Source organism: Heterocephalus glaber, unplaced genomic scaffold (genome assembly GCF_053883595.1).
Source record: "Heterocephalus glaber isolate CG9 unplaced genomic scaffold, H.glaber_assembly_v1.0 deba00000818, whole genome shotgun sequence".
Lineage (NCBI taxonomy): Eukaryota > Metazoa > Chordata > Mammalia > Rodentia > Bathyergidae > Heterocephalus > Heterocephalus glaber.
This window is the reverse complement of record NW_028258164.1, coordinates 8,809,644-8,953,822: the sequence shown is the minus strand read 5'-3', so window position 1 is coordinate 8,953,822 and position 144,179 is coordinate 8,809,644. Positions and strand designations below refer to the sequence as shown.

Sequence of the window (144,179 nt, the reverse complement as noted above, 5' to 3'; positions counted from 1 at the left end):
ACTGGCATTGATGCTTGACCTTCCTAGATGCATAGAACCAACCACAACCCTGGGGAAGACAAGTAGACAGTAGGGTTGGGTGAGGGGACAGAGGTAGTGGGAATCTCCATGGAGCAAACCTCCCATGGAGTCTAGGAAAGGGAGCTAAGTAAACCAGGTAGGGGTATAAATTTTACTCAACATGCTATTTATTAGTCATTCTACCATATCAAGATACCTTTCTTATACCCTTCATGGTCCCAAGCCCAAAGCAAACAGATTATCTTCATGAGTTTCTTTTAGATTTTGGTAAGAAAGAAGACAACTCCAGGAAAATGTTAGAAACTTACCATGGTTAAAATTCACATTGCCTTATTTTCCATTCTACTTTTTCCATGCTCCTCACTAACAGGGCTGTCACTGATAATGGGAGACAAGGAATCTTTCTCATTCAAATATGTCCCAGAGGCTCTGTCTGGAGAGTGAATGTTTTCTAGGGATCTCACACCTGGACTAGAATTGGTAGGATTCAATTCTCAAGCTGGAAGAAAGGATGCTAATAACTCTGGCCTTGAAATTGTTTTCAAGAGCTAGAGATGGACTTACATACTCAGAGCTGGAAACAACTCCAGAAGACATCGAATCTAGTGCTTGAGTCTTCTTTCATTTATGAACAGCCCTATTTGAAGATTGTAGGATCTACACACCTGCTCTACCACAGGCACAACTATAAGTCTATAAATCCCCCAAGGCAACTGAACCATCTCAGAGTATTTTCAGGCATCCAAATACACAGTTGACTAAGGACAGGAATCTTAATTTCTTTGTTAAACTAGAAATACACCTATTACAGAATCTTCTCCACCAGGTGGCAACCAAACTTTAGTAAAATGCAGTGTATCTAACCCTCTTTTACTTTTAGTAGGTAAAAAGATGGGACGTCCATATTTTCAGCTTAGTTCAGGAGGCTGAACATCTTCAAACACAGTGAACAGTATCCTAATGATGAAATACTGAGAAAATTGAAATTAGTACAAATGACATTATCAATGTGCCAGGGTTAAACAGCTACTCTGAGGTAGCTACTGGGAGTCTGGATGGAATTGTGTTCACATTCCTGATAAGCTTCATTTAGCCAATGAAGCTGGGAAAATCAGACAGTGGAACACAAGGGTAGTCACAAATACAAGGTTTCTGGTTAAATCCCAGGCACCGCAGTTCAATAAATCATACAATGTACATCATCTTGTGTAAACAAGAATGCTAGACACCACCACAAAAACACATGGTCCTTGACTGTAAAAAGTTCTCCTCTCTCCTTCCCCACATGAAGCCCATGAGTAAACTACAGAAATACTAACAACAAGAGGTCAAGGATTTAATCTTCTAAGAAATATTGAAAATTTAAGGTTAAGAAAAAAACCACATCCCATTGGTTTAATACACACAAAGAAGCAAGACAACAGTCTGCAGTACATAATATTTGAGGTGTGATTATTCTCATTTGGGGAAAAAATATCAATCTGATAGGGGACCAAGAAAGAAAAAGTGGTTTTATCCTTTTCCATTTACTATTTTTCCTCTTAACCAAAGCTTGCCTGCCCATCTCCTGGCCCCCAAGTCATCTTCAAAGATGACACATGTGAATCTACAAGAGAGGGCAGCCAGGCAAGTTCGCCATCAGTGACAGCTGACAGCGCAGTCTGGGCAGGACTGGTGTAATTTGGCAGCATTGGGCAACAGGCTGTACTCACCACGCCCACTCTACTGCAGAGTGGAAAAAATGTTTCCCTGAGACAGCTGATCTAAACAGAAGGGGATTACACGGGAACTGAGCGGTCTAAACGGTTGTGTAACACACACAGTTTCTCTAATGTGTGAAAAGTTTAGAGTGTGACATGGCCAGTCCATCACAAACACACCACTTGGCCTCATTCCTACACTCACATCGGCATCTATCACAGTATCATTTCTCAGTGCATCTAAACATCTAAGACCTTCCCAATGTAGTGCTTCAAGCAGCCGTTTCTAGTCAATCACCCTGAAGTTTGAAACTATTTCCCAAATCACAACTAGGGAGATCATCTACATACAGATTCTGGATTCTAAAAGTTTCCAGTATGGTAGCCATTAGCCACATGTGTCTATCAAGTATTTGAAATGTGGCTAATGTGACTGGGCAACTAAAACATTATTTTACTAAAATGTAGGTACATGTGTGTAGTGGCTACTGCACTGGACAGGGCACCTCTAGAGCATGTCTATCATCCCAAGAAATTCCCTCCAGAAAGTGTCAGTCTCTCCCACAGCTAAATCACAAAGCTAGGAGTATCCACAGAACTCACAACTGGCACTTTTTTTTCCATCTTCATATGCTCTTGCAGGAAACTTGCAATTTCCTTATATATTAAACCCTTTATTTGTAAAATAAAACTTGAATCAAGTTAAATGTTGTTCTAAGCACTTATGAGCCAACATCTTGAGCAAGTCAAACTCAATAATGTTTAGGGCGTGAGAATCTTTAGCACAGTTGTCTGATGAGATATTTGTCATTCATTCAAAGATAAGTGCTACCACTGCATTCTGCTAAGCCTACATCTAGAGACCCTTCATGGTGAGTCTCAAAGGCATGGATCCTGACTTCTTCACCCAGCTCCACCCACAGTGTCTGCCTGGCATCAGAAGAGTCTTCCTAACCTCCTGGAAGTGATGTGTCAATAGGTCGTGGCTCTTTGCCATTCACAGATCACAAGCACACATTCATCCAGAGAGGTGGGGAGAATCACTCCTCTCCGTTTTGCAGGCTCACTGCCCTAGTCCTCTCCAGAGACCTTGCCTTTCTCTTACTGCTGCCATGATTCAGAAACATGAGAGCACAAATTCCTCTTGACTCAGTTCTAACAGAAAGACAGGCGTCTCTAGCACTACCTTTGGTCTTGAATTCAAATTTCTGCCTGGTGGGTAGAGGCCATGTGGAGTTGTCCACAAACCAACAATAGTTTCCATTCTTTCACATTTGTTTACAGCAGTTATGCTAAAATCTAGATTAACACCTTAGTTACTCTTTCAGATTGGCCAAATGTTTCTATCTTGCAATACAGAATAGTGATGATACCTACTAATACATCTGTCCAATATGGAGTAGTACACTGTCACTATTAACTGCACTGATTAATGAGAATGATGCAAATCCATACAGATGATCTGTTTTCTTCCATACTAAGGGAGGGCCTTTCACCCTCTCAACAAGTGTGTAAGAAAGAGACCGTAAAGTGGCTGCTCCATTCAGGATATTCCACTTTCACATACAGTGCTCAAAACCAACTTTTCTTCTAGGTACACTGAGCCCGCCACTTCCAAGCTGAAATATGACCAAGCTCTACCTCATTTCCTTAATTTCCATATATTTCGTATAGAGGACAACTTCCTCACCCAACAAAAGTCCTTCAAGATCAGAGACTACATTATTCATCTTTGCCTTTCTCCATCTCTAATGGCTGCCCTGACTTATGCCTAAAGTTTTTTTTCCCTTCTTTTCTTTTGTCTTGGGCTGGGGGCTACACCCAGACTTTGTTGCTTAAAGTCACAAGAATATTTTTCTGTGCCTCCGCATCTCCCTCAGGTAGGCAAGGACTACAGTATACCCTCAGTGATTTCAATGCTTAATAGTAGTGTCCCTAAGATAGAGTCAGCACCAATCCATGAGATGAGGGCATGAGAGCTGAATGTTGTATGTAGCCAGAGCTTACCAAATGGCTAGGTGTTCAGAGACTTTTAGCACCAGCCTGACAAGCTATCACTACACTAAAAGCAAAGGATACAAATATTGGCCCTCACTTGCAGGGCCTTTGTCCTCTGTCTTTTCAAGGAAAGGGAAGCTCATCCTCTGATTGTTAGCTGCACAGTCTAACAAGGTTTGAAGGAGAAAGAGTGGACTGGAGGACCAGAGAGCAGGGTGCAGCTTTATCTGAGACAGAAAGAGCTGTCCCTGGGCTGAGGGGCTAAGTAGCATCTGTCAGTGGGTGGAAGGAACAGGAAGGAGACCCTACAGAGGAGAACTGTGTGCTAATTCTACAGAGATATAAAGGGAAGTGGAGACAAGAACAGTGGATGTCTCAGTGATGAGCCAAGGAAAGATGGCAGAAAAGCAGACGATTTTTTCTACATAAGAGCCAGATTCTCAGAGAAGCCCTTAGAATGACATGTTTAGTTTATTGCCAGTCTAGAGAGATTCAGCCTAGAGAGTCAAAGTTATCTTGACTTACAGCACATGAAGAAAAGTGGCATCTCTCACATTATCTGAGTGTGTGCACCTAGATTCATATGTACCATAGCTATTATATAAACAGGGAGCACTCAGGACAAGTTCCCATATTTAGTCAGCTTTTCCGCTGAGCTGTTCTTGGTTGCACACATAGTCTCTTGATCTGATGAGGAAGAGAAGAGAGTTAGTGCCCAGAGAGAGGGGACCAGGGACACTACATGTATTGCAGGCCACAGGGGACAATGCTATTCCTTGCTCAAGGTCAGAAATGGAGATCACGTATGCTCCTTTCTTGGTGTTTAACACTCTTGGAAGTCTCGGGACAAATATATGATGTAGAATCCTCCCAGAACAAGTAGTGCTTTCTCACCTCTGAGACTCGGATGATTTACTTACAACCATCTTCTAACTCAGAGGTCAAAGAATTAAGGAAATAGAGGCCTCCCTCTTCACCTTTCTAAATTAAAATTTACAGAGAAAATTTCAAGGTGAGAAAAGACATAAACCCGTATCAAGATATAAAATACAAGACAAAGAAAATGTTATAATACTCTTAATAAAAAAGCTGTCAGTGTGAAGAAAAGTGGCTTCCTTAATTTCTACCCTCCTAACGCTTTGCTTGCTGGAAAGAAAGTAAAGCTATATTATTTTAGCCAGGGAACAGAGCAATATAAAAGCCCACAGAATAATTTTGTATGGATAGACCCATGGTACAAAGCAACTTTGAGCCATCAAGTTTGAAAAGAAAAATGCCTAGAGGCTATCAGAAAGGCTTGTGCCAGCACAAGGGTCATGCTGAACCTGCAGTCTACAGAACATCTCCCAAGTAGGGCCAGAAAGTCATGCTGACTTGTGACCTGACCTGAGCAGAGATATCTTGTGGAAACGTATTGTGTTCCAGAAACAGAAGCCAAGAACATTACATTGGTTGTGATCAGGATTCAGGCCAGTTTTGCATCAGGCACTTGCTGTTCATAGTCAACCCATTCTGACCAGGCAGTACCTGTGCTTTCCAGTTATCTCACATTCCACCCCCATTCTGAGCAGGCACTCAGAACCTAATACCTGAAAGTGGAGCCAGAACACAATTTCCCTTATCTCCCTGATGTTATTGTCACAGAATAAGTAGAGATGTCAATGAGAAGTTCCATCCTACTGATGGTGGAACGGACAAAGAAGCAAACAGGAGGTGGTAAGAAATGGATTGAAAACAGTCCTTGTGATAGAAGCATGTTCTTTTAGGAAAAAGAAAGTGAAGACTTGAAGATATGGCAGAGAAGAGTTTGGCAGGCATTAGTAATAGAGGAAAACCTTGTTTCTCACATAGAACAGTCATTATTTGTCCAGAAAGCTCCTGAGCCACCTATTAAAGCTAAGGATTCCTGGAACCTACTCTGCAAGTTCAATAATCAGAACTGTGAGGAAAGGAAGAGAATCTGCATTGTTTTACTTTCTTGAGCGATTATTGAAGAAGTAGTTTGAGAACGAGAAGAAGGAAGATATGCCCAGTCTTCATCATGATGTAAACATAGAGTACTAGGTAGTGTCAAAGAAGAAGGTCTCAATGCAATTTGAATGACAGATACAGAAAGACAAAATTTAGAATTATAATTCTGGTCTAAGGTATGTCTACAGATTAGATCTGTATGTAGATAGAGCTACACGTAGTCTGATAGAAAATTATAATAGATTTGGGAGGAAATTCAGTGTCTTGGTAAAATGGAGGCAGTGATAACAATTGAAGGGAGGAGTTGTTTCTATATTAAGCATCCAAGTATCTTCCTATTCTGGAAGAACCCTTACTGTGTGGATTCTGGATGAAGCAAAGCCTCACTCCTTACTTTGAGAACCAAGAAGCCAGTTATTTCCTGCTCCTACTTCTAGCGAGGAGGGTGTGAGCACATATCAAAGCTGGATCCACTTGATGCTTCAACTCAGGATTTGAGTGTTGACAGAGAGATTCCCCAAAGAGTCGAGAGATAATTTCTAGCAATGGCCATGCTGAGCTAAAGGGGCCAGGGTGATGTCCTACCAAGACTTTGGTTATAGGAAGGCTTTTTCCAAGCCAAGTGCCACATCTGGTTTTTCATTCCTGTCTGAATCTATGAGCTACTCATATATTTTTCAATGAATTTATTTTCTTCCCAAGTGTATAAGATTTAGAGAACACCAGAAGACAAAACAGACCCATGGTAAATTCCTCCAGATGCTAAAGAGAAATAAATACAAAGATTTGAGGAGACAGAAATAAAAACCACATTTTAAGAGCAAAGGGCCAAAGGATGGCTTGAGATAAGGATTCAGGAGAGCACAGCACCACAGAAACTAAAAGAAAGATGACCTCAGTGAAGAGAAAGAAGCAGCTAACGTTCTAGGCTTGGCCATCTTCTTTTTTGTCTTTTCCAATTAGATTAACTGTGTTTATATTTTAGAATTTTTCACATTATCTTATAGTTATTCCACCAGTGAGACCATTGGCACTGCCAGGGTAAAAGCCATCCGTTATTCCCACTGCGTACAAATCTCAAAGCGCTGCTCATGGCAAGTATCCCAGCAAATGCACAGCAGGCAGAGAAGAAGAAAGCAATGACTGACACTTGCAAAAGGAAAAACACGTGGTGTGATTGTTCCCTGGGCCTCTGGACATCCTTGTGCAGATCTGCCCCTCCCTGGTACCCTCCCATCACAGCCCCCTTCCCCACTGGGGAATGCATCTTCTCGCTCCACTCAAAGACACTCACCTCCTGTCACCAAACCCTTTAATTCTCTTTACACTCTGAAGAGAGACAATAAGAGCCTTTGACTTTGAGCAGTCTTCTGTTCTACAAATTATCCTGAGCCTAAGGAATGCTAGGGCTTGGTCATATGCCTCAACTAAAAAAAAGGAAAACAATAAATACAACTTAAAATTTCCAAAAGTTACCTTGGAATAACTCTTTTCCATGAGGCATGAGTGCCAACAAGGGTCAAGGATCTTCAACAGCGTTTCTCCGCAGCCTCCACATCTAGCCTCATTCTCTGCATAAACACGCAACACATGCGTGATACAACACAACACATGCAAGTAGAAGGAAAGAAAATAAGTGGAGAAAAGGGTTAATGATGTAAACAGATGGGTGGAAGCTCCTAGAAGAGATAGAAAGATGAATGTTCAGAATTTCCACTGGTGGCCTTATAGAATGGGGATGTTTGTTGCAATTGACCTGTTCTTGATCTACGAAAGTGTACTTATTAGTGGCCAACAGAAAACTTGTCTTTTTTACTCAGATCTCCAGACCAAGAAGAGCCTATTGTGCAGCACTTGGTGATCCTGGGATTGGTGCCAGATGCATTAACCATAGAACTTTGAGTTTGGATATTAAGAAGAGGGAAGCAAATATCTATTTGGTGATCACAAAAGCAGACTGAGGCATGGAAAATAATGTTCCTCCAAATACTCTACAGTCTCACACATTTCCCAATGTACTGCAATTCATCAAGGCCAAAAGACTAGTTTATGTTACCAAAATACGAGCAAAGTATAGGGTGGGAACAAGGGCTTAACTTCAGACTGAAGCAACTGCAAGGCACTCCTTCCTCCTGGTGGCTGCTGGTCAGAGGATGTGATTTCCAGATGATGGGGCAGGAAAATGATGAGCCTGGTCTCTGTGACAATATAGCAGAATGGCCCCCTCCCCTGGCCAGTAGTGGACACTTACTCTGAGTGAAAAATAAGCCTTACAATGTCTCGAGCCAGTGGGGTTTGGTAGTCATTTTTAATTATTATTACAGTGTAACTTATCCTAACCTGTTCTGTTTACATTGCAAGCTTCCTTTGCCCCCTTATGGAAGTCCACACTGCATATGCCTGGCCTTTTCATGCCTGGCCTCTTTGAACAAACAGTAACCGCTACTGCAATCTCAAACCTGCCAAGAGAAGTTGCAAGACAATGCTGCACCCACTCTGAGTCACCTCATACAGTGCACTTTCATCACATTTCTAGAAAAATTCTCCCAACTGCATCAGAGAAAGCTTTGGACTAGATTAGGTAAGAGAACAGTGGAGAAAGTCAACAGAGCCATTAGGTTTCAGGGCAGAAATTCAGGAGACTCCTATATCCTCAAAGATGTGTTTCTTTTGATATAATTGGGCACCCAATTTTCTGCTGTGTTCTATAGGATCTTGGGCACTTGTTAGCTTATAATATCACAATATCCTCTGTCTCCTGTTGTCCCCACACATTGTCTGTTTAATCTTGTGACAAGAGACAATGAGAGGACATCCAGGCTTGGTCAACAAGCTGCAAACTGCTATTTGAGTAAAATAGGATTACACTATAGGCCAGGCCTGTCCAACCTGCACCCTTTAGGCTGCTTGACTTCTTTGTTTTTAATAACAACAAATATGAAAAATAATGGAAGGTTTGCTAATTATATACAATAACTATAATAGATATTTTATAAATGGCCTAAGAAAACTCCACTTCATAGCCAGGGCAGCCAGGAGCCACAGGATGGACATGCTCATGAGTGGTCCGTATTGAGGATGGGGTTGAAGAGAAGCATACTTACTAGCAACCAGGTAAGGGGCCAAGGGCTTTGTCCACTAGAAAGGGGGATCCAAAGTGGTTACAGTAAGTAGTACTATTAGGACTAGTCTGGTCTAGATTTTAATCTACAATCCTTGTTCTCTGATGTTTTCAAATCTAAACTCTTCTGAAGTTGCATTATCTATTTTCTCCAGCAGCCAAATTTCATCACTAAGCACTCAGAAACTTACAAGGGAGAGGAACAAAGTAGTGCAGTTAGAGTCTCTGATTTATTAATGAACAATATAAATAAGGGTCATCTTTTACATCTGCAAATGGTATTTTAAGTATTGAGGGTAAAATGGGAGAAATAAAAGAGGATGCATAGAAAGGGGTCAAGCATGGAAGGGGCATGGTTGGAAGGAGATGAATAGAAGGGTAGGGCTGGGGATTTAGCTCAGTGGTTTCGCTGCCTGGTGCACAAGCACAAGGACCCAAGTTCAATCCCTGGTACCAAAAATAAAAAAGGAGGGTAGAAAGGGACAGCCAGGGTGTTGCAGGATGAGGGTGTATGTGGGTGGTGTTGGTAGAGAAAAAGCATCAGCTCCTCACTTCTCACCACATAAGGAGCAGGCAGATGACCTTACATTTGTAATGCCATTCATCTCTCTCCACTACCAATATATGGCCCATGTTGTACCCTTCTCCAGGCTAAATAAGGTAGGTCTGCCCCCAAAAATTCTACATGGGGTAAATTCCACTTATAAAAGGAAAACATTTTACTTTCATCCAAGGTGAGGTTAAAACTGAGTTCTAGGTTTTACCAACTCTGTTTCCAACCAGGTGAAGTTGTCCAACTACTTTACAAATATTCAGCAAACCAACATCCCATGCTGATTAATAATAGAGAAGTCTGAGTCAGCGGGGATGTCTGAATCCTACTGGGCCAAACTACAGACTACTTTCTATCAATGCACATGATTTGCCCAACCATATATAGACTTAGAGATTCATTGCGTTCCCTTCAGAAAGAGAGTTTTTTGCACTACTTATTGAAACCACTTTGAATCCCCCTTAAAGATCTTGGTCAGGTGTAGAAATCAAAGTAAAATTGTCCATACTGAAGGCAAATCCTGTAGCAACTAACTCTGATATGTGGACACATTTAGCAGAACAGAAAGTAGAGTTGGAACTTGAGGAACAAGTGAAATTTGGGCAGATGGGGGATGCACAGAAACATAGTCATCCCATAGAGACATAAGCACGTGCACAGCAAAAAATATGAGGAAGGTCGAGATTTGGCAAGCTGTTACGTTTTACTAAAAGAAGGTGATGGGGAAACAAAGATTAAGGGTTGCCATGAAGTCAGGAATTTGAACTTTACTCTCTAGGGAGTGGAAAGGTAACCAGAACTTATAAAATAGTCTGTGGGAGCATCTACTTCCCATCAATATCAGGAAACAGACACCAGATCTGGCCTAGCATCATGAACAACTAAAAAACTGTACAAAATATGTCAAACAATGATTTTTAGCCATTGAACAACAGCCAGTATAGAACAGTTATTCCTGAAAAAATGGGATATAATTTTTTATATCCAGCTTATCAATTTCCAGCTTATTGTCTTGAGGAAATTTCTAGGCTTTAGGTCAAAGGATGGGCATGCTGAGTTGAGCACACAGAATTGAAGATTCCAGGAGAGTAAAGTGGCTGAAATTCAGAGGCCAGAAACCAGGGAGAGGGGGAGAGGGGAGAGGGGAGGGGGGAGAGGGGGAGAGGGGGAGAGGGGGAGGGAGAGAGGGAGAGGGGGAGGGGAGGAGGGAGGGAGGGGAGAGGGGGAGAGGGGGAGAGGGGGAGAGGGGGAGAGGGGGAGAGGGGGAGAGGGGGAGAGGGGGAGAGGGGGAGAGGGGGAGAGGGGGAGAGGGGGAGAGGGAGGGAGGGAGGGAAGGAGGGAAATAGAGATCTGGGATTTTTTGTGCTTGGGAGGCAGATCGCTGAAACACTGAGCTAAATCCCTGGCCCTAGAGAATAGAGATCTGTACCAGAGTCTTCAAGGAGGTCTTCTCAAGTCTCCAGGTAATGATCAATCAGTGCAAGCACATGTGTGGAGCCTACCCTAACCATGAAAAAGATCAATGGGAAAGGAAAGGTAAAGACAATGAGTGAAGTTCACACGGGGCTAGGAGTAGTTTGGATTTCCAGCCAGAGATCATGGACATTAAAATTCATGAGCACTGGGTAGAGTGTTCAGAAGGATATTTTATCAGCAGTAGGGGAAAGAAGCCTTAGACTCAAGCCTGTGTGGTTCTATTAAAAAAAAAAACCTTAAAAGTCACAAAAGGATGAAAATGTTTCCAAGTAAAAGAATACAGAACAAAACTCAAGAGTACACACACACACACACACAAACACAAAGAAGTGTTGTCCCTATCAGTGGAAATGTGGTCCTAGGACCTCCATGTGTACCAAAATTTGCGGATGTTTAAGTCCCTTCTATAAAATGGTAATTTCCATGTAACCTATGCACATCCTTCTGGATACTTTAAATCATTCCTAAATGAGTTTTACTAACACATTATAATACTAATGTAAAGAATGTAGAAATAATTGTTGAACTATATGTTTAGGGAATAATAACAGGAAAAAACTGTGCATATACAGTACAGATAATTAAAAAAATAGTTTTGATCTTAAGTTGGTTAAATCTGTGGATGTGGAACCCATGGATCCAGAGTGCTGTGTAAACACACACATGCACACACACACACACACAGGAGGTTACATTCTAGCCATCATAAATTAAAAATAATGTAATTCAACAATGCATTTAATACACTTAACCAACCAAACAGCTTAACACAGTATAGTACATTACAAAACACCAGAGGTTTACCCTGGTAATCACATTTCTGGGAGCTGTGGCTCACTATGGCTGCAAAGGATCACATCTCATATCACACATCGTTAACCAGAGGAAAGATCTAAGTTCAAATTGGAAAGAATGGTTTCCACTGAATATATATTGCTCTCACACCTCATAAAGTTGAAAAATCTTCAACCATTGTAAGTCTGAGACATGAGCGCGCGCGCACACACACACACACACACACACACACACACACATTCAACAAGGTAAAATTCACAATACCTGGCATCTAATAAAACATTTACAAGCTCAGCGGCACTGCACCTGCCTGGCAAGTGCAAGTCCTGAGTTCAATCCCTAGTACAAAAAAAAAATTTCCAGACATGCAAAGAAGCAGAAAAATATGACCATAACCCACAATCATGATGAATGTATATTAAAAGAAATAGATCGAAAAATAGTATACAACGACATTAGAGTCATAATAGAATTTTATTCCATTTATTCAGGAAGGCACAGGAAAAATACATGCATGATAAAACACAGAATATATGAGACCTACCAGGCATGGTGGTGCATGCCTGTAATCCCAGCACTCAGGAGGCTGAGGGAGGCTGTGAATTCAAGGCCAGCCTGAACTACACAGCGAGACCCTGTCTCAAAAATAAATAAATAAATAAATAAATAAATAAATAACCCAAATCAAAATTCTAGGTATAAAATAATCAATATCTGAGATTACAAACTTGAAGGAATTAATTACAGACACCGAACCAAAAAAAGGTTAGAAAATTGGGCAATAGCATAATATGAACTCTCAGAAATGAAGCACAAAGATAAAAAGTCTGAAAAAAAAGAGTACATGATGCATCTTTGAACTGTGAAAAATAATATAGTATCAGATCAATAAAACTAGAGTCCCTGAAGAAGAAAAAAAGAATGAAGAAAAGACAGAAAATATATTTGAAGAAATAATGGAAGAAAACCTCCCAACTTAATGGGAACTAAATATACTAAATAAACCTCAAGCACAAGATGCATAAAGAAATCTGCAGGAAGGTGCATCATAATCAAAATGGTTAAAACCAATGGTAAAGAAAATCTTAAAATTAACTGGACACAAAATAATCATATGTAAAGTGGAAACAGGTAAGAATGATAGCAGATTTTTCCCTAGGTACAACAGTAAACAAACACCTTTAAAGTACTCAGGGAAAAAAACTATTGGCTTCACAAATGAAAGCAAAGTAAAGATTATTCATATATATATAAAAGCTGAAAAAACTCATCACCAGGGTTTTGTTACCAAAAATGTTGAAGCATTTCTTATAATATGGAAAACTATATTATATGGAATCTCGATCCTCTTGAAGGAATGATGAGCATTGGATTGGATACGGTAAATATAACAACAACAATCTATAGTTACTTCACAAATATTTTTATAAGATTATTGACTACTGAAAGCCAAAATAATGCGTTATAGAGTTTACAAGATATGTAGAAGAGAAATGTCTGACAACAGCTGCACAAAGGCCAAGTAGGGAAACACAGAAGTGCATGTTGTTTCTCCTGTTTAATGACATGGAATAAGGTCACTTGAAGGTCCTCAAGTCATCATTAGTTTTAAAAAATTAATGAATGCTCTTAAAATGATGGTATAGTTAAGCCAGCAGATGAGATTAAAATTGAATAAAACATACACAGTTACTCAAAAATGAGGCAAAAATAAAATAAGGCTACATCCGTAAGTGCACTATAGGTAAACGTCCTAAACATCCTAATAGAAAGGCAGAGGTTGCCAGCCTGGATACACCTTTAGATCTACTGCCTAGAAGAAAGCCACTTGAGGTACAAAGTTGCCTGTGCTTGTCCCTAAAGACCGTGCCAGCCATCACGGGCCGGGGTCCTCACTCCTGCATCTCTTCTCAGCCCACAAGGAGGAATGACCGCCAGTGAGATGGACTTTACCAATGCCAAGTCTCAGGATGTTCTCTACAACAGACACTGAAATGTCACACTTTATCCCTAATTCACTTCTCAAAATGCCCCAAAAATATTTCCAGGAAACATTCCAACTTAATAGCCTTATCAGCTCTCTGTTATGAATCACATTACAAATCACTACCAACTGCAATTTGTAACATGAATCTGATAATGCTTTCCTCTAACTAAAAGGCCCTTATGCTCAGTTCATTTGTGAATTTGTTCATCAGAGGGATAACATTTGTAACCCAGCCACTATGCCCGATACATGCTATACACAAGTGAGTTTTTGTATCCATGAAACATCAATATAGGACAGGAGACAGACTGTAAACAAAAAATATACAAGAGTCTGCCAAAAAATGTATACACACTTCAGGAAAAGAAAAACTGGCATAAATGTATTAATACTAAATTTATTAAGACATCATGAGATTAATACCAGTTACCTTTGGCCTCTACAATTATAAGAGGTGCTCAAAGTAGTGGCCGTGAGCTTCCATTACACATTAGTACAGTGAACGGCTGCTTGGGTAATGTTGGTCACTGGGACTGCTACACATGCATTTTCAATTTCTTCTCTAAGGGCCAATAGTTTGTTGATTTTTCTGCAATATACAACATCCTTTAGGCTCTCCCATAGGAGGGTAACACCACCCGTTAAAAAATACCGTTTTTCTTTTCCTGAAGTGTGTATACATTTTTGGCAGACTCTGATATATAAATATGTGTTGTGGGGGCCTGGGATTTAGCTCAGTGGTTTCCTCGCCTGCTGTGCAAGCGCAAGGACCCGAATTCAATCCCCACTACCAAAAAACAAAACAAAAAACAATAAATATGTGTTGTGTGAAGTTCTGTAATGGTAACAAAGATGAAGGATCAGAGGGCAGGTGTTCAGCAGATAATGTAGCCAAGAGTCCACTGAAGGCTAACATTTGAACTGAGACCTGAGTATGATGAACCGGCCACCCTGGCAGGACAAAGAGAAATTTCTGAGCATGGAGAGAACACACGTGAAGACTCTGATACAGAAAACAACTTGACCTTTTTCAGGAACTTGAGGAACAAGGTGAGTCCCTCGAGATGATGGTGTCAGAGAGGTAGAATGGAAGTACGCTGTGCAGGATCATGGGAAGGAGTTTTAACTTTCCTTAAGTGCACGGGAAGCTCAGGACAGCATACAAGTAGAAAAGTGATGTGTGTGACTTAATTTAAGGCTATTTCTTGCAAGCCTGTGCAGAATGTATTATGGTGGGACTGGAACAGGAATATTCTGACAGTTTAGACACAGGTGTGAGGGATGGAGGAATCGGTGATTTCAGCTAGACGAGTGACACGGAGACTGGGAAAGCGAGAGGAATTGCAAATTTGGGGTTGTGAACCAGGAGTTCAGTCTGAGAATCAGGTTAAGTTTGAAAAGTGTGAGAGACATCAATGCTTGTCCTTGCTCAGGTGCTCAAACCAACAGAGAAGCCAAAGAACTGGAGCAGTAGTTCTCAGAGTTCAAATCTGAAATCAGATCCTCTTTTAAAAATAAAGAAAAAAATGGACATAGAGCTTTGCAAATGGGAAGGGGACCAAGCAAAGGGAGCAGCAGGGACAAAGGAGAGGAGTAGGGGATGAAAAAGAATTACGATGTGTTGTGCCATGCACCAACTTCCCATGATGAATGTAATTATTATGTGCTGCAACATGTACTAATAAAAATAACAATTAAAAAGAAAAAATAAAAGGAACAGAAAAATTAGATCTCCTAACCAAAAATGTGTATTTAACAATATCAAGTACATCTAATTCCAAATATGCCTTTCTTCTCTCTCAGTTGCTCTCTTTCCTCCACTTAGGACTGTTCCGAATGACCACCTGCCTAAAATCCAGGGTGCCCAGGTAAAACCCCACATTCCCATGCACCAAGTTAACAACACATCCATCAACCAGCTTGAAAGATAGACAATCAGAGGCTTTTCCAAAAGAAAGACCGGTCTAGTAGCCTATCCAGTTGTATTGCTTCTTCCAAGGAACTGAATGACAGGTTTGGCAGGGAAAAGTATTTCCTAAGTAATCAGTCCAGGCTGCTGTTGTTTAATTTCTCTGTCTCACTAAATGAGGGCCTCATAGTTCACCATCCTCTCCTCCACAGAAAGGAAGTTGCTCCCAGCTTCTAATCTACCTTGCCATTGATTGACATCAAGCATAGGAAAAATTTTAAGACAAGGCCAAGTCATCTTCAATTGGAAAGATCTAGAATAGATACCATTATACTAATGGACCTAAAAGGTTGTTGCTTCTAAAGGGCACAGGACTGAGCATGATGTGATCCTGCCTTTTACACTATAGTCTCCAGACCTGGGGGGCATCTGAGTCACAGGGGACAAAGGTTTCAAAGCTTAGCAGGATGAGCCTGTTCTGGGTGCACCAGCAGAACAGTGGGGACCATGGCTTGGGGAGAAGACAGAGCTCTCTTCCTGCACCCTGAGGTCCTGGCAAAGCTGAATCATGCCCGGCATCACTGAGCCTGGCCCCAAACACCAGAAAGACTCTTGAGCCACCAGAGAGAAGGCACAAGCCCAGAACATCAAAGAAAAAATAGAACATCTTTGAGGTCACTTCTTGCCTCTCCTCTTGCTGATGCTGCCCTGATGGGCTGTCGAGTCCGTGCCCTCAGCTTCCAAGCCCCTCCTTGGTGACACACTTGAATGGGGCACTTGCCACCCTGGCAGAACAGGCACTTCTGTGAAATGAACAACTTCTTGGTTCCCTGTGCTTTGAGACTGAAAAATAAATAAATAATAAAATAAATCCAAATATGGGCATCTGAAATGAATAGACACTTCTCAGATGAAGAAGTACAAATAGCAAATAAATGTATGAAAAAATGTTCAGCATCACTGGTCATTCAAGAAGTACAGATTAAAACAATGATGAGATTCCATCTCATTCAAGAAATAATGGCTGTTATCAAGAAATCAACCAATAACAAATGCTGGTGAGTTGTGAGGAGAAAAGAACCCTTTTCCATTGATGGTGAGAATGTATATTGGTACAACCACTAAAGAAATCAGTATGGAGATTCTTCAGAAAACTGGAATTACAGGTTCCATTTGATCCAGCTAATGCCTTACTAGGTATCTTCCTGAAAGAGTTCAAAACATCATACCACAGTGATACATGCATACTCATGTTTATAGCAGCACAATTTATCATAGCAAAATTTTGGAAACAGGCCATATGTCCATCAACAGATGAATGGATAAGAAAATGTGGTACTTATATACAATGGAGTACTACTCTGCTATAAAGGATAAATGAGATATTTTTAGGTAAATGGATATACCTCGAGATCATAATTTTAAATGAAATAAATCAGATTATGTTAAACACATATGTTTAAATATAGCATTGTTTCTCTTATGTGAGAAACCCAAAGTGTAAATGAGGAGCAAAATGGAGGGTAGATACTGGGAAGTAGGAAGAACATGTTTAAATGGGAAAGGGAGCAAGGGAGGGGAGGGGAAGGGAAGGAAGGGAAAAGGGATTTTTTAAAAAAAGAATGGAAAGAAAAAATGGAAACAAAGCTTTTATAGATGGAGAGGGGATGAAAGGTTGAAGGGAAGGGAGGGAAATGGGAAAAAATAAGTAACATATATTATATACAGACACAAATTCTCTACGATGAGTTTGATCATTATGTATGGCAAGTATGTACTAATAAAAAATTATTGAAAATAAAAATTTAAACATAAAAAACCCAAAAAACCCCAAACAAAGAAAAGGCAACAACAGTAGCAAAAACTACACATCGACCACCAAATAAAGGAGGAGGGCAGGCTTATGAGAAAAGAATTTAAAGATTCATTTCAAATTTGCCTTTGTAATTTTAAAAAATGTAGATATTGTGAAGTACTTTTCTTCTCTTATTACTTGGAAAATGTCCCGGCCCGCGGGTAAGTCAACGGAGACCCTAGAGGGGGAGCGAGGATGAGAGGGGACAGGGGACACGAGAGATGGAGACAAGACAGGTTTCTGATCAAGTCTCGTTTATTGCAGGAGCTGCTACAACATATATACCGTAGAGCGAGAGGGGAGGAGCAAGGGGAGGGCACTGGGGCTACTTCCTTGTTGCCGGGTAGATCTGCAACAAGCCCGGGCATGTCCGTAATAGGCACTCAAGAATTCCAGCGGGGGGGGGGCCAAGGCCCCCCACAGGTCCTCCCTTTAAAATTATAATTAGAAGAAAGGCGTCAGGAGAGCCAAGCCTGCGGGGGCTGAGCCTGTCTTGGGTCAGAGCAACAAACGTGTCTGCACCGTGCACCTTACCCGTCCTCGGTTAACCAGAGAATTAAAGCTCTGGCACCTGTCTTAGGCGGCGCACGAGGGCTCTCATTGCATGGCACGCTTGCTCAGTTGCCCGTCATTGGCTTGCCAGCCCTCTCACCAGGTACTCATCCTGATCAGCCATGGCTAACCGATTACAATGGACCTGTATGGGCGCTGTTTTTTATTGCCTCGATTTGGGCTTTTAGGAAGGCCACGATTTTGTTATAAAGTATGGGCCCTAAAGAAATGAGCAAGAGTAGACCCAATAGAGGCCCCAACAAAGGGAGGAGATAGGGGAGAAAACCATTGAGGCCAGTCCAAAGGGGATTTTGTATGAGTTCTTGTCGTCTTCTGTTCAAATCTTCTTGAAGTTCGCGAATTTTTCCCCTGACGATCCCAGATTTGTTGGCATAAAAACAGCAATGTTCATTTAAGGCTAGACTGTGAATAAGAGAGTTAAGCTACCCTGATTAAGCTTTTGAAGATAACCAATGTGGACATGCTACAATAACATATTCAGAACTTAACCAATATGAACGTTTTGTAACAACATATTCAGTGCTTAAATATCAAGGACAACCAATACAATCAATTTATAACATATTTAGATAATATTCATTGTGATATGTCTCCCATAAGATTATATAATATAAAATTTACTAGGGGGTCCCTTTAATGAATTAAGACCAGAATAATCATTTTCTGGGTGGCCACTTCTATATTCATCAAAGGGAGTTCCCATCTATAATCGTTTTGACAAACAATTAAGAATATATATCTTTTTATTTTATAACTGTTAATTGCAATTTGATTGTTGCGTGTGGGTGACAATGCACGTCACTTTCATAAAATAAATTTCAGTGGTACTTTGATCAATTAACAACCTGGGAAGAAAAGCATGTCTTTAGTTTAATAATATTATCTATAAGTCAACTTAACAATAGGCGAATATCCTTTGAAGAGGAAGGAACATATTGAGCTCAACTGTACGAACACAAACAACAGACAATAGACAAACATATAAGACAGCGTACAAAACTAGGGTGCACCCAAACACAACTAGCCAAATTGAATTATACTATACTCTTGATGATTATTAGATTGTAATTGTAGGCGCCATTGTTAACTGGTTAAGATTGGACAACGTCAAGTCATCGGCATCATCAGCACGCCTATCAACTTGTTTTACTAGGCGTTCTGGGAGCCACCTGGCTGACTTCATTTCCTTGGAGTAAATACACACCGATCCTCGGCCCCAGATAAGTACAGGATCGGGCCCGTGCCATGAGTGGTCCAGGGGGTCTTTCCACATCACCGAGGCAAATTGTCGTTGCGTCTCTGGTTGCCAGAAACGATTAGCTGCAGATAAACCTTTGGCATCCAAATTTAAGAAGTTAAGAATAAATAGTGCATGTGATATCAGGTTTCTAGGAGACCCCTTGGTAGGGTACCATTCCCCCTTTTTTATTTTGTCTAAAGTAATTTTGAGTGTGAGATTAGCCCTTTCTATAATGCCTTGTCCCTGAGGATTATATGGGATTCCCGTTATGTGTGTTATTTCAAATTGTTTGCAAAACTTTGAGAAGCCAGAGCTGGTATAGCCTGGACCATTGTCTGTTTTAATTTGTTGTGGACATCCGAGTACTGAGAAGGCAATGAGGAGATGAGCGATGACATGTTTAGTAGCTTCCCCAGACTGCAGGGTGGCAAATATGAATCCACTACAGGTATCAATGTTGACATGTATATACTTAAGAATGCCAAATTCAGGGTAGTGTGTGACGTCCATTTGCCATAGGGCATTTGGAATTAAGCCACGAGGATTAACTCCCAGATGAGGTGTACGAAGATGAAGAGTGCACGTAGGGCAGGCCTTAACAATTTGTCTAGCTTGTTCTCTAGTAAGCTTATACATAAGGCGAAGCGTGTGAGCATTAAGATGATGTAATTGGTGTGCCTTTCGTGCCTGGTCAATCGGAATGGGGGCATCAGCATTTATTGAACAGGCAAAAGCCTGCAGTCTTGTGGCTAGGTCTGCTAAGCGGTTGCCCTCTGCGAGTGGGCCAGGTAAGTTAGAGTGGGCACGAAGGTGCCCAATGAAAAAGGATTTGGATCTTTTTCTGATTAGATCTTGTAATTGGAGGAAAAGACCACCAGTCTGAGAAGCAAGTTTGATCAATCCGCATGTCTCTAATAAGGGGACAGATTGAGCAATGTAAGCACTGTCAATAAAGAGATTAAAAGCTCGGGCAGGGAATGCAGAAAAGACCGCTATGACTGCCTGTAGCTCAGTTAATTGGGCCGAAGAGTGGGCGGTTTGGAACTGGACAATGTTATCATCCCACACATAGGCAGCCATCCCGGTGGAAGAACCATCTGTAAAAACGGATAGGGCTTCTGGCAAAGGAGAACAAGAAGTGACTTTTGGGAAAATGAAGTCATGTCTGTTGGCAAAGTCAATGAGTTTGTTGGGAGGATAGTGATTGTCCAGTAACCCTGAATAAGAAGCGAGAGCAATTGGCCAGGAATCGGTAGTCTGCATAAGCCAATCGATCTGATCTTTAGGGTAGGGATGGATAATGACATCAGGTTCTTTTCCAAAGTACATCTTTCCATGGTCTCTGCCTAAAATAACCAGGTCTGCAACTGCAACATAATAGGGATAAAAGACCCGCTTAGGGGAAACTGGGAGATGAACCCACAAAAGGGGAGCGGTTTGCCAAAAGACAGCAGTGGGAGAAAGAGAGGTTTTGCAGATGATATACTGTAAAGGAGAGTTATAATCTATAAAGGTAATTGTTTGATTTTGGATGGCTTGTTCTACCGTGCTAATGGCTTTGCGCCCCTCGGCAGTGAGCTCCCGAGGTGAAGTGGGGTGGCTATCACCTTGTAGGGTATCATAGAGAGGCTTCAGGTCATGTTTGGTGAGTTTTAAATAGGGCATAAGCCAATTAATGTCTCCGAGCAATTTTTGGAAGTCATTCAGAGTTTTAAGACTGTCCAGTCGTAAGGTAAGCTTTTGGGAGGAAATATGACGTCCCTTCATCTGAAATCCAAGGTAACTGTAAGGGTCTTTTAGTTGAACCTTATCAGGGGCAATCTGGAGGCCACGAGATTCAAGGGCCTGCCGAAGGTCAGCATAACAAGCTAAAACCTCACTTCCTAATTGTCCCGCCACGAGGATATCATCCATGTAATGGATAATATACATTTGAGGCCAATTGTCTCGGGTGGATTGGAGAGCTGCGGCTACAAATGACTGACACAGGGTGGGACTATTGGCCATGCCTTGGGGCAGCACTAGCCATTGAAAGCGCTGCATTGGGGCACAGAAATTGGTCGCCGGAAGGCTAAATGCGAAGCGTTTTTGATCAGCGGGATGTAAGGGAATGGTGAAAAAACAGTCTTTTAGATCAATGACAACCTTATAGTATTCAAGGGGGATGGCTACCGGTGAGGGAAGACCGGGTTGTAAGGCTCCCATAAGTACCATGGTTTTGTTGACTGCTCTGAGATCTTGCAAGAGCCTCCATTTTCCCGACCGTTTTTTAATGACAAAAATGGGAGTATTCCAAGGGGAATGGCTAGGAATGATATGGCCAGCATGAAGCTGTTCCTGCACCAGCTGTTGAGCTGCTAGCAACTTCTCCTTGGAGAGGGGCCACTGATCGACCCATACTGGATCATCTGAGAGCCAGGTGATCTTTTCAGCATGGACCGCAGGAGTGTCAATGACCCCTATGGAAAATGGCCTAACGCTGCTCGAGGGGGCCGTGGGACAGGCTCAATGGGGCGAGTAAGGCTTGTAGGGTGTTTTCCTAACCCTGTTCCTGGAATGTACCCATTTTTAAACATCTGCATAGTGACAATTTCATTGGGGCTGGAAATAATTATCCCCATTTGTGATAATAGGTCTCTCCCCCATAAATTAATGGGTAACCCTGAGATGATATAAGGTTGAATGGTGCCCTGATTACCATCTTGGTCCCTCCAGGTCAGATCTTTGGCACTTTGTTTAGGATTTTGACTCTGCCCTATACCCTTGAGATGGGTGAGGGTGTCCTTCAATGGCCACGCCTGAGGCCAATCCTCTCCCTTTATGATAGTTACGTCAGCCCCAGTGTCTACCAATCCAGAAAACTGTCTCCCATCTAACCACAAGGTCATGAGAGGCTTTTGTGCTGAAAGTATCTCTGACCAGTAGACATCGGATGAGCTGAATCCCTGGCTGCCTAGGTCGTTGTTAAGAGCCTTATTAAAGGTAGAGAGAAGGGGAAGGAGTAACAATTGAGCAAATCTTTGGCCTGATTGAATGGTGTTAATAACTTTGGGGGAAGAAACCATAACTTTAATTTCCCCAGAGTAATCACTATCAATCACTCCTGGGTAAACCAGCAGCCCATTCATGGTACTGCTGCTTCGGCCTATTACAAGGCCAAAGGTCTCCTTAGGTAAGGGTCCAAAGACTCCCGTAGCAAGGGCCTGAACTCCCATTTCTGGGGTCAATACTGTGTGGGCGGTGGCACTGAGGTCCAATCCGGCACTTCCTTTTGTGGCTCTGACAAGGTCTGAAATGGATTGCTGTTTATTGGAGCAAAATTGAGCACCCCGTAAATTTGCTTGGAATTGGGGGCCCGGGGCTGGCCCCCCTTCCCGTTTCCCGAATTTGAACCCTGGGGAGGGGGGAGGGGTCGGCCCTGGGCATCAGTTTTGGATCGGCACTCACTCGCCCAATGCCTTCCCCGATTGCATCGGGGACAGGGCCCTGGGGGCGGAGCGTTGGGGCCCTGCATTTTAGCGGTCAGGCATTCTCTAGCAAAATGGCCGGTGGCCCCACACCGGAAGCACTTATTGCCGACGTGGCGCTGCAGGAATTGTTTGACTGTGAAGCCTTGCGTGGCAGCTGCCATGGCAAGGCCCTGTTGGTAGGCGGCCCCAATCTCAGAGCAAAGGCGAATGTAGCCGGAAAGGTCAGTTTTCTTTTTATAGGGGCGGATAGCGGCCTGACAAGCGGCGTTGGCGTTCTCAAAAGCAAGCTGTTTAACGAAATCCGTCCCTGTCTCCGCGCTCCCAAAAATCCGGCCTGCCGCCGTGAGAAGGCGGTGGACAAAGTCCGCAAACGGCTCGTCCGGGCCCTGCCGGATATTAGTGAGGGAGGCACTCACGTCTCCTTTGGAAGGGAGTTTTCTCCAGGCCCTAGTGGCTGCGGTCTGAATCTGGGCATACAACCCCGCGTCAAGTTGCATTTGCTGGTCGTTAGCGGCGTAGGCCCCCTCCCCAAGAAGCATGTCAAGCACCCAACCATTCCCCGCCTGAGCATTGCGTCTAGCGGTCTCTCGACAATTCTCAACATACTCAGATTTCCATAATAAGTAGTCACCTCCTGTAAGGGTGGCACGGGCCAGAGTCTGCCAATCAATTGGGGTGAGCCAATTTTCTGCCACCGATTCTAGAATAGCCATGGTGTAAGGTGCAGTGGCCCCGTACTGAGCCGCAGCCGTTTTAAGCTCTTTAATAACCTTAAAATCAAAGCCGCTATGGTGTCTCCATGCCTGACCCTGTGCGTCAACAGTCTCAGTGACAGGGAAGGCTTCCACGGGCTCAAGTTCTAGGGGTACCCTTGACCCGGACGGCACCCTGGGGGTCGCCCCTCTAATGGGGGGTCGTGGCTTATGGGTGTCCTCTCTAGGGACATTTTCATGAGCCTTGCCTGTTCTTAAGCCCTCAAGCTGGGTAATAAGTTCTTGATGTTCCTTTTCTAACCTTATCTGTTCTTTTAGAAAGTCTATTTTGTCCCGGAGTTCCTTTTGGGGATCAACAACAGGATAAGCCAAAGCGGGAGTGCTGGGGCCTGGATGGATATAAGGAGGGGGGCACCCAGAGCCGCCCCGCAATGCTTCCCCCGCAGACTCGTCAGTTCCGGAGTCCTTTTGGGGTGGATCTGGGGGCGGAGGCAAGCAGCGATAGGCTTGAAGGGAGGGATATAGGGGCGGAACCTCCCGCGAGGGTGGGGCTGCCTTAGAGGCAGTAACGGGGGAAGAGGAAGCGGGGGTCCGGCGAGGCTTTGCCTTATAGGGCTTGGCAGGGATCGCGGCCGTTTGGGATTGGTCCGAGGGAACGTTATGTCCGTCGGGGGCGGGATCATCATCACTGTCAAAGGACATCAAGTCCTCTTCCTCGTCTGGCGAGGAAGGCGTGGCCTTAACTGGCCTGGGTCCCGGCGCCATATTGGCGTCCCGGGGAACTGCGTCAGAGTCACCAGCGGGTGTCAGCTCCTCACCACTACGGAGGGCTACCTCCCCAGCCTGTATAGCCTGCGCCACCAGTGGATCCCTCGCTTTATGAGAAATAATATCATTAATCAAATTCCAATATGAGAACGCCGCAATAGGGACCTTCCCGGGTCCGCAAGTGGCATAATAATCCTGGAGAGCCTCCCCCACCTTTTTCCATCTCTCTTCGTCAATGGTTCCCTCAGCAGGGAACCAGGGACAGAGATGTTTAATAAAATCAAAAAATTTCAGCAATTGTTTGACTGTAACCTTTACCCCTCGTGCCTGTAATGTCTTCTTGAGACCTTGCACAAACAGTTCGTGCTGACTAATGCCCTGTCCCATAATCGCTGCTCAACTTACCGAGGTGCGAAAAAGACGGCAGGTTTACGTCAATTGCAAGCCTCTCCTGTGTCGAGTGTGCTCTTTGTTCCTCAATCTTAATCTTAGGGCCCCTGAGCAGCGTCCTTCACTGGATCCCCCGTTCTCTGGCCCCACGTTGGGCGCCACTTGTCCCGGCCCGCGGGTAAGTCAACGGAGACCCTAGAGGGGGAGCGAGGATGAGAGGGGACAGGGGACACGAGAGATGGAGACAAGACAGGTTTCTGATCAAGTCTCGTTTATTGCAGGAGCTGCTACAACATATATACCGTAGAGCGAGAGGGGAGGAGCAAGGGGAGGGCACTGGGGCTACTTCCTTGTTGCCGGGTAGATCTGCAACAAGCCCGGGCATGTCCGTAATAGGCACTCAAGAATTCCAGCGGGGGGGGGGCCAAGGCCCCCCACAGGAAAATAGTTAAATTATAGTGCTATCACTCTGTAAATTCTTAAGACAAACAATTTAGGACTGCGCTTTGCATAGGAACTTTTAGAGGAGAAATGCTCAAAATTACACATGGAGTATAATTACAGTCATGAGAAACATATGGAAAACAATAAAAATGCTATGAAGAAATGCTCCAAATCATTAATAGCAAAACTGTCGTGGGGGGATAGCAATTTTCCCTTTCTCTTTATACTACATTTACCATCGTTTTCCTAACTTGCATTCATATAAGACACATATATTTACTTTTAAAGCAGATTAGCTGTCAATTCTTCTGCTTGCCTACCTGCACTCTACTTACAAAATAGAGATGATTACAATCTATATCTAAAAACTACTGTCAATGATAGATTACAATTGCTACTATATACAAAACAGAGCATCTAATTAAATTTAACTGTGTGAACTAAATTAACCAAGTGTAAAAGAACTGAACTTAGGGTCAGAACATAGAGATTAACATTTTTTTCCTACCTTTTTATTATGAGAAAATTCTCCATTCACGTACTGTTATAAGAAATAACACAGAGATCCCCTATACTGCCTTCCCTGGTTCGCCTTATGGTCACACCCACCTTGCACAACTTCAATGTACTATCACAACAGGAAATTGACTTGGATAAATTCACAGACCTTACTTAGATTTCACCAGCCTTGTGTGTGTGTCTGTGTGTACATCTGTGTGTGTGTGCGCACATGTTTAGCCCTAAACAACTCCATCTTCTGTGTAGATGTGTGGAACCTCTAGTCGAGATGCAGGACCAGTTCTATACTCTTGCTCCTCTTTTACAGCCATAGCTATCTCCCCACCCTGTTCCCTGACTGCTGGTGATGATGGTCAGCTTTGATCAATGTGCATCTTTTTTTTTTTGAGACAAGTTCTTGTTATGCAGTTCAGGCTGGCCTTGAACTCACTGGGATCCTCCTGCCTCTGCCTCCAGAGTGCTAGGATTACAGTATGTGGCAGCACATCTGGCTGGTCAATGAGCAAGTATTAATCCTTCTGTGTAAACCCCTATGCCAAGCATTGTGATTGATACAATCAAATAAACTATAGCCTAATGTGTAGGGGTTCAGGCAGGAACCAGATAAGATAACTGGATTCAAATCATGGATGGCCGCTTTGTATTTTGGGTCTCTCTGCCAGTTTCTTCTTCAATAAAATGAGGTTAGTAATGGAACTTCACAGAGTTGTTATAAGAATAAGATGATATTTCTAAAGCAAGTGGAAAGTGCTTGTCACGCATAGATAGATGCTTCTACCCAAGAACTCACAATGCTGTGGAGTGCGTGCAAAACTCTAACCAGGTCAGCCTGTGTTAAGTGGTGTAATATAAATGCAAACGCAGTACAATAAAGGACTGGGAGGGAGCAATTCATTCCGGTTGAGGAAGGCTGGGATAGGCTTTACAGGAAAGGAACATTTGGGCTGGGCTTTGAAGTGTGAGTAAGACTGACAGAAATAGAAGGGAAGGAAATATGTTTCAGACTGACAAAACAGTTTAGTCTGTGGTCCTGAAGCCTGAGAAGGCAGAGGCTGTTCCCAGAGAGGACTGGAGAGCTAGAACAAAAGGCTGGGAGGAGCTGGAAGGACCAAGAGGGGCAACAGCCAATGGGAGTGGCTGAGGGTTGGGGCAAGTTTGGAGGGGAAACTTAAAGGTCACGTTGTACAAAGCACTGCAGCCTTGCAGTTCTGGAGAAGACCAGCAGAGAGAAGAACTAAAGAAGAAAAGAGAGGAAAAGTACTTTCTAAATTACAAATGCACACAACCCTGATTCATTATCAACAGTAGCAGCAGTGGCAACATGTTCAACACAGTGACAGTTTGGGGCAAGGGTATTAGAAGTTACTACACCAATTCATGCCAGGACCTGTCTATGCCCCACCAGGGCAGTTTCGCTTCAGCCAGGTGTTTGCAATTCCCTTACCAGCAACCTCAAACCATCCTCTCCCCCAAGGTTTCCAAACAAGCCCCTGGACAGGGACTTCGGGGGCTCCTGCTGTCTCTCCCAGTCACTGGCCACACCAGCTCTGCCACCCAGGGCTCCACAGTACTTAGCTCATCGTTGGCCATCGCCTTCCACCAGCTCAGGAAGGCTTGGTCTCTGAATGCCTGCTTGGTCCCAGCTTCCCCGTTCCCTGCCTTCCTCTTTTCTTCCTCCATCCTGGGGTAAGTTCTCTTCCCGTTATTTGCTGGGGCCCTTGCCTGTGACTGATCTGAGCAGATTCCTGCCGGCCTTTCACAACATAGTTTTGCCTCTCCAGTCCCAGGTCTTAAAATGCCCTGTTGCCACCTACACTCGGCAGTGGTACACAGAGCAAGAGCAAATTACCTTGTGCTTCTGCTTTGAAAAGTGTTCTCAATCAGTCACTTTCTTCAGGCTAATGTTTAGAAAAAGAGGAAGGCCAAAGTGCTCATTTCATTTGCTTAACCAAATTATATGGTTAACTCTACATAGACTGAAAAAAATGACTATTTCATGGTCACATCAGACACCTTTCAATCTGCTGTCATTCTCACATCCATGAAAAAAAGATGATGGAGAAATGGCTCTTACTAAGTGGGTGATGAATGATTGATTTACGGTTTGGCTCTGAAAACTAACAAATAATAATAATGAAAAACACTTGCTTTCCCTCTACACAAAGTTGAGTACAGCAACTAGTCAGAAGATCGTGGAAATGAAATGTAGCCAAACAAGACCTAGAAATAAGTACCCCCACGTACCCTTAAGACAATCACCTCTTGGGCTGGGGATTTAGCTCAGTGCCTGCTGCGCAAGTGCAAGGACCCGAGTTTGATCCCCAGTACCAAAAAGAAAAAAAGACAATTACCTCTTATCGTACACATAAAAGGGCATTCTTTCCTCTGCTCAGTGTTTTAATTTCCAAGACAAGCCTCTGTCACTTAACTTGCCTGTGAAAGGTGACCCAGTGGCACATGTCATGGACACAGTGCCCTCCTAGCCAAGCACATCAAAGGCATTCTCCTGTGCTCCTGTACATTTTAGAGAAAAAAATTCACTTGTAGCCATTAACTCAAATTCATGTCAATAAATCAAATACCTGACTACAGGACATCACTTGAAACAAATTCACACAATAAGCCAGGAAAATCAAGACTGAAAAAGAAAGAAGAGAAACAAAGCAAGGAAGCTTGAATTTTCCTAATTTCATAGCCTCACCCACCAAATATGTTTGGAAAAATGCCAATATCTCCAAATCCCTCAACAAAGCCTTTTACACAAGGAGACCCTGTATCTTTCTGGGTTTTGTAGAAAGTGTCATCAAGTCTACGGATGGTAGGAGGCTTTGCTCTTCCAGCTTCCACCCTAGCAGAGGACAGCCAGCCTGTGAGAGGGACGGCCACGCAAAAGATGGCTGAGAAGGATGCTCTATTTTTAATTTAATGTGACAGAATAATCTACTAAGAAATTAGCTGGAATGGTGGCACACACCTGTAGTCCCAGCACTCAGGTGGCTGAGGCAGGAGGATTGCTGTGAGTTCAATTTCAGCCCGGGTTACATAGTGAGAACTTGTCTCAAAAAAAAAAAAAAAAAACAGACAAGAAAGAAAGACAGAAAGAAAGAAGGAAAATTAACTGTGCCATGGGTCTCACAGAAGCAGACATAAAATCATTTCCTTTCCCCATACAGATCTCTGTCACCCACTGCCTCCATTTCCACCCCAAGAATGGTTTAGTTGGCTTTGTTTTAGAAAAGTCTAGAAGTGTGAAAAACTGACACCTATATGAATCACCTGAGGACCTTGTTAATAATTTATATTTAGGGTTCCTCCGTGGGTCTACCAATTAAGAATTCTGAGGATCGGGCTGGGGATTTAGCTCAGTGGTTTTGCCACCTGCTGTGCAAGCACAAGGACCCAAGTTCGATCCCCCGTACCAAAAAAAAAAGAATTCTGAGGATAGGGTGGGAGTTACCTTTTAAAGTCCTGATTCAGCAGGTATTCAAGAATACTCTGAGAAGTATTACATCAACAGAGACAAAAACCCCTGAGAGAGATGATATGATGACACACTGGGGAGCAGAGGCTTCAGAGGAAAGGACCAGCCTTAGAACCAGGGCTCACTCCAAGGTAAGGAACTTCGTCCTCATCAGGTAGCAAGGCCCACTGGAAGATTTTAAGCAGGTGGCACACTGAGTTTCACAGCTCATAGCTCAGGCAATGACCCTCCCCAGGAAGCCGGCATCCACATCCAGGAGACATTCCTGACCTCCAGGCCCCAGGTAGACCACACATACAGCTCTGTGACTCCATGCTGACCCCACGGTACGGTACTGTGTTACTGTCCTGCTCTCTTCTCCACCAGTAAGCTGCAGTGGCCAAACAAGGAACTTGCTCAGGGTGCCTGGACTACAGTCACTGTCCAATAAATGTGTAATCAAGTGGACTGTTGCTTTATAGGTACAAACACAGCACTACCAAATGGTCCTGATTGTCTACACAAAAAGCAACTCCACTGCCTCCTTGCCATTGCTTGTTTACATGGCTTAGAAGGCTTCAAGTACAGAAACTGGCCCCTGTATGTAAGCCTCCTTAACTTGTTTTAAGCATATTGCAATACAGTGTGATCAAAATATATGTGAATATTTCACATTTATTTTAAAAAAATTATTACAGCAAAAGGCATTGCCATTAATCCCTCTCAAAATACTCCCCATCACTCAGCACACTTATTAATCATTTTTGCCACTTTCTGAAGCAGTTCTGGAAGTCCTCTCTCCTGAGTGTCTTTAGTTGTTCTAGCCTGGCTGCCTCAATGTTCTCAATCAAAATTCAAATCATTTACCTATCATTTTGACTTTAGGGAAGAGCCAGAAATTGCATGGTGCTAGATCAGGTAACTAAGGTGGATGAGAATGTATCCTTTTATTGTACAGAAATTGTTGTAAATGTTTCAATTGATTTAGAACACCACGGCAGCCACAGAAAGACATTCACAAAAGAGGACTTTGAGAACTGCTTTAGAAAGTGGCAAGAAAGATGGAGTACCTGTGTTCAAAGCAAAGAGATTTTTGAGAGGGGAATAAAGGCAGTGTGTCTTTTACTGTAATCATTTCTTTAACCACACACTGTATTTTTTGCTCTCTTTCTGAGAAGTTATTTTTCATTTTGATGTTTCAAAAAGAACTAAAATTCTCACAATCCTCCACACGCCCCTCAGAGAGGAAAATGTACCAAGAGCAGATTATAGAACATCAAAGCACCTGGTGTCCAGAATCTTTCAAACCCTAAACGCAAAACACCTGCCTTCTGGTCAGGACCACGCTTCCCTGCTCCCAGCCCCAAGCACCTGTTCCAGTCGGGCCTGCTTGGCAGGAGGAAGCGGCAATCAGAATTTTCCAATTCTAACTGTTTTTCTTTTTTAAAAAGTGGGAGAGAAACCCTGTGCGAACTAGGAGTCATAACGACTCACCCCTGTGAGATCCCCAAGAGAGTCCTTGCCCTTCCCAGGGAAGACAGACACCAAAGGGTGGGAGAGTAGCAGCTTGTTTACCTGCGAGCCTCCTGAGGACCCCACACATGTGCGCACCCTGACGTCGGCGCCTCATCCAGGGCTCCTTGGGACGGGGTTCTGTGCACCGAAGACCTTCACATCAGTGCTGCGACTTGGCTTGGGGCCTCCTTAATCCCGAGCCTTGGGGAGGTCTCGGTGAGCATAGGCCACAGTGAGCTTAGGGGATACCTAAGCACTTGGGGCACCCTGGATAAGTGGCTCCAGAGTCACCTCCTCAGGTCACATGGAAGGGCTGAGGTCCAAGTCCCTGGCCAAGCACTAGGGGATAGGCCAGCCCAGGATGGTACCTGGCCCCCCAGAGACCCCTGCACCTCACACTCTTGCCCTCCCCTCCAGCACAACTGCAGGTTCCAGCCCCGCGCGGGGGACCCGCACCTGCAGCCTCGGGCGGGCGGGGTTGGGAGCTGTCTGGCCCGGGCCCCCACCCCCTGCCCGCAGCTGCAGCGCGCGGCGTCCCCGGTGGGCCTCGCCCCAGGGGTGGGGAGAGGGGCGCGGGCTGGCTCGGCTCCCCGCCCGTGCGGCCTTGCACCTGCCCGCCAGCCCGCGAGGCTTCATTAGGCCGCGCCTGTGCGCTGGCCGGAGGCGTGGAGTCCGGGCATGGAGGCCACGCCGGGTCCCTGCGCTGAACCGCGGGGTGAGCGCGAAAGGGGTCGGGTTGGGTAGGCCTCAGGTCACTGCTCCAGGCTTAGGACCTAGGAGCCTGGGGAGGCCTGTGGGCTGGGTGGCCTCTCCTTTTTGGGGTTTTGATCCCCTAATGCGCCACACTGGGGGAGGGGCGTGTTAAATGCCTGGAGCCCCAGGCCTCTTCTAGTCTAAGTTCTGACGCCTGCCACCTTTGTTCATTAGGACAGATCGTTTCCACAAAGCGTGTGTTTTCTGAGCACCTACTTTACTGTACCAGGTTACTGGTACCCTGGAGGCCCTCCGAGAGGGCTGCATAGCAAATTTGTCCCTCACCCACTGTCCGTCTTCACCCCTTCCTGCCCGGTGGAGGCCATCTACTTCCTCCACCAGCCCCAGCCTGGCTCCTGCAAATCTGCACCTGAGCCTGGACCGGCTGCCCTGCTTATGCCTGGTTAGAAAGTCATTTCTTTAAGACGTGGTGTGACCTAAGGCTTCCCTTCACAGCACGAGGCCTCTTTGTCTCTAGTTGGCATTGATTTATAAATTCCCCATTTTCGTTGGAAATGATGCCTGGGCCGAGGGTCCTTTGGTTCTGAGTAAACCTGGAGGTAGGGGCCGTGCAGTGGCTGAGAGCACAGAGCGTGTGTCCCTGGGCAAGTGAGCCTGAGCGATTACTCAGCTTGCTAATCTTCCTCTTCCTCTGGGAGAAGTGCTTCCTGGCTGGGATTAAGTTCGTGCATCCTGCACTGAAGGTGCTAATGCAGCCCTGAGCCTGGAACAAGGGGAGCTCTTGATGAATCAGTCGGCTCAAAGAAAGGGCCATGGCTTTAAGGATGAGTGATAGGGGGTGTGGAGCCAGACAGGCCCCTCTTTCCTGCTAGGGGAGGAAACAAGGGGGGTGTGCAGAGCAGCTGTGGGGTGCAGGAGGGGTGGCAGGGACAGCACAAGGGCTGGGAGAGGGAGGGTGGTTTTCTTGTCACCTTCCTTTCCCCTCTTCTGCCTTCTCCAGGGGCCAGGCTGAAGGGAAGCAGCATCCCGGCCAACCTGTTTCTCTCTTCCCTGTCCACCCCATCCCAGCTGTTGTCCCTTAGAAACATCCATGTGTTCATCTCGCATCCCTGGCATCTGGGAAAACACAGGGAAGGTGTACCTGAAATTCAGACTGCTCTCCTGCCTAGGGCTAAGTACACCTCTGAATTGAGTGTATTTGTCACCTTTCGCAAAGCAGCTGGGTTATCTAGGATTTGATCAACTGAGTTGGGATTTGATCTCCCACTGTAGGAGCTGGGAAGGGAAGTCTGGAATTATGAGCCCATTTGATAGGTGGGCAAAGGAAAGCTCAGAACCCAATGCCAGAGGCCCTGCAAGGCAAGAAGCAGTGCTTCCTTCCAGCCAGCCTCTTTCCCCTGACACTAAGGCCTTGTGCTGCTCCCCGCAGGCCAGGAAGGTAGAGGCAGGACCCTGGCTGCCGAGCTGGAGGAGGAGGAACAGCATCGGCGCTCAACCACTCACAATCAGGATGCCCAGAGAGAGGAGCCTCCTCTGCCCTGCACCCTCTCTGGAGAGAAGCCACAGCCAGAGGTGTTGGGACAGGTAGCCGAGGCTCATGCCTGTAGAGGGCGCCAGCCCCCCAGTTCCAGGCCTCTCCCCAAAGACCAAGCACCAGCCCCATCCAAACCCCACCCTCAGGGGGAGGCCAAGCCAGGGAAGAGGCCCAGCTCTCCAGTCCCTGGCAAGCAGAAGAGGCCCAGCGCCCTGGGTCTGGTGTCTGCATCATCTCCCAGTATGGGCCACTCACCCAGAGCCAAGCATAACCCAGTGCCTTGTGGGTCAGGCCGGGGCCCCTGCCACCTGGCCAACCTGCTCAGCACACTGGCCCAGAACAGCCAAAGCACAGAACAGAAGAAAGGGCCCCCAGAGGTGACCTGCCAAGTCCGGAAAAAGACTCGAACCCTGTACCGCTCAGGTGAGTCCCTACAGATGAGAGACTGGGTGTCCACCCAGAAAGGGCTTGGTGCTGTAAAGAGAATATAGCCCCAGGAGACCAGAGGGGTGTGGCTAGTTTGTTACTTTGTTCTGCATCCCTCTCTTGGCCCCAAGGCCAAGGCTGGGTTGTCACATCAGAAAGTGAGGTTGGAGCCAGGGTTGGTGGTGCATGTCTATAATCCCAGTGCTCTGCAGGAGAAGGCAGGAAGATCACAAATTCAAGCCCATCCTGGGTATTCAGTGACTTAGCAAGACCTTGTTTCAAAATGAAAAGGGCTAGGAGTGGAGCTCTTTGTGAAGGGCCTGGGTTCAATCCCCAGTACCACAGAAAAAAAAAAAAGAAATGAAAGGTTGGAACCAGGATGGAAGTCTGGAAAGTAAACCCACACAAGTCTCTGGACAGTGCCCAAGAGCCAAAGAAGGCCTGGCCCACTGGGGAGCTTAGGTGCAAGGCTTTTGGGCTGAGGTCAGTGATCTCATCTGCTGGAGATACCTGGCCTTTGGTGGGCATCTCATTTTCTTCTCTTGCCATGAAACTGGTCTGTAACCTTCTGCAAGTCTCTTCTTCTAGATCAGCTGGAGGAGCTAGAACGGGTTTTTCAAGAAGACCACTATCCCGACAGTGACAAGCGCCGGGAGATTGCCCAGATGGTGGGGGTCACGCCCCAGCGCATCATGGTAAGGGGGTGGCTAAGCAGTCAGCAGGGGTGGTCGGGAACCTTCCCATTGGCACTCTCGAGGGGCAGGAGCATGCTGCATTGCCAACCACCTGAGGGCAGAGGCCAGGTCCTGGATGTGGCTGTGTTCTGCCTGCTTTCCCAGGGTTACACCAGCCTCAGGCACTAAAAGAGGAAACCACCATACAAACCTTTTTATAAAACCATGCTGTCAGAGAGGCATCTGAAAAAAATGGGGAAGTGACCTTCTCATCATGTAGCTCATCTCACGACAGCCAGGACTCTGGCTGGAGGCCTCTCTCAAGTTCAGATACCTTTCCCTGGCAGGTGTGGTTCCAGAACCGCCGGGCAAAGTGGCGGAAAGTGGAGAAACTGAGTGAGAAAGAAAAGCAGGACAATGCTGCAGCCCCTGCTAGCAGTCAGGGCAGGTAAGTGTTTGTCCTCTTCCTGTGCCCCCACTCTGGCAAGCAGCACAGTCCCTGAGGGGACCCTCAGGTCCTGAAGAAGAAACAGGTAGAGGCTGGGCATGAGTCCTGGGCATTGGCTGGTATGTAGTGGGTTTGACTGGGATGAGGCTAGGAAGCTGTGGCTGCCCCGTAGGAGGCAGAGTCTGGGAGTCCTGTGTCCTTTTCTGCACAAAGGCTGCAGTCTACATCTAGATGCCACCAGAGCTGAGGTCTGTCTTCTCTCTGCCTCCAGCTCCACAGCTGAGCCCCCACCTGCTGTGCCCATGGACCCAGAGCCTGGCACCTTCCCTCTCGAGCCCTCTCTGGATACCTTTCCAGGTAAGCTCCCACCTTCAGAGGGTTTGTTGGGAAGACTTGAAAGCTACGAAAACAGTGACAACAGAAGGTCCTTGCTTGGTAGAGGCAGGAATGCATGGAGGTTCTCAGGGGTTTGGGTTACAAGGGCCCATTCAGAGCACTCTGGGCATTGCATATGGTGGCCCCTCTGCTTCCCAGGCCTGAATCCCATATTCTGAACCTTGAGGCCCCTCTTTCCCTTCTGTTCCTAGAGCCCCCCATGCTGCTGACCTCAGACCAGACTTTGGCCCCTACTCAACAGACTGAGAGTGCTCAGAGGGTAACAGTGACCCCCCCACTCTACAGCCCCCCACCTCTGCAAAGGACCAACCTTCCTCTTCCCCTGGTCCCTGTCCACACCCCAAAACTTATGCCTCTGCTAATGGATGCTCCAGTCAGTCACCGCAGCTACAAGGATGGCCCCTATGGGTCCTGGAAGACAAGGTATGAGACTTGAGAAAGAAAGTGAGCTGCGTTACCTTGGAAGGGGTATTGTATGTTGGGGTCACCACCAAGACAGGGTGAGGGAGGGGGAGTGAGGCCACCTCTGAACCTCACTGAATCCTCCCCTGTCCCACATAGCTTCACCCCACCACCCACCTTCTCATATTTGGAAGACCTGGAGTCCCAGGATTACCAACCAAGCCACCAGTTCTCCCAGGCTCCACCAACCCAGCTGTTCCAAGCCCCTCAGCCCCAGCTGCCATACCTGCCGCCCTTGCCCTTGCCCATGCCCGGTTCACTGTCGTTTCCACCGCCACCAGAAGATCCTCTCTTTTCCTTTCCTTGTGGCCCTGCTGGAGGCACGTCACAGAGCTACTGCCCAGGACCCCCATCAGGGCAGATCCTGCTGCAGCCACCCGCTGGGAATATGGGTGAGTGGAAGAAAACTTCCCCTTGGAATTGAGGAAGGTGCCTGGGGGAAGAGAGCCTCACACTCTGGAGGGTAGACTGAGGCAAGGCAATGAGTGATGAGAAAATCCATTTCCTTAGGTCTGGTTCCTGGGCCAGCTCATCTGGTTACAGCTCTCCCAAGGCTCAGTGCTGGACTTGGAAATGGGACTAAGTCCTGATGCCATTGAAGAATTAGAAACAATATGAGTGGGAATACTTGTCACGGTAGATGGCAGCTGTTAGTATTCTGCTGGGCCACCTAGACTTCAGCAATCCCAGTGCCTCCATCTCATTGAGACTAAATTCTAGCAGGAAGGGATGGACGATACATTCAGGAGGTTCCCAGCCTCCTAGCTGCCTATGTGACACTTTGCCTGACCTGTGGTCCTGCCTGGGTCTGAGATACCAAACTGCAGAACCTGGATTCCAGGACTTGCACTGGGATCTTGAGCTATGGTTCCATGGACAGGGACAGAAGGACTCTGTTTCAGAATACACTGAATAATGTCTGATATTTAGTCCAGTCCAGTAACTGCTTGACCCTTTCACCCCACAGGCACAGTCCCCTGGAGTGACCCCTATTTGCCAGAACTGCCCTTCCCTGGTCCGTTCTGCACACAGGCTCCGGGGCACTCCCCAGCAGGAGATGGCTACTTCTCCGATCTATTTGCACCTCCCTGCACCCAGGCTACAAGCAGGCAACCTTCACCAGGATTTGCCCAGGTGCTGGAAGGGGGCAGACCAGGAATTGGGCCCTTACCCAGCAAGGTGCAAGAGGAGCAGACTGCCTCTTCCCTGGAGCACCCCAGGATACCAGCAGAGGTCAGAGAGGAAGATAAGAATAGCCAGGTCTCCTCATTGAGGGCCAAAGAGTGAAGAAGAGGGTCAGTGATGGGACAGGATTGGGGCACCCATGCAAAGAATGGTAATTGGAAGGCTGGGAAGACAATGGAGTGTTGACTAGGGTCAACCTCTGCCCGATTGTGGGCTTGTCTCACTGGACATTGGCTGGACAAGGAAGAGGGTTGGCCCACCCTTTTTCCTGCTCCTCCAAAGCCTGGTCCTGAAGAAAGGAAAGCCCTTATTACTTCTGAATGTTATCAGTTTCCAAAGCCTGGTCCTGAAGAAAGGAAAGCCCTTATTACTTCTGAATGTTATCAGTTTCTGTAGTTTTCTTTTTTTGGTAGACACTGAGCTAGTGTCTATTGTATGCAATAAATTGGTCTACCATTGGGCTTTTCTCTGTGTGTTTCTCCCTCGGCTAATGAAGAGCTGTTTCCTATCTTTAAGGTGGCTAGTTATTGGATGTAACCCTTAGGGCAAGTCTCCACTGGGCATGATGATACACAGCCTACCATTGTCCCTAGGCTGTCTCTCCACTAAAGGAGAAACTGGACACTGAGTTTTTCTCTCAGTCCTCCCATTAAGCTGTGTTCTATCCCCAAACCCAGAATTGAACCTGAGTCTGGGCCTCTCTGAAACTTGGGTCCTGGGGGACACCATGGCAAGAGAATTCTAAGGCCATTTAAGGTCAAGTCTCCAGTATTCTTTTCCCAAAACTCCTTTTTTAAAGGGGAGAGGAAGATAGAAGGAGTGAAGGAGGAGGGTGACCCAAACAAGAATGGCACGTACATAGTTTCCTCTAATGGGGTGGTGCCTCAGTATCCCCAGTCTGTTAGCATAGACTGTACTGGGCTGGGATAAAGAATCCACGGTTTTGCCAAGGATTTAGCTCAGTGATGCCTCCACCTGCCTCACAAATGCAAGGTCCTGAGTTCGCTCCCCAGTACCAAAAAAAGAATAGAATCCAGGGTCTTTACTATCTTCCCTTATCCCAGCTTGCTGAGGTACCAAATGACACATTGCTAGGCACCTTGAGAAGTCACCTAAAACAATCACTCTTTCCTAGTTAATTCTTACCATGTACTGTAGTTGAGTGATTTTGTTCCTTTATGGTAACCCTGGAGATGGTAGCTAATCTAGGGAGCTATGGCAGAGGCCTGAGGTGTGAGAAGAGGGAATGAGTGTAGACAAAGATGAAGAATGCCTCCTTATAGTCTAAGGCAGTTGGGAATACATTTAGCACCCCACATGTATAGCAGTATCCAAATACAGTAAGTCCCTGACTTATGGAGAACTTTCACAGATACAAACGGACCTCGAATTACAAACATGCATAGATGTGAACAAATAGCGGAAGTAGCTCAGGTGTGTGGTGGACATTGTCATAGTTGTGCTGGTGTGTGCTTACTGTACAGTGCCATAGTGTACAGTATTTTTGTGTGCTTGGATTTTTTTTTGCTTTCCATTGTATATTTGTGTCAAAGGTGTATGAGACTCACTTTGATGGACTTATCAACAAACCAACTCACATTCTGGAACAGAACGGGTTCATAAGTCAAGGACCTACTGTAGTTAGAATTTGAGGACTGTTGATTCAAATGACTTCATTGTGTATTTAGTACAGTGTTTGTGGATATAGGGTATCACTTTGCACCTCCAAATAATTGTCTGATTATTGGAAAATATACTGTACATTTTAAAAACTTGGACAATTAACTCATATCCATCAGTAATTTTTGGATCAAAGCCTATAATAGAAAAGGAAACATGGAAATGGGTAGGAAACCTCTTACACAAGTATTCATGTTCTTTTATCTGTATAGCAGATCCTTCATATTGACAGGTCTACATCCACAGATTCCACTGCATCAAAAATACTCCGAAAAAAATTGTATCTATACTGAATATATACATTTTTCTTGCTATTTCCAAAATAAGAAAGTATAACTGTTTACACAGCATTTAACTGTCTTAAACTTTTAAGAAATCTAAACTATATATAGTTGCATATATATGTGTGTGCGTAGGTAATACGCAAGTATGCAAATACTATGCCACTGTATATAAGGGACACGTGCATTCACAGACTTTGGTACCCATAGAAGTCCTGGAGCCAACTCGCTATGGATACCAAGGAATGACTCTAAGTTTTACTAACCAACAGTGTTTAATATCTCCATCTTGCTATTCTAATCACCATCTTATATTGTCCCTCAAGGATTATAATAGCCAGGTTTCAGCATCTTTAATTTGGGGATTAGGATGTATACAAAGAAATATGAAATGGCCAGTAAGAACAGGAAAAAATGTTCGGTATCTTTGGCTACTAGAGAACTGCAAATCAAAACAACATTAAGTTCCCTTCTCATTCTAGTAAGAATGGCTCTCATCATGGACTCAAACAACAAAAGCTGGGGAGGCTATAGGGGAAAAGGGAACTCTTTACATTGTTGGTGGGAATATAACCTAGTACAGTCACTGTGGAAATCAGTACAGAGATTCTCAAAACCCAAAAATAGAAATTTCATTTGACCCAGCTGTGCCTCTTCTGGATATCTTCCTGAAAGAGTTAAAGTTATCATATTACAGTGACACATGCATACCCATACTAATAGCAGCAAAATTCCCAATAGCTAAAGTATGAAAGTGGCCAAATGCCCATCAATGTATTAATGCATAAAGAAAATGTGGGTTGTATATACACAGTGGACTACTACTCAGCCATAGAGATGGACAGATTTAAGTCATTTATAGGAAAATGGCTGGATCTTGAGACCATAATGCTAAGTGAAATAGACATAGAAGGTTGAATATTGCATAGTTTCTCTTATATGAAAACCCCAAAATATAAATAATTTAAAGAGCAGAATAAAAGAGAAGGGTACAGGGAGGTAATCTTTGTGGAGACGGAAAGTGGAGAGAGGGTAGGGTAGGGTGGAGGAAGTAAAAATGATCAAGATGTGATATATCTCCAAGGTGAATGTAAGTATTATTGCAAATATATAAAAATAATAGAAAGCAAACACAAAATGAGTTGAGTACTAAAAATCAACGTTCGACCTGATGAAGAGGTGGAAGGAACCAAGCTGCCGATGTATAGGAATGTGCACCATCATCCATGGAGTATCATACAGTTTTGGGTTTCCACTGAGGCGGAGGGGGGCCTAACTGTCTTACACAAGAATTAACATTTTGAGTCTAAATATGCAAAGATTTATGTTACTTGTTCAGTTTCACTGGATTACTTTTAGCTCAAGTTTTTAAAGATGTTTCACAGTTCTTATATAACACCCAGTTTTACAACTTTGTTTTACCTGCAGATTTGATCAGTAGGTTTCATGTATTTCATAATGAAATAATTGATAATGTAGTGAATGATATAGGTAAGTACAAGTTATTTTGGCATCCCTACTTGAAATATTCCATTAATAGGCTCTTTGTGTAGAGAGTTAAACTAGCTACAATTCTGCCTTACCTTCTGTATTACCCAAAGCCATTCCACAAACATTTTCTGGAGATAAATGCTCTTTAATGACTCAATAATGTCAAAACACATTTTCTGTAGAGCACCTGGATAATGTAACATTCTTATAAACCTAAGCATGTAAAAAATGAGATTAGTTTGAGGAGGCATATACTCAGGAAACACCCATTTTCTTTTATCTAGATTTTTTTTTCTAAATATACACCACCTTTCAACAATCTCTTACAGAAACCTATGGGAATTTTATATTAAATTTATGTTCCTTTAGTTTGCAAAACATTATCTCATTGAAAAATAAGATATTTGTCTCTATTAAGTCTCAGAGACCCTCTCTTGTCCTGAACTGGGGAAAAATTATTTGAAGTAGCTATACATCTCTGGTTTGGTTTTTAAGTCCATCTTATTTAGCCTGACCCTTTTGACTTCTAGAATATTTTTCGTTCTTTGGGTGGACAGTCTGAAGTAAGAATTAAGTGTTTTTGCCTTATCTATATTACAGGTACATTTATCATTCCCCTGTTCCTTCTTTCTCAAGGTTGGTCTTATTACTAAAATTGCTAGTTGTCTTTGTCTACTTTATACTGCCATGACAGAATACCACAGACTGGGTGATTTAAAATAAGTAGAAACGTCTGGCTCACAGTTCTACAGGGCTGGGAAGTCTGAGATCAAGGGGCTACAGGTATCTGGTGACATGGCAGAAGGCATCACACACCCATAGGACAGAGAGACAAAGTAGGCAGTAAATGAACTTGCATTTATAACAAACCCACTCCTGCAATAGCAACACTAATCTATTCACTTCTGAAAGGTCTGATTACCTCTGAAAGCTCCAAGCTCTCACTGTTGCACTGGGAATTAAGTTTCCAACACAGGGACTTTGGGGTATACATTCAAAGCCTGGTGTTATTGTTGGTATTGGTCTCTGCCACGTTTTGCAGCATTTTTTTCTGGGCTTCATACTTCGAGAAACTATCCCTGGCATTATAATGTATGGCTCTTTTAAGCTTTCACATCCTTTCAATGAGCTTGCCTATGTAGCTGTATTGTTACTTCTTGGATAATACAGCTTCCTTAGTTACTTGTTACTAAGTTACTTGTTACCTAGTTACTAGCTACTTGTCAGTGATTATCTCTGTAGAATTTTATTTTTTATAGTTCCCCATCCCTCTGAGCCATCCTCATTTGGAAGGACCTTGCATTTCTTACAGAGAGCCTCAGCTTAACATTTGGCTTAGCCTGAAGAGGAGCAAAGTTTCTGCATGCTGGAAAGCATGACCCAGCCACTCCTCCACTTAGACTGCTGGGTAGATGCATCTCAGCCTCACTCTGACTTTACCTTCTCCCTGCCGTCCCCTTCCAATACAGCAACCTTAGTCAATCAGAGCAGAATCCTTTCCTCAAAAACTTTAGGGTGTGGTGGTACTGGTGGGGAATCTATTCCCCTAATTTTCGATTTTACTACAAATATTTTTCCACTAGATGGCAATCTACCACCAGTTTCCTTGTGGCACTAAACTGATTTACAGCAAGAAAGCTCATGGAAATTCTTGCTCAGTCCTTTCTCCAACATACCTCGGAGCACCCTCTTGTCAACTAATAGCAGATTTAAATTTATTAAAATCATTTGGGTTGTAGCTGGTATTCCAAGTAAAATATAGCATGTTCAATTAAATTGAAATTTTACATAAACAACAAATACTATTTTAGCATGAGCACACTCCCGCAGTATTTGGGCATCCTGTGTTTGCATTTGGCAAAACTGGCAACCTAATAGCAGTTTGCTAAGGATATGCATGTCCACCACAGCTTCACAATGAAGAGATAGCTCCATGGTGGGCCTCTGCATCTCTGCCCAGATTTCTGCCCAGTCAGGCCACCTGGCAGCCCTGGGCTTCTGGGTGATATTTACTGCCCAGTACCCCCCGCCCAGCATTAGAACGCCCCCTACTGGTGCCACACTCGTCTACAAAAATATTTCCGTCTGCTATTTGAAAACTTGTTTGATTCTGACTGCACTTTCTGTTCTTGTCAGCTAAATGTTTACTAAATGATTCCTTAAAAATCATTGGCAGAAAAGGAACACATAATGGAAACAGGTTACAAAAGATAATTTGGCTTTGTGAATTCCACTCCAAGTAATTTTTAAAAGGTTTGGGTTAGTTAAAAGGAAATCTATTTCCTACAGAGGAAGCATGTCCTTATTTTTTCCAGAATTGGTGGCATTTGAGTCCAGAAGGAAAGACAGTTCAGGAAATTTAGTTCTTGGATTTGTATGAGATGTGACCTAAAAGAATGGTGAATGTTTTTCAAAAAATTATTACAGCAAACAATGTTCTCATTAATTCCCTAAAATATTCCTCCCTCACTTGAAACGTGCTTTTCTGCCATTCTTTTCATTTCCCGAAGCAGTTATGGAAGTCTTCCTTCATGATTATCTTTGGTTGTGCTGTCATGGCTGCCCAGATGTCCTGAATCATTCAAAAACCTCTGCCTTTCTGGCTCTTTTTGACTTCGAGGAAGAGCTGGAAGTCGCACACTGTCAGATCTGGTGAAGAGGGTGAATGAGCGCACACAGCAAAGTCCTCATTTGACAGAAATTGCTGTAAACATTTTGAATGGATTCAGGACAAAAAGACACCAAAGAGGACTTCCAGAACTGTTTCAGGAAATGGCAAGAATGGTGTGTTTGAAGTAAAGGGTACTATTTTGAGGGGATTAATGGCAATTGATCTTTTACTGTAAAAAATTGTTTAAAATTTTAAACAATCATTAAATATTTTGATCATGCCAGTTTAGCCTGTACCGGTGGTGGCAAAACTATGGCATGTGTGTTGTTTTTCTTTTAAGACAAAAGATGTTAAGGTATGAGTTGTTTTTTCCAAACTAAAACCTCAGTATTCAGGTTGAATTGCAGTGTTCGCACTTTGTGATAAATAAGTGGCTTGTGAATTGCAGTTTGGACACTCAGCTCTAAAAGCTTTGCCATCACTGGTCTATGTTCTTTCATAAATGCTTCCTCATCTCAATTTTATAACAAATCTTTGGGAAATGAGAAAAGACATGTATTCCATCATTCAGCAGGGACTCACAGAAGCCGATAGTACTGGGTGAAGACAAAGATAAGTCATCTTCCCAGCTTTCTGGGATCTGCCAGTCTCACTGGGAGTCTGATGACACCACTGCCCTATTACAAGGCTGGGCCTGGGAGCAGAGGATTGCAGAAGCCCAAAAGGAGGAACTGTACTGCTGTGAATTTGAGCTCTGTGAAGCCTGAGGCACAGAGCAAGCTCCTAAAGCAAGAATAGAATTTGGATAAGTAGAGGTGGGAAGAAGCATATTTTAGGCAAAAGTTAGAGTGAGTAGAAGAGTTCTGAGGTTGGAAAGCTGACTGGGGAGCTCAGCGTGATGGATGGAATTGGTGTGTAGACGTGACACAGCAGGGGAGGGCAGTGCAGGAAGATGAGGCAGACGCAGGAGACTGGGGAGGCCTTAATGCAGTGCCAGGGTGTTCAGACTGTATTCTATAGTGAATACGGCCCCTGGGTGTTTCAACTCCCAGGCATGGCCTTGCCAGGTTTGTGTTTTAAAAGAATACACGGAGAATGAGATTGGAGGATTAAGAGGGGACACCGGGACATAAACCAATATGACTAAATTAGCCTAAGAGATCCCTATAGCAAGGTGGGGTGAAAGGATAAGAGGGAATAGACTGAGGAATACTTAAATCAGAAGCAATATAACATGATAGAGACGTAGAATAACATGAGAATCAAGACTTTGATACATAAGAAATGCTGTAATTGAGAAAAATAATGGAGATAGAGCAAATTTGGGGGAAAAGTTTTCTTTGTGTACACTGAGGTTGAAGTTCCTGCAGTTATCTGGGTGTGGGGAGAAAAATATATATAGATTTAGAGTCTATAAGAGAGACAAGGATCCAACATTGCTGTTGGACTATTCTGCACAGGAAACAGTAACTGAGGTTAGAGGAAGACCACAGAAAGTTGCCTTGCAGAGTATGCAGGGTAAAAAAGTGTAGTCCCCTAAGGATAAAGAAATGTTCTCATTTTGCTATGGAAAAAACATGTGAAAGAAAGAGAATGAAGCAGAGGAAAAAGTGGCACTGAGATTGCTAATGGATGGTCTGGGAACAGAGGTGGAAACAGCTGGAGGAGGAGCCAGATAAGGAAATGAGCAGAAGACCAAGTCTTGGAGAAAAAGCTGGACAAGTAAGTGTGCAAATAAGGATACAATTGTACCAAGTTACAGAGAAAAGAAACTGATGTTTAAATGATTCTCTAAAAAATGCCTTAGCCAAGTTTAGGTGGAAGACTTCATTTATTTTATTCTCCAAATGAAGATAAAAGAGTCTTGCTTCATGAACACAGGGATACCATTTTAAAGATTGAGTTTTAAGAGGTGAAAGGCCATCAACAATAGCAAATTTTGTGCATTTATGTTTTACAAGAACATGGAGAGCTGAAATAGCTTTCTTACTGTACACAGAAGTTGGTCCTCTGACAAAATGTTGATGATAATCATTCAGCATTTATTATGTATCTAGCACTCTGTTTGGTGATTTAATTTCAGAACAATTCCATGGGTAAAATCCATTGGACAGTTGAACGTCTGAGACTCAGAGAAACTTAGGAATCTGCCCAAAGTTGCAAATGATGTACATTTTGAACAGGATTTAAACCCATCCCATGAGGTACCAACTTCAATCAGCAAAGTCTATTGATAGTTTTAGAGTATGATAATAAAGGTCAGAAGGCCAGGGTGAGTGTAATAAATCAACAGGCATTTATTAGAGTGAAAAGTCTATAGGCCCTCGGTCCGTGTCTAAATATCTTCAGCTTGATTCAAAATGAAATGCAGACATTATAGTGGAATGGAAGAGGAAGAACAGTCATCAAAGGAAACAGGAATGTTGTACACTGTGAAACTGGGAAGGTGACTGGAATGTGCGGCAGAGAGAGAAGTAAGTACTATTGGGGCAAGGTGAGCAACAAGAGAGGCTGGGGCCACTTGTTCAAGGAGGAGCTTGATGGAGTGCAGCTGTGACAAACCTTATTATCCAGTAGGTAATGAGCAGGGTCAAGAGTATAAGGTCAAACTGGTGTCTTTACACAACACTCTTCCAGAAGGATTATGTGTGACAAGACTAGGAGTAGACAGATCAGTAGGGAGGTGTTCACAGCATTTAGGAATGAAGCACTGATACTAAAACAGTGGTAGGGAAATAAGAGGGAAGCCATCAATGTGCGCCACACTATGCAGACAGTTAATTATGCGGTGGCAGGAAATATGTGCTATGGAGCACCGCAGCTAATTGGAGGAGTCCAGTTAATTCTGGACTTTCAATCAAGTCCAGAGGAGCTGGGTTTTGCCTCAGCAGTGTAGCATCTGGATCTGACTTGCTTCATTCTCAGCTTTTATGTTTAGATTGTGTCTTCGTCTCATTGCTCTGGTCAGGTTGTCTCAGGTTTGTCCCTCCTGCCACAGTTCCATGATCTGAGAATGGAATGTCCACCCACAGAGATTCCACAGTCCTTCCTGGTGCACTTTCTCCTCCTTGCTACTTATGCCATCCCTCTTCCTTCCAATTCTGTCCTCCAACTCCTGCCCCCTCACCCCGAGCCATCTACTTGTGGCCTGCTAAAGACACAGGCTCCTTCTCAGGGTCCTTCTGAACCAACAGCCACAATAAGCACTCAGTGCTCCCCACTCCTTCAGCCTACCTTGTTGAAGCTCCACCCAGATAACATTATTCACTTTCTTTTCACGTTTCTGCTATTTTCTATTAACTATTAATTTTGGGGATTGGTGAAATCAAGTACATCTTCTTTAAAATCTGAGTTTCAAATGTTTTCCTAGTCACATTTAGAGAACAACTGTCAGCTGGGGGTATATAGCGGTCAGTAGTCAAGTGCATGCTTAGCATGTGGGAAGCCCTGGGTTCACTACTGCACCAAAATAAAGGCAAAAATAACCTCAAAAAGGACAACTATCACATGTTTAAAAATAATATTTTATACAACTGTTTTCTTTGATTTCTCAACTGGAAAATTCCCCTTTCACTTGGTTTCTCTAATATTTGTTAATGGCAGTATTATTTCATTTCAGGGAGGAAGTCTGGTCTTTCTGTAACAGTTCATCTTTTCCAAAGATCCTTCTGTACTTTCTTTTTTCCAAATCTAAACCGCCGCCTTGTCTCACACACACACACACACACACACACACACACACACACACGCACGCACTCGACTCTGGCTCCTTAAGAGCCTGCTTGTGCAACAATGATGAATACCTTTGAAACCACATCTCTACCCTTGTTGCCTGGCCAGCTCCATTCCATCATCGACACCCTGCTTATTAACTATTCCACACGTCTGGCCACCAGCTCCTCCTGCTCCCCTAAAACTATTCTGCCCATTATACCTTTTAGTCCTTATTTACATTTTCAGTTTCTCACACTAGAAAAACTATTCGGTATTTACATGTGTGTCCTATTTCACTTAAGAGTATGGCCTCAATGTGCATCCATTTAGTTATAAATGTCTCTAGTTTCTTGTTCTTTATGGCTGAGTAATACTCCATTTTATAAAAAAAAACCCAACATTTTCTTTATCCAGTCTCCAGTTGCTGGGCAATTGGGTTGTTTCCAAGTTTTAGCTATCACGAATGATAAATGTGATAATGATAATGTGAAATTGGGCCAGGGATTTAGCTCAGTGGTTCTGCTGCCTGCCTCACAAGCACAAGGTCCCGAGTTTAATCCCTGGTACCAAAAAACAACAACAACAAACAAACATAATGTGAAATAGAAAGAAAAGGTGCAAAGGGGAAGGGGAAATGGCAGGGGTAGGGGAAAAGAAAGAAGGGAATGGAATATGAGAAAAAGAAAAAATGGAAACAACGTCTTTGTAAATAGGGAGGGCAGGGGAAGGGGGAAAAAATAAGAACCAAGATGAATTATGTACAAGTGCAAATTTCCAATGATGAATGTCATTATACTGTATACCTTAAATGTTCCAATATTATTAATAAAAATAAATAAAACTATTCTGCCTATGAATATTCTGTTTGTTCAATCTGTGCCTCATGCGGCAAGTCACCTTCAACCTTTTATGATAATCACAACCTCAGCAGATCACTTGCTTCAATCCTGATGGTGCTCCATGAGCTGTTTATATCTGCAGCCTACAGCTAGGGGGCTGTGTGAGACTAGGCAAATCCCTTCCCCTCTCCAAACTCCATTAAGTGTGTTGTTAAGACACAAAGAACTTCAGGCTTCTTTCACCTCCAACAGAACATGATGTTCTCATTCCTGCCAGTTGATCGAAATAAGAAAATACTCTAGAACTGGCTGGATGAGTCCCACCCAAGGGCCCACCCTTCCTGTGCCATCTTCCTCTTCATTTTCTCCCATGGAGTGTTTCTAGGACCACCCGAAGGCTCTCTTGCTTGCTTGGTGATTCTCCCACTAGATCCTGGGGTGTGTTGCTCTCAGCTATCTTTTCCCATCAATCTGAACTTCCTCCTTGGTGTTCAGGAACCCTTTGGTCTCCGAGCAGAATCAGAAGCTCCATTTAATGCACAAACTGGCTCCTGCTGGGCTTCTGTGTTTCCAACTGCATTGTTTAGAGATAGCTTCTCTGAAATGCTCAGGTAAAGTGCCAGGAAAATATTTATCTGCCTATTGGAGCTTCTGAAGAACTCTGTGGGCCAGACTGCCCCTCCCTACTGCAAGCTCTGCCCTCAGGCCCATGACTCATTCACCAAGCAGCAGGGATCAGCAGTCACCCCCACCCTCACTGGCTCTGAAAAACAGTTTCTAGCACACAGCAACCTAGCTCCTTTCCTCCAGACTCCTGTGCATGGCCACCCAGAAATAATCAACATCCCCATTCACTCATCTTCATTCCTTGAATTTTCTTTGTGCCTGTAGCCTCCTCCTTGTATTTCGAAATATTCCCTGGGCATTGCAGACTGAATGGGTACTCTTGCAAGGAAGAGGCTAGGAAAATTCCCACTCCCTGTCATTGAAAATGGAGGGTTGAAAAAAAAATGGAGCAAAGACTATTTTATTTATTTATTCTATTAAAGTTCTTTAAAGTCTTTGCTAAGTTCTAAATCTAAACAAGAGGTTCTAAATCCTAAGTTCTAAATCTAAACAAGAAGCTCATTTCAATCAAGACTGAGTTTGGCATCCCTCTCTCTTTAACTCATTTCCTTATAACCTTTGGCCCTTCCACACACTTAATTTCAGATTGAGACGATGACAGTAAACTACAGGTTTGGAGTGCTATGATCATATAGCTCCTTGGTCAGGTTTAGAGCAGATATGGCTCTAGGGTCACTAGTCTGTTAATTAATGATAAAGCCAGTCACCACAAAAGATATTTACCTAGCGGTCTAAAAACCCAAGTACAAACATGCCCAAGTCTCCAAGATACACTTGGGGAAGTGGGTGGGTGAAGAGTGATTGTGTCTATAAAGGGTCACTATAACAAAATAGTGGGCTTCTTGTTTGATCCCACAAAGATAAAGAATTTATAATAAAGGCATTATCGCCAAATATTTAAAAGCATACAGAGTATTGTGGATAGCTCAATATGGAGTCCAAAAAGAAAGCCCATTCGGGGGTATATACAGTATGTGTACATAGAAGGTAAACCAGTGAATGTAATTGATTTACTTTTAAACAACCTCTATCCCAGAGGCTAATTTTTTTAAAATCAGGGGCTGGAGTGTGGCTCAAGGGTAGAGCACTTGCATAGCCTGCATAAGGCCCTAGATTTGGTCCCTAATATGGCTAGAAAAGAAAAACAAAATTAGTCCCCACATGCTGATTTTATCAAAATCATTATAACTGACCAAGATAGTAAGTAGTACACAAAGTCTTAAGATCATAATTAACCTTAAGTAAAGTTAGTGGTGAACATAAATTTTACTAACAGCTTTCTGAGCTTCATGAGTACATAAACATGACCTGCAGGTTCAGTATGGTCAAAGGCTCGAGGAAATAATTCACAAATAATCGTAAGGTTTTAAGCTGCACTCATAATACCATTCATAATAGGGTCTCTAAGTAGGATTATTGTTGAGATCTGAAGACATTACCCCGTGCACTCTTTTACTTTAAAAAGCCACATGATACTGTATCTTCATACATATTTCAAATGCAATTCTGTACAAAAAATGGTGGTTAATGGTTGTCTTTACTTTCTCATAAGCAACTGCTGCTTTTCTAAGCCAATCATGCCAGTCAGAAGTAAAGAAAATGTTGAGTCAAATTCTAGAAATTGAAACGAAGGGACAATCAACGGATCCATGTTCAGTGTCCCCAAACTCAAACGTATAGAAAATGTATTCAACTGAGGAGAGATCACTCACATATGAGTTTTTCTTTCTTTTTAAACCAAGGACCTAAATACAGATAGAAGCCAAATATCTTGTTTCTCAGATTGAATGAGAAAAACCAATTAAGTGAATACATATTAAGAATCTAATGAGTTTTAGTAAGAAGTCTTAGAGAACTTAGGTTCAAAAGGATCATAAAGACTTAACACTTTAAGCAAAGAAGCCTCCATGCAGCTCAAAAAATTATTTGCATATGTATCAATCAGAAATTGGCATTTTGCCTTTGTGAGCAAATAATTTATCTAGAAAATATAAGGTCTGGTATGATTTTCAGCTATATGGCCAGTATTCTAAGGCTGATTTGCACAAATAATTTGGATCATATTATAGCTATGAGTTACTAGTAATTAGTTTATTGAGTTATTAGCCATTAGTTTATATATTAATATATGCATAGACATATTAATTGTGTATTAATTTTTTACAATATGGCTTTATAAAAATTGTGAAAAATCTCAGCCAAACTTTTCTAAAGCCATCACTAATTGAGATTATTTTAGCAGTCATTCTGATTCAGATAAAATATTAGTCATTTTAATTATTATAGGGATAATTAAGCAAGCTAAATTTTATATTTCAGGATGGACTAAAAAGATAGTGAGTTATCAAAAATGATGACTACAGCATATCATTAACTGGGCATAGAACAAATTTTACAATATTAGTCTTACCCCTTTGCATAAAACTGCAAAGCAAGTCTAGTTATGAGTTCTCCTAATGATAAAAGTAGAATGTTTAAGGGGGGGACTATCATAATCCAGTTTGAAAGATGGCACAAAAGATATTACGTTATTTTTATATGAGAGTTCTGTTTGAGTAGAAATTAAGTAAAATTCTTCAACTGAAAAAGTCAGTCTTAAAGAAGACGGAGAAAGGTGGCCGAGTTGGGTAAAGCTTAGGAGTTTGCTTGGTCTGATTCTGCATTTTATGTTTAATGGAACAAAGACATGGACAGCTTGAGTCACGGCATTGAAGTAATTGGAGCTTAGGCTTGTTGACTTGGATTCTAGAAGTCTTTCCATTACACCATGCTGCCTTTCACAAGAAAGATACAACACTTTAGAAGACATCTTCACAATAATTCAAGTCAGAATAGAAAGTCATGAATGGTTTGAGTAGTATTTGTCAAATCCACCCAAACTATCTTATGGGCACAGGAGAAAAGGTTTGAATGAGTTTACATTATCCATTAATTCCTTCTACAACCTCTGGAGCCATAACAAACAGAACAACTGCCCAAACTTTCAGTGTTATAAAGCTGGAATTAGTTGCTGCCATATCCTATGTACAGTCTTGGTCTTTCATTGACACCTGAAGCCAACTTGTTGGAAGCCCAGGCATTCACAATTCTGAAACCTGTTCAGTACTGAAGAGTCTGAGAAGAATACACTTGGAGAAGTGCCAAGTTTATTAGAGTGAGAGACTGTCACCCTCACATTGCCACCAAGAGACACAGATCTTGGACAGGCATGCACTGAGCTCAAATCAATAATTGTGGAGTGTCTCTAGGGTTGTAAGATATCTTAAGAGGTCATCGGGATGACCTTTTCATCTGATGGCTTCATCCCCCTTAAACATCTCCCTCCAGTGGACTGAGATCAGATTCTGTTGAACATACGGCTAGGACTAAACTTTGGCCAGATTTGAATCTGTACTCTGGAAGCAGAGGATGTTTACATACTGTACCATAGTAGAAGTAAAGTTCCCTGGCTCAGGCCCCACAGTTACTTTTTCTAGGAAAAGAAAGAATCCTATAGTCCAGTGTGAAGTCCCGCAACATTCCCCCACACAAAAGCAGGCCCAGGATGACTGGGTCAGCTGGGCTTTGTTCTTGGGCTCTCAGGTCTAGTTCTTGGACCAGAGAAAGCCTCTGCAGCAAGGTTCTGAGCCCAGCCATCTCCAGGAGAAGCTTGTTTGTATGCTCAGGAAAGTCCTTGCAAAGCAGCTAGGCCTGCTGCTCCACCAGCTGTAGCCTGGCAGTCTTGACTCGATGGGCTTCCTTCAGGTTCCGAGCACGGGCCTCTGGGTTGGAAATAAACTCCACTTGTTGCAAAGGGAACCAGCCCTGCTCCCCATCTGAGAGTCTTATGCCTTCCAGCCAGCCTGTGAGCAGAAAGAGGAATCACCTGGGAAAAGCTCACGATAAGTTTCCTACACTTCCTTCCTGGAAGTGTTTCCACACTCTAAGGCTGAAGGAACTGGGGAACCCCAGAAGGTGAGAAGCCAGCTGCCTAGTGTATTAAGTATGGCTATCCTAGACCTGGCAAACAGCCGCCCCTTCCTGAGCCTTGTCCACTGTTATGAGTTCAACTGTATCTTCTCAAAATATGTGTTGATGTCCTACTCTGGTACCTCAAAATATAATCTTATTTGGGACGAGGTTGTCACAGGTGGAATTAATAAAGTTAAACTGAAGTCATATTGGAGTAAAGTAACTATAAATCAACAATAATCCAATTATAACGAGTAGCCTTACAAAAAGAGGGAAATCTGGACACAACAGAGAAAAGCCACAAGAAGAGATTGGGGTTATGCTGCAACAAATCAAGGAACACTTGGGACTACTAGACTAGACAGCGTTAAGGAAAGGTCCTCGTTAGAGGCTTCAGAGGAGGTTTGGCCTTGCCAGCACCTTGATTTTGAACCTCTTGCCTCCAGAGCTACGAGAGAATAAATTTATGTTATAAGCCATCCAGCGTGTACCATGCTAACAGCACCCCCAGGAAACCAGTGCATGCCTTCATTTCTTGCCTGCAATGCTGGGCTCATGAATTCTCCCTCTTACCATCACTGCTTTGTTGAGTCACCATGACCACATCCGCTTTCTCCAGAGCCAGCTCGTCATTCTCCCGGGGCATGTAGGCGCGCAGGCACTGGACTTGTGGGGAGTCTTTGGAAGAGAAGTGTGAGAAGATTGATCAGAACATGGACCAGGAATTCCATGGGGAGCTCGGGAGGACTTGAGATAAAGATAAGTACTTTTTTAAGGGGCTGAGGATTTAGCTCAGTGGTTCCACTCCCTGCCTTGCAAGCGCAAGGTCCTGAGTTCTACCACCCCCTCGCCCGCCCCGCCCCGGGAACCAAAAAAAAGAAAAAGAAAAGTACTTTTCTGTGGAAGATGACAAGAAATGTGTGATCGCCATTAGTTACTCATTATTACAAATACTTGAGTCAGCTGAAAGCTGATCCTCTCTTTAAAACGTTCCCTGACCCTTTTATCTTCTGTAGATTTTGAACTCCTTAAAACTGTTGGTGAGAAAACATGTAACCCTCATCTGTTCATGTGTGTGTGTTGCTTCTTCAACTAGAGAGTATAATCTGAGTCTGTGACTCACTCTTAATTTTCCTCACTGTGCCAGATTCAAAAGTGGAGAAAAATCTCCCAGAAAAACTCCCTAAGCAAAGGACCTACCTAACCCCCTTCAGCTTCAGTTTCCTTATCTGGAATTGATCAAGATAATCAGTGAGAAAGGTTGATCAAAATGATTAACGTGGAAATGCTGGATTTCTGTTTCTATATTTTTGTGAACCAGGCAAAATCTCCATAGATCTGAAGCTCAAGATAGCAAAATCCAGAGTATTTCTGGATGATAAATATTGCATCTTACATGAGTTTACGGTTATAATTTACTATACTGCTGATTTTCAAGGAAAGAGAATATTGCATTATTAGTCATGCTTTTCTAGAGTTCTTCCCCCATCTGTCTTTCACAAGATCATAACAAAGGAGGAAAATTCATCTCACACTCCTTACCTACCAGAGAAGTGAAGCCAATCAATAGAGAACACAGTGACTAATAGACTTCAGTTATAGTTTGGTTCTCCTCATTCCTATATCAAAGTTCCTCAAATTCATTTGTTCTTTTTAGCCACTAAAGGTCTAATATTCCTGATATAAGGGTGGTATTTGGATTTCCAAATAAAATATGAGAAATATTGTAACTCCCAACCTACTAGATGTCCAATACATGGAGTTTGTGTTCTCTAAAATCAAAGAATGGATTCAAGGAATTAGGGAGGTTAAGAATAGGAAATATTTATTGAAGGGAGACAGCTCCTGCCTGAGAGGGACAGGAGGGGATGCAGAAAGTGGGGTGCCCAGGAACCCACTTCTTAGGGGAAGCTTTACACAGCAAAATTACGAGGTGGGCGTGAACTGGCCAGGTGGGTAAGAGGTGGGACAAAACTACGATCCACAAATAAGATTACAAATATAGTTGATGAGGTAATATTGATCCAATGGGGAAGCAAGTTGTGTATGGAAAGGACAAGGACATTTCCTGGAAGGGACGGGTCAGGGAGGTCTTGGTCCCCCACCCCAAGTGATTGATGCCTATTTAAAATATCAATCCCTGTTCACCCCTCAGAAGTATGCAGGTGTAGTCAATTCCTTTTTGTCTTGGGGCCTGGCCTTCAAAACATGGGCCTCCACCCACAGTTGTAATGTGTTCCCAACTTCAGCACTGACTCCTTTGTGGGCCTATCCCTGTCTGACTGCCCATAATATTCCTACCTAACTTAGCTGTCTATAATATTCCTCGGAGTACATTTCCTCTGTGGATATAAACTACGGAATCATTGCTGGAGGACAAAGACTGATAGTGAGCCAGAATTCCAACTTCACAAGAAACACTTAGTTCTTAAAGTGAGTAAGCCTGGGGCTACCCGCAGGTACCTTAGGCAAATACCCCTCAGGCCGTCCATTATAGTAGGGGGTGTGGTCAGGACAAATCTGTGCTACCATCTTCCGGAAACTCCCACTGCAGACTTTCTGTCTCCCTTGAATTCTCCAATACCTTCAAGTAGGTAAAATCTAGGCAACATCATAGCAGGGCAGCCCTAAGGGACAAATACTTTAGAAAGCAAACTACTGCCTAAGACAGGCAGTGTAGGTGAGAAAAGGTGTGTGGCAAAAAGCACTTTTAAACACATAGGTCTCAGGTGTTAAAGCTCTGGTGGCCATCTTCCACCCTGGATATCTGAAGCAAAGCAATAAATAGAAGCTTACAGAGCTGGCACTCCTCACCCTAAAGCCCTGTACCCACAGGAGGCCTATTAATCTGCTGGTTTTCTCCACCTCTTTTTAGACTCTCACTCTCACTCACCGTAACACTCCAGCAAGTCCAATTCCTCTCTTGGCATGGACAAGGCTGAGATCCATCGAAGCTTTTCACTTCTGAGAAAACAAAGAGGAGTTACAGCTTCAGTTACAGCTTGAGATTGTAAGATAAGGGCCGATGATGGGAAAGGCAAATTATCTCAGAAGGATTTATCTAGATCAACAACGTCTGTGACAAAATGTCAGTGGAATCCTGGTTGCTTGGAAATATGGTACAATCAAGAATATGTGGATGTGTCTTGTTCCATTTTATTTTCCCCCTTCTTTTCCAAGACTTAATAACTTCTCATATCTTCCAAGGGAGGCCATACAGTCAACCAACTGTACTCATTTTGAAGTATAATTGATTTCCCATTTTGAAAATTACGCTGAGCAAAATGTTCATCTCAGATTCTTGATCACTTTACATAATTGTTGACACTCCTACACCTACCTTCCTTTAAACATCTCAAAGATGAAAATTATTGTGACAATAATTAAAGCTTGATCTAATATTACTTTTGTTGTGTAGCACACTGTAATCCTAGCATAATTTTGTAATCATTTGAAGGTTTTTGCATTATCTTAGCATCTGCTTCCAAATGCGGTTTGGTAATCAAGAGCTGACAGTTTTATTGTTGGGGGGGGGCGGGCAAAAACCCTGACTGCACAGCATAAATCTGTACCTGATTGTTCGATACAAACCTCCTATGCCAGCCTCTCTGTTCTCTTAAGTTCAGACAGGCATTACAGATCCCTGCATGTAGTCTTCTACGGGATGAAGTGTCTACAACATGGGAAGCTCAGACTATTAGCTATGTTACACTTTTTAGAGAGACTCTTCTCCTATCTTCCATAATAGCATAATAGTGTTTTAGACGTTCATTGTTGTATGCATTGTGCACTACATGTCATTGGTATCATTATCTCAAAAATGAATGCAGAAGTATTAGGTTTGTTTTGTGATTGGGAAGATGAACAAATCAGATTTCTCAGCATTATGGATCTCTGCTCAACAGAGGACTGACCAGGGAGGAAGGAAAGCAAAAGGCATGCAGTGCCTGTCTTGTTCACATCTGTGCCCAGCAGCAGTGGGTGCAGAAGGGCCTGTGGCTTATCCATGTGGCATTCACCCATGGATATCAGCATTCCAATTTTCTGTTCATTCCATACCAGCCCATCCCCTTGTTGTGTCTCACAGGCCTTGTGTTTCTGAGTACAGGGTATAGAACAGATGCTAAGCCCTTTCCCATCTGCAACCCCCTACTTCCTCCCCAGGCTACCGATCCCCAACCAACTCCTCTGACTTCCCCATCTCACTGAGTGTCTGTGCGGAAGAGGAACTCAGACTGGGTGCCCTGCGTGTTGTGTCGAAGGAAGAGGCGGAAGAGGTTTTTATGTGGTCCATGTAGCTTCATTTCACACTTTTCCCCTCGGATGGAGGAGAAGGGAGCATGGTCAAACACCAGGAAGCGGCTTCCCCTGCAAAATACAAGTCTTTTCAAGCAGATTCTCCATTTCCATACTTCATCCACCCTCACATTCTTGAATTCAAACTCCATGTCCTTAGCAACTGCAGCCCACAAATTCCAATAAAAACCATAAGATGGTCCTAACTTGCTACAAGGATGGTAGCTTCAGGGTCCACCTGTCACCAATTTGACAAATCACTCATGTAGTGCACCAGACACTTTACCATTTTAACGAATTGAACAGACAAAACTGATACAAATTTTCTAAAGCCCTAAGGACCAGGATTCCAATTCTTTTCTAGTTAAGATATGAAATTTGCCAAATATTTCTAAGCTAGTAGGCTGAGCCCAAAGAAGCCACAATTAGGCTCATTTGGGAATGCAATAAGCTAGTTAATTGCACTTTGTCCTCTGTCTAGAACATAGTACAAGCCTCATCATGTGATCTCGTAAATTGGTAGAATCTGTTTTTTGGCTTGGGGTTCCCCGCTCCCCTTTCTTCTCTTTGCTGTGACCTAGATTCCATGATTTGAGCCACTGAGAAGAGGTCCCTCTAAGAACAGGACCCTTCTCTGTCCTTTTTATTCCATCCCTTCCTGTTTCTTCCCTCTTAGTCCATGGCCTCCCATTCCCTTTCCAGCCACTGACTCTCGGGGCCGTGACAGCAACAGACAGTCATTGAAGAGATGCAGATGGACTGGTCGTGTGTTCAGTTTCCTTCGCAGCCCTGGAGAGACACTGAACTCAAGGGCTGTCAGCTCTCCACTCTTCACCAGCCAGCGAGACTGTGAAATGAGTGGGAATATCTATAGAGGGGAGAGAGAGAAGGCCAAGTAAGCAGGAGCGTCCTACTGTCCTCACTCGTCATCCACTTCATGTTTTCTCTCTTGTTCAGAACCCTCCCTGCTTAGATTCCCTCTGAACCCTCTACCTACACTGGACCTTGGTTTGTGGCTCCCCTGTTTACATAATCAGGCAAATAGAAGGATGGTATGGTCCAACCAGGACAGTGACCATGCGAGAAAGCTGAACCCTGACCTGAAGAGCTGGAAGAGTCCATGAGGAACCAGCAGGAAACAGCAAGGTGTGTCTTAGAAGTGAAAAGGTTAGGGGGAAGTTCTGCCATCTGCTGCCTCCTTGATCATAGCCAGAAACAGGAGAGGAAGAGTCAGAATCAGATGGGGTGTGTGTGTGTGTGAAAATAAGAACTAGTGGGGTTTGCTTGGTGCTGGGATTTGGACAAAGATGAAGGTATTGGTCTACGATTGTTATTGTAGGTATGGGATTTTTCTTCTCTTCGAGGAATGTAAAGATGATATCTGTTCTGAGTTGGAATTTGAATATGAAATATATACTTGGATTGGGATGAGAAATTTTGGAGATTTCGACCATGTTGCTTTGGTTAGACTACAAGGAGACCTGATGAATTATACAAAGGTTCTCAGAAAGGCTTATGCTGAAGAATTCTCCCCTATCTGTCCATTTCCCAAATGCCTCTTGTCCTTTTCAGGCAACTGCTATTTCTTTTTAAAATTTTCCTTATTAACCTTCCAGAGTTTTCTTCTGTTTGTGTGTGTGTGTGTGTGTATACATACACACACACACACACACACACATATATATATTTCCTACTTTTACATTGAAGGTAATACAGTATACACACAGTTCTTCTCTTTCACTCAACAATATGTCTTGAAGACTGAAGGGAGCATTTAAATTTGCATAGCCCAGAAATAGCAATAGAGGACAGGGAAGAAAGTTGGAGGCTGGGGACAGCTGGAGCAAGATGGCTCTATGCTACAGGGTGGTCTGTGGTGCAGTCACACTAAAGAGGCCCACAGCAGAGTGGAGAGTGAGGAACTCACGCACTTTGCACTCAAACTCAATCTTCTGGCTCAGGTAGATCAGCTCCTCTGTCCGCCGCATCCTCTGGACATTGTTATTGCAGTCTCGGATCAGCTGAGGTGTGGGCAGGGTGAGGGAAGGGTAAGTATTTGGCCCTTAAAGCCCCTGAAGATAATCTGGAAGTAGGCCATGACGGCCTCATTCTTTTCTACCATAATGAAGGCAGAATCTGGATTAAGTCCTAGGACTCTGATATCCTTTGGATGATCTGGCAGAATACTTCTGGGGTGAGGAATTATGCTAGTGGGAGCACAACCTCTTGGTGTGGAGGGTGCTCTGCCTGGAAGAAAAGGCTGTAGATTGCATTTGCTTGGAGCTTTGGTGGATACAGGGAGGTGGCTGAGCTCCCATGTTCCTAGGAGTTGTGGGCCTTTGAAGACAGAGGGTCAGATGGGTAGCTGCCTACCTCCTCCAGCACATGGTGAGCCTTTGTGGCCTCTGCTTCCTCTGAGGAGCCAGGCTGTGTCCTCTTCAGAATGTTCTACAGAATAAACAGTAGGCAGGAGCCAGAGAGGAGAAAGGAATAGATAAATGGGAAGAAGAGAAGATTAGGAGTTAGTCAATGGAGAAACCCAGGGTAATAATCTCAGCAGCAAATACTTCTGAGAAAGACAGGTGTTGGCAGTGGGGAGACTGTTCACATATTCCACAGGGAGAAGAATGGACAACACTGTGGGCTGAAGCTTCCAAAGTTAATCCCTTCTAGTAAAAGGAGACGAGGAAGGAAGTATCTCCTGTACCTGGAGCAGTAGCTTGAGCCGGGTGATGCGCTGAAAGGGCAGAATCAGAAAGGACTTGAGGGAAAGACGTTGGCAGATGGGGTCACTCTCCAACTTCTCCAAGACCTCTCGGAAACTGCTGTTGCTATTCCTGCATGGGCAGTGACCCAGGTGAGGAGGGACATAGGGAGTAATGGGGACTCAGAAAGGAATGGGGGAATGTCTGGTGTTGGGGGAAAAAACCATTGAGAAGCAATGTACGGGAAGCCCAGATGTGTTTGCTGAGGGGCTCTGATCTGAAGGGCAGGCTGGTACTTGAGAGGACACAGCAGACATATGAACGTGTACCCCTGGGACAGTGCTCTAGCTGGGGACTGGTGCAGGGTCACTGCAGGTCCCACAGGGGGGCTGAATGGAGATCAGTCTCACAGCAGGCTCTGGAAGGTGCGCTCCTGATAGGTCTGGTTGGTGACATAGGGCAGGTAGACCCGGCGGAAGTCTGCAGCATGGTTCAGGACTACATCACACACTTGGAAAGAGAAGATGTGGTTCTCGAAGTTCTCTTCTAGATCTGAAAGGAACCTGTGTAATATTTTTAAAAGTCTCATGAGATTTCTGGGCCCTAATTCAGTGTATGGCTACCCCTGCTTTACCTTGACTTTGTGACTTCCTTCCATTAGTCAGCAACTTCTATCCATTTTCCTAAGCTCTATGCACCTTACTATGCACTAGAATTCTCTCCAAGGTTGTCACTAGTTTGCTCCTTATTTATTATTCTATTTCTTTCTTTCTTTTTTTTTTTGTTTGGTACCAAGGATCGAACTCAGGGCCTTGCACTTGCAAGGCAGGTGTGGTGCCACTGAGCTAAATCCCTGGCCCTAATATCCCATTTCTTGATCTTCTTTTATTCTATTCTGGTTTTCCAATATTTATGTGCTTTCTGTACCTCATCTCAAACTCACTGGGTGCCTATGGTACGTCTAAAACTTAGAATCAGGAAGCATTTCCTATGAATTTATTTACCTATTAATGGATCTGTCTGCCCTCAACTGTCTCCTCTTTGCTTTTCCTACCCCTGTGGCTATCGGGAATCGTGGAAGTAGTGAAGACCTGATTTCATCCTGAGATTGTGGCAAAGGGGAGGTTTCTAAGAGGGAAAGAAACCAACTAAAGAAGGTTTGGTGGCTAACAACAATGAGGCTAAGAGGGAGAAAGGTGGTCTTACATGGTGCTGACATCTCGAACATCCTGCAAACGAGAGAAGAGCCATTGGTGCTCCTGGTTGGAGAGGGTGGCCCGGAGCTGGGCTGAAAGTTGGAAATGATCCACAGCTATATGTAGACTTCGCAGGTATGAAGCCTCTGACACGATTAGCTCAAATTTGGCCTAGGAAGTTGGAAAGGAGGAAGATTACTGACTCCCTGCTGTATACCAACCACTGAGTAATGTTTTAGGGGCACAGCACTGAACAAGAAATATCCTTTCATAGATCACCATTACAATAAAATCTACCTTCATCTGGGAGAAGGTAAGAGTATTTATGTACATAAGATATAATCTAGGGGTTGGAGAATATTTGTAAGCTCCCAACGATGTAAAAGAAAAATGTGCTTTCAAGAAATTTAAATCACTCTCACACATCTCACAAATAAACAACTATATGAATGATGGATATATTAATTTGCTCCATTACAGTAACCACTTTACTATCTATATATATATCCCATATCACCACTGTGTGTTCCTTAAATATACACAGAAAAATTTATTTAAAAGAAAGAAACTCTAAGGGTAGGGGACATAGCTCATTGGTAGAACACTTACTTGACTAATAAGTTTCAAGCACTGTACCTCCAACATCTCAAAAACAAACAAAATATCCACCAAAACAAACAAAAACAAAAAGACCTAAATAAATTGAGCAGTTTTGGAACCAAGTATACAAAAGTAGTAGCAAAGAGTTGAGACTGGAAAAGCAAATGGAAATGAGGAATGGGTTCTGGAAGGTTATATAAACAGTGTAAAATAGTTTGGTCTCAAGACCATGGGAGGATGTGTGAAAATATTTTTAAGGGAATAACTTCATTAGATTTTTTTTTTTTTTTTTTTTTTTAGTACTGGGCATCGAACTCAGGTCCTTGCACTTGCGAGACAGGCAGCAGAACCACTGAGCTAAATCCCCGGCCCTTGATTAGGTTTTTTAATAAAGATATCTCTGAGCACAACATGGCATAAAGATTGTATGGCAAGAGAACTATGTCAGGAAATGTGATAATTTCAGATGAGAGATAAAGGCCTGAACAGTTACGTGGATGAAGAAATTATTATTAAGAGGTAGATTCAAAAGGTCTTCATTATTTGCTCAAAATGAGGCCTGAAGGAGGAGAAAGAGTCAAAGTTAATACCTTGACTTTTTTTGTTTTGTTTCTGGGTACCAGGGATTGAACTCCGGACATTGTATTTTTGAGGCAGCCACGGTGCCACTGAGCTAAATCCCTAGCCCATACCTTGACTTTTGATTTGAGTAAATGAATGAAAGCTGGAGTCATTAACTGAGCCAGAGTGCTTTGAAAGAGAAACAGATTTAGGGAACGAAGGTAATGAGTTCAGTGTGGGGTTTGAGGAGAAATGGAAAGAAGTAAGTTATTTGAGGTAAGACGGTGTAGTTGCAGGGTTAAGAAAACAACAGCACTTGAAAACTTCTTTGGAGGTTCCAGCAGGGGGCGCAATGACGTACGGGCATGACTAAAGGGCTTCTCATGCTTTTCATCCAAGCCTGTGGCTTCAAAATACCCCCTGGATTGAAAACAGAGAGAAAACTGACGGTGGTGATCACTCTCATGGCCAGTGACAGCCTGATGACCTTCCCAGACCCACCTCTGAACAGGACACTCCAGGTTCTTCTCAACTACGGGACTTCCGGTGGCCCGTGTGGCCTCTCTAAACCTGTCTGCCTGTCTTTCATTCAAAAGAACTAGAATCTGAAAGTTCTTTGTCGACCTCAGAGCTGCTATTTTTGAAATGAAAATGTGTGTAAAAGATGATAGGATGCAGAGGATTCTCTATCAGTGTGAGACTAGAGCTAGGACAGGACCTTGCTGTAGGCTGGTACTGGGGAGAGAGAGCTGCAGTTCACGTGACCTCCCCATCATGTGATCCATAAATATGGGAGAGATCAGTGGATTCTCTAAACATCTTCCAGGTGCTCTGAAAGTTGTAGTCAGAACAAAGCCCTCAGGTCCGAGCCTTGAAAAGCCTAAAAATGTATGTGTGTCTCTGGATTGGTAAAAGCACTATTTATCCCCAAGTCCTTATGGCCAAAATTTTACTCCACCCTGGTTCTGAAAGGGGAAGAACATGAAGTTAATACTTACCAAACTATACTTACTTACCAGACAAACTATACTATACTTATCAGACACTTTGTTAAGGTAAATATGTGTGATTTCATTAAAAGTACATACTAACCCTGAAAGGTAGATATTTTATAGGTACGGAAACTGAGATTTAGTAAAGTTATATAACATGCCTAAGGTTAAACAGCTAGTAAATGGTGAAGCCATGATTCAAAAGCAGGTCTGCATCACTTAAAGGTAAAATAGTTAACATTTCTTGAGTGATTACTGCATACCAGGCACTTCTTTAATTTCCCCAGTAAGTCTTTGTATCTCAGTTTGACAAATAGGGAAACACCAGCTTTGAAAGATCAAGCAATTTGGTGAAAGCTTACCAGCAAACATTAAAATGGGCCTCTCATCTAGGTCATTTACTCCAGCACCTAATTACTGTACTTAATCATTATTCTAATCCACTGGGCATTATTGTCTTTCTGGGAAATTTCAGACAGATTTGAGAGTAACAGATCTCCATGGAAATCTTATTAATGGTAATATCTTAAAACCAGACAGACAGTCTCTACCACAGTCTTACTACTGGAGGTGTTGACAGAGCAGGGACCTTCTAAGTCCTCGATGAGATGAATGTTTCACAGCAGAGCTTCCAGGTGTCCTTTTCAAGGGACTTTAACAAGAAGCCCTTGAATGTGTCTTGGTTGAAAAGTAAAACCTCAGCATAGTCTGAAACTCTAGTGTAAGAGGGAAATTTTAGTCTACCCTGAAGGAGCATGGATGAACTTCATTTCATCTTCTTCCCAAGAAATTTAGGGCCAAATCTGGGATCTGCACGAACCCAAATCACAACTAGGTCACAGTAGATAGCCCATGGCATGAGGACACAGGGAAGAGGACAGTGGTAATGTTTAGAACATCACAAGGCACAGTCTTCAGAATGGGATGGCGTGCCAAGGGTGTATAATACATGCTTATGTGATGAGTGTGAGGTGGGCGCAGCCAACCCTCCGGGTGAGGAGGAGAGAGAAAAGTGGTCAATATGCATTTGCAACCTTTGCTTCGTATCCTCCCCTACTTCCTACCTCCTGCAGCTTTTGGTCTTCGTGGGTCATGGAGAGCAGCACGGTGCTATTTCGCACCACAGGTATTTCCTGCCAGAGGGAGCCACTGGAGGCCATGGAGAGGCGTTGCAGGTAGGACTCAGAGGACACCAGGGCCTTCCGAGGCTGCCTGGGGGAGGCCAGCCCGGCTGCCTCTGCCACGCTGTCCAGACGCTGCTGACTCTGAATCTCCTTGTTCCAAACAACATCACTGTACTCCTGGTAAAGCAGCTGTGCTACAGGGGCGAGGATATGTGGGAGGGAGGGAATTCCAGGGAAAGGGAAGGTTAGTGGAGACTTAAGAGACAGGCAGAAGCTGTCCACTGCTGTTAACCTCCTGAAAGTCCTCTCTCCAGTGGACATCACCACCCTCCTGATGGCCATAAGGGCAGAACACACTCCTGGGGCTACGGATCTGCTTCAAGGTACTCACAGGAGTTGATGAGCTTGGAGCAGCGTCTTGAAAAGCCTCCTGTCCCCTCCTTTGGCTTCTTCTCCCTGTGGAGAGAGGAAGGCTATGGGGTCTTGCTGGCCATGACACACAGCCCCCTAGGTGGGTGTGGCTGAGGAAGTCTCTCATTTCTTGGGTTTTGTGCTGGATGTCAGGACCAAATCCCCTGGAGAGCCACAGGGTTGCAGCCTGACCCAGTGTGGGGTAGTTTGGAGCTTTGGAGGACTTACATGGGACTTTTACATGGGGATTTGGTCATGACCAAAGAGCTTGGAAGGACCACTGACTCAGACTCAGCCAACAGAATTGGAGAGGTTAGGAAAGGCTTCCTACCCCAGAATTCTGGTGTGGATCTCTTCTCCTCCTTACTCCCAGAAGAGAAAGGCATGAGCCATTCCAGGTTCCCAAACCCTTGTAACTAAAATGCTATGGGGACCTTAAGAGGAAAGAGAGCAGGGGTGTGTCTGTTTGTAGGAGGTTAGCTCACCGAAAAACCACTATGTCTGAGGGGCCGAAGGATCTTCCCATGGTTGGACCTCTTGAATCTGAAAATGGGAAAGGATAACATAACTGAGATTTCAGAGGGACATTTAGAGAAAGTAAAGAAGGTAAGACATAGGGTTAAAGATGCAGGTATCCAGAGAGAGGAAAAAAAAGTTTTCCTGGGAATCTAGGGAAGCAAATGCCAAAGCAGCAAGCATTCTAGGGGAGATAAGTACCAGCTATGTCCCCAGCTACCTTGTCAGAATGGGAATTAGGCAAGTAGCAAATGCCTTCTTGAATCCAGGGAGGACAGCAAGCTGGTGTGGGGACTGAATAGTAAGAGGGAGCCAAGACAACACTGGGACAAAGTCATCATCCAAAGAAGGCCCTGGTTGCCTGCAACATGGAGAGGTAGAGGGGGAGGAGGGAAGAGCATCCCCATGAGCTCAGCTGGCAATCATGGGCTGCTGTGTTGAGGGCAGGTGTGTTCAAGAGTGAAGCTGCAGAGGGAACAGTTAGGACACAGGGTACAGAGGGTAGGGCGAGGTGAGAGGAGCTGGAAAAGGTTTGCCAACATTGTTGTGACTGCGGTCCTCACCCTTGCTTACCAGAAGAGCCCTCGGGTAAGATGGAAGGTCTGCGCAGGCCTTGTCGATTCCAGCTCTTGTGCTTGCTGGGCCCCTCACCAGGGAGCACAACATGCTCACTGCTGGCCTCCAGGGGTCTCCCTGGGTCCCGCCTGTGGGGCCAACTGGATGCCTTCTCCAGCTGGGGATGGCTGGGCTTTTCTAGCTGCCTTGCTGGGCCCAGAGTGGACCTCCTTGGGCCACTGCCTCCTTGCTGAGGGGCTGATTTTCTCAATGGTCCTCTTACAGAGGTCTCAGACTCAGCTGAGAGCCTTGGTTCATCCTTAGTGCTGGGTTCCTGGAACTCTGGAGTCCAGGGAGTGGTAGGGGAAGAGGGACACAGAAGGTTTGTCATGTTGCTGAAAGCCATACCAGGGGACACTTCCCTCTTACTCCTACTGGTGGACGCCAAAGACTCTGTTGGTCGGCCTGTAGCTGGGGGCCAGGAGGTACGTCCAGCAGAGGGGGGAGTGGAGACTGTCCAGGCTTGACTAGAAGGTTGTTTGGCCAGGCTCCCTGAACTCGTAAGTCCTCCGTGAGTGCTCCTGCTCTTGCCCCTGGCCTTTGGGGGTAAAGGGGGTGGTTCAGTGGAAGGGTTTGTGATAGGGACAGGGGGTAGAGGCCTGTAGGTCCTTGAGATAGTGGAAGAAGAAAGGGCAGCAAGGTGGGGTTGGGACACATCAGGAGTTGGGGGCAATGGTTTGTTGTATCTGAGCCTGGAGGAAAAGGAGGTCTGAGTACGATGAGAGCAGTCTGGAGTAGATGGCAGCGGTCGGTGCTGCCTTGCCACAAAGGCGTCAGGAACTTGAGGAAGGGGGCCTTTAGGGGGACCATGTAGCTCTTCACTTAGGGCCAATGGAGGAGGATGGCTCTGTTGCTTCAGTGTGGGACCCACTGGAGGAAGATGACGGTCTCTCTCTACCAAGGAATGGCAGGTGTGCCTCTTCTCTGGGGGAGGAGGGATCAGAGATTCACAGATCCTCATGTCCATGGAGAGAGTGGATGGTGAAGAACCATAGGCAGGAGATTCTGTGGCAAAGGCTGAGTCCTGGGAGGAGTCCCATGGCTGGCTGCCTTGGGGACTGCTGGTCCTCTGTGGATTGGAAGTGAATTCTTGAGAGCCCTGCCTTGGAGTGGATAATGCAGGAGGAGTTTGTGAAATGGTGCTGCAGTTTCTACCACTTCTCCTATCCCTTCTTGGCATCACAGAACCATAGATGGCAGGTTTCGGGGGCCTTTGGGGTAACTCTGAATGAGAGAAAGAAAGTGACATTCCCACCCGGTCTGGTGTCTGCTCTGTCCTTTGAGAACCAGGGAAGGAGTTGCTCCTAAGGTGCTGGATGGCCTCAGCACAGTTGGCCAGGGCACTGTGAGGCCCAGCCCCATTGGAGCTGGCATATCGGTCCTTGTTGACCTCCGCAGAGGGGTAGCTGTGGACAGCAGCTGGGTGAGTGTCAAGTGCTCCACAAGCAGGTAGGTTATCAGTTGAGAGAGGAAGTCTCGGGCTCTCTCTCCTTGGAAAGACAACTGGAGGGCTAGCAGGTGATATGGCAGTTGTGAAAGGGGAGTCTTCAGCAGAACTGGAAGGAGCTGAGTCTGGTATCCTTGGAGCTGGAGTAGATGTACTGGCAGAGACCTCTTCAAATCCCTGACTGGACTTTGCCTCTATCCCCAGCTCAGAGCCTTCTGGCTGGCTATCGTGAACTACTTTGTTGTTAAGTGACTCCCCAGAAGGAAAGGAGTCAGGTGGAGAAATGGGCTGGGAGGGCCATCCTGTTGGCTCCAGTGTAGGAGTCAGAGCTCTGGGGAAGAGTTCCCCAGCCCCTGATTCTGATTCTGACTGAGTCCCAGGAATCTGAGTCATGGGACAAGAGACTTCTGGAAACAAGTCACAGGAAGGGACTTCAGGGGCTACTGGAGCCAAGGTGGAAGGACCATGACACTCTTCCTCCTCTTCTGCTCTCTGCTCTTCTTCCACTACCCCCAGCCCATGCCTATCCCAATTCCCTGGCTCCTCCTTGCTGGACCCTGCCTCTTCTTCTTGGACCTCCATTGGCCTCATTTTCCCCCTCAGACCTTGATCTACTTGTTTTAGGGTTAATTCCTCTGATTTTTCTGCTAAGCTTTGATTCTCTGCATGCTGAGAGTTCACCCAACACTCCTCTGGCCCCCTCAATTCACTTTCCTTCTGCTCTTCCTCTTCTAGACCCCTCTCTCCCCCAGCTTCCCGCTCCCTGTTCTCTGGAACCCACTCATATTTCAGACCTGCTAATTCCCCACTGAGCCTCTCTCCTCCTTGTCTTCCAAGCACATCATCTTGTATCTGTTCCTGTTTTGGCCTCTGTTCTCCCTCTTTGTCCTCAGTTAGCTCTACCATCTGTTCTGGCTCCCACCAAAGCCCATCAGAGCAAACACCCTCCCTCACAGTTCCTTCCCTCTGAAATTCCCTTTCCTGTTGTTCCTGCTGCTCTAGACCTTGGGCTTCCTGGGGATGTAAGAGCCTTTCTTGCCCTTGACTTTCCGGTGCCTTTTCTAGCTGTAGCTCTTCCCCCTGGCTGATAGTTCCAGCGGCAGAGGCCTTGGTCTGGTTGGTTTCTATAGGGTGTATTTTGCAGAGAGACCAAAATCCAGTCTGAGCAGAGGCGACTGGAGAGGCTTCCTCCTGCTCATCTGCTTGTTCAGTTCCCAATATCGAGGAGGTGAGGTTGGGTGGAAATTCCACCTCCACTCTGCTGCCCAGTTCAGTGGCCATGGGGACCGTGGTGTGCAGCCATTCATCCTGGACGAGGTAGACCCCGTGCTCTGGAGGTGCTAGTGTCCTTGCTCTGCTGTCTGCCAGGGTCTGGGGTTCTGACTTCTGGTGCTCTGGAGTGTCACAAGCCTCAGCCACAAGGACTTCCTGGCTGGTCTCTGCACCCACAGACCCTCTTTTGGGGAAAAAGAGCAGACTCCCAGCTGCACAGTCATTCATGTACCTTAATTCTTTTGCTTGCATCTCTAGGAGTCTGTGTCCCTCTGTCCATTTATAGGCTGGGCCCTGGTCTTGAACTTCAGGCTCCAAGACAGGAATCTGGCTACTCCTCATGACAGCTTCAGGGACAACTTCGAAGTCTTTTATGGCAGGGGTGGAAGTAGAGGCTTCATGCTCGGGCTCCTCGGCCTCCATCAGGGCTGAATCCTAAGGAAGAATACAAGACAAAAGTTTCTAATGTCTCTTGTGGTTTTACCTGCCAGCAGGAGAACCACACAGAAGATGAGTGGGACATTTCTTTGGTTTCATTTAGGGTCATTCTTTGAGATAAAAGGGAATCAACATAATAAGTAATGGCCTCTATAAATTTCTCATGTATTTGTTCATTATTAATAAAGATTTACCAAATAGCCCTTTTAAGTGTGGGACATTCAGTAGTGTGAGACAAAGATCTTGTCCTCAGGGAGCCTGTAGTCTTATTTGGAAACAGACAACAAACAATTCAACTAGAGTATAAGACCATCATCATAGAGTGCCAAGAGCTCCCAATGGTCATTATCCTCTAGATTGCATTATGTTATTGTCTGTTTCTTCCCCATTGACTCTCTGAACATTCAGTGACTCAGCCTCATATAATTCCCAGACAGTGAGTGACACACCCTAAATCTAACAGCTCAGAGAAGCAGTGTCAGGAGCGGGACCTTCCTGCTCAGGTGCTGACATGGGATGAAAATAGGTCAGGCTACTCTAGTCAATGTACAAGACCTATAGTTTTAGCTTCTTTACCCAGGGTCTGGATTTTACTCATCTTCCTGTTTTTATAGTGCCTAGCAGAGCCTTATAACTAATAAACAATTTTCTTTTCAATTATAGAGGCAGTCATTGTAAAACGGAATGATAACCAGACTTATGAGATTTAATGTGGCTCATAAAGCTGTGTAACCTTCAATATTTTACTTTCCCCTTCTCTCCCATGCCAGGAAAACCTTTCTCATTACTTCTCCAGATTCTGACCTTCTTGCCTCTCTTCTCACATCCAAGAGAAAAGGAGCTGCTTCAATGTCTTGCGATGCAAACCAACCTGAGTTCTATTTCCACTCTTTCCATCTTCCCTCCTCTCCTGGGTTCACCTTGTTTTTTGGCCTGCCTCTTCAGGGACTTCATAGGATGGATTATCTCTTTCTGTCATACTTTTAATTTCTCGACTAGAATCTCTCCATCGGTAGTTAAGGATTTCCACATCTTTCCTATCTTTCAAATATCTAGCAGGATTTATACCTACTGTGGTCCTACATCCCACCCTGCTCCCACCCTGCTTCAATCAGCTCCATCTCCCAACACCCTCTACAATCCTCAGCATTCAATACAACCGACAGATACAGTTTTCTGACTTACCCTTGACATTTCCAGTACTCTCACTGGGTTAAACTGTGCTTCTCTTTGAAGAGATCAGCAATTGCAATTCACTTCACCTTTCCTCTATTTCATTTAGATAATGATAATTATATAATTGTGTATGTATTTGGACTTACCCTCTATTTCAAGCTGTATGAGGCTAAGAACTACATCTGTCTTGTTCAGTTTTCTATACCTTGGCCCATACCAAGTGCTTAATAAGTATTTTTTACATAAGTGAGATATGGAGTTGCATGCCTGTAATCCCAGGATACTGGAAGGCTGAGGCAGGAGGACATCAATTTTGAGCCCAGGCTACATGAGCAACTTAGTGACTTGGTGAGACCCTGTATAAACCATAAATGAATAAATATATAACATGAATTTCACTTAAAGAGTAAAATTTTTGTTTCCCTTCTAGTCCAGATTTGCCATACATAATCACCAAATCCTACTGACCCATGTCCTAAATATCTTTCAGGGCTGTCAATTGCTTGTCACCTTCATGGCTGGAATCTAGTGAATGCCGTGTCCTCTCCCAGGCCTCTGCACCTGGGATACAGTCTGGCCACTGGCCTCAACATGTCTTACTGGATTCCAGTTCACTCTCTACAAAGATCTCAGTGATCTTCAACACACCACTTCCAGATTAAATTCTTCAGTAGCCTCTGACTACCCCTGAGACAGACTTGGTTATTCACCCTGCACAGCTGGCCTCTGCCCTCTTTCCCAGCAGCCTAAGCCTTCACCTGTTGGCACCTGCCTGCCCTCTCCACTGGGAGCCTCCACCGGCCCCACTGCTCTCCCTAGGATCCTCTTCTGCTCCAGAGGATTCTTTACTTTCAGATGCAGATTGTATGTGCAATGACAGGCTTACTATCGATTTCCCAAGTCAGATCGCAAGCTTGATGAGGGCACAGACACTGCCATGTTAACCATACAATCCCCTTTGCTGGAAGCTGACCTGGCCCTCAGCAAGGATGTTTGCAGGAATGAAGACTAGAAACAGTCTGAGGCTCGAGTTTCAATTCTACCTTTTTTGAAGTTTCAAGACAATTACAGAAAATATTAAATCTGTTTGAATATCACTTTTTATCTTTAAAAGGGAGATAAAGCATGACCTTCACAGTTGTAATGAGATGAAATAAAGTAACAAAGAGTTTTGCTGTTAATCTTCAAGGGTAATAGAAATGGTAGGTATTGTTGACCTGAGAAAGAATAACTGTAAGAAAGAAACACAGGACTTAGAAACTTCACGAACCTTTGGCAACACAGGAAACGTTGCTCGATTTGCAGGTCAGGAAACTAATAGTCAAAGACCCTAGACACTTGCTCAGATTTTCTAAGCAAGTGGCATAGGTGAATCAGAAGCATGGTCTCTTGACCTGAGCCTATTGTAAGCACCCAGGCATCCAGCTGTTAGAAACCTAGCAGATCACAGTCAAAGGAAGACCCCAGGCCCTACAGACCTCATGTTGCACCTGATCCTGCACCTTTCTTGTGTGGTCCAGGCTTAAAGTGGAAGAAGTAGAAGCTTACCTGCCAGGATGCTTTTTGGCCTGCTGAACCACTCAACTGTACTTGTGCACATGTGCACGCACATACACACAGAATGGAGCCACCCTTGCCATGTCTATGCAATAGAGTCTGACATAACCAAACAGGCAGGTCCACAGCTCCTTTACAGATGGAGTGTGTGACAAGTTCCTGGCCACCCCATAGGTGAAGATATCATCTATCTGGGGCAAAGAGACAGGTCTAACATAAGTGTGACAATGTTGAAGTTAACTGATGGTGTGTGATTTGCTTCCTATGTCTACCCCTTGAATACAAAACATTATAAGTGATATTGTGATGTGACATTATTTTATGACATGTTAAATAATATACTTGCTTACCGTAGATACTGTCTGAAACTTGCCTCCTACCTGCTGAGGGAGCCCATGTGACTAACTCTCATCTCCCCTCACCCATATGTATTGTCCAGGCTCCACCCCTGACAGTCACCACCACATCCTCAAAACAAGTAGTCCCTGAGTTTATAAATGTGTTTTGGTCATATCTAGGCTTTATCTATATGTACCACATGTTTCCAGGATATTTTAGTTGCAATCCAGTTATACAATGCAAGTCTGTCTCCTGCAACCCCTTTAACACCATTCTTAACATCGTCTTTATATCTGTGCTTAATAACCATTCACTCTTAAGGGAGAACGTGCCCCAAAGTGCCAGTCCTTGATCTGATCAGCCACGGCACAGCTAGAACGTGACAAAGCGAAAGGAAGTTTGAAAAATATGGTCTTGCCAACATAAAAGCATCAGAAGGGAGTACCTGCCCCCCACAGCCCCCCACAAAGCCTGGTCCACTGGAATGCAAACAGCTCATGGCCTTCGCCACCAGGGGTGAATAACCACTATTCATCTGCCTGAGCACAGGCAAAGACAGTGTGTAGCATCGTGGTCATCTGGCCTATGTCCAGACTAGAGGAAGGCCAGATGCATGCTCCCATTCATGTGTGACTTAGGAGACAAGGCTTGTCAGCCTGTAGCAGTGTGTGACAGCGCTTGCTCTCTCCCTTACAGTTCCCCAGCTCCTTGGCTCTTGGCCATTTTTGGTCACCAGAGGCAACATTGTCTATCAAAGATACTCCCATCCCTTGTGCTATCCTTTGAAGTGATGTCAAATGCTATATATATTTTTGAGGTCCATGCTTCCTGGATTTTCTAGCAATGTCAATTTCAAATATTCTGACTCAAAAACACAAATCACTGAAATACTCTTGAGACTGCAATACTTCATCAGTTACACTTTATCTTCTATGGTTCTGTCTACTTAGGGAAAAGACCCTCTTACCCTAATAAAAAGATATATTCTTATTTTGACTTAGAAAATAAGACCACCATACAGATACAGAAATGTGTTCACTTTTTGACATTAATTCTCCTAATACTACTACAAACATATCAAAATAAGGGTAGCTTCCTGGACCACCAATTGGTAAGACCTGTGTTCTAGCTACTGTAGGAAAGCTCTACCAACCTAGTAGATGCTATAAATAATAAACATTTTTAATCTGTTCCCTATCACACCATCTACTGCCTTATAGACCAAATAGCCTCATATAACACCATCATTAGTGGCAACGTGACTTCTGCCACAAGTCGCCTTATGACCTTACTGTCATCCACACAGGTAATGTGTCCATGACATTTTTGTGTCCTTAACATGGGTGACCTTATTCTGGTTCACCTTGCAGACACTATAAACAACGAGCACCTTTTCACTCCACACACACTGTGAGGGCCCCAGCCCCTGTCTACACAGTGTGCTGTAGGTCACCTCTTTGTGTCTACACCACCAATATTTAAGTAATGCAGCTCCCATTCAATCCATGAACCCATGAAAAACCTGAACTCAGTCCACACCACATCATGACTGGCCATTCCAGACACCAGGAATGACGTCTTCTTGTCTATCCCACAGACACAGTGCATAATGTGGCCACAGACAGCTTCGGACAGACCACGTGATAGAAGCCGGACACCCTAGGGAACCCTGATGTACTGACACTTTTTGGGGGGCGGGGAGGGTACTAGGGATCAAACTCAGGACCTTGCGCTCGCAAGGCAGGCACTGGAACCACTGAGCTAAATCCCCAGCCCTGACACTCCTGACTATGACTGCAATCACTGTATTCTTTGGAAAAGAAGGGTTCCTTTAAATTCCTCCCGACATCTCTCTCCTGACTAGGACCACGGACGCATTCAGTCCTCCGGAACCACGCTCTCATGCTCCCTCCCACAGGAGCCACTTCAGCATAGGCCTACAGACTGGTTAATAGACGATGCCTGTTTTGCTAGGGCTTGGGCTCGGAGCCTCTTCATACTCCAGGTCTAGCTCAAACAGGAAGTCTGGGAAGAGGCCCCACTGGGGTTGTGTAGCTGGATGCTGGGGTTTCTGGAGTGGGGCAAGGATATGAGGACTTGGGGGGCAAAGGAGGAAAGAAGTTGAAAGCAAAACCAAGCCTCTCACTCTCATCTATCTGGCACACCCTGCTCCCTCAACCTGACAACAGTAGTCAGGTCAGAGTTCACTCCAAGGTAGATAGGAGGACAAGTCTGTCCTGGGAATCCAAGATCTAGGAAGGGGAGAAGGGGACTGAGAAGTGAACACAAGGAGCACCCGGATTAGCTCTTCAGGCTGGAGGGAGGGCACTTACAAATGATGCTCAGAGACAAGCTCCAACTGGGGTGCTAGCACCTCACCTCGATCCAGCCCCCAGCACAACCAGTTCCCTTCCCACCACCCTCCATTCAGGGGCCACGGTTGGGGCTAACACCAAGCTTTGGAAAGGTCCCAAATATAGGCAGACAGGGCTGGGGCCAGGGCAGAGTCAGGGTTAACAGGTTAAGGAGCGCTGGCTATCAGGGAAGAGAGGTGGGTAAAGATACACATATGCAAATGCCATGCAGATAATGCAGAAAGGCCCGGGCCTGGCAAGGAAAAAGGAGAGACTAACACATCTTAGGTAAGGAACAGTGTGGAAAGGGAATCCCAGCTGCTCCTTATTATAGGGGTTAGCTTTCCCCAGGGCCCAAACTTCGAAGAGTCTTGATTATTGGCCCCGCGAACATCGTGGGGGCACGGTGCCCATCCAAGGCGGGGACCTGGCTGGAAGCGAGTTTTTCAGACAAAAGCATTTCCTCCGGGTCCCCTCCGCTTCCCGGCCGGGTACTCGGCCCTCTCCAGGAGCTCTGCCCATCGGCCCAGCCCCCCATTTCCGGAGCTTGCGCCCCGGGACCTGGCCGGGGCTGGTCCCTGGGGAGGCCTAGTTTCCTCTTCCTTCCTGTCCCAGCCTTACCTCCTCCAGGCTCTGCGGCCGCCCCGAGCCCAGGGCGCAGAAGGGAGGCGGGCACCCACCTGGCCGGTGTCACATGCTGCCCGGGCCGAGTCCCCTCCAGGTCCCGCGGGCCGCCGGCCGCCGTTCCCAGCCAGGCCCGGCCGCCCCAGCGCCCCACCCGCGGCCCGCCCCTGCCGCCCGGACGGGAGGGCGGGATCGGGTTCTGCTAAGGAAGTTTCAGGTGAGGAAAGACGGACACACCTTCCCGGGGGAGGGGCAGGCCCTGGGCGCCCGCTTCCTGGCGGGGAGCAGGCTCCGGTCCGGCGGGCGCAGCGCAGGCCCGGCGCCGTCCAGGGGACCGGGGACCTGGAGGATCCGGAGGCTCGTGGACGGGGTCTATGCCTCGGAGCTCTCCCTGGCTTCCTTGTCCTGCGACCCACAGGGCCCCTTCACCTGCGCCCTGGGGCACCCTGCTGCTGGTCTGTTGATCTTTGGCTCGCACAGCCTCTGGGTGTGGGGTCCTGGGTTTGCCTGCCTGTTTGCTTTCAGGCCCTGATGTTCCTTGGTGTTCCCTGACCTATGCGAGTCTGGATAATCAACTGCCTCTTGCTCTCCTCTCTCTCTCAGGTCCATTTGTTCTCTCCAGATATCATCTGGTTGCTTCTGTGTTCCTGAGTTCACTGTAGGATGATTGTTTAGCTCAGGCTGTGTTCCCTCTGTGTTCTTTCCAGACCGTGTTGAGTGTACCTATCAGTATTTATGTTTAAGTCCCTAAGCCTATGGCTATGGTCTGTGTGTTTTCCTGTTTCTGTAGTTTCTTTCTTTCTTTCTTTCTTTCTTTCTTTCTTTCTTTCTTTCTTTCTTTCTTTCTTTCTTTCTTTCTTTCTTTCTTTCTTCCTTCCTTCCTTCCTTCCTTCCTTTCCCCTTCCTTCCTTCCTTCCTTCCTTCCTTCCTTCCTTCCTTCCTTCCTTCCTTCCTTCCTTCCTTCTTCTGATTCTTTCAGAGAACCGTTGTGTTGTGTTGGTCTGGAAGTCCAAGACTGCAGGAGTATAGGTGTTTCTACATGTCCCTCCAGCCACTTCAAAGAATGGCACAACACGCAGGAGTGTGTAGACACACGCTGAATCCCTCACCTAGGGGGCAGAGACTTTTGATGTTCTGTTTAGTAAGACTGCGCCCTCAACCTGTTCATTACTCTAGAGTTTTCCATGGTGATATAAATCAAGTAGAATGTTACCAGTGTCTCTGGTTATTTTGCTTTTAGGGATACCATGGTCTAGACAACTAAAAGTTCAGTGGGTTGGAGCATTTCCGGATCACTGTGCCCATCAGCTGTGGCACTAATTGTGGGTGAACATGCGCACTAGTTTTTTGTTTTATTTTGCGGGTGGCTGTAGAATAAAATATAATTACAGAAGAATGGCTTCCTCTCTGACAGAGTGATGAAGCAGCTCTATTTCAAACAAAGAGCTACTTCTGCCCTGTTACATTGAGGGGTTAAGCCTTAAAAAATTTAGCAGCTTTCAGTGTACTCTGAGCTGTCACGGAATATGCAGGAAACAGTAAGAAAAACCAAGACTAGCATTAGAGTCTATGAGGCATATCTATCATGTATATTATATGTTTGATAAGCCCAGCAAAGCAATAAAAATAGGGAGCACAGCAAGTAAAAAGGTTAAAACTAGAACTGCCTGTATTTCTAGGCTAGGAGAGAGAATTCAGTCCAAGGTCTGAGAAGGTCCTTGGTTTCTATTGGGTGAGAGAAGTTTGTCATTTTCTGCTGCTGGGGACAGACGCTGCTGGTCTCTGCAGTCTTCCTACTGCCCATGGGGAGTGGGGAGTGCGGTGGGAGGGGTGGGCCTGGCATCGTTCTGCCTCCTTGATTACAGTTCCTCCGCCCTTTGTTTTCTCTGTCTGGCATCTTGTAGACATGGCCTCTTCTTATCCTGCCAACTCGGACTTGGTCAGCATTTTTTGTTTGGTAAGTCACCACCCTCCATTCAGTGATCCCCAGGCTTTTGCCCAGAGAGTCGAGCAGCTGAGGCTTGACCGGGCTTCTCACCTGATAGTAAGATGCAGTGAGCTTGAAACTGACAGCTTAGGTCACCAGCTCCTGTCTGCAGGATCTCTTTGAAAATGGGGACCAGCGTAGTTGTCTTACCATTTCCTCCCTTCACTGTACGGACTCTGATTCTTATTATTTAATTTTTCTTTTTTCCTTTTACATTTCCTGGTTGTTGCTTTTCTGGGCTTTTTGACTTGTCATTCTATCCTGAGATTCTGATATTTTATTTGGGCCTGTACTTCTGCTAAAAAGGCCTAGAGAGAGAATGACACCTAAAAGTTTAGTGGGTTAGACTTCTTTCCTGATTGTGGGAAGAAAATAGAATTTAGATTCTGACGGGTATAGATCTGAATTCTCCCTTTACCATTTAATGCAAAACTGTGGGCTTATTAACTATCTTATGCTTCACCTTAATCTTGCTATTCTTCATTTTTATCTTTCCTAATGTCTGAAATATGGGTAATATTTAATAATACCTACCCTACTGAGTTGTTGTAGAGATTGGATGAGGATTATATGTAGAAATCACATATTACTGATGTGTGAAAGTGCTGGATATGGGTTTCTTTTCTTTCCTAACAGTGTCTGACAGTTATGCATGTTGGGTGAATAAATTTACAATAACAAGGTGATAAGGGGAGGGAAAGGTAAACAGATTCAAAATGAAGCCATTTTAAATTGAGAACTGTATCAGATGAGGGGAAATAAAAATAGGATCTGGATGTGGAAAGCAGTGCCTTTGAGATCCACTTAGGGAGTGGGTGATGGGACAAGAGCCTGTCCTATACAATTCTAGGGATCCTAGATATCACAACTAAAAAAGTCACAGTGACCTTTTTTGGAAGCAGGAATTCATCAGTGTCATCCCTGAAGCTGCCAGTAGCTTGATCAGATGCTTCATGATACCACATCCCAAGATCCCAGTCTGTCCATTCTGACCTCTTTATCCGGTGCTTTTCTCTGAATGTGGCTCAGGCCTTTCAGGTGCTGCTCTCTGCTACCACCCATGACCAACTTCTGACCCTTTTGGAATGCATTTGTAATTGAGTTTTTTTTTTTTTAACTTGGCTAACTGTGGTGTTCCCATCTTGCTCAAATCCACCCTGACTTGGCACTGTGGTTCTTAGCATGTTTTATGCTGACAAACTTTGACTTTTCTTTTCTCGTTTTTGGTTTCCCCCCAGTGATAATACAGAGCTCTGAGTGGTATTGAGAGATGGACATAAGAGTAAAGGTAGTGTGAGCGAGAGTGATACTGACACTGTTGGGGAAACACAGAAAGCCTGCCAGATAAGGAAGTATTTGAGTTGAAGAAATACTCTGTATCTTTTGTTTCTCTGTAAAGTGAAACACTATGAAAGACAAAAGTACTTATTCTGGTCAGCTTTTTGTTGCTGGAACAAAATACCTGATGTGTACAACTTAAAGGAAGAAAGGTGTATTTTTGGCTCATGGTTTCAGAGGTTTTAGTCCATGGGTCGCCTAGCTCCAGGGCAGAAATATCCTGGTGGAAGGCTATGGAGGGGGAAAGTTGCTTACCTCATGGCAGCCAGGAAGCAAAGAGCAGGGAAGGAGCCTGAAAAGAAGGAGCCTTCCTTGAATATAGTCCCCAAGGCCACACATCCCAAGACCCACCCAGAAGAGTGCTTTACTAATCAAGCCAATCAAATTGACAATCAAGATTAAACATCACAGTCCTCGTATCTTTTTGAGAATAGAACAAAGGGACTCCTCCAAAGGAAATGGACTTTGCAGAAGTAGAAGCCTGAGTGCCTTCTGATCAGGGAGTTGCAAATAGTGTGGGCTTAATTGCAGGTGTGCTTAAGAAATGGTAGAGAATGAGGTTAGAATGTTAGTCATGCAGCCAAGTTATCCTCCTAGGCCATGCGTGTTATTGAATTTGGGCATTGAATAATGGAAAGGGGCCTCCTCTGGAGAATTTTAAGCAAGGTCATGATGTGATCAGATTAAAAGTTTAGAAATACTGGTTACAATGTGGAAAGTGGAATGGAGTAGGTAGTGAGACAGAGGTACGAGGAAGTCAAGTAGATGGATGTTATAGCAATTTGATGGGTAGGATAGTCTGGTAGGCAAGAAAAGTTAGCTGGATGTGGTGACACACATCTGTAATCCCAACACTCTGGGAGGTGTCACAAGTTAGAGCCCAGCCTGGGTTATTCAGAAATTTAGCAGGTCCCTGTCTCAAAATAAAGAAAAAAGGGCTGGTGATGTGGCTCAGTGTGAAGACCTGGGTTCAATTTCCATTACCAAAAAATAAATAAAATTTAAAAATTGGCATCCTGAACTAAGGCTAGGTCAGTGTAAGTGAGGGAGGGAATAGGTTTAAGAGTCATGCTGACTATTCAGATGTAAAATAATAAAATCAGATTTTAAAAAATTGGTTATTGTAAGTGTGGGCAAATAACATGATTTGCGCTGTGGAGTATTTACTGTGCCTGTGAGAAGACAGTGCCCTGGGATAGATACCCTATCTAGGCCGTGAGGGACCCTGACTTGATCTTGCAGTGGCTGCTTGAAGGGGCCTATATTTCATTCACAGAAAAATGATTTTCTACTTTGTTGTTTGCTTTGGATTGGCTTTCCTAGGCCTAGCCCTTTCTTTCATAGTATGGGTACTTTTCTTCAGGATTTAGAATCAAGCAAAGTGAAAAGACACATTGAAGCTCCTTTCAGAGGAGCTTAGCCACAGTTGACATCATTTGTGTCCTGGAGCAGGACACAGTTTGCATGGTTCAGTTGAGACTACCTATGACTTTATGTAGTCCTGGTAAGAGGCTTGATTCTGGGGAGGGTCACTGAGGATATGTTTTGCTTATGAAAGGAGTGTGTGTACTAACTCAAATGTTTCAAAACTCAGGCATTCTCAGAGATCAAGTCAGGTAGTATGAAGAGATGAGAATCTTACCAGTGAGAGAAGGTAAAGAGGCCACTGACCCTGTCCATTCTCCTTGTGTTCATTTATGAATTATTAATAAGGTGCATAACAACTAAGTGTGCAATGCCTCAAAATGCATTCTTTGGGACATCTGCCTTTGAGTCCCTAGAAGTGCTTGTTATGTCTTTGTAGGTCATTCTTAAGCACTTAAAGCTTAGGATTCTTGGAATTCCAGTTCATGTAGAAGAAGGCAAGAACTATGGTGGACTGCAATTTGTGCTTTAAGAATATTAGGGAAACTGGGGGAGAGACTTCTGTGATGGGCCCCTGGGTATGAGCCTGGAAGGATATTAGGAAAAAGGAATGGAAGGCCAACAAGGGTAAAAGCAGAGCAGACTTTCAATAATCTCTTTAGATGGTAGGTGTGATCTTTCTTTGCTATGTAACCGTGGTTGTGTATGTGCAAAGTAATGTTTGAAGTTATAAAAGCATAAGCTTCCTCCTGTGATGCTGAAGGGAATGAGAGATGGGCCTGGTGCATGGGGCTGTGCCTTGGGATGGGATCTCTGCACACCCCTGAGAGTTGTGTTAGTCCATGCAGAGGCCCCTTTGTGTTTTTAGTTTAGAAAACTCTCCACTTTTTATCCATACATTCTTAGAGTTCACAGAGTTTCTTTAAAGAAGATAAAAGATTGGAATCAGGCTTGAGATCAATAAATGGTACAGTAGGTATTCAAATTCTCAAATGGGCTACTGTTTTAAAGACTTGGATTAGTGAAAATTAAAATAATTGATATTCTCCATTGTTTGTGTGTATGAGAAGTGCATGATGGAATGGGCCAGGATGGAGAAAAAGAAATGGTGCCATTACCTTTAAAAGAAAAAGGGCAAATCTTTACTAGCTCTGCTGGGTTCTGAGAGATCAAGAGACCACTAACCCTACCATTAAGGATCTGTGTCTAGTGGGGGACACAGATAAGCAATACTGATTCAGTGCAGTACAGCGAGCTGTCTCTGTTTGTGGGTTCAATACCTATAGACTCAACCAAACAAGGTATTTGTAAAAAAAATTATATCTATCTATACTGAACAAGTACAGACATATTTTCTTGTAAGTATTCTCTACAAAATACAGCATAACCACTACTTACATAGGATTTGTACTGTGTTAGGTTTTATAAGTAATCTAGGGATAATTTAAAGTAGGCAGGAGGAGTGCATAAGGTCTACAAAATACTGCATCAGTTTATGTAAGGGACTTGAGCATCCATGAATTTGAGTGTCCACAACACAGGAGCTTCTTAAAAAAACTTTATTTTTTTCTAAATTTTAATTTTTATGAGTACATGTTTGCAATACATGGTGATTGTATTCATCATGGGGAGTTGGTACATGTACATAACACACCTTAATTCTTTTTTGGTCCTACTCTTCTTCCCTGCTACTCCCTCCATCTCTGGATCCCCGTTTGTAAAAGTTCTGCTTCTATATTTTTCAATTCTTTTGTTTCATTGCCTTTCCTTCTCCTCCTTTCTTCTACCATCTCTTGTTCCTCTTACTAATTGAAAAGGATCCCCCTACTCCCTATTTATCTATCTTTTATTTTGCTCATTATTTATATTTGGATTTCTCATATAAGAAAAACCATATGATATTTAAGGTTGTGTATTTGATTTATTTCATTTAATATTATGTTCTCAAGGTGCAACCATTTACCTACAAATGACTCAAATATATCCTTCTTTATGGCAGAGTAGTACTCCATTGTTTATAAATATCACCTTTTCTTTATCTACTTATCTCTTAATGGGCATATAAAGCATTTCCAAGATTTAACTATTGTGTGCATATATCATTATTATTTTATTTATTTTGAGACAGGGTCTTGCTAAGTCTTTAAGTTGTTCCAGGCTGGGCTTGAACTTGCAGTCCTCCTGCTTCAGCCTCTCAGAGGGCTGGTGTGTATTTTTAATTTACATAAATGCTATTGTACTTTTGGTCTTATATTCTTTACTTTTTTCAGAGTGATGTTTAAAGACCTACCCATTTTCATTGTGTATGTATAATTTGTTGCTTTGAACCATTTTTTTGTGCTCTTATAGTATACATTTGTTATAATTTACCTCTCTCTCTTTCATTGATGGCCACCCACATGACTCAGCTTTTCTGAGTCATATACAATGCTGCCATGAGGATCCTTGTTCTTTGTGGACCTGTGTGAATTTTCAGGGTATAAATATCCAGGATCAGAATTCTGGGGTTGGAAGGTTTGTTTGACAACATATACTATAGATTGCTCCCTAGATATGGCTGAACTGGCTATGTGTTTGCCACCATGTAAAGTCCCCCTTCCCCAACAACACTTGGAACATTTTAGGCCATCATAGCTCTAAAGTAGCATTACATTACTGGCTAATTTTTATTTCTCTGGTTACTTGTGAGTTTGAGGATCTCTTGGTATACACATTAGCATTTTGTAATGCACATTGCCTATTCACATATTTTGCCCATTTTTCTATTGAGTTACTGTCATTTTCTTGTTGACTTTCGACATTTCATTGTACAGAAGTCCCTACCACCCTTATCTACAGCACCATTTTCTGTACTTTTACTTACTTGTGTTCATAGGCAGTCTGAAAGTATTAGGTGGAAAATTCCAGAAATAATACGTGAATTTTAAATTGTATGCTATTCTGAGTACTGTGATGAAATCTCCCATAGCATCTTGCTTCATATTGCCAGGGATATAAATCATTTCTTTGTACATCATATTCCCATTGTATATACTGCCTACCTCATCACTTAGTAGTCATTTTGGTTAATCACATAGATTATTGTTATGATTTGTGTCTAGAATGGCCCTCCAAGGTCTTATGACTCGGAGGTGAGGCTTTTAGAAGGTGATTGGATCAGTGGAGCACTATACTTATCAGTGGATTGGTCCATTGGACATTCATAGCTGAATGTGCTGTTAGGAGATGGGGTCTGATCAGAAGAGGCAGGCACTAGGGGTGTGACTTAGAAGAGTGTATCTCCTCCCCTGGCTCCTCCTTTCTCTGTGTGCTTCCTGACCACCTTGATGTGAGCAAACTTCTTCTGCGAAACCCTTCTACTATACCTTTCTTGCTTTGGAGCCAATTGATTGTGGACAGAATCCCCTGAGAACTGTGGACTCTCATCTTTTAAGTCATGGGTATTGGGTATTGTGTCTCAGTGATGAGGAAAGTAACTAAGACGGATTTTGATTCTGAGAGTTGGGCAATTCCTGTGATTCTACCTGACCATATGGTTCAGAAGGCTTTGGAATGTGTTTGCAGGAGGAATTTGGAATGGTTCGGAACTCTGAGAGTAAAGTCAAAGGTGCAGTGGAGATCCGTAGTGGAGAACCCATAAGGGTGCCATAGGGGTGGAACCACCCAAGCCATTTTCTGCTCATGTCTTACATCCTTCCCCAGGTGCTGGTCATAGAGGTACAGGATTTAATGTTTGCCCTGCTAAGTTTTGGTATTGCTTTTTTCCCATTCCTTTCTATCCTCCTATTTTCTCCTTTTGGAATGGTAGTGTTTACCCTGTGAGGTTGTATGTCAGCAGTGTTTAACTTTCTTTTTCATTTTTACACTGTTCACACCTAAGAGTTTGCTTTGAGTCTCAGGGGATACTTTCAGCTTGGACTTCTTAGCATTGTTAAAACTGTTAAGAATTTGGTAACTCTTAGAGATGGACTAAATAGATTTTGCATGATGAAATAGACATGAATTTTAGGGGGCCAGGGGCAGAATGTTATAGTTAGATTTAGAATGTCCCCCTAAAAGCTTTGTGTTCAGAGGTGGAGCTTTTGAAAGGTGACTAGATCACAGGGGTGCTATACTCACTCACTCATCAGTGCTATTCTGTTCATAGCTGAATGTGCCGTTAGGATGGGAGCCCTGGTCAGAAGGGGGTCACTAGGAGCATGACCCAGCAGGGTAATACAGCTCCCTTCCTTGCTCCTCCCTTCTCACTTTGTTTCCTGGCCACCGTGATGTAAGCAGCTTTCCTCCACTTCACAATTCCCACCATGCCCTTCTTGCCTTGGAGCGAGCTGACTATGGACTGGATCCTCTGAGAACTGTGGGCTAAAATGAACCTCTTCTTTAAATTGTGTGTGGCAGGTATTGTGTCTCAGCAAGGAAGAAATTTGCAAAACAGCTCTCAGGGTATCGCAGTGCTGTGTTCAAGTAACACTTGTCTTACTTAGTAATGGTCTCAGTGCTCAAGAGCAGTGATGCAAAAGAAAGTACTAGGACATAAAGCATGAATGGACAGACCAACTCTGGTATATGTGGCAAGGCTGTAGGGCATTAGGAAAAGCATAGTGTGTACAGGATTTGTTACTACCTACAGTTTCTGCTGTCCACTGAGAGTCTTGGAATGTATCTCTTGTGGATAAGGGAGAACAAGTTTATATCCTCAATTTTAGTAAGTTTTAGACAGTGAAAATATTGTCTCTTTGTAATCTTAGCTGAAATATAATTTTGCTGTACACTAATTTTGCATTAATTTTATCTTCTATTCTGATTCTACTTTTACATTATATTAGGTAGATGACCATTTTTCTTTTTCTCTACACTGTGAACCAGGTTTTCTTCATCATTTTAATTTTTTTGATTTATGCTATGAAATTCATCATGTATTAAGTTTTCACAAGTAGAATTTTTTATTCTTTCTGTTCAGTTTCACTTATCCATTCAGATACTTTAGTTCTAAACTGCTTTTGTGGCAATGGTTTTGAATTACATCTCTATATTTGGTTGGGATAGTTCCCTTCCTGGATCCACTTTATTCTTCTTTCTCAATATTGACCTAGTTATTTGTTCCATTTGTATTATAAAGTAGTTTTTCAGAGATTGTCAAAAACTCCAACTATAATGTTGGTGGAGGTTAATTTGGGAGATAGAATTTTCTGGTAATAAATTGTTCATCTAAAGAGTATAGAATGTTTTCCCAATTACTCTTCTCATTTTATATGTTCTTTACTAGATTAAATTTTTTCTATGTATTTTTATTACAGATATTTATAGCTACTTTATAGATTTTATGCTGCTATGAATTAGATCTGATTTTTCACTTACATTTTTGCAGTGAGTTCTCCTAACCTAGAGAAATGGCTTTTGTTTTTAATTTCTTCATCATACTGTACATTTTTCTCAAGAGCAGTGGCTCCGTTTTTTTTCTTTATATATTCTCAGTGTGGTTTTTTGTTTTTGGGTTTTTGTGTGTTTTTTTTCTGTACTGGGGATTGAACTCAGGACCTTGCACTTTTGAGGCAGGTGCGGTGCCAGTGAGCTCCATCCCTGGCCCTATTGTCAGTGTTTTAAACATGACCTAGTAAGTGATCAATGACTTTTTTTGGTACCAGGGATCAAACTCAGGACCTTGAGCTTGCCAGGCAGGCACTGTGCCACTGAGCTAAATCCCCAGCCCCAGAATGTTTTTTGAATGAATAAGTAAAGAGTAGGCTATGTAGAACAGAATCGTCTCCTTTGATATTTGTAATCTTTCTGACATCCATAGCAGTTGCAGCAATTGGTCCACCACAAGGACCAGGAGGCAGTCTATTCTTTTGCATGGTGTTCTTCCTGACAGTGATCAATTAGTCCCCTGAGGTGGCTAACTTAGTCTTAGCTAGCTTCCACCTCCTCCAAGGCAAAATAAATTTTTTGAACATAGTTTTTTGTTATTTATTGTGGATTTCTCAAAGCACACACTCTTGGATCAATTTGTGTATAATTTTTGAAAAGCTTCACTGCCAGACTGGTATTGAGACTTGGCGCTTCCTAAGGTACCTATATAATTGTCTCCCTGAAATACTTACAGGATTGAAGTACCTATAAGATTGATTGTCTTCCTGATTTCCTCTTCTGAAGCAAACATTTAGACTTATTAAGTGGTGATTCAGCAAAGGGAAACAAAATAATGTGAATACCAAAACCTAACTGCCCTTAGGACTGGAGCAAGGTTGGACATAGCTATAGGGACCCTTGATAACTTTAGACAAAAGTGAAGAAAACATAGAAAGGAAGAAAATAAATGGTAATCCATCTGTCTAATGAAATTTTCCCTGAGTACAATGTGAAAGCCTTTCTCAGTATGCCTCTTACCCTCATCCGCAGTCTCCCCTTGTCTTTCCTATTCTTGACTGCATGAACTCTGTGTTTGGGCCCTCTTGGATTGCTTGTTAAACCACCAATAAGCCTTCTATAATTTTACTATCCAATTTTCATAGATAGTAATCTGTATATCTGAAATAGGCTTCTTGCCTTTCTCTACCAATTCATCGAACTCCTTCAGTTCTTTTCAATAATAATAATACTTTACCTGAAACCTGCCCCAACTTCTCCAGATGAAGTAGTCACGTCTCATTCTGTGCCACCATAACATATCCAACATAAACTTCTGTTAGTGCCTTTCTATTGCTAGGTTGTTGTAACTAGTTTTTAGAACTGTGTCTTTTACCTACAAGTTGAATGCTTATTAATATTTGAGACCACGCCCTCTCTGTCTTTGTGACTTCAGTATTCAGTGTGGATTCTGTATAGAGAAGGCAATCAATCAATACTTGCTGAATAGATAATTGAGTAAATTTACCATGGAGAGGATAGGATTTTTTTGTTCCTGGTACCAGGGATCAAACTCAGGACATTGCACTTACGAGGCAGGCGTGGTGCCATTGAGCTAAATCCCCAGCCCAGTGAGAATAAGATTTAGATGCACTACTCACCATGTGGTTCTAGCCAAAGAACTGGCCTTTCTATTCATCTATAAAATAAAAGGAATATATCTATATTTGTTCAATTTTGGAGATGCTATGAGAATTTACCAGCATTAGTCAGCTGGATGCCTGAAGAAAACCACACAGACTTGGTGTCCTAAACAACAGATACTTAGTTCTCACAGTTCTGAATGCTAAATCGAAGGCCCAAGGACCAGTAGATTAGGTCTTTTGGTAGAATTCTCTTACTGGGTTGTAGGTGGCTGCCTTTTCTTTGTATACTGCAGACAGAGGAAGTTCTGATATCTCTTCCTATTCTTTTAAAGACCCCAAAACCATCTTCCAAGCTCTACTCTAGTGACTTCATCTATGCCCAGTTACCCCCCTAAAGGCCCACCACCTAATACTGTCCCTAATAAAAGTCCTCACACAATTAAGCTTAAATGTCAACTTGAGTGTCTTGAGAGCACATCAAGGATTAGTAAAGCACACTTCTGGGTGTGTCTGGAGGGGTCATAGAGGTTTGACCTTTGCTAGTTTATGTTGACCCACATCCCTTCCTCTCTTGTGTTGTTCTCCTGCTCTGCTTCCTGGCCTCCAAGAACTAAGCAGCTTTGCTCCACCATACCCTTCTGCCATGATGTTTCTGCTGTGGAGCTAGCTGACCATGGACTGAATCCCCTGAAACCATGAGTCAAAGTAAATCTCTCCTCCTTTAACTTGTGGGTATTGGCTGTTTTGTACCAAAAATGGGAGAGCTGACTAACACAAGCCTTTTCAAAAGAAATACTCCAACTGTGGAGTCAGATGAGTGAACAATGGACCTTGCCCTCAAGTTGATGCTTCCATTTCCTTGCTTACCTTTCTATTTTATCTTTCATCTTTATGACATTTGGGGGATGCCACTTATCACATAGGTTTGGGTTCATTTGTTCCAATACTCCCTTTGTATCAAGACAGTATCTGTCAAGGTTTGATTTTGCTTGAGAAATAAATGAATCCTTAGAACAAATTAAGATTATTCAATAAAGGAAGACAAGTCACCGTTTAACCTCTGGAGTGAACTTCAGGTGAGCACCAAACTAACTCAGAGGGAGGAGAGAGAGAGTAGCAGTTCCAAGTGAGTCTAGAATGCTGGTGATTATTGATAAGAAGCATATTTGAATGGGAAACTGTCGGTCTCAACTAAAATCTAGCCTTAAAGATGATGCTTTTATGTTCTTATGATAGAAGTTAATAAAAATTGCATCAATGACAAATTAATGGAGCTCCTAGAAGAAACTGAAAAAGTAAAGCTTGCTTGAGGGATATTTATACCACTCATATTTCCAGAGAGGAGATAAAATTTTGGAAAACAAAATTCAATAGGAAAATTGTTAAACATAGGGTGACCAAGCAATCAAATAATAATAAATGCTGGTGTGGTTAAAGGGAAGAGGAAATCCTTCTACATTGTTGGTGGGAATGTAAAATAGTACACCGAATATGGTTTGGAGATTCCTCAAAAAAAGAAATTCCATTAGACCCAGCTGTTCTCCTTCCTGGAATCTTCCTAGAGTTAAAGACATCATGCTAGAGTGATACATGCCTATTCATGTTTCTAGCAGCATAATTCATATCTAAACCTTGGAAGCAGCCTATATGTCCATCAAAAGATAAATAAACTGTGGTTTATTTCTGAACAGTGGATAAAGAAAGGTCTGTCATAAAGGATAAACTTGTATCTTTGTAGAGAAATGGGTGTACCTTGATACTGTAATGGTAAGTGAATAAAATCAAACACATACGCTTAAATACTTCATGGTTTCTCTTATATGAGAAACCCAAAATATAAACAAATTATAGATCAAAACAAAATATAATAGGAAACAGACAGGTCTTTTGCAAAATGGAAGGGGACCAAGAGGTAGAGGGGAGGGGGAGAAAGAGGATGGGAAAGGATAGAAGGTCTGCTTTGAGGGACATTTATCAACTCGTATTGAAACAAGAATTGGGATGTATTGTGTACATGTATCAACTCCCCACAATGAATGTAATCATTATGCACTGCAAACATGTAGGAATAAAATGAAAAAAAGAAAGTATAGTCATCCTTCTGTATTTTCAGATTCTGCCTCTGTACTGAACATATACAGATATTCTTTTTCAGGTTATTGTTCCCTAAACAATGGACTGTAACATGTTTACATAACATTTATATTTCAGTCAGTATTGCAAGCAATCTGGAGATAATTTAAAGTGTATGGGATTATTGCATAGGTGATAGACAAATAATGCACCACTTCATGTAAGGAAGTTTAGCATCCACAAACTCAGCTATGCACAGGGGTCCTGGAACCAGGCCCCTGAAGATACTAGGAGATGATTTAGCATTTTGTGAAGTCTTATTTTTGTCTACTATTACTATATTTCTTTTGGCCTATGTATCTACCCTTACTTTATATTATTGTGTGTATATGTATATGTGCATACGTATTTGAATCAAATATATTCATTTTGTATAAGAAATATGCACATACAAATACACAGATATGTACATAAATATTTATACTAGCTCTTATATTGGGAAGAAGGGGGAGTTAGTGTTCCAGACATTCCTATGGTGCAGACTTACAGCCAAATATTTTTGCTATCATGTTTATATATACATACATGTATATATAGATTAAGTTTAATATATACTTATTATATCCACATGTACACATATGTAAAATACGTCTTTTCCTGTTTCAGTGAGTGTTTACTAGAGAAACAAATATAAGACAAAATGTACAAGTATATAAGAATCGACAAGACTGGCGTGCAGTGGCCTCCCACAGAATCGGATGAGGCAGAGTGCAGAGGGTCTGTCTGCACACTGGAGACCGAAGGATCCGGCTGAAGGTCCAGAGCTCACTGCAGTGTCCCGTGCGAATCTGTGTTAGGAGGCTGATGGGTCTGAGATGCCGGAAGGCTGAAGGATCAGTGTGAGAGGCTGAGGAGTCTGCACTGGAAGCCAAGAGATGATGTCCAAGGTGAAGGCAAAGACTGGAGCTCTTCCAAAGAAGCAGAAGCAGACCCATCCTTCTTCATCTCCCCTTTCTACCATCCAGGGACAAGCTGCCCTAGGGTGGATCTTCCACACCCTAGGGTATGGATTTGCTGAGCCAATTAAGTTGAGCTTCTCTTACTCAAGTTGACACAATCAATCAACCATCACATTTCCTACTTGGGAGAAACTATAAATATGCATTCTTTTTTTATCTTGTTTTCTTTTTGTATCTTGTCTTTTTGGCACCCAACTCTCTCCATATTACTGAGAAGATAATTTGGGTCCTTGTGTGGTGCTTCTTCTGATGGAGATAATACAAGCCCAAAACCGGTAACAGTGTGTTTACTTTGAACATGGCAATAACCTTAGTTTTGCCTTTATTGTCTTTCCCCTTTGCTCTCACAAAGTTATTCGCTTTATTCTCAGTCTTGAGTCCTTGCTATGTCTGAGGTGTCAGCTCCACTGTCAAGTACCATCCCTGTGACTGTGCTTAGTGTAAATGTCCCTCTTACACTTTTGTCCTTGTTTACACACTTTTATTCCAAAATGCAGCCACTGCTTCTAGGGCCACATAGCACTGTCCTCCCCTGCTGTAGATAATGGGTGGGCATCCTGCTTTCATTAGGCCCTGCCACCTGTGCTCACCCCATGCTTCTGTGAGCATAGAGCAGATCTTGCAGATGAGAGAGGGTGAGATGGGGAACATGTGTGGCTGTGTCACGGGGTTTACTGCCAAGGCAAAGAAGCACAAAAGGGAAGAAAAAACAATGGAGATGAGAATGAAGAGAAATAGAGCGAGATGCCATTCACTTCGGCAGAAACATCCTTCTATTTTCTTTATTAAACAAGTATTCCTGCCTTAATGGCTCTCTCAAGAGGGAAATACTGAAGATGTTCAAGGCATAAAAGCAAGACATTAAACAACAAAAAAATGTAAAAACCATAGAGTTAGGACAGTTCAATTCTGAGTTTTTAGAGACAATCAACTCCAGAAATATTATGGTGTATAAGATCATTTTCCTAAGTCTCAATGGTGGCCAAAGAGGGCCAGTAACTCCGTATCATTCAGGCTAAATTACTGAGCACCTTCTTTAGACTGCCCACATTCTTGATCTCCTTACTGCGCATAAATTAATGGTAGGATGCTTTTGTCCATGTGGGTTATACAAAGATAATTATAATTATAACATGGCCCATGCCATAAAAGAATTTGGAACATTTAGGTGGAAATTGTAAAATAATATTCTAAATCAAACTCTGAGAAGTCCAAAGAGGGGTAAAAATCATAAAGCCACAGAAATTCAGAGGAAAGTATGGTTGATGCGGGCCACAGTGACAAGGATGGGCTCTATTAAAAGAGTGATCCTTGAGCTGGGTGGAAAGTGGGTGGGTGTAGGAATTGCGTTTCCATGAGGACAATAGCTACTCTTCACTACCATGGTTCCACCCTCTGCCTCCTTTACCCCGACAGGTAAAAGCAGCGTTTTGGAAAAGGAAGGCCCAGAAGGCTGAGCGTGAATCCTTGAGACATCAACTTAGGTATGTGTGGGGGCTGTGGGAAGTATTATTACCTGGAACAGTCTTCAATCTGTAGACCCAAACCTGTCTCTAGCAGGGCGTTTCTCTTAGGAACTTACCAGATCACGCGTAGATTGTTTTCAGGCAGAAGCTGTTTTGTATTTCTAGTTCCAGCTGGAAACGCGAGTGATGTAGTTGGCAGAAGCAATAGCACCATCTGGTGGAGACAGATGCTTCCGTGCACAAGCTTTACCGTTCTGAAAATATCAGCAATCCCAAAGAATAATTAGTTTTAAAACACATTCTTAACTCTAAAGCACTCCTGGGATGCATAATATATCAGTAACAAAAAATTTCTCATATATTCTAATTCTTTATTGACTGAGCTAGCACTCTTGACCAGTGACAGACTTTTTATTTTCACAATACTTAATTAGGATTTAATATTCTCCCTGTGTCAGACTCATTTATTTAGGATGTGGATCCTTACGTTTGAGATTTAACCATGTTCCAAGGGATCCAGGCTTCTTTACATTTAGCAGAGTAACTGAATCCTCAGTAAGAATGAAGGAATAAACAGTAGATTTCATTGTTCTTTTCTGTCTCCTACCATGTATCAGAAACACACCTCCATCTTTGAATGACAGAGTTCCTTAGCACTGGGCTGGGGGAAGGGAGGTCTTTTTTATCATTGAGAAACTAGAACAACTGTATCCGGAGCTTAGCCAAGAATTCATATCTGTGATAACTAAACAGTCATCTAGAAATTTTATCTGGTCCACTAAAAAAAAAATCTCTAGCAGAATGTTTCATTTGCAATCATAAACTCATTGAACAATTAAAGAATGAATGAGACTTTTAAATGTGAGTGGTTCACCTTCCAAATGCCCAGTCTTCTCAAGTTTATTATCCCTGTTTTATCTGCATCAAGTATGGAGTTCATCTTCCTGGGAAAGTTTGAACTTCTGAACAATCTCACATTTCTTCAGAGTTTACAGTCGGTGTGAATTATGCAGAAATTTACAAAATCTTTTTTTTTTACGCTTCAAAACTTAAAAGTACAAAGTAAGTCTCCCTTCCTCCCCCAAAAATATTCCCCAGGTATCAGTTCACTTCTCTGGGATAGTAATATTGCAAGTTGTCTGTGAAATGTTACCAAAAATATTCTGTGCTTATAGGAAATTTATTGCATCAAGGATACGCCACAGAATATTTTGAATTTGCATTTATCACTTGAAAGTATAGATTTTTTTATTTTTTATTTTTGGTACCGGGGATCGAACTCAGGGTCCTTGCGCTTTCACGGCAGGTGGCGGAACCACTGAGCTAAATCCCCGACCCGATCACTTGAAAATATAGATTGGAGATTGTTCTGTATCATTACATTAGTGCTACCTTGCTTATTTTTCAGCTGTGCAATATTCTATTGAGTGAATATTGCATGGTTTACATAGCCAGTCTCCTCTTGAATTTGTTTCCAGTAGTTTGATGTACAAACAGTGCCTCACTGGATAACATTTACATCCGCTGCTTTGCATGCATTGCAGTCTACCTGCTGGATGTATTTGGAGAAGTGGAATTGCTAGGTCAAATGGTTTTCACATTTGTAATTGTGAGAAATGCTCTCCTCCTTGGAAGTCATTTGTACTGACTTACAAGAACGTAGGATGCCCCATGCCCTCATTAACTGTTTTTAAAAAACAACTTTTGGGGCCAGGGATTTAGCTCAGTGGTTCCACTGCCTGCCTCGCAAGTGCAAGGACCCGAGTTCGATCCCTACTACCAAAAAACCCACAACTTTTGGACTTTGACGATCTTATAGGTATTATATTTGAATTTAATGAGTAGCAGGTTTCACAGTTTTCTTACTATGAATTTGGTTTAACGAGCATGAAGTTTTTCATGAGACCTGATCACCGAGTCAATTCTTTCTCCAAAGTTACTTTAGCAAATATACTGATTGTTTAAAATTTTAGTTTTTAGAATAGGTAAAAAGTGGCTTCAATTTTAAACACCTTCCAAAATTACTCATTTATGTTCTCCTCCTTCTTTTCATTTCCAGTAGTGGATTTACCATAAAGCTAGAGAAGCTTAAGCTTTAGACCCCTTTCTAAATCCCCAAACTAGTTTTGTACTCATAATTTGACATTCCTTTTCTTAAAAATGTTGTCCAAAGTTATAGAAGCTTCAGGCTGGATACGCCCCTGTCTTCCCAGTTTCCAACCTCTCAATTTCTTATGTGTCCCTCTGGATTACTTTATGCACATAGAAATATATCCAGAAACGGATTATTCATACTTTTGCTTTGTACGCTTGCTTTCCTCAATGTGTCTTGGATATATTCTGTGTAAATTATAGAGAAGGTTCATGCCCTTTCTTTGTTTTTCATTTTTTTTTGACAGTTGCATGGTCTTCCATTGTATGAAGTTAAGCTCTTTATTTCATCAGCTCTTCACTGGTACGCCTTAGTGTATATTTGTTTTGTTTCATTTCTGCCATTTTCTTAAGTGTCCGGGCAGGTTTTGGAGCCCTGAATGACAGTCAAGAATCTGGTAGAGCCACAGGCTTCAGAAGAGGTGGGAATTAAATGGATGAAATTGGCAGGAGGAATCCCAGCCTTGCTTACCCTCCACCCTCTTCAGGTATCTACAACTCTAACTCTTTTCAAAACAGGTCCCTGGAAGCCTGCTATTCATAGCCTAGTGTGAATCTGTGCATCTGCATGCTAAGTTTATCTATGATTATGAAACACAAGATTGTCTTGCTAAAGCATTTCTAACAATCTGAAGACAGGAGGGAAACACAATTATCAGTCTTCAGATGGTATAAAATCATACTGGGCAGGTAACAGGTGGGATAGATAGCCCATGAGGACACATTAGTCTACCAGAGGCCTTGCTACAACCCACTAAATAACTGCCACTACTCACACAGTAATGTTTTAGTGTCCTGTGTCTGATGGGAAGGGTTGAACAGCTGATATCTTCTATGCCAGGAGATTCAATCGTTTTGAGACTAGACTCTTTATACCCTCTTCAGTCATTACTTCCCTTCTCATTCAAGACAGTACACACCATGAAAATTACATTTCGAATAGCTGGAGATGCAGCCTTTCCATTCTCCTTATCCTCTTAAAGTGTCAGCTGCCCCTTCTTCCATCAGAACCTGTTTTCTGGAAAGGATCATGCACCTGTCTAATTTGGTTACTGCAAATCTAACCGAATCCTCAGTGTCACTTTTAGTTCATATATCAGTGTTATATAAAACTTCTTTATGTGAATAGTTGCATAGTATTCCATAGTATAGATATAGAATATTTTATTTAACAACCCCATTTTTCACTAATGTTAGGTTATTTGTGACATTTTGCTCAAATATGACTCAAATTTAAAATTTAATATTTTAATATGGATATGTATATATTTGGAGACATGTATGTGAAACTATTTCTGTAGGATATGTTCCTAGAATTAGAGTTCCTCAAGAGGTGTAAACATTTTAATTCTTGAAGAGATATTTCTAAATTTCCCCCAAATCAATTTAGATTCCTGTCAAGATTATGAATTGGGATCCACATGCCCACATGCTCAGCAACAGTATAAAGTATCAGTCTTTCTAGTTTTGTTTATCTGATGGGAAAAATGTTCTTTCATGTTTTAAAAGCCATTTCTCTAATTTCCAGAGGGCCGGTGCATCTTTCATCATGTTCTGAGAATAGTAAATGTTTCTATTTGAGTTTGTATATTTAATTTCCCAATTGGAAAAATGGCTTGAATATTACTATTATGTTCATGGTATATATAAAGACTATGTTAGCTATATTCTTACTTTCTCTTAAAGTGGTTTTTCAAGACATTAAAGCTGTTTGTGTATGTGTGTATATGTGTGTGTGTATGTGTGTGTGAAGGTGTATCTTTTTAAAAATGTTTTTTAATTGGTGAAATTGTATATATTTATTGTGAAAAACATGATGTTTTGAAATATATGTTCATTATGGAATGACTTAAATTAGCATATGAATTGCCTAAGGTAGTTATCATTTTTGTGGTGAGAACATTTTAAACTTATATCCTAGCATTTTTCAAAAATACAATATATAGTTCTTAACTGTAGTTGTCATGTTATACAGTAGATCATAAGTCTGATTTTCTTAACCCTTACATTAACCTCGCCAGAGAAAGGTTCCATAAGGCTGTGTCACAGGGAGGCCAGGCCCTATGCTCAGTGGTTATGGGTGTGGTCTTCGGAATCAGGCTGACCTGGTTTAGACTCCGGGTTGAGTCATATTTCTTACATTTTCTGTGCCTCTGTCACCTCTTTTGTAAAGTGAGTGCCATAAAAGTTGTAAACTCACAGAATTTTCCTGAGGCTTATTTGTATTTTTTATGTTTTGGAAGTGCTGGAGATGAGACCGGGAGCCTCACACATGTGGGACAAGCGCTCTGCCACTGAGCTGTCCCCCAGCACTGTCGTAAACTCCAGACAGGATAATAACACGATGCATGTAATTCAGCACAGTTCCAGACACTTCCAAGTGCTCAGTATTTGCTATCCATTAAAATTATTATTTATAATGTGGACAACACATGCAGAGAATTAGATATTTCAGTTTTATTCTAGGTCCTAGAAACTTTCCCAGTAAAACTTATTCTTAGTAATATCCTAAAAGACTAATACAGTCCTCTTTTATTAGAGTGGGGATTTCTCATTATGTTTTAGCCAGTCATATGAATTTTCTGTTTCTTAGAGCATGAAAATAATTAACTCACCCATTAATTCAGTGTTTACTCTTAAGTTCTTACTGTGTTTAAAGCCTGAGAGATTCAGTTCTCTTCAAAAGTCTATTTCACTTTCTCTGTATGAAACTTATTCCACATTCCTTTAAACTGTGAAAATCCTAATTTATACAAAATGCAAGGAAACAGGAAAGAAGCTTAAAGGCAGTTTAGTTCAACTTTTTATTTTATAGATGTAAAAACTGAAGCCCAGAGGCAGGAAGCAACTTTTCTAAGGTCACACCGTGCGTAAGTATGGGAACTGGGATGAGAAGCCAGACATCCCAGCTCTACAGCAGCACTCTGTGAAACCATACCATGTTCAAGGATCCACTTCTGTTAACCCAACATGACTTCAAAAATCCTGACCTTGGTATAATTCCAAAGGAAATGAAATCACCAACTTGTTAAAATGTTATCATTCCCATGCTCTTCTCAGCACTATTCAAAATAGGAAAGATACGGAAACTACCTAGGTGTCTATTGACAAATAAATGGATAAAAAATTTTGGCATATATTTATAATGAAACATTATTCAGCCTTTAAAAATTAGGAGATCTTACCACTTGCTACAGTTTGGATGAACCTAGAGGATATTATACTTGGTGCAATAAACCAGACACAAAAATACTGCATGAAATCTAAAGAAAATGTAATATATAGAAAGATGGAGAATAAAAACAGTGATTATGAGGGTCATAGTGTGGAAGGAGGACTAGGAATGCATTGTTTCAAAGGATACATGTAGCAAATATAGAGGATGAACAATCAAAAGATCTAATGTACAGCACAAAGATTACAGCTAATAAAATTGTATTCAGAATAAAGATTTGAGGGAATGTGAAGATTACAGCATCTTTTGTTTCTATGTGTGGTGAAGGATATCTTGATTTGTTCCACTATCGTAACTATTTTCTTATATATTTATATGTATCTTTAAAGATCATGCAGTATAACTTAAGTATACACAATAAAATTCATTTAAAAACATTAAAAACAAATATACAAAAACACAGGTTTTAAAATGATAAAAATGAAACACGGCTGTCTGAAGTTTGTCAAGAAAGATAGAACCTAACACACTTCCCTACCTATTTGAAGACAATAGTACTGTGAAGTCCAGTAGCATAGCTTTCTAGGTCTTTTTCATTTTTGTCTACTCTCAACTACCCACATATAACAAGAATGCACTGCACTCAAGGTAGACAGTACCAGTGATCCTACAGATCAGCTTCTGGCAGCCCCTGGCCCACATGCCAGAGATGGTACAGGTGCCAATTTCTGGTGGGAAGTGAGCCAACTGCCACACACAATTCCCACCCTCATCGTTTTCAGCAGATATCATGTCCACCCTCTTGCCCATGTCATCCGAGGCAACACCCTGACAAGGCTTTCCATATGGCCCCATCTTGGCCTTCCAAAACCACAGGCTCAGTAATTCAACACACACATTAGAGAAACCAATGACCGCTGATTCCTATAATAAAAATGAAACATTCTCAGCATGTTTAAACAGAATGTTCATTTATTTTCTTCTTTATGATTATAGAGTAATAGAATGTTCTTGATTATTAATATATATCATAGAATATGCCAAAGCAAGAATTAGGCAAATCTAATGAACTTGCCTAACCTTAAAAGAATAAAAGGCAACACATCCCCAGCCCCCAGCCTATATATTATGGGTAGAAATCTGGACCCACTGACCATTTAGTTGTTCATTTAAACTTTAGTTCCGGTTTATTGAGCATCTACTAGGAATGGTCCTGTTGCTGGCTGTTCAGAGCACGAATATCCATAAGTCCTCTACAAAAGGCTGCCTCAGAGTTCATGTACACCTGGCTGCTTAGTCTTGAGTTACTTTCTACCACTGAATAATTCTGTGATGTTAAGCAAATAAATTTGCTTCTTTAAACTTTATTTTCCCAATCCTTATGTAAGGGTAGTATTAGTCCCTACTTTGCATATTTGATTATAAGGATAATATTAAGGCATTTTAGATGGTGCCTAAAACAGTCAATTCTCAAAAATTATCAACTACAATTAAGTTTCTCCTGTACTATAACCCGAAATTAGAAAGCCTGTAAGAGGGTTAGAAATCAGAAGGTCAATTGACACTGAAAATTTGGAAATTAGGGCAACCAACAGTTAAAAGGTCCTTAATATGACAAGATTTTGGTGATTACTTGCTGTGTGACAGGGACATGTATGTGTTGGGGATGAAGAAATGAACCAATTCTTGAACTTCTACTTGTGGAGAGATGGCATAAAATTGAGAACTGTAAATCCCAGGTTAAGGATTATTAAAAAGCTGGAATTCTGAAATCACTTGTCTTGGGTGAAGTCCCCTGTTTTCTTGGTGGATGGGCTGGGACTAGGATTAAAGGTAGGGGGGTTTCCCTGGGACCTTTGCCCATGACCCACAGAGAGCACTGAGCTTGGAGTCAGCTTGGGCTCCTGGTCAGGATGGTCCCTGCAAGGCTTCCATGCCTCTAGAGGGACAGAAAAGCCATGTGTGCAACAGTTTGGGGACCTGTCAGCACCAATACTTCTGTCTAAAAGAGCTGCAGTCCCAACTCAGAAAGTCTACACACCCTGCCAGGGTTAAAATGATTTCTGACATAATGACAATACTAACAATATATCTTATGTTTGTGTGACCCTTCATGTCTTCAAATGATGTCCACCTGCATCTCTGTCACTAGCAGTGTTCAGTAGCCCCCTGAAACAGCCCAAAGAACTCTCTTTATGCATAACACAGGTTGTAATGGAGCACACAACATTGCTGTGGAGCTAAGTCACCATTTAAAGCCTTTCTTAGGAGCTACTGGGATTATAAATTGTATATCTTGTTTGGATAAACTATAAGAAGACTTTTTAATGCCCTTCAATTGGTGAACCATGAATTTAAAACTGTGATGTCAACATCTGTGTTATCCTACCAGTTCAAAGAATGTGGCCTTGTAAAGACAGTCTTTCCTTGCTACGTCATCCTTATGTTTGCACACTAGTGGAAAGTCAATCTGGATTTTTCAGCAAATGTTAGTACTTTTTTGTGTGGGAGCCAGTGCTTGTCTTTGGCTGGAGGTAAAAAATGTTCTTTCTATTCTCTTCCTACTTCTTCTGAAACTTCATAATCTTTCTTTTTAATATCAACTATGGTTATTGGTTTGGGAATAAAATTGCCTAAATTTGATCTTAGGCCAGATATTTATTGGCTGGGTTCATTTATTATATTGTTTAGTCTCTCCGTATCTCTGTTTTCCCACATAAAAGTTCTTAATGATAGCTCCTACTTCATAAGGTTGTTATGATGATTAAAGAGCTAATACTTATACAGGTGCCCTCAGTAGGGTGTGTGTGTGTGTGTGTGTGTGTGTGTGTGTGTGCATATGCACAGATATGTAAGTGGCGTATGTGAAACTAGAGATGTCTTCGTTCTGAGTCTTATCACCATTTTCAATTCTAAACTGAACCTGTAATATGAGTGAGAACAGTCTCCAATGCTACACTCTGTGTTCTTCTAAGACCCTGGATCTGCTTTGCAAATATGCCCATAGGACTCATAGACCAGGACAGGAAGATTTCCACACACAATCTCAGACTCGCCTGGCCTCATCATGCCATGTATTCATGGAGAAAAAAACCCCTGCATTCACCAGACATAGCCTACATTGGGATAAAATGATTGAACTCTTAATGTAGATAAAAATGTACTACATTACCCTGGTTAATTTTGGTTTGAGAGTCAGATTGGGTATGAGTCTAACATTTACTATTTGCTTAATGCTTGCATTCATAAACTGAGATGATAACAAGACATGGATTTGCTAAAATGATAAATGAGGTTCTTTGTATAAAGTACCTGTAAACATGCAGTGGATGCCAGAGAATAAGCGCTAAGTGGTTATATTATTATTGAAACACCCTTTTCCATTCAGGTGCCTCTGCTTGTGTCTTTCCATGTACACTTAATGTATCATGTTTCTGGAAAAATGAAACCAATAAAATACATATAATTATAGGAAAGGATTTCTTCAATGGGCTCACAAAATCAGAGGCTGGATAGGCCACCTGCAAGCTGGAGGGGCAGAGGAACTGGTAGCTACACTGAGCATAATGCTGAAAGGCTCAGAACAAGAGAGGATGAAGATGCATCCTTAGTCTGAAGCCAGAGGCTGAAAACTCCCATGGAGAGCCACTGGTGCAAGGGCTACTTTCAAAGGCTGAAGAACTTGGAGCTGATTCTACAGATGAAAGAGCAGAACAATGCATTTTCCCAAGAGGAGTAAAGTGTGGGCAAGAGCAAACACTTTCAGCTTTTGTTGTTCTTGCATCTGGGCCCTCAGCCTATGGGATAGGCAGGTTGCCCTTATTCACTTCACTGACCTACACACCAGACTTCTCTGGAAACGCCCTCAAAGACAGACCTTGAAGCGTGCTTTACCAATTTTCTAGGCATCCTTCAATGCAGTCAAGTTGTCAGCCATGGTTAAGCATCACACATGGCCCTTAGAAGGTGAGTTTTGGTGCTAACTGCTCCCATGGAGGGGAGCATGTGTTTAGTCAGACAATCATGGAGAAGGTAAGAAGAGTTTAGAAAGAAGTGGCCATTTACACTCTAGAGGAGAGAAAACTGTGGGTGTTTGGTTGAGGAATTCCCCACAACTGACTGCTGAATGTGGGTTCACTCTGACCACAGATATTGTCCATAGATGACAGGGTTTAATCAATAAAAGTCCATTTCCCATAAGCCTGAGCAGGCATTGAGTTGCATTGATTCTGTGTAAGAGGAAGAACAGTTGAGAGGAAACAAGCAAAATTGGGGTGAAAATGGACAGAGGTGTCGGTGGTCTCTGGAGGTCTCTGCCTGTGGCTGCAGTGTTTTTAAACTTAGCATTGCTGGGACTACATGTGGTCATGCCTGTGATTCTGCTATCAGTGAGTGCACCTGTTTAAGTCAGAGGTAGCATGTCTATTTTAAGTTATTGGAAATCATAGTAATGTGTGAAATGAATTTCTTCCCTCAGAAATTGTCAACTTAATATGCAGTTAAATGGAAAATAAACATCAAACCTATGTTTGATAAATTTAAAAATAATGATTCCAGCAATGTTTTGTAGGGAGGAAAATGGAATGCTTTGCAGAATTTCTTGGCTCAGTCAGTCTCAGATAAAGAGAAAGTGAACTTAGGCTGTATTCATTACTCAACATTGCAGAACACTGAGGCTGATGTCTAAAGTGTCACACCAAATGGGCATAACTTTTTGCACAGCATCTTGTTTAAGACACTTTTGATGTCTGTGTCCCTCAGGCAGGGCGTTCCACATGGGATCAAAAAGACTAAAACAGGGATAGTAGGACTAGGGGGCCATGTTCATGACATGATACTACCAAAGAAGAGACTGATCATGCCCAGGTGGGAGGAGCAGGTGGAAAAGGCCTTTCTGTGGCCCTCCTCTAACTATATCCTCAAGATGGCAATCAGAATGCATGAGTAGGAAACCAGCCAGAAGCATAGGGGCCTCATGAAAACAAGCACATGGGCTGCAAAGAGAATGACTTAGTTGAGCCTGGCATCACCACAAGCCAGCTTGAAGGCAGACAGGATTTCACAGAAGTGGTTGATTTCATGAGGCCCATAGAAGGCTGAGAACCACATAGACAAGGGGCAGGAAGTGATACCAGGATGATCCAGACTATCCAGTTTAGGGTGTTAGAACACTGGAGTGGGTGCCAAGTGGCCGCATAGAGATCTTATGACTTCCCCACCAGGAGGAGGCATTCTGGGTGTACAAATATCAATAAAAGAAAGGTCTGGGCTGGGGATTTAGCTCAGTGGTGCCCACAGCTGCCTCATAAGTGCAAGGTCCTGAGTTCTATCCCTAGTTTAAGAAAAAAAATGAAAGGTCCTAGTCACACAGTCAGCAAAGGAGATGGGCTTTGGTGGGCTCAGCAGGTTCACCAGTATCTAAGCACAGTGTTGCAGTCATAGATGATATCCATGATGGTCTGGAGTGAGAAGAGGAAGTACGTGGGGGTATGCAGTCTGCTGTCTAGAATGATCCTGTTTTCCAGCAGGGTGAAGGTGTAGAACAAGAAGGGGCCAAAGAGGAGTATCTGCATTCTTGAGTCAAGGGGGAATCCCAGGAGGATGAACTCTATGACAGAACTCTGATTTCCCTCATTTCACTGTGAAAAAGATGAAATGAATAGTTTAGAATAGGACTTTTCAAAAGCATCTAATATTATTTCATATTATTTTATGAATTTAGTCATTTCTAAAAGATAAATTTGAAAATGAGTCATTGTCTTAGTTACTTTTCTTTGCTGAGACAAAATACCCAAGTTGGTAGAGGTTTCAGTCCATAATAGGCTGGCTACAAGGCAGGGTGGCATAGCAGACAGGCATTGCTGAGGAGAAATGGTTCATGGTGGGAAGAGGTAGCAAAGCAAAATACAAGGGAGAAGACAAACCTCTTTCTGTCCCTTATACTTTATCCAGGCTACCAGGATTAAGGTGGTGCCAAACCAATCAGTGAACTGATTTGGTAATCGCCCACCCTTCATCCTAGCATCCTTACTTCTAATATTGCACCATGAATCCATCACAGACTCTAGATTCAGCCACCTCTGAAAAAGCCCCACCTGTGACTGAATGAGGCTTTCAGGGGACATCTAGACATAAGCCATAATTTTCCACTCCTGGCCCTCCAAAGACTCACATCATTTTATGCAAATAGCATTTAGTCCTCCAAGAGTTGCTGAAGTCCTAACGGTTTCAGCATTGCTGAAAAGTCCAATTCCCAAGTCTCCTCTGAGATTCAAGGGAAAGTCTTAGCTGTGTGCCTCTGTACAAATGAAAAGAAAGTTAAATACTTCCAACATACAATGGCACAAGATAAACATTACCATTTTGAATTGTACAAATAGGGGGATATAAAAGAATGGGATCAAAGCAAATCCAAAATCCTGCAGGGCAAATATTAAGCCCTGCAGTAGTTCCCATGCAGTAGCCCAGGCAATCTGTGGTAAGATGTGAACTCCAAAGGGCTTGGGTGACTCTGCCCCTATGGCACTTCCAGTGGTGGTAGGGCCCATGGCTTCTCTCTTGGACCAGCTCTGCTCCATAGCAGTTTTCCTCAGATAATATTTGTTTTTGGCCTACCTAAACTTCTTGGGTCTCCACTGAACCTTTGGCTTTACACTCACAGCTTCACATGGGCACACTGCCTGGCCTCCCACGCCTTCCTCCGAAATCTGGGTGGAAGCCTCCCTGACCCTGAAGCTCTTGCACTCTTCATGTACCTGAAACCAGCACCACATGAATGACACCAGGGTCTGCCTCCAGCTGGAGCAGTAGCCAGGCTTTCTTCTTTCTTGGTGGTAGGATTTGAGGGCCCATGAATCAAATCCAAAGGAATAACTTCCCCTGGCCACTGAAATTCTGGAACATGGTGCTCTGGGGCTCTCTTCTCAAAGCAATCTTCCACCTTTGCCATTCTGAAGCTGGAACACTTTTAAGAAGAAATGGGGTCACCAATGGCAGGATACCTAGAGCCATTGACACTTGATGGAAAGAAGGAAGGTCAAAGCAAAGTAAGAAGTAAACTAACCATGTAATGAAGCTTGTTTTCAGACTGCATATGTTAAAACCAATGAGCATTCTTAAAGTCTAGAAATAATCAGTAATGGGAGGACTCCAAATAGGAGAATTAGAGAAATCTCAGTAGAAAAAAAAAGGTATTTCTAATTTCTTAATACAAATATTAACTCTGTAGCTTTCAACACTAGAAATCAAACTTTATGCTCTAGAACATTTTACATGATAAGAGCAGGAGCAAAAAGATAAAAAGCCATGTATATGACAAGGTGTTGTTTAGGTTCCTGGGAAAAAATTAACAGAAGTGCTGCAAATGGGCTCTAGTGACTATCTTATTTTACATTGGGTGATACATACAAACCAGTTGGCCATTGGGAATTAATCTATGGCTTGATTCAAAGTTACTAATTTTACCAAAATATTTGTTTTGAATAACCAACCATAAAATTGGTAGGAATTGCATTTTGGGGACTTTCTGCTAGTTATGGTTCAGATCTGGATGCCCCCTCAAAGTTTCATGTGGTCAGGGAGAGTTGAATCTGGAATTTGTGACGGTGGGGTTAAGGACATATGATTACTAAATGACTACATGTGAGTGATTGGTTTAGCACCACCCTAATCCTCTGAATAAGATAAAAGGAGGAGAAAGACACCATTAAACTGTCTTGTGGCCTTTGCTAATGTGTGGCCGCCATGTTGTTTCCTCCTCTGTGATGCCTGTTACCATCCTTGCCTTGGAGCCAGCCGATTATGGACTGAAACCTCCACAAACTGTGAGCTAAATAAACCCTTTCCCCTTTAACTTTGGGGAAAGTTTTTCAGCAACACGAGAAAAGTAACTAACACACTGCTGTTCGTGTATCGTGAATTTAGATTTTAAATGTAGTTATCAATAAGCAAGGGGTTAGGGATTCGTGGTTTGATTTGAAGGTGATGGTGTGTATAGATGTGTGTGAAAACTTTTAAGACATAATTCTCCAGGGGCTGTTTGTAACTCATCCTTTCTCCTGTGCTAGCAAATCTGTGCACTAATAGAAGTAGGAAAGCCCACCCCTAGAATGACAGTGTGTTGGAGGACTTCCCACTTATGCCGTGGTTAGCTTTTGTATCTCATGAAACTCAAAGAGGGAATAAATGACTATTCATAAAATACAGTAATTAACCCTACCTTACTTTATTTTTTAAGGAAAAGCACATGAGTAGATAAAAGCTGCAACCAACTGAGTCACACTCATAAATGAGTACATTGATGCAGTCACCAAATTAATGCAGTCACCAAAGCATAAAGACATTAAAGTGCTTTGGTGAAAAAAGCCTTGGAGCCATATCTGCTGCGACAGTGGCTGACAGAGGCACTTGTGTTTTTTTGGAATTGCTTTATGTTTTTCAAATTTTTCATTTTAATTAATACATGTTTGTAGTACATAATGATTTCCTTCATCATAGGGAGTTGCTACATATATATAACATATCTTTTTTTTTATTCATTAAGTTTATTTATACTACAACCACTGTGGAAATCGCTGTGGATATTCCTTAAAAAACTAGGATTAGAGATCCCATTTGACCCAGCTATTTCCCTGCTGGGTATCTTCCCCAAAGAATTAAAAGCATCATACCACAGTGATATGTGCTCACCCTTGTTTATAGCGGCACAGTTTGTAATAGCTAAAGCTTGGATGTATTACATATAACATATCTTAATTCTTTTTACCTCCCTCCACCATCTTTTGGTCCCTTCCCCATTTGCAAAAGATGTTTACTAATATAAAATCTGCTAAGTACTTACAGATGGCTAAATTGAAGATTTTGGCAAAGGGATACTTCCTTTAATTTTGCCTTTTACAGATTACAATAGCAATAAATTGTTAGTCAAGTGATTGGTATTTCTGTAAGTTGGTGATATGCCAAATAATACTTGGATTTTTTGCTTAAATCTTGAGTAACATTTCCTCAAAAACACTATACATAAATCCTGCTTTTTTGCTGGTGCAAAGTCTTTTGTCAATGCCATTGCTAGGCAAAAATAATGTAAAGCTGAACTGTGGAATGTGCATCTCTTACCTCTGAACAAAAACATTTCTCCAGAGCTAATAAACAGAAGGATACTGCTTCTGATCAGACCCTGGTCACTTGCTGTTATTTTCAATGGAGACATCAATCAGATGCTTCCCAGAGAACTTGGAAATAAGAGAAATAATATTGCCTGGTGAAACATAAGGCAGGCAAAAGCCACTGACAATGGATAAGAACTGGAAGAGGAAGACAAGACTAAGCATGTAAATGGGCGTTCTGTGTGGATTCAAAAGTCCACTGAGTGTGCTTTGATGTCATCTCGTGGGTCAAGTGAGGAGCATGTGACTGTGATTCACTGACCTCAGATGCAATGGGTTCGCAAATACTCTGACAGGCTGAGGACTAAAGAATCTGTGGGGGCCAATCTCACAGCACATCTTCACACACAGTCTTCTGCCACGAGGGTGGTGTACTCTGGGCAGGATGCAGCTAGGGTTCAGGTGGCTCACGTGGTCACTGATGCATAACCCTAGGCAGAGGATCTTCAGCTATTCCCTCTGCTCTGATTTCATACTCTCAAATCAATCCTTGGGTATTAATTTGCCTCCCTGTGCAGATCTTTTGAGAAAAAGGGAATGTGCAGATCAGCAAAATGCTTGGCTGATTTTGCAGGTGTATTGTGTAAAGTAAGTTAATTCCAGTCAGCCTTATTCATTCTTTTTAAAGTTTGGATAGTAGGATGCCACTGAGAAATATTTGTTTACTGAATCATATTTCCAAAGCGGGGTCTACAAAGCAAGGACTGGGTCTTGGATGGAGATCACCTCACCACAGGACAGGACACTGGCAGCTTTTGTGAACATCTTATTGGAATCCTGAAGGACATCTCCACAGGGTCCTTCTCCAGGGCCAGCAAATTATTGTTTCCTCACAAATGAACAATAAATTGTGGGATCAACAAGACACACCATGAATTCTAATAAATGTTTTAAATTCAGAACATGTGGCCAGAGCTTGTGTTTTTCTCTTAGGATTCTAAGGAAACTACTGTAGTAGGCCAGACTTCTAAATTTATTTGGAAAACACTGTAGGCATATGAAAATATGTGGCTATAAAAATGCATTTGGATGCATCTTTTGGACATCCTAGACTCTTTTTTTTGAGCCAGGGTCTCATTACGTAGTTCAGGCTGGCCTTGAACTCACACTGTAGCTCAGGCTGGTGTCGAACTCACAGCAGTCCTCCTGCCCCAACCTCAAGTACTGGGACTACAGGTGTGTGCCACTATGCCCAACTAATTGTTTCTTAATCTAAGGAAAAAATCCCACTGTTTACAAAGTATGACTCTCTTTAAAAGCCAAATGGAGAGACAAGAAGGAAGGAGTGCTGAGAGCGTACATGAAGATTCTTTATGATCAGGTGCCACATGGCTTCAAAGTCTGGGTTCGACTGGATTGTTAAGATACGCTTTGGAGTCAATGAACAGATGTACTCATTTTTCGTGTGTGTAATTCTGACACTTAATAAACGCTTACTGAGTGAACAATTAAATGAATAAATACAAACAAGCAAACAAGTGCTTAAATATTGATTTATTAGGACTTGATCTGGAATTTCTGGCTTGCTAAAATCTTGCTAATTGTACCAAGTAATGGCATTTCTGCCAAGGAAAAAAGAACAGACTTTCTGATGTTAGATAAGAATCACTCTGGAATTTCCAAAAATGCTCATACATCCATTTTTTCTCCTATTCTACCCTATGTTTTAATTTCATTGTACAAGATTCTTAAAGATTCTTAGCTGTATTCCAATGGAATAAATTGGCCAAAAGATTGACAGAAGTGAAAGAAACTAAAAAAAAAAAAAAAATCAATTAATTATGTAATCCACATCTTGATGTAACATTCAGGCATTGCTTTTTTGCTTGAAGTAATACATTCCATACAAATGTGCAAGCTAGCTATTTAAAAATGTACCAAAGTATTTGATGACTAATACATTTTGTGGCATCTCCATGGTTTCAAAGTAAATATCTAAGACTGAAGTCACTTCTTTACACCTGAACAAACTTGTCAGTACTAAATGGGGCCTGTGTTTCAATAAGTAAAATTTAAGATTTGAAGCACTGATGAACTCTTCATGCTTCGAGCATGAGTCATATAGCATTCCTAAAATGAAAGTTATTTTCTTAGTTCAATTAAAATATTGAATAGTTTTCTTCCAAGTGATAAGAAATATATGCTACAATTAATGCCCTCAGTTAAACCCACCTCTCTCTCTCTCTCTCTCTCTCTCTCCCTCTCTCTTTTCACCACTGTCTCTCTTAATGGTGGGGTTTCTTGTCCCTATTTTGGGGTCATTGTTATGAGGTTATTGTCTTTGTCTGAATTAATCATCCTTTTATGAACCTCCTTCCTGATGTCTTTTCTATATATTCCCAATTTTCTTTATCTCTTTTCTGTAATTTAGCATTCTCAAAATCTCTCTTTTCTGCCTCCTCAGTATTTACCTCCACAGTATTTCCAGAGATTTGTCAATGGCTCCAATATTTGAGTGGTTTCCTAGAAGATTTTGATTATATAAGAAGTCTGTGTCCAGCTTAACAATATTGCAAGAAACCTTAGAAAACACCATCTTATAATTCATGATAGCAATTTTATCTGCCAAACTATTTATCTGAGCTATCAATGCTTTCTCTCTTGATTCCATAATAGACAATCCAGATAGTCTTAACTGTGATTCAAAATTAATTTCTTTCAGAATTTGTATTTAAAACATACCATTAGATTGAAGAAATCTTTTTGATCTAGTATATGATAAAATTTTAGTATATTTGACGTACTTTATGCCTGGAATATGATAGGTGTTAAATAAATATTTACTGACTGACTGCATATGCGTTTGAGTAAATAAAAGAAAACAAAATACTAATAGCTCCCACATTCTCCCTTGTGCCACATTGTCAGGGAAAAAAACCACTGAAAGACACCACAGAGCAGCAAAGAGTGTATGTAGCCTTGTAGTTCCAATGCCTTTTATTAGTTATATGACTTTGAGGGTAATACCTAACCTTGTCAGGCTTCAACAGGTGTTTTTATTTTTTAAGAAGAAAAGTGATGGTATTTATTTCTTAAGGTGTGGTGAAGACATTTTGTTAAGTATGTGATTTATTGATGATTTAAAATATGTGTATGCTACACCAATGTGTATTATACCTCTTATGTAAGGGATTTGAGCATCCATAAATTTTTGTATGGTCAGGGGGTTCTGGAAGAAGCCTTCCATGCATACCAAGGGATGATGTACATACTAACTTTATTAGTACAAATATATTCAAAAACATTATCATTAACTTTCCCTCAAATTATACCCATATGAGGAAAATATTCAGCACATAGTTAGAGAAGAATGCATTACTTTACCAATTCTTGAAGCATAAGGATAAGCACTAACAACAGATAGATGTTAGGATATGTTTAAGCAGTTTACATTCAAATAAAATAAAGTACCCTGGTCAGTCCCCACACTTGGTCTCAAGGATCTCAGCAGAGGAAGCACCTGGAAGCCCTGTGCTGTTTTCTCAGAGCTTCTGTGGGAGCTGCAGGACCCGGGCTTCTGTTCCTGACTGAAATGCAGTAGAATCCTCAGAACAGGTTTCATTCTCTAGGGCTCAACCCAGTTGGCAGCTCTTGAGGGCTCACTGGGTGCCTGGCCCATGAGACACTGTCCATGCCTGTCTCTGCTGGGAAGAAGAGACAAAGCAATTTCCCTTTTCTATTTCTGTCTTCATCCCAGCAGGACCCTCAATTAGGAAACACAGACAGCCACACAGCACACCTCTGGGATGAGAGGTCTCCTTCCAGTCCCTGGACACTTGGCATGATTGGCCCCTCACACAACCCAGCACTTCCCCAGGCTCCATAGGGAGCAGGTGAGTCTTTGGGAAGCAGGACCAGTGTGACCATGAATGCCATTCTGCCATCCCCTCTGCAGCTCAGCTTCTCTGTGATGTCCTCTGGGCCTCTCTCCTGCAGCAGAAGTGGGCAAAAAAGACCTGAAAAGGGATGTGGTTGCAAGTTACACACTGAGGTGTGGAGATGCTGTGGGGAGCTGTGGGGCAGACTGGGGAGTCAAGGAGGGACCCAGATGTCCCAGGAGGACAGATTAGGACCAGGCTGGAGGGAGAGTTTTCAGGGACCAACCGTGAGTGCAGGTCATCTACTGGGAATATCCTCTAATCTCTGTTCTGAAGAGAGGGGCTTGATGGATTCAGAGACTCTCCCCTCCCCAGAAGCCAGGAGCCTGAGCAAGACAGCCTCTCCTGGAAACTTCTGCCACTTTCAGGAGGATGAGGAGTCTTACTCAGAAGATATTCTCCTTTTTATTTATATTTCTTTCTTACACTGTACATGGAAGTGTTACGAATCTCAGATCAAGTCACTGTGCAATGTATAAACTGATGATTTTGTTACACTATCACACTGACCTTCTGAGGTTTTAGCATAAACCTGAGGAAAAATCTCACATACCTAATTAACCACATTTAGAGTATACCCTTACTGTGCTCTGACTGTCTGGGTCCATCTTGACAAGAAATACTTTTATTTGGGGACACACACATCAAAGTGTTCCTGATCATATGAAAAACCTAGTGTATAAAGACAGTCCATAAATACTTTATTTCTCTTTTCATCCAGGGGAACTACCACTAATGTAAATAAAATTTCCATGAAATCCTGGGGAAGTCATAATATTAGGGCAATTAAAATATTCCTTACCATATCTATATCAGTTATACAAAGTCATTTTGGTATAAATAGAAAGTTTGAAACAAGACAAGATAAATACGAAATGTTTAGATGGCAAACATACTAAACTTTAGGAAGTGCATCACCTCAAATTATGTGTTTTCTGTTCCGTATCAAGTTGAGGCAGTGTCAGATTCTAAAAATTGTCAGAGTGAAACATTAATATAAGTGTATGAGAAGGAAGATAACAGAGACAAGCAGTCAGGTCTATATTGGAATGAACGCATACACAAATGTTTCTTTTGTATGACAGCCTGTGGAAATTAGGATACTGCCTTTCAGAAGCAAGTGTAAATTTCTTCATAATCAACCTCTTAGTAATACTGGTGTACAAATGCAATTGGAGATGCAAAAGTAAGATTCAGAAGATAATAAATTTAATATTTGGGACTATCACACAAACGAAAACTAAGGAAAGTTTATAGAAGAGCATAAAGATCAGAGGTATAACTTTAAATTGTCTATATTCTGTTATAAGTAAATGGAGATACCAGTGTTATAAGGGTTAGTCAAAAAATACAGAGTGAACAGCTATAAAGAACGACAAATTTGTGAAATTTGTTGGAAAATGGATGCAACTGGAAATAGACTGTTGAGTAAAATAAATCAGACACATAAGCTTAAATGTATAGTATCTCTCAGTTAAGTAAGGCAAATTACAAACAAAGACGCTAATAAAGGTTGGATGGAAGAGGACAAGAGGATAATTCTCTTGCAATAGGGAAGTGGTCCAAGGGAATAAGGATGAGGAGTGAGGAGGAGGGGAGGGGGAAATAAGAATAAAGATATGCCATGTACAGCTATCTAATAACCTCGATGAATATAAACACTGTATGCCATAACATGAGCTAAGATTAATAAATCAACAAAAATGCAAATCAGGATAGGGGAATTAGAGGAGGAGGGAGGAAGGGAGAGAGAAGGGAAAGGGGATTAAAAAAAAGAAACTAGTGATAGTATGTATACGTCTTCACTCCCCAAGATGATTGTAAACTACATGTACTGTGAATATGTACTAGTAAAATTTTTTAAAAAGTTAAAAGAAACAGGGTGAAAATGACCTAATTATATGAAAGAACTCAGCACACAGAGGACACCTTTAGTTGAAACAAAGGCATTTATGTTATGAATTAGCACTGAGCATTCGATTTCATTGGACCTTTACAACTTTTACATTTAAAGTTCCTGTAGAATTTGACTATTTCATTGACATGAAAGTAACACAGTTAAAAACCTGAAATGAATGGTTGTAACTGCTGCTCAAAGTAAACTGTCATCAGAGAGATTTTGCAAAAGAGTAGCTGCTAACAAAAAATTGTTTAAAATAGTAGAGAATGTATCTTCAGGATGGCATGAGAGAAATTTAATGGCTGGAGGGTGAAAGGATAATGCACTAAATTGTACGTCCTGACTAATTATGAGTTAAAAGAGCTAATGTTCATTTAGAATCCACAGAAACAGGAAACAGGAGGGGCAGGGTGTGTGAAAGTGTGTGTTTAGGGTTTATTTGTTTCAGCTGCTAGTGTTATCATCTCTGAGGCGTAGTGCCTAAAAAGATGTGGACTTTTCTTCCTTACATGGAGTTGCCCTTGGCCCTAAATGCAGCACAGGGCTGCATTTCCAAGCCCTCCTACTTTTAGGTGGGCCACATTTTTATCACAGGGATCTGAGCAGAAGGAATGTGAGGATCTTCTAGGGCTGCAGTGGATATGAAGTGGGAATTCTGAATTCAGTTCGAAGCATAGGTCACAAATCATTAACCTGGGACTGTGATTGTCACCTGAAGTGAGGCCAGTCTTGAGAGACTGAGCACTTACCTCCTAAGATCTGACCCTATATGTAGGAAGAATGGTGGCTAAGATTGAGTTGAATTAGAAGACACCCATCTAGTGTCCACTGGAGAATTGGTTAGTGTTTGTGGAAAACCCTCATACATCCAGTGTCAGAAGTGAAGAGTTGAGTGTCTGTGTGAGCATAAGAGAATGGAAACTGCCTTTGGTTTTTCTCCAGTTTCTGAGAACCTAAATATCCTGGCTCCCAGCCAGTCCTCCAAGGATCAAATCAGACTGTGCTTTACAGAGCCCCCCTTCTCCTGGTCCCAAAGCTAAGCAACAGCAACAACAACAAACAACAATAACAACAACAACAACAAACCAAATAGAGCCAAAGCCCCAATTAAAGTTCATCAAGAAGGCCAGGGAAACACAAGAGTCCCTCGGATCTGGGAAAACATCATAGCCATGTGACCTGTAAGACCATGTGTCGAATCTTCTTTCCCTTCTGTATTATTTTTCCCAAGAACCAAAGATTTAATAGTGCTTCCCCTATATCATTAATATCCAGTGTAGTCTGGATCTGCCCACCAAAATATGAAGATGATTAACAATTTGAGTTTCTGCCCATCCCATTCAGATCTGCCAAATGGAACCTATGTCCCCCAGATGATTTGTGCGTACATTAACACAGAGAAACACTATTCTACACTTCCTGGCAAAGAATAAAGAATAGTCCTACTGGGCAGTGAAGGCACTGACCATTCTACATCTCAAAGACACTATAAGGGTCAGTTTCATGTGGCTCAAGAACCGATTTCCACCCACAAAGTTCCATTCCCATCATTTTCAGTAGTTACAGTGCCTAATGTCTCTACCCTCTTGCAAGAGACAGGAGAAATAATACCTTCTACACAGCTGCATTGCGAGCACAATCATTACTGTGGCATTCCCCCGACCATAGGGTTTAGCAATTTGGCACACTCCTTTTGAAAGACCCATAAACTCTGTTCTATACAACACAGGAATATACATCACCATCATTTTCATACGAGGTGCCTTCTCCTGCTATGTTTGAAATTCCTCTGTGCACACTATGAATGAACTATTGTTATTAATAGTCACCCAGAAAAACTTTTGCAAAGGCAGAGTAAATCTAGAACTAAAAGTTACTAATGGACAAGACATCTAATGGCTGCCATATTTTAAAGTTTGATACCATCAATGTTTCAGTGGTACTTATACTGTAAGTACCACATGAGAGAGTACAACAATTTTGAATACAAAAAATTTGGATTCCTTTTTCTTGGTAAAAAAAAGATGTTTTTAGATAAAATTCTATGAAACATGTACTGTACTCAATTGGTCAGACACCACTATGCAATAGCATTGCTATCTTCCCTTCTTCCATCATTTGGTGTTTATTGTTCAGTTCATCCCCCAAATTCACATGGTGGTGCATGTGTGACCCTTGGAATCAGAGTTATTTCTTGTTAACACACCCAGTTTTTTATTTATTAGTTGAGAGTCAAACTGTTCTCTTGTAGAAAGATCACTTTAGAGATACACACAAACACACACATGAGGGTATCTAGGTTCTGTTCTCAGGTGAAATTAAACTCCATACTCAATAAGAAAAATTTGATTCTCAATGTCCTCATGTTCTGTGTTTCTCTAAAAATCCAGTGCATTTTGTGACTCTGCATAGGAGACCATTTTCCAGCCATATAGGAACTAACCAGCCTCTCATACCTGGCATCTGCTCCACCAGGCTTTATAGAGCATGGATCAGCTGACTGCAACCCACACTGATCTCTGAGAAGTCCTCTTTCATTTAACACATCCTACCTTGTTCTTTATATATTGATGTACTACTATAAGTTGTTTTGCTTATATGCAGAAGGCTGGGGACCCAGACTAAGGAAAAGTCCAACCTGTGCTACTTTTAGGCATGTACATATACAAATGTACTTTTTTTTTTTTTGTACCGGGGCTCGAACTCGGGAACTTGTGCTTTCAAGGCAGGCGCCGGAACCACTGAGCTAAATCCCTGGCCCCAAATGTACTTGATTACACAACCTGTGCACACGACCTGATAACAGGACCTTGTTCATATATTTTTCATGATGACAATATTAACTAATCTATGTAGAGTGCTGTCAATATACACTGCATGTTGGTTTGTAATGATTCAAATAGAAGCTTTTATTAAAAATTCATTTTATTTTCATTTTCAGTAAGCCCTGCCTGAGTGTGTCCATTTGCACACAGTAATGAAGAGTCAAGTGCTTGTTAACCCCTGAGTAAAAGGGACACACTTATTCTTCTGATTAGTCTTACACTTGCTCTCATGCAGAACTTTCAGAAGGTTCTGCATGTGAGAGATGATTCTGACTGCAGGGCATATTTTAAAAAAGGATTCATAGGTAACATCCTGAAAAGCCAGTATAAATATATGGGGATTCATCCCTAATCACTGACCATATATATATATATATATATATATATATATATATATATATATATGTGTGTATATATATATATATACATACATATATATACACACATATATATATATACATATATTAGTTTCTCTGATACTTTTCTTCACTCTGATCAATGGACAGATGCCAAGCTTTACCCCTTTACTAGCTATCAGCCTACTAGGTGATCTGCTTTGTAGGACTTTTTCTTCTCTTGTTTCTCCTATGCATCTGATTTTGTGGGCCTTTATGTACAATACTGATGCATCAATATGACTCAGTAATTCATATAAAATTCCTGAATAGCATGTGCAGTGAGTAACTAAATTCCTCTGAGAACTGCTTGGTCTGGCACAAGCCATTGTGGGAGAAAGGACAAGTATGCTGCTGAGCTTTGAGGACAACTGCCTTTGGCAGCTGCTTTTTAAAAGGATTTTTTCCAAAAATTTAAGATCTCTGTCTTACTGTGTTTGTATAGTTAGGTTACAGAAGTTGATGGAACATGTTCAACTTTCAGGATCCAAAAAACAAAATAATTTTTAATTTCAAAGAGATGCAATTCAGTGAGAAATAAAAAAGTCATGCCAGGTCAAACCTCAACTAATGATATCAACATGTCTTAAATTTTTCCTGCATGAAGGACGGATGTCATGCTCTTCAGTAATTTGGGCACACAGAAGGGACTTGTGCACTTTCGCAGAATTAGGCAGTAATTGGGCACCGTGATTCCAGAACACTGACAGTGGTGCTTCCAAGGTCACACCACCTGAGAATGACTGTCTTTCCCCAGCGCTCTCCTCAGGGCACCCTTCACCTCTGCGTTCCTCAGGCTGTCGATCAGGGGGTTCAGCGTGGGGTTGAAAAGGTTATAAAACAGGGACAGGATCTTCTGCTGCTCCTCAGGATGGCGGGACTTGGGGGCCATGTACACGGCAATGGCGCTGCCAAAGAAGAGCCCCACCACGCAGAGGTGGGAGGAGCAGGTGGAGAAGGCCTTTCTGCGGCCCTCCCCCGACTGCACCCTCAGGATGGCAGCCAGGATGTGGCTGTAGGACACCAGCACCAGGCACAGGGGCCCCGCTAAGATGAACACACAGGATGCAAAGATGACGACTTGATTGAGCCTGGTGTCAGCACAGGCCAGCTTGAGGACAGACAGGATTTCACAGAAGTGGCTGATTTCATGAGACCCACAGAAGGGCAGCCTCAGCATGAGAACCACATGGACCAGGGCCAGGAGGGAGCCACATGCCCAGGAAGTGATGACCAAAGTGTTGCAGACCCTCCAGCCCATGATGGTACAATATTGGAGTGGGTGGCAGATGGCCACATAGCGGTCATAGGACATCACCACCAGGAGGAGACATTCTATGTGTGCAAAAGTCAAAAAGAGAAAGGTCTGAGTCATGCAGCCTGCAAAGGAGATGGGCTTGGCTGGGTTCAGCAGGTTCACCAGCATCTGGGGCACTGTGTTGCAGGCATAGGCGATGTCCATGATGGCCAGGTGTGAGAGGAAGAAGTACATGGGGGTGTGCAGTCTGCTGTCCAGGCAGATGAGCCCCAGGATGAGCCCATTCCCCAGCAGGGTGAAGGTGTAGAAGAAAGTGGAAACCCCCAAAAAGATAAGGTGAATCCTTGAGCCAAGACAAAATCCCAGTAGGATGAACTCTGTGACCATTGTCTGATTTTCTTCCATCTCACTGTTATAGAGAGAATCAAGCACTATTATTTTACACCATGCATTTCATTTATTATTTCTTTGAGTATAAGTGTGCACAAGCACTTTGAAGAACACATTTAATTATAAATAAGGTATTATCTATTAAACATTTAAATTTACTTCTTGCTTGTAAACTAAACTTTTAATTTGATTTTCAATTTTTAGACAAGAAATAGGTCACTGTGATCAGTTACTCAGAGTCATTGACACTGATGTAATTAGGAACCAGCAAATTCAAAGAAAGAAAATACCCATGAACATAGATTGCTTCAGAGCTTCACATGTACACGTCTGCCACAATGTTACTGGATAATAGACATAGTAATTGAAGAACTTTTAAAATGAGAATAGTTCCAGTAAAGAAAAGAATATTCATTAAAAAAAGAGTGCTTTATATTGTTTTATCCAAAGCAAATCATTAAATATCAACTTTTTATTGTAATACTATTTTAATAGACAAATAATTGTATGCATGTGTATTGTATAATGTGATGTTCTGGTACATGTATAAAATGTGGGTAGTTTTGAGTTAGGGAGTAGGAAGAAAGCAGTGCAGATGATATATGTTTATATGATGATTTATATTGTCTATATATTTATTTCTATACAAAATATGCAGTCATTTATATGCACTTATGCATCCAAAATGTGTGTTATGGTCTTAAGCATGGAAGCAAATCAAACTTTTCAATTTGGCAACTGGCCATCTGGATGATTCAGAGAATTTATTAATTATTACTATAAAACATTTCTGTAACAGTCCATAGAGATTATGGCCATTTGTTCTCATCAAGGTACCTACCCAATAAGCCTGATTCTGTGTGCACTTGTGTGTATGTGTCATTGTGTCCTCATCGCTCTCAAGGGTCTGGAGGTTGGCTGTGGCCAGTCCTATGTACATGTATGTAAAGACAGATGTAGACAGAATTTTACATGAATTATCTATAAATACTAAATTTTCTCAGTTTAGATACACCTAGAAATAAAATAAGGAAGTACTAGACCCAGTTGCTGTTAATCCCATCCTTCATATTTGAAACAAACACACTCTACCTGAGATTGAAAACACTGTAATTTCTTGTTTAAATGGAAACCATGATCAACTGCAGCAAAAATACTCTTACAAGTGACAAGTAAATAATAGAAAATACCACCAATTCTTAATTTCTTGTATCAATCACTTTGTAAAAGTTGCATTTAGCAAACTATTAATCATAAATTCTTATTAGAGATAAGATACTTACTTAGCCTATGAACTGGAGGTATGCTACATTGAGGAATTTGACTTTTGGACCTTAAATCTTGTGTCATATTTTCATCAATAAACCACGTTGTAGTTCAAATATTTGTCACTGCTATTAAAAATGCAAAATAACTTGTGGCTTAGCCACTTTTGCATAATTATTATGAGGACTGAGACAGTTTTTGTCAGTGTCTTGCTCAACTGGCATTAATAGCAATGGAAATTTCCATGAGTGTTGCCCAAGGAATTTGTGTCTAAGAGACAGGATTGCATCCTGAGAAATAGACTTGCAAAATACACATGTAACTGATGAGAATAAGAAGTTAGAGGTAGAAAACAAGAAATACCAGGAAAAATGTAAATGCAGAGTTTGGACACCTCCAAAAGTCGACTATAGGTGTTTTGAAACTCCCCCAGATGCAAGACAGGTGATCCCGAGTAACTGAGTGAGCCCAAATGTAGTCAGGTTTGTGAGGAACCTGTGTGGAGAAAGACAGAAAAAGGAGGGAGCTGATCATTTTGGAGTGTGGACATCAGGTGAGCGGGGCTACATTTAGCAATGCTCACACTGTACCCTTCAGGGGAAGGGAGGAAGAGACCTCTGTATGCAGACCACCCAGTGGCTGAATGTCTGCTGTCCATGCAGATGCTTTGCCTGATCAGTAATCAACATTTCCACCAAGCTTGGTCTCTGATCAGCTCCGTTACTTTAATTCTTCTATCAACTATTAAGTAATAATTTTTTTTTCCTGGAGCAGATTACTTCTACAAAGAAGAAATGTGTTTATTAGCATAATTCTTTGCTCAGTTTGCAGTTACATTTTTGAAGGTATTCTGGCTCATACCTTGTCCTATTGTGGGTTAGGATGGCATGATGCGGTTCCTGAACACAGTTTCCCTGGCTGAATCTCAAAGTAGAGCCAACCTCACACTGCTGCAACTTCCTTTAAACAAGACTCAGGGAAAGAAACAGCCACCTTCCTAGTATTGACGAAAAATGAAATCATCTTGACATGAAAATCACCTAAATAATATATTTACAATATGTTCACACAACACTGAGGCTGATATGATTTTAAGTTAATATTAAGATTTTCCATGGTTGAGAAACTATCTACATTTATTTTTTAAACACATGAGGCATTGGTAAATGTATGATTTGTGAAAGAAGCATTCAAATTTACTCACTTAAAAATACTAATTTCCCTTCCCAATTTTCGTTTATTTTACCCAAAAGAAAAGCAAAAGAAAAAAAAAACCCATAGTGCCATGCATAATAATTTGATAGAAAATGGTAGGGACAGGTGAAAGTGTTCCATATATGTATGTTCAGAAATGTAGCCCTTTTATTTCAGTCTTGATATGTTTTAAAACAGGTAAGTAGTTTTCCTAATTTTTGTATCCCTGGCAATTAATACACATCAGTTAAATGGCAAATAAATAAAAACAAATCAGCAAAGAACTATGTATTGATATCCTTGTATTAGATCTACTATAATGTAGTGTACTGTAATTAGTAGACTAATTTTATCAAATTTATCCCATTTTCCACAAGGGAACCTAGAGCTATGATGGAGAAGAATCTCACTCCTGGTGATTTGTAATCAAATAAGATTTTTAAAACTTGATAAGAACTACTGAAGGGGCACAAAGTGTTAAAAACTTGACTTTGTGGTATGTATATTTTATGTATTTTTATTGGCTTTTTAATACTCATATGATATAACTAATAGTAATTTAAAATAATCAATTAGAAAAAAATTAAATTTTCCTAATTCCTGGAGACAGAAAATTGGGTGCATTACATTCCCATTCCAAATGTTCATTTTAGGCATTTTGATGTACATTAACTGATATTTCTTTGATTTCAGGGTATTAACATTGGCAAATTAGTGCCAGGAATACACATCCAGGAAGCTACAGTTCTAATATAAATTTCTAAGAAAGAAAACATTTTTTAATATAGAAACAAAACACCAGAACTTGATAGATTGTGCATTTCAAAAAGTAAATCTTGGTTTGCTGAGCTGTCAGGCTCTGTTCTCTGTGTCAAGCTTGGGTGAGGCAGACCCTAAGATGATCACCCATTGTGATCCGCAGCTCAGCTGAACTGAAGGGCTGTTTACTCACAAGGAACGTGGGGGTGATGAACACTCATTACTTGTGCTGCTTACAGAGTTATAGGTAGAGTTTCCTAGGTTATCTTCTGTAGGTATGGGCAGGTAAGCTTAGTGATTTTTCTGGACATTGGTCCTGTCCTGCACCGGGAAGAAGAAATGAGGGTCAGTTTTGTGTGAGTGACTGTGTGAGCAATCTGACAACAAATGCCCAACTCCCGAGGGCCTCCTGTGTGCTGGACACTGTCAGGGCACAGAGTGCAGCATAGATGGTTCTCACCTTAGGAGGATTTACTTGGGATGCTGAACTTCAGGAGCGGGAAAAGAGATAAATTACAACCTAGACACTAACACAATAATCCTGTGGGAAAAAAACCCCCACCACCAACAACCCTTAAGTCTTAATGACTGTCTCTTTCTTGTCAGTTTGTTACCATCTAATGCCTCAGTCCCTGTCCTGGTTCTATCCCCACAAGGACGATGTGTCCTCCAAGACATGGAAAATCTAACATGTGTACAGATATCTGAGTCAATTTTCGGTGCCAGATGTTGTCTTAATGCTACGTTCAGTGGAAGGTGTACAGCAAACTATCCACATGGATACTCCATTACAATAAATATATCCTTGTAAATTTAGTATGGATGGTGACTACCGAGAAGAATAAAACACATATTTATAAAATAACCAACATACATTAATTTTCCTGAAATGTAACGTCACTTGATAATATACCGTGGTCTAATTTCCTTTGGCTTGGAAAATCTTTCCATGCATTTGATCTCAACCCATAACACAGAAATTCCTTACTTCTTTGTTTAAACAGTGTCATTATCCCTAAATAAACCTGTCATACCAACATTCCTCCACCAGTGAATCAAAAATCTTCAAATTCTAAACACTTTTACATAATTTGTCCACCAAATGTGCACATAGCTTTTTCCAGGACTGTTTATATGAAATGGGAATGATGAGCATATCTATCCAAGTTTAATATAGATGACTTATCTGTCTTCCTGATACTGAAATGAAGAGTGGCAGTAACAGAGTGATCATTGTCCTGAGACGAGATGGGACAACCTGAGCAGAGAGGAGTTGGTGGTTCAGAGAAATAAGGCGCCCTGGTCAGTCCCCACACTTGGTCTCAAGGATCTCAGCAGAGGAAGCACCTGGAAGCCCTGTGCTGTTTTCTCAGAGCTTCTGTGGGAGCTGCAGGACCCGGGCTTCTGTTCCTGACTGAAATGCAGTAGAATCCTCAGAACAGGTTTCATTCTCTAGGGCTCAACCCAGTTGGCAGCTCTTGAGGGCTCACTGGGTGCCTGGCCCATGAGACACTGTCCATGCCTGTCTCTGCTGGGAAGAAGAGACAAAGCAATTTCCCTTTTCTATTTCTGTCTTCATCCCAGCAGGACCCTCAATTAGGAAACACAGACAGCCACACAGCACACCTCTGGGATGAGAGGTCTCCTTCCAGTCCCTGGACACTTGGCATGATTGGCCCCTCACACAACCCAGCACTTCCCCAGGCTCCATAGGGAGCAGGTGAGTCTTTGGGAAGCAGGACCAGTGTGACCATGAATGCCATTCTGCCATCCCCTCTGCAGCTCAGCTTCTCTGTGATGTCCTCTGGGCCTCTCTCCTGCAGCAGAAGTGGGCAGAAAAGACCTGAAAAGGGATGTGGTTGCAAGTTACACACTGAGGTGTGGAGATGCTGTGGGGAGCTGTGGGGCAGACTGGGGAGTCAAGGAGGGACCCAGATGTCCCAGGAGGACAGATTAGGACCAGGCTGGAGGGAGAGTTTTCAGGGACCAACCGTGAGTGCAGGTCATCTACTGGGAATATCCTCTAATCTCTGTTCTGAAGAGAGGAGATTCTGTGTTCCATCACTCCTGGCAGGAGGAACGATTTCTCTCCATGGCAGCTTCCCCTTGAAGCTTGCTTTCTGAGAAGATTTCCTATTTCAGGCATTGTTGTATTTATTTGTAATTCACTTTATTATTTTATTAGATATAACCATGTCAAAGTGTGATTTTGGAAATCTTATATCAACCAGTCATACTGATCATAAACTAGTTAGTTCCTTATAGTGTAATCCTTGACGTGCTAGTGTTATGGCATAATTTAAGGAAAATGACTCACATGTATCAAATTTTGAGAAGGTGCATGCGTGCTCTGACTCTACACATCTACCATGAGGATAAACACACTCGGGGCTATAAAATAATTGCTCCTGATTGTATGAAAACCTTGCTGTATAGTTGGCTTTGTAAAAATATTGGAACCCTTTCTTTTGATGTTCCAGGAGACCTATAGAAAATGTAAAAATAAGGATAATATAGGAGAAAATATAGTAGCAACGTGAATTAATATTTCTTTTTTTTGCTTAAATTCTTTCATTGGTACATTTTAAGTATACAATACATTTACATTTATCATTAGGTGCTTGTACCTGTACATGATGTATCTTGGTTCTTATTTTTTCCCCATTACCTGTGTGCCCTTCACCCCCTCCACTCTTCCCTATTTACATAGATTTTGTTTCCATTTTTTTCTGAATCAACATTTCTGAAAATAGTCATTTTAGGATATAGTTCTATATTCAATTCCATTTGCACACTAGTTATATAAGTACTTTAGAGTATAAAAGTGAATAAAACCTTGAAGATGAGAAGAAATTAAACATATTTATGATACCAAATTTAAACCTAGGAAAGTTTATCATTTCAAAATTACATGTTTTCTAAGGTTAACTGTGTGGGTAGTGAGTTTTGAAATATTTCCAAGTTTATGCAATTAAATTGGTTTTATTTTAAAACTCGAAAGAAAAAATATATTGATTTTATGTAGTGTGTAAACATGAAAAAACATATACCAAATCATTCAGTGTGTGTGTTGTGTGTGCATGTGTTGTTGAGGACTGAACCCAGGGCTTCACACATGCTAGGCAAATATTCTACCATTCAGTCACACCCTATAAATATACATTTTTTAGATGTCAAAATTGAAAGTCTGTAAAACTGAATGTGGTCCTTCCTTGTGGTTTATCAATGCATGCCAGTCCAATGTGAAGGCAATATTTGGATTATCTCTAACAGATACTCCATTGACAAGTAGAGACAATAACTCTCACTTTCTGTAACTCAACAGAGAATAGCTTCTTACACACTTATCTGGGGTATTGTGCTTAGACTTCATCTTGCAAGAAAAAAATCACTTGCCCCATAAGATGGTTTCAGAACATATTCACAATGAGTCAATTATAAGCAAAATCTCCTGTTCCATGAAACTTAATAAATTTATGAAAAAAATGTCATGTGATCAAATAAGTTTGAGGAACAGTAGTGACAACTGGAATAGAATTCTTTTCCCAGAATAATTTTTATAGCTTTCACTATGCTAATACAAAATCGTGAGCCTTAAGATGAGACATCTAATACGTAATCATTCAAAAAGTTATTTTGCCACATATGTTTGTAAAGTCCTCTGTAGGAATTAGTGTCCTGATGAAAGTATTTTGGGAGATAGAGAGCTGGATTGGTTGATGAAGATAGATATTATAGGAGATATTATAGAAGGCATTATTTGGAAACAATGGCTTCCAAATCTTGGCATCATTACTGATTAGTCACACTATGATTTGCTGCTGATAACATTGAAGACATAGATTTCTAGAATTTATCCCATAGCTACTGACTCAGCCATCCAATGATAGGGCAGGAGACAGTTCTATTTTAACTAAATGTCTGAAGTAGTGCTCATTCTCTGAATGATTAGGACCCTCTTAAAACGACAACTTCCTTAGCCACTGTTAACCATGACACTACAATTTTTTCACAAAAGGCTCTATTCCAAAACTCTCTTTAAAGTATTCTTCACTTCTGAGTTCCTAAGACTATAGATCAGGGGGTTGAGCATGGGATTGAAAAGGCTATGAAACAGCAGGAGATATTTCTTCTCCTTGGGGTTTCCATATCTGGGTGCAACATACATGATAATGGCTGTGCCATAGAAGAGTCCAACCACACAGAGGTGGGAGGAGCAGGTGGAGAAGGCTTTTCTTTTACCTTCTCCTGACTGGATCTTCACGATGGCACAGAGGATACACAAATATGAGACTACAATCATGGAGAATGGGCCCAGCAACACAAACCCTACCCCAGCCAAGACTATGTTCTCATTAATGTGCGTATCTGCACAGGCAAGTTTAAGAACAGCCATAATTTCACAGAAAAAGTGATTGACTTTCGTGGACATACAAAAGGGTAAAGGTAGAAGTAACACTAGGTGAATGAGGGACAGAAGAAATCCAATGGTCCAGGAAGTCACTGCCAGGGTGATGCAGACCCTCCAGCTCATGATGGCAGAATACCGGAGCGGGTGGCAGATGGCTACATAGCGGTCATAGGACATCACCACCAGGAGCAGACATTCCGTGATAGCAAAAGTCAGAAAGAGAAAGGTCTGAGTCATGCAGCCTGCAAAGGAGATGGGCTTGGCTGGGTTCAGCAGGTTCACCAGCATCTGGGGCACTGTGTTGCAGGCATAGGCGATGTCCATGATGGCCAGGTGTGAGAGGAAGAAGTACATGGGGGTGTGCAGTCTGCTGTCCAGGCAGATGAGCCCCAGGATGAGCCCATTCCCCAGCAGGGTGAAGGCGTAGAACAGGGAGAAGAGGCCAAAGAGGAGCAGCTGCATGCTTGGGTTAAGAAGGAATCCCAGGAGGATGAACTCTGTGACGGAGGTGGTATCATTTCCCATATCCCCGTGACAGAGGAAACGGAGGTGGTTATCACTGTTTAAGAGAAGAGTTTAAACACAGATTGGTGCTAACTTATTCTATCAACACTCATTTGTGGTGGTAGCAAAATGTTCAGGCAGATAAAACAAATTGATACATTCTTAAATGAATGTTTAAAGATGTTATTCAATAGATGTCTTAGTTACTTTTCTCATTGCTGAGACAAAATACCTGACACCCAAAGTTAAAGGAGGAAAGGTTGATGTGGCTTACAATTTGTAGAGGTTTCTTTCCATAGTTGGCTGGCTCAAAGGCAGGGTGCCATGGCACAGGGGGATTGCAGAGGAGAAACAGTTCATGGCAAAAAGGAGAAGGCAGAAGACAACAAAGTAGTGAAGAAGCAAGCATCAGCATTAGCCCTCTTTCTGTCTCTTGTATTCCATCCAGGCTACTTACCTTTAGGATGGGTAGCACTTAAAACCAGGGTGGGCCTTCCTTAATCCCAGCATCACACACTCTAGATCTGGCCACCTCTGATAAACCTCACCTATGCCTGCATGAGGCTTTGGGGGGACATCTAGATACAAATCATAACAATAACCCTAAAGTAAGTTTTAAAAAATCTTACATGCACTTAGATACATTTCTTTCTTAATGTCTCTAACATTTTTAATGAAGCTAAAAATTCAAGATAAAAATTTTATCCTATTTTAATCTAACTGATTAATTCAATGGGCTACCTCATATTCTTCAAATAAATTTTGCTTTTCTTGGATTATATTATTCATAATTAGTTGTTTTTGAGAAACAAAGAGCCCCAGCTGATGATGCATATGTCAGAGTTTTCAAATGGCAATAAGTTAGATGTTGAGTTGGAAGGGTTCCATAAAGGCAGAGTAAGCTGAGGTTCAATATGCCATCGGCCAAATGCACCCTGGCTGTTCACCTTTAACGTGTGTGTTTACACATACTCCCTGACATCAGTCTCCACCTGCACAATGAATATCTCCCTGAATCTCTCACGTAAATATAAAGACATGTTCAGTCTTAAGCCTTATTTTTGTTATTTAGTTTTTCACAATTAATATTTGGATAAGCATGTATGTGAATGACTGAAAAGTTTTTTTTCCTTTCTTTTTCATTGCTATCAAGACGAGGAAACAGAATCGGGGTGTTTGTTGGCTTTAGATTCAATATCGACAAACTCTACAGTTTTAGTAGAGTTTTACCTTGCATGTGATCGGCAATGGCTCATCTTCCATGAGAAATGCTGCAGACTGGGGTCTCTAAAATCTCTGCAAGATTGAACTAAATAACATTTCAAATTCCTTCACCTCGTAGTAAAAATGTACATCCAAACATGATATTGCCTTTCATGCTTAAATTTTATTCTCATTTTTATATAAAGGGAATTTGCCTGGGAGATAGCAAGAAAGAGTAATGATCCCCAATTTAAATTGTCATAAAACTATAAATTGAAGACACTAAAACGTCATAAAATATTATCCCATTTACCTTGGACCTCTCTTACCACCATTCCAAATACAAGTGGCTTGCTCAGACTGGTTAAAATAAAATAATATACAAGTATTCCTGATTTCCTATTATTTACCTAACATTCTTAGAGTGGAACTATCAATAAATAAAACTCTGAGCTACTCAGACTATGTGTAGCATCATAAGATTCTGTGTAATAAATAAGCATTTGTACACTTGTCTACTTGGCGTACTTCAATGTATGACACTTTATGCACAATTTAAAAAAATAAAATGTAAGTCTATTTTGTTAATATTAAGCTTTCACCAGGAAGTAATTTGCACATATATATAATTTCTCCGTAAAAATAGCTATTGGGCAAAATAACCATTAATGTATTGATTAGAGTAATATTAATATGATGACCATTAATATTTTAAATCAGTCTATCCTATTATCTAAAAGTACTAATGAGCAAAATTTGAGCATTAAGAGAATACATATATACTTTTGCATGATGTTAAAGTGTGACAGTAAAAGAGAACAAGCAAAGAAAATGACATTAAATTATATTTGACCAGAACTCACAAAGACAATTAGGAAATCTGCATAGCTAGAGATGGTTGCCGTATTAAGGACTTCAATAAATCTTCACGCAGATTAGGGAAACATTTCTCCAATGTGTCTGAATCTACTGAGAGTCCCAGACAGCTTGCTGCTTATCTGAGAACTGCCAAGAAAGAATGTTGGCCCTTTAGCTTGCATTTTGGAGGGAAAGTTTTTATTAATTCATTGTTTCCACAGAACACCTTCCCAATTGTCATGAGAGCTTTGCGTAGTGCATGAGAAAATAGGTCTCACTTGTACCAGCATGTTTCCTATAGAGAAATGAAGAAACCTACCATTGTTATTCTTCTAGCCTGCAGAGAATTGAGTCTATTTCTGTTTCTGTGGAAGTGTAGAGATAGTGAGATCATTAGACTCTAAGGCAAAAAACAGCCAATACATTCATAACTAAAAGGGTATGCATATATAAAGGCCATATCCTGGGACCGCATCACTATTGGATGAAATATGAAAGTTTTTATAGTTTCATGAATTTTTATGTTGTTCTAGTCTCAAACGTTCAAGAGGCACTTGGGAGATGGAAAGATCCATGTCCAGTTATTATTTGGTAGTGAATTAAAATTAATTCCTGAAGCCATATTTCTTTTACTGTTGTCTATTTTATCTACTCGGGGAGGTAGAAGAATGAATAATTTCCAAGGTCTAAGTCTAGATCATTTTCTTTTAAAAATTAATTTTATTGGTACATTTTAGGTTAGATCATTTTCAATAGAAATTCAGACCCTTCATCCTTGGGCATAGATCTGGAGATGTGTGGGCAGTCATGTTAGTGATTTGGAAGACCTGGGGCTTGTTGTGCTGTCTGAAAGAAGAATAAATGAAGCACTAGGATTGAGCAAACTTCACTGTTGAGTGTTTTCCTTCCTTGATAATATCTGTTCCTGTCCTTGGGGGAAACGATAGAATTCTGCAAAAGCAGATGACCAGCTCCTATTCTTTCAACAATTGTGGACAGGAATGAATCTATGAACTCTACCTATCAGAGTAGGCTGACACTACAATCACTGTGTCTATGTGGAGATGAGCATTCCACTTCTACAGGGTGTTGTTGACAATCCAGTGTTTTAAAGCTGTGTGTCAGCTCACAATTTACTTTGAGTCAGCAATCTCTGAGAAGTGCAGAACATGTTGGGGCTGGTAAATCTTTTGTAAATTGGATTATTTCTTAAGTTTATTTAGGATTGTTCATTGCTTATATATAAAAATTGAGGTGGGTTGGAAAGAGCTAAGCTACCAGGTGTTGGGCAGATAGTTAAAACATCGAGCTGAAGTAAGAGAACAGTCAAGCTTTTAATCACTTCATCTGGTGGTCAAAACAAGAGAGTAAAAGAAGGGTTGACTCTCCAAACTTCCATTTTCTTCATAAAATGCTATCAGCTGAGAAGTGGCTGGATCAACACAGATGTGGAGAATTAGCTTATTGTGGAGGGAGCTGGGTGCAAACTGCAAAAGTGATAGAGATTTAAACATTTTTTTATTTTAGATTTTGAAAACTATTTTAATGGCATCACACAGAAGAGTTAAATTAAGCAAATTTCCCAAGATTTCTTCTCTAAGTTTCACTTTTTTCTTAAATATTTTCTAATGTTTAGACAATTACTGATTTCATTAAATTTTGAACACTCCACCCCCTGCCCCATCCACCCCTAAAGAAACACGTCCAAGAGGATCAGTAGATGGCACTGCTAATTTGGAGAATCAATTCTTAAATGCATTAAAATTGATATTCTAGATGATTTGTGGTCGCTATTTTCATTACATATTTACATTGTGGAAATTGATAAAGCAGATGCAAGAAACTTAAAATTATCCGTATTGCAAATGAAATAACTATTAATATTTTAGTGTATACCCAAGTTTTGTATACATATATTTTAAAAAGTGGAATATATCAGCTCACTAACTGGGTTTTTAAAGGAAAATGTATTATAAACATATCATCTTATTATTGTCTTTATAGTACGATTTCTTGTAGCTATTTATCAAACACATCATAATTTAATCAATGATCTGTTATAGGAAATTAGATGATCCCAATATCATATTCTCATAAATAACTCTGTCAGAAACATCTGTGTGCTTTGATAGGAACACAGTTGATCTCAGTGTGTAGAACTTTCCTCCTACAGCCTTCTAAATTAATCAGGTCTAAATGATTTTCAGCAGATTCCCTAAGATTTCCTTTCTACAGGATCATGTCACTTGACCCTGTAGGTTTACTCATTCCTTTCTAAACTGGATGCTGTTTATTTCTTTTTCTTATTTAACTGCCCTTACTTTACCTTCCAGTGCAAGGCTCAATAGAAACAACAAGTGTGAACATCTTTGATCTTGTTCTTTTTGTCTTATGGAGAAAGCATCCAGCACGTAACAATTAATTATAATTTTACTGTTTTTTCATCTATCCTTTATCAAATGGAAGAAGTTTCTTTGTTTCTATTTTGTTAAAGACATGAAGAGGTGTTGGAATTGTCAAATGCTTTAATTATATGCGATGAGCGATCATAGTTTCTTTCCTTTAATTAACATGATATATTACGTTGAACTTTAAATGTTAAAATAATCTTGCACTACTAGAATAAATTTCACTTAGTCATAGTGTTTAATCCTTTTCATGTTTGCTGGATTAATTTGGTTTCTAGTACCAAGGATTGTTACATCTATTTACATAAGGACACTGGTCTATAGTTTTCATTTCTTGTAATGTCTTTCATATTGGTGCTATTGACTTTGAAGAATGAGTTTCAAAACATTTCTGTTTGTTTCCTATGTTTTGAAAGTTTTTATGAGGAGGTAGTAGTAATTCTTTTTAAAATTTAGCATACTTAACTACTTTAGCAATGTGGTCCATGGCTTTTCTTGGTATGCTTTAAAATTACTAACTTAACCTCTTTACTTACTATAACTTTATTAAAATTATTTATTTTTGAATGGTTGGTAGATGGCTTCTTTAGGAATTTTTTTTAATCCCAGTTTCTAATTTGGGGGGACAGTTTCTCATAGTATTCTCTGACAATCTGTTTCACAAAGGTTGATCTTGGTGTTCCTTTACAGCTCTGATTTTATTAATTTGACTCTTTTTTCTTTTTATATGCCAGTTAATTTAACTAAAGTTTGTCAATTTTGATCTTTTAAAAAAACTTATTTTCATTGATTTTATTTATTTATTTTCTATTTTCAATTTCACTTATCCATTTTATGGAATATTATTTCATTTTTTTCTGCTTGCTTTATGTTTAATTTCTTTGAAAATGGGTGATTTTTCAATGAAATATTAAGACGTTGATGCAAATATCAGAGGACAAAAGCATTCTACTTTTTCCCTCTCTCCAAATAGGAGTGATTTTCAAGATTGGAATTTAATCCAAAAACTGGATTTATACTCCACTGACAGTTTTCAACAGGGAGGAGTAACTTATAAAGAAAGCCTAAGTTATACTTTACTATAGTGTAAATATAATGTAATTCATAATTGCAAACTTTATAAATACAAATTATAAAGTAGTGTAAATTATAATAATATATTTGTTTTTACTGTCATTTCGGTCTTTTCTGATCTTCTAAATCAAACTAAACCCAAAGAAAGCAGAAGAAATGAAGTTATGTAGATTAGAATGGATATAAATGAAATTGAACATAACAAATAATAAATAAAATCAAGGCCAAAAGTTCAAATTCTATTTGAGCAATAACCATTTATATAGCAAACTTCTAATCTGGCAATTTTCCTTCAGCAATCCACATGTTTTAGAGGAAGGCTCAAATGTGCCAACAGTTTATCCACTCGTGCCTCCAGTGCTGCTCTTCCGCAAAACCCTGTGGAAGGCGCCCTGCACTTGTGCGTTCCGCAGCCTGTAGACGATGGGATTCAGCACTGGGTTAAAGAGACTGTGAAACAGTGACAGCTTCTCCTGCTCCTCCCGTTGATTAGAGTCTGGAGCCATATAAACCAGCATGGCTATACCAAAGAAGAGCCCAACCACACAGAGGTGGGAGGAACGGGTGGAGAAGGCCTTTACGCGGCCCTGCTTGGACTGGATTTTCAGGATGGCCCAGAGGATGTTCATGTAGGAGACAAGCATTAAGGAGATGGGGCCGACTAAGACAAAAACACAGGCTGCCAGGATGACGACTTGGTTGAGCCAAGTGTCAGCACAGGCCAGCTTGAGGACAGCCAGGATTTCACAGAAGAGGTGGTTCACTTCCTGGGGCCCACAAAAGGGCAGCCTCAGTAGGAGAATTGCATGTACCATGGAAAGGGTAAATCCAAATGACCAGGAAGTTGCAGCAAGGGCCACGCATACTCTCCAGCTCATGATGACAGTGTAATGGAGGGGGTGGCAGATGGCCACATACCGGTCATAAGACATTGCCACCAAAATGAGGCACTCTGTAGCAGCGAAGCCCAAGTACAAGAATGTCTGCATTATGCATGGGCCAAAGGAAATGGTTCTCCTGTGGCTCATGAGGTTCCCCAGCATCTTGGGGACATTTGTTGGACGCATAGCACATGTCAAGGACAGCCAGGTGTGAGAGGAAGAAGTACATAGATAGGGGTGTGCAGTCTGGGGTCCAGGTAGATGAGTCCCAAGATTATGCCATTTGCCAGGAGGCTGAAGATGTACAACAGGGAGAACACCCAGATGAGGAACACCTCCATCTCTGCGCTGAGCTGGAATCCCACCAAGACGAACTGGGTGACCCAGGACTGGTTGCCTCCCTTGTGTAAATGATGTTCTATCAAGGAATGAAGCGTGACAAAATTGTCAGGGCTGAGGAATCAATAAAAAGTGGATTTAATTACCTCAAAAGGAGCTCAGAGAAAAGTGGTGTGTGTAATCTTATTTGACATCCTCCTCATTCTTTGTATTTGTACTGTTTTTTAAACATTTTGCTATGAAATATATTTAAACATATAGAGAAATGTCAAAAATTATGCAGACTCCCATCCACCTTCACCTAGATTCAGCAAATGTTGATATTTCATTTTGTCTTATACTATTTCTCTCTATGTGCCTAATGTTTTTAGCCATTTAAAATTCAAGTGTGGAGATGGTGCCCATTTAGTCCTAAATTTCTCTTTTTTTCACCAAGAAAAAGGACATTCCTTAACCCAGCCACACTATAATTATAAAAATCAGGAGATTCATTATTGGCATGTTTCCTTTCTCTAATATCTAGTATTCTTTCACCATTATTTATCTAGGACCTAATCCAAAACTAAGTATTATATTTAGTATTATCTCTCTTTAGCTCATTGCACCTAGATTACTTATTCCGCCTTTTTGTAAATTTCCAGGCATTGATATTTTCAAAAATAGAATTTGGTAGACTGTACCTCAAATTGAGAATATATAGTGCTTCTTATATTTTGATTCAAATTATTCCCTTTCTGCAGAAAAAAAATTGTTCTCAGTGCATTATGAGTGGGTGAATGATGTTAATTTGTCCCATTGTTGAGGAAGCTAACCTTGATCACTTGGTGAAAATATTGCTTCCCAGATATCTCTAAAATTACTATTTTTCCTAATTAGTTTATGGAGCACCTATTAAAATTATTATACAAATGTATTGTTCCTCATGAAGGAGCTAGTCACTAGTTCATTTTATTCTCTATCTAGTCTTGGCATCTATTGATTATTTTGTCTGATTCACTTATTAGTAAGAATAATTGAAAATGTGTAGTCTTATCTCCATCATTGATTTTATACTTATTAATTGATAATTTTATATAAAAATCTATGTGTAACTATGTATCTATCTACCTAATGATAATTTCTGGACTCATGAATTTTTCATCATTTTTTTGGTACTTTATTTTTCTACTTTCAGACCTCTCAAACTAGTTCCTCTGTCCCATTATCTTGTTTCTATCATTTTGGGCACTTTTTCATTTCTGATATGATCAGAAGTTTAAGGTTCATATGTGCCATTCCCAACTCCAGCCACAAAATAGCAATTTTTCCAAGAAGGTCTAGTTATTTTTAGTGATGAATAATATTTATAAACCAATATCTGGTGTTTATTCACCTTTTCATAATTTATGTTTTTATCATGATAATTTAAATTTTATAATAATTTTATTGTTATTTATATTATGAGGATATAATGCATTTCTCGTATTCTCATTTAAAGGGATAAGCATATAATTTGGAACAGTATACAAATAGTTGCAGAGGATAATACATTCTCCAGATTATTTTTAAAAATTGTATATAATTTAAGTGGCTTCCTTTATAGAGTTAAAACTGTTACTAAAGAATTTAAGCAAAAAACAAATAAAGTTAATGGGAAGGAATGTATAATTTTAAAAAACTGTTACTAAAATAACATTAGCATTGCAGAACATGTTCTTGATGGTATTTACTATTTTATTATTAGTGAAAATACATATTTGTAATCATAGCACCTTATTAATCATCAGGGTCATACTATTTTGTTTGTTTGATTTTTGGTTTTTGGTTTTTTTGAGGCAGGGTCTTGTTATGTAGTTCAGGCTGGGCTTGAGCTCACTATATAACCCAGGCTAGCCTCGAACTCATGGTAATCCTCCTGCCTCAGCCTCCTGAGAGCTGGGACTACAGGCATGTGCCACCATGCCAGGGCAACTTCATATTATTATATGACTTTTAATCTTATTAACAAAATCATAGATTCTTGAACATTTTAGATTTAGAGATTAGTACTTCAAATGTAATCCATTTGTGAAGAAGATAGTACCTGCCTTGTTTCAGATTCTGATGCAGTTTTAAGTTTCTTAGAAAACCATTATGAAACTCTAGTTGAAAAGTTAAAGGAGTAATACCTTGAAACGTGCAATCAAAGGTGATCATTGTTAATAATTGTATAAAGTTATATTTTATTACTATACATTGGGTTTTCATATATTATCACAAACTTAAAATTATACAAAACAGTATGACAATATCTATTATTTAAAATATATCAAGAATTATTTTATATGTCAATATATTTATTTGCTACAAACTTTGAAACATATATAATCATATATTATCTCATTGCTAGATTGCATACAGTTTAATGTTGCAATAATTAAAGTGTTATATACACTTGAAGTTATGAAATCTGATAGTAAATTCTGAGACTTGGTAGTGCTCACCTGAGTCAGTTTATCTATGTGTCTGTAAAAGGCAACTATCTCAATTCTAGTCTAGTCTAGAATAAAACAAGCAAAAATTGCAGGTATATTAAGGCTCATGCCTATAAGAATTGTGCCATGGGAAAGGGGCCTAACCCAGCCATTATGAGACTAACCCCAAATTCACTTTCCCCTTGCTATACCCCACGTTCAAGGGTGCTCCTTTCATGCTGGCTGCAGAGTGACATTGACCCCTTCTGCCGCGGTGAAAGCCTGTGTAAAATCGGCTTCCTTTGGCTTGTTCTTACTGCAACGTGATATTAAATACTAAGAAAGAAAGATGAAATAGATATTAATATTTCACAAAGCTCAAGTACACTTGGCTTGCAATGTGTGCAGTTATTTGGTTTCCAGGATGAAAGTCTCTCCTATTTTACCTGTAACCCCGAGCTACCCACCTTCTCAGTCAAAGGTCTGGATGTATTTTATGTAACATCTCTCTGTGTTTCTTACTCCTCGGATTCCATATGGGTCTGGTGAAACAATCATTCCAACAACACTCTTAGATTTCCTTCCCAGATGCCTTCCTACTCACATTATTAAGAGGTATGGATTTCTGATGCTGTGCTAATCTAATGTTTTCTTCTCAATTCCAATTTCTGGCTTGAGAGGAACTTCCATTCCACAGATGGATGACATCTAAATAATTTGACTCTTTACTGCTCATTAATCAAAGGGCATGTCTTTACCCATGTGGGAATTACAAGCTAAGCAATATTTTAAAATAATTAATGTCATATTACTTAAAATACTGCATAAATATAATTTCATTTCATCACATATGGCTTTCAGGAAGGGTTCCAAGAGCAATGTATTCATAGATAAATTTCTTAAAATGATACATCCAGTTTTTAAAATTAATTTTATTGGTATGTTTAAGATATACAATATAATGACATTCATCTTTGGAAATTTGCACCTTTACATAATCCATCTTGGTTCTTATGTTTTCCCCATTCTCCTGCCCTCCCTTCAACCCCTCCATCCCTCCCTATCTACAAAGACTTTGTTTCCATTTTTCCATTTTCTCATATTAATTCCATTCCCTTCTTTCCTTTCCCCTACCCCTCCCACTTCCCCTTCCCCTTTGCCCCTTTTCTTCCTATTTCACATTATCTAGTATACCTTTTAGTCCTTATTTACACTTTCAGTTTCTCACACTAGAGAAACTATTCGGTATTTACACAGATACATCCAGTTTTAATTGATACCTATTATTGATTTCATTTTTTCCCATTAAGCTTATTGGTACATTTTAGGTATACAATACAGTTACATTCATTATTGGGAACTTTTACCTTTACATGATGTATCTTGGTTCTTATTTTTTCCCCATCCCCCTGCCCTCCCTTCACCCCCTGTACACCCTCCCTATTTACAGAGACTTTGTTTCCATTTTTTCCTTTTCTCATATTTTTTCCTTTCCCTTCTTTCCTTTCCCCTACTGTGTGAATAAAGCTACATTTGATAATTTAGAAATACTGAGAATTTTGAACATCCCCTTGGCATATGTGAAGCATAAGTGAATGTACGTTTTCAGGCAGGTTTGTACTAAGTTGGAAAACACACACCTTTAGCCTCATTGTAGAAGCAGGATGGAGGTTTGTAGTGGAGTCATGAACTTTCGCAAAGGAGGCCCATGTTGGCAACCAAGTCCTATAAAATGAAAAGTTGCAGCTAGATCATGACTGGGCCCCATTAAAAGTCCACTGGCTAGGTAAGGGTACTTTTCTAGCAAATTGGAGGAGACTCCAAAGTGTAGTCTCTTGAGGCACATTTTACATGGAGAGGCTTACGTACTCAATAACAGCAGTTAAAAGAGTTATACCTTTAGGATAGGGATACAGATAATCCTGAAGATAAAGTGAAAAACAAGGTGGCATTGATACTAAATGTCATTTGAATGGAGATATGTCTTGTACTTCATGTCTATTATAACTAAAGTTGTTGCAGACACCACAGCTGTACAGAAAATATTCACTAACTAGATAAATGACAATTTATTCAGTTGAAGATTTAGTTATTAAAATATAATGTTATATTGAGTATATATTATATAATCTGTATATACAATGCATAATAATCTATTTCTAAGTATTGATCAAGATACGTTTCTACTTAAAAAAACCTGTTACAACTCAGTCATTTGAAACTTTAAAATGATAAAATAATAGTTTTTATAAAGAATAAACTTAAGCATAGTGATATGGATTACATTACATCTATAGACAAAATGCACACATTTAAATGTATCAATATCTGTAGTGGGTTGAATGATGACCTCGAAAAAGTTATGGCCACATCCTAATTCCTAGCACCTCTGAATGTTGTTTTATTTTGAAAAGAAAGTACATGCAGATGTGATTAATTTAAGGATCTTGAGATAATTCTCAATTTTATAGGTGGGCTCTAGTTCCAATGACAGTGTCCTTATGAGATAAAAGCAGAATACTTGAAAAAAGCTGGAGAAACCACCCAGATATAAGAGATGTGAAAATGGAGCCTGGGCAGATGCGGCCAAAACCCTAAGAATGCTGACACTCACCAGAAGGAAGAAGACAGGAGAAACGTGTTCCTCCCTGGAGTTTCCAGAGAGAGCATGACACAGCGCAATTTCAGACTTCTAGCAGATCCCAGAACTGTGGACAAGTACATTTCTATCGTTGTAAGCTACCACATCCATGGTAATTTTTATACCAGCTGCAAAAAACTAAAATAGCATCTTATACCTACTTGGAATTGATTCTTTTACAAAGATGGCTTCAGAGAAATAGCTTTTAGAGCATCTACTTCAGATGGAGGGAAATTACCTAGGAAACAGGCATAAATTACATGTGCCAACATTCTAAACTTTTGCATACGCCAAGCCTAAGGGGGGTATCATTTACACGTGCAGGGTCTCTTTGAGAACAGTGCTCCAATGAAACAGAGAGACTAAATCAGAGACTTAAAAATTTCTCTAAATGTAATACATTTGAGGAAGGTTCTATATAAAATGGATGAAATTATTTTTTCTATAGCTGAAGAATATTCCTGTAGTATGCCAAGTGGAGGACAGCAACATCGACATGCAGAATTTTACCTAGCCACAGTGGGCACAATAAACAATGTCTGTAACCCACTTAATTTCTGATCATAAAGAATAACTGTACTATTGAAGGTTTTCAATGTATTGATACCCAATAGCAACATTTGTGTCTTGACTTTTTAATCTGGCGATTTTTGTGTCTGGATTAATGAATTTTTAAATCATCTTCATCATTCCAATTTTGCAGTTAAAAAAGAGGCCACATAAAAATGCAGGTAGACTAAAATCCTTCAGAAGAAAAAGTCACAGTGATGATACCATTTTCACATTCTCAATAAAGTAAATAAAACAATGGCAACTCAGAAAACAAAATGTATCCATGATCAATATGAGCAATTTTCTACCTAGACAGTCCTGCTACCGAGAGTGTTTTTCTTCAGCCAGGGAGTTTCATTCTAGTTCTCCAACTTAGGATGCTAATTCTATCCTGTTTAATGGTAAGAAAAATACGGATATAATATAGAGTAATTTCAAGTCTGATAGCACGATAAGGTGATAACCTGGGATGGATCCAAAAAGAAATAATTACTTGGCAAATTTACCTCATACACTGTTCCAGCAGGGAAAAGATTTACTGCAACAGTTGGATTTGTTTTTCAGTAATATCTTTAAAAGAGGGTTTCCTGGCCAACAGTGCTTTCATTTAGGCTGGGTAATATATAAAGTTTTCTCATTAATTTGGCTACTTGAAAGCCTTATTCACAGGCAATGCCTGAATATGCTCTGATTTCTGAGTGTCTTCTTACTGAGACAATAATGTTATCTCTGACCACCAATATCAGATCACATTGAGAGCTTATGGAGAGAGGAGCTAAGGAGCCCTGGGACTTCCAGCCCACAACACAGGGGTAGAGGTTCCAGGGTGGGGAGGTGTGTCTATTTCATCTCCCTGCCATGCAATGCACCCATGGAGTTGGTGCAAGATCACCGAGGCATGTCATTCTCTTGCATAGTCCTGGTGATTTCTGCTGCCATCCTATTCTATTTCAGCTACTCACAGAGAAACCCACTTCCTAGCACAATGAATCTCTACAGTATAAGGTGTTAGCACTGGATTTTCCCAGAGGAAAACAATTTGACCTAGGATAAACCATTTGGAGAAGAGAAACATACCTCTAAAATGGGTAGAATCCTACTCCCTCTGGCAGCCTGCGTAGGATGAAATTCCAGACATAGGAAGATTCATTGGACTTGATGAAACTTCTCTGGTGAACCCCAGGAGCATAACTTCTATTTTAGAATCAGAAAAACAAAATATTCCTGAGTTTCCATTGAGAATTCAAATTCCCAGAAGGATCATAAGATATCATACCTCTTTATTTTCACCCTGAGGGGTGAGGATGCTCTGGATCCCTCTGGAAGAGAGAAAAGATTGTATGTGATCATCCTTGGAGGAAAAAGTCTACAGAATGGGCAGGGAAGATACTGGCATAACACTGTACCTGAACAAACTCTCGAGCATCTCAAGTGTCATGAACCCGAGATAGCTACCACAAATACAACAAGCTCTTTAAAATTTTTATGACATTATGGCTTCTTGTGTCTGGCAATCCCCTGCCCCACAATGTAGGCTTTTAGGTAGTTGAGAAGTATGGAAATTCCAGGAAGAAAAAGTTCCCCATTGACAAGTGTGTTCCATCATTGAGTCCTTACAATGTTTCTGAAAATGTTCCAGAGGACTTATTTATAAGGAGTCTAAATTTTAACAGAATCATTATCCTCATTTTACATATGAAGGGTTAAAGTTGAAATTGTCAGCTACTTTTTTCAGTAAGATCCAGGGACCTCGGAGAACTTCTGAGAACCTTCCAAATGGTCTGTGGAATCAAAACTATTTCACAGAGATGTTTAGACATTTTTTACCTTTGTTCATCCTCATTCTCCCACACATGCAGACTGAATCTTTCCAGAGGCTGCCTGATTGGTGAAATTGCAACAAACAGAAGCCAGAAGAAGTTATTAAATGTAGCTGTCTACTGTTTGCCAAACACTTAAAAATCTAACATATGGGAAACATAGCTACTTTTTACGCTTTTTCTTATACAGTATGGTTATTTTTCATGAGACACTCTTTATATTAACCCATTATGGAAGAATTTAAAACGTGAATTAAAGATAAATGTTTTTAAATTCTCAGTTTTAATTTCTATTATGGTAAATATAGACAAAAGTACTTACACTAACAAAATATTGTTAGGTCTTCTGTAATTTTTAAGAGTTTAAAGGTGTCCTAAGAACAAAAAGCTATGCAACAGTTGCACTAAATGATAAGTCGTCCATGTAGTAAGGGCCGAGGTTGGGATCAATGATCCGTGTCTCTCTGGAAGTACAGAGCACCTGGATGACTGCTAGATTGACTCCAGGTCTCAGGTACGCTTGTACTCGCCTGACAGAGTGGTTCCTCAGTCCATGGGAAGGAAAGGAGGGAATCACCCTTAATGTTTGGTTTTTCCTATGACAAGGATGAAGCCACAGTGAAGGTGTTACCAATTCAAAGCAACGAATGAGTCCAAACACGCTGATGTATTGACAGGGTTCACAGTTTCCTAGCACTTGGCCTAGGCTTCCTTACAAAGAGATTATAAAATGATCTCTTCTAACAAAAAGAGCACCTACATTTAGGAACACATTTATGTACGGGAACAGTGTCAGCACACCCATGCCTAACATTTGAGGGAGTCAGTGTAGGGCAGAGAAAGTCCAAACATCATTACAATGGGCAAGGATTTGGGTATTTCTGTATTCCAAATGAATTGGGAATGAAGCCAGCCACCATGTTTCAGTTTAAGGGTGTTCCTTTAAAACTGGTTTCTACTGTATGCAGGGCTCAGTCCTGTCCTGTGGCAAAAACAAAGTGCTATTCAGAAGAGTTTCTAGCCCCCTTTGTGCTACAAGTTGTTTTATACTGGTCTATTCTTGCAGTGAGGACAGCCATTTTATATCAATTAAAATGATCAGTGCCCCTAGAGAACTTCAGCAAGCTACAAGGTCCACTAGGTTCTCGTACATATTGTCCTATGGCTACTGTGGCTTCCATCTGCATAAAAGCAGCCAAGAAAACTGTTAGGTCAAGGTGCAAGCCCTTCCTAACACAGACTCTTGGCAGGATTCTGAATTATTTATTGGTCTGCACAGCCTGTTTCACTAAAGCTCGCCTCATTGTATTTCCAGGCTGAGTCTCTTGCTTTTCCACTTGGAAGACAATTCCTTCTGATCTGTTTATCCTTATTGACAAATAATTTTCATCTGAATCTTACTCCTTACTAAACTCAGCTTGTTCCATGATGATAAAAGGACACCTCTTTCCCCTAAAGCCTTTTATGTCTTGAAGGACAATCACCTTTCTTGTTATTATTGTGTACTAATGGCCTGCGTGCAGTTAGACTATAAGTTAGCTGTTCAAAAATATTGGATTCCTCATATTAGAGTTTGATAAATGGTAGCTCGCTAAGATGTAGTTTAACCTGTCTAAACCATAAAAGCTCCTGTGACCTTCATTCTTTCAAGGTGAGGTCAGTCCCAGAGGATTCATAGCTACATATGAAAGCTATACTTTATTCTTATCAGGCACCCAATGTCTTCTATTCTGTTTAAAGTGTTCCATTCACAAATACAAGGAAAATATATACCTGTATCAGCATTCTATGGCATACTAGGAATGCAGTGGGTTTAGTTTTGTTCATTATAAACAAGAAGCTTTCTCAGAATTTGAACATTAAGTTTTACAGTTATACCGTGATCTATCAGCTGAGGATTGTACACCACCTCATATGACCAAGTGCAATGTAGTTCCCAGAGATTTCTTCCCAAATGATATTCTTTATATAATAGATGTAACCAGAAAAATAGAAACAAAGGTATTGGTACATTGCTGTAGTTCCATTTAGTCATCATCAGTTTAGTTTATCATCATGACCTATAGTCAAAATGTCTCTCAATGTAATGTCCCCAAAGACTGCAAGCTTGTTTGACTTAACACATTCCATGGGATCTAGGTTCATAGAAGAGCAGGTCTACAGAGCTGCTCACTCTGTTATGCCAGAGTGGAATTACCCGTGAGTGGTCCTTCTCTGCCTAATGTATTGTAAGACGTCAAAGGAAAATTTAGTTTTTGTTACTTGCTTCTGTTAATCTTTCTCCCTGACCAGTTCTTCATTTTTCCTTCACAAAATATTGCACATTGGAGAAAGTGCAGAATTTTTTAATAGCATGGATAATAACTTCAACATTCTTTCTGTAGCTGTTTAGGATATAAATTTTGTGGCCTGTCATATTAGTTGTGGTCCTATTGGCTTTTCACAGGCATTCTCTGGGGCAAGGCTTTCGAAACGTTTATTATGGTGACTTTGATATGTTTCCAAAGCTCGTAGGCTTGAAGGCACCTTGAAGATGCTAGAAACAGATGCGGGCCCCTCCCTTCCCAAGGATGGCTGTCAGGCCCTGGTGCAATTTCCTCTCACAGGTGTTGGACAAAAAAATGCCCCATCTATATTTTAACCCTCAAGAATGAAGATTCAGTGAAAGAAAATTATTCCTTTTCACTGTATTCTCAAAGTAAAGAATATTTTACAATTTGTAATTTTTTTGCTTAAATTCTTTTATTGGTACATTTTCGGTATACAATACATTTACATTTCTCATTGGGTTATTTAAAGATATTAGCTAGGTGTCTGAACATGCATGGTGATGATTCATTTGGATTGGTAATAGACTGGATTGAGAAACACCTGGATTAGGAAAGCTCACTTCTGGGTGTGTCTGGGTGGCTCGGTGGTGGGGGGAGCTTTGAGGAATGTCTGGCCCCTGGCCCCTTCCTCTCTGGCTCTTCCTTCCCATTCTGCTTCTTGGCTGAGAAGAGGTGAGCAGCTTTCTCTGCCAGGCCTTTCCGCCATGATGTTTCTGCTTCAGAGCCAGGTGACTCTATAGACTGAAACCAAGAACCAAAATAATATGTTCCCCCTTAAATTGCTTTCTTGCATATTGGTCACAATGACAAAAAATGACCAATACTGTACAACCATCAAAATTAAAATATTAATTTATTTGTTTTATTTTGCTTTTAGAGTTCAGGGGATCATCATTTCACAAGATGGGAGTTTATGATTGGAAACAGTTTTGTTTTGTTTACAAATTGACTTGTAATACCCTTCCCTCCCCTTCCCTCCCTTCCCTTCTCTTCCCTTCTTTTCCCTTTCCTCCTCTCCCATCTCTTTTTCTTTCTTTCTTTTGGAGCTGGGGATTGAACCAGGTCTTTTCATATACTAAGCATGTGTTCTTCCACTGAGCTGCATTCCCAGTCTTTGTATTTCTTTTTTAGTACATGCTTTGACCGAGACACATGGTAGCCAGAAATGTCCAGCTCTTTTTGAAAGAAGATGGTAGAGAAGATATTTCAAATAAATGTGGGAGAGCAATATATCACAGAATGTTTTGCTTTTAGGGATGGTAAACACTGAAAGGAAATTTGTGTGTAGTCATATAAAGACTAGAAATTGGCCTAGTGATTTTACAATTGACCAAGGAGCCCTAAGAAGGAAAAGAAAACCATAAAACATACTCATATAATACTTTATATTTCAAGAGTAAAAAGAAGCCATGGTGATTAAAATGTTTTGATATTATTTAAAGCTCTGACTATTAGAGTAATTATCAACATTAGAATTCTCTGTGCCAGGCATGGTGGTACATACCTGTAATCCCAGCACTCGGGAGGCAGAGGCAGGAGGATTCCCATGAGTTTGAGGATAGTGTGGGCTACCTAGTAAGTTCAGGGTCAACTGAACTACAACAAGAGACCCTGTCTCAAACAAACAAACAAAAAGCCAAACAAACAAACAGAACAGAAATCAATGGAATTAAAAAACAGAAAAACAGAAGAATCAATGAAAACAAAAGTTGGTTCTTTATAGAAATCAACATTGGAAATCTCTGGATCTATCAGTCTACACAATCCCTTTCTTTACATGTTAAAGATTTATCTATTATAAGAAATTAAACCTGTTTTGAGGTTTCCTTAATGACAAGTTTTTCTCCAGATGTTCTCTGCCATGTGAAATCATTATCAGATATGCGCGACTAGAGTTGAGAATTAAATTTCCTGGTAACCCAGGCTAAAATGAGGGTGGCTTTCAGAATATGTAATTAAAACTAGCACTATTTCATCATAAAGATATAAAGTGCTTCAATTCAGTGTTAATCAGTCTCTGTACAAGATATCTCTTTACTGCTTATGAGGCATGTGTGTGTGTGTGTGTGTGTGTGTGTGTGTGTGTGTTACTAAAAGCTAATCCCAGGGACTTGTCTACAACAGGCAAGTGTTCTACAGCTGAACAATATTCCACATCCCCTCTGTGCTACTTTGACTGTATTACTGTATTCCAATTCAGATCTTTCATTCCAAGCTTTTCTTGCATAGCCTCAGGTTCTAATTCTTAGTAGACAGTAATAGGAACTTACTCTGAGTTCCTAAGTATAATGGAGCAGCCATGCATCTTACACTCCACTGGGCATTAAGTCACAGTAAGTTTTGCGTGTTGTGACGAGAAGAGAAGCCTCACTGGAGAATGGCTCCAAAGTAACCCCATGGAGTCTTTAAACTGGATTTAATTACCTGACCTCTGATTCCCCATCCCCAGTGAAGCATGCAAACTTTGAATCTGGTAGAACCAGCCCAGCTGTAGCTCCAGAATAAGGGTTGCTAAGCTACTGTTCCATGGCCCCCATTTGATAAGCAACTTATGTTTGTTTGCAAGGTTTCTTGAAACATAGTCACTCTCATTCATTTACGTATTTCTATGGCTGCCTTTGCCAGAGACGAGTGCTTATGACAGAAGATGGCCTGGAAAGTCCTATTACTTACGGCCCTTTACAGGAAAAGTTGCTAACTGTTAATCTAGAGAATGTGTTCCATGCTTTTATTAGCTCAGTGTGACTTAGATATTCTGGATAAAAATGTTTCTAGTATTTATGGTTTCTCAATGCTTGAAATTAGATTTTCAAAAATTCTGAAGAAAAATTACCTATTAACATTGTAGATGCTTTAATAGGTACCAAATAGTATCTCACGGTAGCTTTAGTTTATAATTTCTTGCTGAATAATGGTAGCAGGTAGGACTTTAAATTTATCAGCCATTTGTAGATTTTGTGGAAGTATTTGTGCGGTGCTAATTTCATAATATTATAAAATTTGTTTGCTTACTTTTTATTATCATCAGTTTGAGGGAGTTTGTTTCCAATACTGTCTTGAATTCCATTTCAATGTATATGTAGTTCGAATATTATAATGGTCTGTCATTTCCATTTCATGTTTCCTAATGACAACTTTGTTGAGTAATTATTTTTGAAGAGGTCTGACATCTTAAACATTTTATATTTAGGGCTTTTTGTGGTTTCTGTAATAATCCCAAGATCTTACCAAGATCACAAGGGCACGCATCAATTCTTTTTTTATCAAAAGGTTTATATCCCCTCGGTTTATATGTATAGCCCTATAACTTTCCGTTATAAATTAGCATTTATTCTACAAAGTAAAGAATTGTCAGCTACCATATTTCATGGAAGCAAATCCCCTGCCAACCCGACCCCATCACGTGCCTGTCCATGTCTCTCACACGGGCCTCTGCTTCCACAGCGCCCTCCTCAGGGCACCCTTCACCTCTGCGTTCCTCAGGCTGTCGATCAGGGGGTTCAGCATGGGGTTGAAAAGGCTATAAAACAGGGACAGGATCTTCTGCTGCTCCTCAGGATGGCGGGACTTGGGGGCCATGTACATGGCAATGGCGCTGCCAAAGAAGAGCCCCACCACGCAGAGGTGGGAGGAGCAGGTGGAGAAGGCCTTTCTGCGGCCCTCCCCCGACTGCACCCTCAGGATGGCAGCCAGGATGCGGCTGTAGGAGACCAGCACCAGGCACAGGGGCCCCGCTAAGATGAACACACAGGCTGCAAAGATGACGACTTGATTGAGCCTGGTGTCAGCACAGGCCAGCTTGAGGACAGACAGGATTTCACAGAAGAAGTGGCTGATTTGATGAGGCCCACAGAAGGGCAGCCTCAGCATGAGAACCACATGGACCAGGGCCAGGAGGAAGCTAAGAGCCCAAGAAGTGGCAACCAAGACAGCACACACCCTCCAGCTCATGATGACAGTGTAATGCAGGGGGTGGCAGATGGCCACATAGCGATCATAGGACATCACCACCAAGATCAGGCACTCTATGTGAGCAAAAGCCAAGTATAAAAATGTCTGCATTATGCATGGAACAAAGAAGATGGTTCTTCTTTGATTCACAAGATTCACCAACATCTTGGGGACATTGTTGGAAGCATAGGACACGTCTACAATGGCCAGGTGTGTGACAAAGTACATGGGAGTGTGTAATCTGGGGTCCAGGCAGATAATCCCAAGGATGATTCCATTCCCCAGGAGTGTGAAAGCATAGAAGAGAGAGAAAAGTCCAAAGAGGAAACACTCCAGTGCTGGATCAGCCTGGAACCCCAGCAGGGTGACCTCCGTGATCCATGTCTGGTTGCTGCCCATGCTCCTGTGGCAGAGGCACAACCTCCTCCAAGACAGGAAGGTCAGAG

At 41.7% G+C, this 144,179-nt stretch overlaps 7 protein-coding genes across 8 annotated transcripts; 2 read left to right on the top strand and 5 right to left on the bottom strand.

The window, feature by feature from the left end:
* The first annotated feature begins 31,122 nt into the window (after positions 1 to 31,122).
* Positions 31,123 to 36,778, top strand: Nobox (NOBOX oogenesis homeobox). The gene is made up of 8 exons (XM_021240790.2): positions 31,123 to 31,193; positions 32,622 to 33,149; positions 33,741 to 33,847; positions 34,174 to 34,274; positions 34,546 to 34,631; positions 34,862 to 35,093; positions 35,232 to 35,524; positions 36,100 to 36,778. The coding sequence occupies exons 1-8, from the start codon at positions 31,157 to 31,159 to the stop codon at positions 36,417 to 36,419; spliced, it is 1,704 nt and encodes a 567-aa protein (XP_021096449.1). The 5' UTR covers positions 31,123 to 31,156; the 3' UTR covers positions 36,420 to 36,778.
* A 1,838-nt stretch (positions 36,779 to 38,616) lies between these two features.
* On the bottom strand, positions 38,617 to 73,929 carry Arhgef5 (Rho guanine nucleotide exchange factor 5). Of its 2 annotated transcripts, none has more exons than XM_004860478.4 (15): positions 73,791 to 73,929; positions 64,486 to 67,681; positions 63,882 to 63,939; positions 63,377 to 63,441; positions 62,926 to 63,179; positions 59,719 to 59,879; positions 58,923 to 59,075; positions 58,515 to 58,644; positions 58,181 to 58,255; positions 57,739 to 57,828; positions 56,518 to 56,675; positions 55,718 to 55,879; positions 54,405 to 54,475; positions 52,085 to 52,189; positions 38,617 to 51,402 (listed from the first exon to the last, which is right to left on the bottom strand). In XM_004860478.4, exons 2-15 carry the CDS (start codon positions 67,667 to 67,669, stop codon positions 51,245 to 51,247), a joined length of 4,824 nt encoding a protein of 1,607 aa, XP_004860535.2. In that variant the 5' UTR covers positions 67,670 to 67,681; positions 73,791 to 73,929; the 3' UTR covers positions 38,617 to 51,244. The 2 variants fall into 2 exon arrangements, with proteins under 2 accessions (XP_004860535.2, XP_004860536.2); XM_004860479.4 differs by having other exon boundaries at positions 73,732 to 73,904.
* LOC106010715 (uncharacterized) lies at positions 73,805 to 97,072 on the top strand. The gene is made up of 5 exons (XM_087207729.1): positions 73,805 to 74,189; positions 75,639 to 75,691; positions 88,156 to 88,783; positions 89,925 to 89,992; positions 92,480 to 97,072. The coding sequence occupies exons 1-3, from the start codon at positions 73,805 to 73,807 to the stop codon at positions 88,156 to 88,158; spliced, it is 441 nt and encodes a 146-aa protein (XP_087063855.1). The 3' UTR covers positions 88,159 to 88,783; positions 89,925 to 89,992; positions 92,480 to 97,072.
* Positions 97,073 to 114,099: 17,027 nt separating this feature from the next.
* Positions 114,100 to 115,125, bottom strand: LOC101699887 (olfactory receptor 2A1/2A42). Its single transcript, XM_004860542.3, has one exon. It carries the CDS (start codon positions 115,123 to 115,125, stop codon positions 114,187 to 114,189), a length of 939 nt encoding a protein of 312 aa, XP_004860599.2. The 3' UTR covers positions 114,100 to 114,186.
* A 7,225-nt stretch (positions 115,126 to 122,350) lies between these two features.
* Or2a7 (olfactory receptor family 2 subfamily A member 7) lies at positions 122,351 to 123,265 on the bottom strand. The gene has a single exon (XM_004860543.1). The coding sequence runs from the start codon at positions 123,263 to 123,265 to the stop codon at positions 122,351 to 122,353; it is 915 nt and encodes a 304-aa protein (XP_004860600.1).
* Positions 123,266 to 129,094: 5,829 nt separating this feature from the next.
* LOC101700609 (olfactory receptor 2A2-like) lies at positions 129,095 to 130,024 on the bottom strand. The gene is given in 3 exon segments (XM_021240915.2): positions 129,095 to 129,842; positions 129,844 to 129,900; positions 129,902 to 130,024. Coding segments are annotated over 3 exon segments (882 nt in total). The 5' UTR covers positions 130,010 to 130,024; the 3' UTR covers positions 129,095 to 129,125.
* A 13,178-nt stretch (positions 130,025 to 143,202) lies between these two features.
* On the bottom strand, positions 143,203 to 144,132 carry LOC101700968 (olfactory receptor 2A5-like). The gene has a single exon (XM_004860544.2). It carries the CDS (start codon positions 144,130 to 144,132, stop codon positions 143,203 to 143,205), a length of 930 nt encoding a protein of 309 aa, XP_004860601.2.
* Between the last annotated feature and the right edge of the window lie 47 nt (positions 144,133 to 144,179).

Coding starts and splice junctions, on each gene's coding strand:
- Arhgef5 (XM_004860478.4), bottom strand. CDS start 67,669: ATGGAGGCCGAGGAGCCCGAGCATGAAGCCTCTACTTCCACCCCTGCC. Junction 58,256..58,514: donor GGCTCAAGCTACTGCTCCAG/GTACAGGAGATA, acceptor TTTATTCTGTAG/AACATTCTGAAGAGGACACA. Junction 52,190..54,404: donor GGACTTGCTGGAGTGTTACG/GTGAGTGAGAGT, acceptor TCTCTTCCAAAG/ACTCCCCACAAGTCCAGTGC.
- Or2a7 (XM_004860543.1), bottom strand. CDS start 123,265: ATGGGAAATGATACCACCTCCGTCACAGAGTTCATCCTCCTGGGATTC.
- LOC101700968 (XM_004860544.2), bottom strand. CDS start 144,132: ATGGGCAGCAACCAGACATGGATCACGGAGGTCACCCTGCTGGGGTTC.
- LOC101699887 (XM_004860542.3), bottom strand. CDS start 115,125: ATGGAAGAAAATCAGACAATGGTCACAGAGTTCATCCTACTGGGATTT.
- LOC106010715 (XM_087207729.1), top strand. CDS start 73,805: ATGCTGCCCGGGCCGAGTCCCCTCCAGGTCCCGCGGGCCGCCGGCCGC. Junction 74,190..75,638: donor CCTGGGGCACCCTGCTGCTG/GTCTGTTGATCT, acceptor GGCATCTTGTAG/ACATGGCCTCTTCTTATCCT.
- Nobox (XM_021240790.2), top strand. CDS start 31,157: ATGGAGGCCACGCCGGGTCCCTGCGCTGAACCGCGGG. Junction 34,275..34,545: donor CCTGCTAGCAGTCAGGGCAG/GTAAGTGTTTGT, acceptor CTCTGCCTCCAG/CTCCACAGCTGAGCCCCCAC. Junction 35,525..36,099: donor GCCACCCGCTGGGAATATGG/GTGAGTGGAAGA, acceptor TTCACCCCACAG/GCACAGTCCCCTGGAGTGAC.